Below are 143598 nucleotides of genomic sequence, written 5' to 3'. Positions count from 1 at the left end.
AAAAAAAGCAAGCTTCCATGTTCTTCTGTGTCTCACAATTCCAAAGGTGCCATTTGATACTAGTTTGTGAAAATAGCGCCCCCTGGAGCACGGGCCCTTCTTGACAGGTCTGCACGGAACAGCCTGACCACCTGGAACCCAATGGTGAGGAAGGGGTTAAGCAAGGCCTCGAGTGAGAGGGAGAACCTTCTTGTGCAGGTGGAAAATTGAATCCCTGACCCTACCCAGTAATCGATCCATGCTTTCATTTATAAAAGACGGAATCAACCTTCATCCTACATGAGTGTGAAGCCCAGAAAAGTGAGGTAACGGATGCAAAGTCATACGGTTAGACAGCAAAGCAGGCCTAGAACCCAGGACCAGGGGTCCTGCTGCCCTGTTTTGTGCAGTTTGTACACCATCATCCATCTCCAGGATCCTGAGATCCCTAAAACACAGCATCTGGGGACCAATAACAATGTTCTTCATAATCCCACTACAGAGCTACAAATACTCACATTTTCCAGATTAAGAAACCAAGAGCCCAAAATCACATTAACTGTCAAGGTAGCAGTCTTCTGACCTCGCTGATGGGTCATTGGACCTTACAAGGGTCCACATACCAATTTTAATAGGATGAATGTGATTGATTAGCATTAGTTACTATGGAGAGGGAGCCTTACCCCTCACCCCAAGAACAACATCAGCTCGACATGGATATGATGCCGGGTTGTGAAATAATGACTTGACTTCATCATATCTCCACTCATGACAAGATGATCTTAGAGAGGATTTGATAAGTTTATTTTAAGAGCTTGTGGATAAATTAAAAAGTCCAGATTTGTTAGGCCTTAGAAAGAAGTCTAAGGACACAGGCCATGTTTAAAAGAAAATCCCCCTACTTGGGGCAGACAGCGTCTTGGCCTGACATCCTCATGGAGATGCACTGGGAAAGAATGGCAGTGTCGTCTGGTGCCAAGCCTGCCAGAGTCACTCAAAGACATCTGGTCATTCTTTTGAGAAGGCAGGGACTCTAAACAGCAGGGAAAATTAATTTAAAGGAGCTGCTCCATGCTCAGCAGAATGTGTGTGTTGTTAAAGACAGGCAGAGAGCACCAAGGAAAGGATCCAAGCCTCCTGTCAAAGTCATGATTTTGCATCTGGATCATGTGGAATATTAAGTCCTTGGGGTCTGTGGGGAAGTCAAATGGGATGGAAGCACACAGCAGAGCACCTGGTAGCAATCATCAATAGTACCACTAGGAGCCAGTGCAGCCTCTGCCCCCTTGGCTGCTGGGCTCCATTCATCCTGGAGATTTGCAGAGGAGCAGCTCGGCTTCAGTGACCTCAGTCAATGTGCAGAGCTGATCAATGCACAATACAGATGACTGACCTCACTCATTTATTCACTCACTGGCCAGCCACTGTGCTAAACCCTGGGGACACAAGAATGAAGAGGACTTGGGCCCCTACCCTTAAGGACTCAGTGATCTAGTGAAGGGTACAAAGAGGTAAGCATTAGGGTCTACAATAGAGGCATGAGAAAAGTGCTGTGGGGGCTTAGAGGGGAAAGCAACTAACTCCATTGGGGGTGGGGGTGATCAAGGAAAGCTGCACAGGCAGTGACAACGGAGTTCAGAGGTTGGGAGAAATATCATTCCCAGGAGGAGGAGCAGCAGCATGTGCAAAAGTGCAACAAGTTTGTAAACAGAAGGAATAGAATTTTCCACCTGTTGCTCTGATTTCACATCCTGCCCTCTCAGATGGATAGCTCCGATTGTTGTCTGTGCCAAATGTATGCTTTAAGTCACTGGCATGAGTAGTTTTGTTAGTGCTGACTCATGTAATTTCTTAGTTATGGGCCAGTTGAGTCAATCAGCAAAATGGTAGAAAAATAAGGATACGAGGAAATAAACTTTCAAGAGATGTAGTTAAAATAGCCACTATTAAACAACTCCCTCCCACTCAGCCCCTTAGACACATTAGAACTTGTCAGAAAGAAAGCTGTACCTGAAAGAGAAGTAAGCGCTCACCCGATTGTGGAGAAGAAAAAAATTTATTCACGATCTTGCAAGAATGGGCGTGCAACCAAAATGTAGTAGCTGGTGCACCTAACGGTAGAACATAGCACAATTTATTTCCTAAGCCTAGCACGCAGATTCCTCCCATTTGCCACTGGCTGGGTACTCCAGAGGGTTCAGAGTATCTGAGAGGTCTAATTAGCCCACGTGAGTCCCATTCCCCACATTTCGGCGACCCTGGCCCTTACCTACTTTTACCCAGATAAGGAAGCGGTGCCAATCCTAGGCTCACTTCAGAGGCCCTCTTCTTCTCTCCTCTGACCACGAAACTGGTCTGAGCTGGTTTTGCAGCCTTTTGTTTAGTCATTCCTCCTACTCCACGCCATTTTGTGTGAAAGGTAAACTTAATTCTATTCTTACAAACTTAAGAAGTATTTGTAGCCTCACAACTTGCTCGCCGTCTATCTCAGAATTGTAAGAGAAAAGTTATTGGTAGCTAGAGTTTTCCAGTTTCCCACACAAATTTCCAGTCACCTTGGACAACCACCTTGAATTGTTGTGTCATGCCGTTTTTCAGAAAAGGCTCATTGCTTGCTTATCCCTTCTTGCAATGAAAGGTGTTATGCTCCCTGCGAAATTCTATTTTTATTTTAAATGCTCAGTTGGGAACATTAAACTTTGTTTTGCTAACTCATTTGTAACTGAAGCTGAACAAATAGCATATGATTCCAATTCTATAAATTTTTCTCCTAGCTTCAAAGACTTCCACTCCCAAGAGCTTGAACTCTGGCACTTTACACAGCCACGTGGTTTGTTGGAGGACGAAAGGTAAAAATTTCCATGAGAATAGCATTCAGGGCTAAAATAGTTCCACAGTCACAACTGGGGCATATGCCCCCTGCTCTTCTGTCTGCATTTTTACTGCTCTCACCAGCCATTCTGGTTCTCACAGCTGCCCCGTCAGGAAAGGAGTTCAAAGCAGGAGTGGATAACAGACAGTGAGATTCCCTGAAATATTAAAATATGATGAAAGCTCCCTCCATGGTATCCTTGCATAGAATCTGCCAAATAATATCATTTATTGCGTGCTAAATGCTAAGAATACCAGAGTGGACAAAATGAAGTATTGGGCCTCCTGGAGCATACATTCCTGCAGGGAAGACAAAACATATAGACCATAATGCCAGGCAGTTACGCAGGCACTGAAGGAAGACACAGCTGGCTGTGTGGACAGAGAAGGATGGCGTAGGGGTGGTCTGTTTTTGTTCAGATGATCAGCGAAGCCTCTTTTAGGAGATAATAGTTGAGCATAGATCTGACTGAAGTGAGGAACAAGTCAGATGAATATCTGAGAGATGTTACTGGATCATTTTCTGGGGAAAGAAGTATCTAAGTGTCTAGACCTGAGTGGGAGGGTGAAGGTGGGATCAGGATTCCATCAGAGATGCCTCCCAGCCCTGTGAGACCTCCCGATCTATACTCGAAAAGGCTTGGGAGTGGGGGTGAGGGGCCCTTGCTTTAGCTGATAGTGGTTAAGAGCAGTATGTTCCAAGGACACTGGAGATACCCAAGGGGGACGGATGAGACCAAGATCCTAACAAGATCCTAACACCCACATTCTGCATAGATGAGAGAAGAATCCTTTCAAGGTCAAAACAAAGACATGGAGAATTTCTTTTGATACAAATAGATTTGCATTAATTTATTTTTATCAATAAGACACACATATTACTGATACATCTATTTTACAGAAACACTTTTTGGAAGTAATATTAGTCAAATATTGGACTTACCAGAATGATCCTCTTTGCTTATATTTTAAGTTTCCTATCTCTTTGTTCTTTATTTTCATGTTATGGGAAAAGCCCTCAACTTTATTTTTTGATTCCTTTTTTGAATTTTTAGTTCTGATAAATGAATGTTTAATTTCCAGGAGCTCCTCTTTCTTATTCTTTGGTTCTTCCTTTTTCATGTCACACGGTTCTTATTTTATGGATTCAAAATCTTCTTGAATCTCTCCAAGGATGTTAAGTAAAGGGTTTTAAAACTTCTTCTCCCTGATTTATTTCTTTTCTTCTAGGATTATTGTTCTATTTAGTATTTATTTTTATACTGCTGCTTTCCTTCATTTCCAGTGATAGCTGTTGTACAACTGGGATGATTTTTCAATGTTGCTGGTGATATATTTCCACCTAATCCATCCCCAAGTCTTTTTCAAGAATGGAAATTCTGACTCACTTGATGCATATGGACAGGCTTGCACCTGGAAGACTCCTACTAGGGGAAGGTAATAAGCTGCTGCTTGCACCCCCATCTTGCAGCCTTAATTATCCACCAAACATATTGTGCAATTTTTCTAGAGACTTCTGAAATTTTGCCCAGGGAAGGAGAGGGGAAAAAAACCTAGGCTACTTGCCCTCTGTGCAGAGAGAAAGGGGAGTGTGGGGCCAGTACCATCATTTCTTCCAGTGTTTTTTTTAAATACATTTTTTATTGTGAAATTTAACATATCTACCTAACAGTGATAACTTCTAAGTACAATTTAACAAGTAGATAGAGAGCAAATTTCAAAGAATGTTATGGGTTACAGTTCCACCATTTCAGTTATTTCCTTCTGGCTATTCTAATACCCTAGCATCTAAAAAATATATATTTATATAAAGATTCATTATTTGTAATCCTTTGTTAAATCCCATCTTGTCTGTTGCTACCTCTTCCTCTAGTTTAATCACTTTCTCGATCTTCAGGGGTGTCTAGGCAGTGACTACCCTAACTTGTTCATGTTGAAAAGGGGTGTCAACATTATGAGGAAGGGGGCTGAGTCTGGTTGATGTTCTTAAAGAGGTTGTTGCCTCTGGGTTTTAGGATTTATCTGGCATAGGAGCACTCTGGTGGATTTAAGTTTCTGAAAAATAAACTTAGTGAGTGAATCTTTTACAGAGTCTCAGATACGGACCTAGGTATTTCAGGACTACTGTTGGTAAGGGCTTGGCATGCTGTGAATATGTAGCTGGAGATTGCATAAGAGAAACATCCAGGATAGTCTCTCGAATCTATTTGAAATCTCTTAGCCACTATAACCTTATTCTGTTACCTTTCTTTTCCCTCTTTTGATCAAGAAGGCATTTCAATCCCTTGATGCCAGGGCCAGGCTCATTCCTGGGAGTTGTGTCCCATGTCACCAGGGAGATTTATTCCCCTGGGAGTCATTTCCCTCATAGTGGGGACGGTAATGAATTTATTTGCTGAGTTGGGCTTAGAGAGAAAGGCCACATCTGAGCAACAAAAGAGATTCTCTGGAGGTGTCTCTGAGGCATAATTATAGGAAGGCTTAGTCTCTCATTTCCAGTGCTTCTTAAATGAAGGCAGTACCACTCTTCATTTGGAAACAAATTGGGGCATTTTTTATTTGTTGTTGTTCTCACAATGACCAGGGAGTCATTGGAACTGACGTTTGATGAGAAGGGCCAGGGATGTCAAATGATCCATAGTAGACAGGAATGTCCCACATAACATATCTACCTCAAAATTCCAATTGAGAAACTGCTAGACAGATTACACATTTTCAATTAACTGTGCCCCTCTCCCTAGCACCATTCTCCACCTTTCTTTCTTATTTTTACCAACACTACTCATAAACTTCTGATCCTGGAGTCTCTGATGTTCTCTGTTGTCATGGGCCCTTCTTGGGTATTCTGGGCTACAGCTTCCCTGTTCTATTTTAACCATCAAAAGCCTCTGTCATTTCATTATCCAGAAATTTATTGAAGAACTATTTGCTGCTAATCTCTCTTTTTTTCTTTGCTATATGGGATTATTCCTTTATATTACCATTTATTGAGATCTCAAGAAAGAGGGAGAGATAGTTACTTGGCCTCCCTCCAAAATCTAGACTATTTTTTTGTTCTGTCAACATAAGCCAGTGTCTTAAATCTCTTCTGAATACAAAGCAGATAGTAGCACACTTTCCATTCCTTCTGACTAACATCCTCCCCTTCTACCTTCCACCCTGTAAAGTACTTCCATTTGTCCATTGTTAATTGCATTACCATTTACATTAGTTTCCACAATTGCAAATAAGTTGTCCATTTTTTGTCAATAAGTTGACTCTAAAGGTGGAAAATCATTGTGTTTCATTTAAATGTAAATATTCTTTACAGCTGAGTCACATGGAGTGCTTGAAGTACATTTCCTGTAGACCCAGTGCCCTAACTTCTGGCACTCAAAAGAGAACCTTCACAGAATACAGTTAAATGATCCCTTCTTTTCTCTTTTTCTTTCTTTCTTTCTTTCTTTCTTTCTTTCTTTCTTTCTTTCCTTTCTCTCTTTCCCTCTCTCTCTCTCTCCATCCCTCCCTCCCTCCCTCTCCCTCTCCTTCCCTCCTTCCTTCCCTCCTTTCATCCCTCTATTTCTTTCTTTTTTTCTTTCCTTGTTTCTTTCATTCTTCCCTCAATTGCTCATGTGTAATCATGTCACATTTTAGTTTGCTTTATATTTGGAATATGCATTTTTTTCTGTGGCTTTTAATTTAGCATAGAGTTTCTCATTTTCATTCTTTTTATTCATGTCTGATGAGGTTATCGTCTCCCCAAGTTTTATCTCCTCTCTTTTATACTGTCTTTTGCATAGAGTCCAATTTACCCAAGAGACCTCCTTCTTGGATCCTTCATCTACTGTACAATACTTACCCATCTTTCACTACTTATCTCCCTTCCCTTATTTTTTTGTTTTGCTTGTTTACTCCTTTATGCTTTCCTCAGGTAAATTTCTATGAAAGACCTACGAGAGGCAAATATTCCTAATCCTTACATGTTTAGAAATGTCTTAGTTAAACTTTCCCTTTGGATTGATAGCTTTGTTGGGTATAAAATTCTAGGATCAAAGTCACTTTTTTCTCAGAATTTTGAATGCACACTCCATTTTCTTTTAACATCCAGTGCTACTAATGAGATGTCTGATGCCAGTCCAGTCTTATTCCTTTGAAGGTGACCTGCTTTGTTTTGTTCTTCTCTTTTGAAACTTTTAGGAACTGCACTTATTTCTGGTGTTCTAAACTTTCACTATTTTGTGTCTGTGTCTACATCTTGTTTTCTCACATTTGATTGTGTACTCACATTTGCTTGTGTACTAAGGGAAGCATGAAAACTCATGTTGTTCTTAAAGCTAAGAAATTTAAAATTTTTTTTAAATTATTCCTTTGAAATATTTCACTCCTTCACTTCTCTTATTTCCATACTTTATGTTAGATGGATATTGAACCTCATGAATAAATTCATCAATTAACTTTTATATTTTCCATCTTCTGCCTTTGTTTGATGTTCTAAGAGATGCTTCAATTTTATTTTCAAAACATTCTATTACATGTTTTACTAAAATGGTCATGCTTTTAGCCTCAATAATTCTTTCTAGTTCTGATCCTTATTCATAGAAGTTTATTGTTTTTTTGTTTGTTTGTTTTTGTTTCTTTGTGGGTTTTTTTTAATTTGGTTTTGCATTATTTTTAATTATAATCCTCTTTAAGGATTATAATTCTAATCTTTAAGTTTCTTTTCTTTAAAGTTTCCTAAATGATATGCCTGTTCTCTGCTACTCTTACGTCCTGCCAAACCCCAAAAACAGGACAATAGCACAAGTGCCTAGCGAGCGACGATACTCCTATTTTGGGGTAAGTTTTCTGTTTGTTTCTCTTGGTACTTGTTTTTATGCCACTAGTTTTTTTCTCAACAACTTGGTGATCCTTGATTTTTCACATTCATGAATAAAGGACTGGATTGGTGGCTGGAATGTAGTCCCCTGGGTCTCAGGAAGAGGTATTTTCCTAATAGACTTCTCCGAATGGAACCAAAGGCAAGTCTTCTCCATGTAAGATCATGAGGTAGGCAGGTAGCTGGGCTAGTCCACCCCTGCCTCTACCTACTCCCCACGACAAACAGAGAGCTCTAAAGTGCTTCTAGGAATCCAATTCTCTCAATAGGAGCCACTGTCCTATCTCCACAGATAGTTCAATTTCATTTGAAAGCAGGCTTTTAGTTTTTGCCTGGGGACAAACCCTCTGCAGCCAGGTCCTCTGTAAACACAAGGGCTGGGGGGAGGAAGTGCCCAGCTGCTGCTCCAACTATAGTCCCTTAATTAATTGCTTCCATTAATTTGGCAGCCATATTTGCTCTCTATTTTGGCCCTTTCCACACTTGGAATCTCTGAAGGCTGAACAATACCATAATACTTTGTTTTTTGTTTAAAGTAAAATTGGGTACTTTTATCTTTCAAGACCTAGAATTTTTTTTTAAATTCAGTTTTATTGAAATACATTCACATACCATACAATCATCCATGATATACAATCAACTGTTCACAGTATGATCATATAGTTGTGCATTCACCACCACAATCTATTTCTGAACATTTTCCTTACATCAGAAAGAATCAGAATATGAGTAAAAAATAAAAGTAAAAAAAGAACACCCAAACCACCCCCCCCATCCCACCCTATTTGTCATTTAGTTTTTGTCCCCACTTTTCTACCCATCCATCCACATGTTAGACAAAGGGAGTGTGATCCACAAGGTTTTCACAATCACACTGTCACCCCTTGTAATCTACATTATTATACAATTGTCTTCAGGAGTCCAGACTAGTGAGTTGGAGTTTGGTAGTTTTAGGTATTTACTTCTAGCTATTACAATACATTAAAACCTAAGAGGTGTTATCTATACAGTGCATAAGAATGTCCACCAGAGTGACCTCTCGACTCCACTTGAAATCTCTCAGCCACTGAAAGTATTTTGTCTCATTTTGCATCCTCCTTTTGGTCAAGAAGATATTCTCAATCCCACAATGCCAGGTCCAGATTCATCCCCAGGAGTCATATCCTGCATTGCCAGGGAGATTTACACCCCTGGGAGTCAGGTCCCACGTAGGGGGGAGGGCAGTGAGATCACCTGCCGAGGTGGCTCAGTTAGAGAGAGAGAGAGAGCCACATCTGAGCAACAAAGAGGTACTCAGTGGAAGACTCTTAGGCACAATCATATGCAAGTTTAGCCTCTGCTTTGCAGTAATGAGCCCCACAAGGGCAAGTCCCATTACAGAGGGCTTGGCATATCAAACCACCAGTCCCAATGTTTGTGACAACATCAACACCAGTCCAGGTGAGGAGGTCCAACACTTCTGCACCTTCCCCCAGCATCTTGGGCGGGGGGGAGCTGTAAATATTTTTTTTATTCTTTGCCCGAATTACTTTGGGATGTGTCACTATTTCACTCTAACCTATACCAATGCACCATATCTCACTTTCTATTCAAACCTCCATGCAATCATGGTGTTTGAACAAACTGACTGTAGAGTTATATACTGTTTAGAAAATATAGATCCTGCACCAAATAGACATCTCTTCCCTTGAAGACCTAGAATATTTAATTATAAAAATGTGCATGTATGTGTGTATTTTTAAAATTAATTAATTAATATTATAAGTACAGCTACATTACATATAGAATATAATATGTATATATGTTATATAATGTATATGTTTGAATGTAATGGAAACTAAAATTTACCGCATAATGAATAGGCCATTATTTCAAGAGTCTTAGAGCTTACTTTTCTCTACTCCCTTATCTTTAGTCACTCAAAAGGATTGCTGAAAACTGTTAGAATTCCTGAGCTTCTCCAGTTATGTTAAACATAATTGTGTTATTTACTTCTAAATGAGTGCATTTAGAAGGAGGGTCATTTGCATCAATAAATATCATTGTAATTTACAGGCCTATTATTCTGTTGTCACCTCTATGGATACTGTCTCAGGAATTCAGTTTTGTCAGAGGTGCTTAAATCCCATGCACACAAATTTAGAAGTGAATGATATTAGCTACTGGAATGCCAGTTGATTCATTAACACTGAGAAATTCATTAACACTTTGGACAAGGACTGAGAATTGACATTTGGATTTGGCAACATAATCATTGGTGAGAGCAATCTCGGGGCACTTGATGAAATTTGGTATATGTATACACACATACACACACACACACACACAGTTAAGTCACAGCAATTCCATTTGTAAATATGTAACCCAGAGAAACTCTCTCATGATCACATTGAGACATTTATTAGGATTTTCACTGCAGCAAGGTTTACGGGAACAAGGAGTTAGAAAGCTACCTCAAGGTCCTTCACTAGGAAATGGAAAACCAAAATATGGATTTATGCAGCAATCAAAAATAATGGACTTTTGACCATAGTCAGCCAGAGGACCAGGAGGCTCATACCTGCAGAAAATCATATTAAAATAAAAAACATTTTTTGCAGTGAGTAGAAAGCCAGAGCATAACAATTCAGGTGTTTCTAACCACAAGTCTACATTGTGGTTAAGTTAGCTCCACATATTTCCATCTACTTGTAGAGGTAGCATTGCCAAAGACAATGCTTCTGCAGGTCATCTTCCTTGTGTCTTAATCGTCAGATCATGCTCACACACAGTACCACCCCAGGGATGAAGCTGATGCTTCAGGCTGGGTGAAATCACAGATGACAATTGTTAATGCTCTCCAGCTTTTGTTTGTACACAGTTGCAGAGGCATGAGTACAGAGTCTTCGTGAGACTTCGCTGATGAAGACGAATGCTGCCCCCACAAACAGGACACTCAAGGTTTACACACACCAGATCCCAGGAGAAGTGCTCCATGCTGATCAAGATCAAGAACAAATTCACCCATTGTCCAAGGCAGCAGAGCTTCCAGTGAGGGAAGTGAGAGTAAGTTTTCCTTTTTTATGCTTCTCTCTCTGTCTCTAGTGACTTCTCTCTTGCCGCAAGTACAGTAACGTAGCTTGGACTTCCTCCAGACTGTGAAGAGACTCACCTCAACACCTACTGGAAATTATTCTGTTTGTTTGTTTGTTTTTAATCCTTATTCTGTTTCATTCTCTGTGAGCCAGAGGGTTGACTTGTCTTCTGAGCACTTTTTTCTTGACTCTTGTTTAGGTTCTGTCAGTTTTATCGATGAATGACTTTACTCATTACATGTTGGTATAACTTGTTTAAAGGGGAGGTGGAGGTGAGATGATGTGATTTGCTCAGCCTGTGATTTGCTCAGTGGTCTGACAGTATTAACAATAACTGAAAGCAGATAAGCCACTGTTCTTATAATAGCAGAAATCACTTGTTTTTAAAATTTTCCTTTTATTTTTTAACAGACTTTATTTTTAGACAGTTTTAGATTTACAGAAAAATTGAGAAGGTAATACAGAGTTCCCATATATCCCATACCCAGTTTCCCCTATTATAACATCTCATATTAGTGTGGTATATTTATTACAATCAATGAACTAATATTAATATATTATTATTAACCTAAGTCCATAGTTTATTCAGTTTTCCTTAGTTTGACATAATGTCTTTTTTCTATTGCAGGATCCCAGCCAGGATACCAAATTTAACTTAGTTGTCATGTCTTAGTGTCCTCTTGACTGTGACCATTTCTCAATCTTCCTTTGTTTGGGATGACTTTGACAGTTTTGAGGAGTACTGGCCAGGTATTTTGTTGGACACTGTACTAATTAAATTTGTCTGATACTTGTCTCATGATAAGACAGGAACTGTGGGTTGTTTTTTTGTTTTTGTTTTTGTTTTTTGGGGGAGAGGGGAGACCACAGAGTTAAAGTGCCATTTTCATCATATCATTACATACTGTTGTGATTTATGATTGATGACATTGACTGCTATCACCTGGCCAAGGTAGTTTGTCAGATTTTCCCACAGTAAAGTCACTCTTCCTCTCTCCTCCAATAATGTTCTAATTGGAAGGAAATCATTATGCACAGTCCACACCCAAAGTGGGGAGTTAACTTCCACCTCCTTGAGGGCAGAACTTTACATAAATTATTTGGAATTCTTCTGCATGGGAGAGTCATTTCTTCTCTCTCAGAAATCATTATACAAAAGAAATTAAACACAAAAGAGTATAAAGGTTTTTAAAAAGAAGATAAAATGACATTTGTCCACAGTGTTACTAATCTGTCCCTTTAAGACATGTATTTTGAATCATTCAATTATGCCTACAGATGTCCAAGTGTTATGCAAAAAGCTGAATGATAAACAGTATATGAAGTTCCCAATTAGCAGAGATATGTTAGGAGAATCCTTGGGGAAATACTGAAATGGGATCTGAAGCCGCTAGGGCACCCCTAAAACAGATAAGTAGAGGGTTAAAAGGGGTAAAAAGGTAATCACATACACTGTGATAAAAATTGACATACAAGTATAGTATACAGAGAGTGCTCTGGGGGTCTAAGGAGAGGGAGAGAGTAACTTCCACTTGGAGACATTGAAGGAGGCCCTAAGTGAACAAAAGGTAGAAGGATACATCAGGCATTGGTGGTTGACCAGAAGTCCTTTTAGAAAGATAAAGTTGTTCATGAAGAGGAGGAGGAAGAAAAGGAGATGATGGTGGTGGTGAGGCCTATAGAGGAAAAGAATTTGTGGCAAAGTATCCACCCTCTCACTCTGCCTTTTGTTCCTTAGCTTTTCTATCTCTTGTGAGGATATGGATTAAGAACCTCTGGTAGACAGAAATGAGTTAATCATACTCCTCAGTTCATGGCAATGAACATCATCAGTCCATGTGAGGCTCTTCTTTTGTTTGGTTTTATTTTATTTTTTCCACCAATTCATCATTCTCCCAGTCTCATTCTCCTCACCCCATATGCACCTATTTTAGTGTATTCAAGCCATGGCCTTCCAATTCACCTTCCCAATATACTTGAAAAATGCAAAGCATTGTCTAGAGTTGGTCATTTAAAAGATACGCAATAGTAGTATTATGGCATAAAACACTTTTTCTCACTTAAAATTTTTTTTCTTACTTTATTTTCATTCAATATTATTTTTAAATCTTTCCAAATGTAGTCTATCTGACTGCTGCATTACACTCCATACCTTGCATAAATGATACCTTATTTATCCATTTCCTTTGCCATAAACCTCTAGAAGGCTTTCAACTCCTTGTTCCCATAAAGTTTACTGCAATGAAAATGCTTATAAATGTCTCCATGTGACCATGAGAGAATTTCTCTGGGCCAAATACATATAAGTGGACTTGCTGGGGCTTACTGTATATGCAGAGCAAATTTCATTAAGAACCACCAGATTGCTGTCTTCAGGGTCACCAATGATCATGTTGCCAAATCTCAACAACATTTGTCAGAGTTACGATGACTTCCATTTTGATTTTTTTTGTTCGTTTGTTTTAGTTCCGTGGAACTACCTGGTTTTCCCCCTACCTTACTGGTCACTTCGTCTCTTTTGAAGACTCCTCCTTTTGCTGACCTCCAATGGTGTCAGCTCCAGAAACTTGCCTTCAGAGCCTTCCTCTCCACTATTCATATGCAGCACTGGAGGTGCTTTAAATGCCATATCTGCATTAATGCCACAAAATATTTATGTCCAGTCCTGACTTTTGCCCCCAACTCAGACTGATAGCACTAACTGCCAACAATATCTCCATTTGAAGATCTGACATCTCAAACTTAACATGTCCATAATAAAACTCATGATTTTCCTCCACAGCCTTCTTATCAACTCTTATAAACTGTGTATATATCCTTTACATTATTTTATCTTGTTGGCACCTTGAGATAATCAATATAATCATATTGACTTAGACTCAGCGTTAACAAATCAAGAAATATTGCTGATAACCACTAAGAAACCTCAATTTGCAAGTGCTATACTGGGAAGCCTAAAGTGAGTTACATAAAAGAGATTTCAGCAAGTTAGCATAGAATGGTGATGGATATTTAGGGAAAGGGGCCATCCCTCCAAAGCAGATGTGAAATTAAGCAAAGAAAAAGAAAGCTGAGTCAGACTAGAAGTAACCTTGTTTGCTAATGAAATATATTTGATTTTACTTCTTTTTTTTCAGGGTGATTTCCTGTAAGAGAATGTACTGTTTAAAAAAAAAGGCAAAATGGTATTGGTATTTTCTATGATGTTAATGCAAATTAGGAAATTTAATCATTAAATGCTTAATATAAGACTAGGTAAAAGCAAAACAAAGCAAAACAACAGAAAAAAAACCTTTCACAAAATTTTTTGCAAAAGTTTGTTTTTTGTTTTTTTTGTTTTGTTTTGTTTTGTTTTGTTGCCAAAGAAGAATCTCAACAGAAAACGTGTCGTTATTATGCAAGAAGCGGTTTGTTCTCCAAGGGTTATCTGGCATCAGAAGAATCCAGCATGAATGGCGAGTGAGAGTCTTCTTTGGAAGCACAGAAAGAGATGAATTTTTCTACTTGGAATTCTTACTGCTTTTGATATGTGTGGTTTCCATTTTGTTGCCTGTGTTTCTGCTGGCAGGCTACGCTTGACAGTGTTAGACTAGGGCAATGAAGTTTTGTGGGAAGAAAATGAGCACTGGGAGACTCCACTATTGAATATTGCAAAAGCCTTGGAGAGGCATGCTTAAGAAAAGCCAGTGAGCAATCCTCATTTCCCTAGCCACGTCCGTTTCTATACTCTTCCTGCATCTTCCAACTTCCTTTAGGGAAAAGAAACATCTATTAAATGTCTTTTAACACTGGGTCTGAAATACCCAGTAAAGTGAATCCCAAAAGGTTAAATCTGGATGGCTCCTATAATCAGAATGAATTGGTTTAATAACTTCAAATACTGTTTTCTTTGGCTGTTTTTCTTTTTTTAAAAAAAGAAGATACCTGTTTCTGGATGAAAATTTGTATCTGGACAGGTCCTCAACTTGACACAGTATTTCTTAGACTTTTTTGAGGTTTTGTGTCCTTTTGAGAACCTAATTAAAACCATAGGCTCTCTCCCCAGAGTAACGTGTGTGTATGCACACACACAGACACACATGCCTACACAGATGTAAACAGACCTCACATTAAGCTAACAGTTCCTCCCATTCTCTCAATTTCATAACATTTGGTATGCATTCATACATGCTCATACAAGTTGTAGCAAAAAAAGAAGCATTCCCAAGACTCATTGGAGGTGTCAGTCCTTAGAGCAGATTTGAGTTAAGAAATGAAGCAAGGTCTGGAGAGGCGAGGCAGCAGGGCTTACTTCATAGAATAGGCACTACCCAATGCTGCCAACACTCTGTGCAAGTTAGCAGTTATCACCTGTGTTTTAATTAGCTCAAGGTCTGTGCCCTGTACTCTTTCTTCTCCCAAACCTTATGATTCAGAAACACAGAGATTGGTAAAGGGTAAGAGGGAACTGAGATTCTAGTCCAAGGACCTCCCACACTGGTCTCAGCTGGAATATGTATTATATGACGTCTAAGTTCCAGAATGCTAGAATACCATGGTCCACCACCACGAGTAGCCTTGCTGTCTCTTAAGATAGTCCCTTCCAATTTGGAACAGGTCTATTTCTAAGGACCCTCTTCCTTTTATTAAACTGAAATCTTCCTCTCTCAACCTGCCACTATTATTCCTCATTTGCTCTTTAAAATCATTCAGAACCCATCTTGTTTTCTTTCCCACATGAGAAGTATCCAGAGGGCAGACTCATACTCATCATCATCTCCTGCACATCCTGGCACCATATTCTGGCCCTGCAGTGGTGCTCAGTTTTTTATTGAATTCATTAAGGCTTCAATATTCAAATATTCAAATCTACAGACTTTGAGTGCCTGTCCCTTCTACAAAGCTGATTTCCCTCTGTTTTTCCCAAAATTCCTCATATAACCCGTTTACCCCACCCATTCACCATCTAAGTAGTCCTTAGTTTCAGCACAATATTCCAGGTTGGAGAGGGATCATCATCATCCTTGTTCACTCCATACATTCATTCACTCATTAACTCATTCAACAAACAGTACCTTCTAATCTTGTTCCTAGAAAATTCTGAGAGATTCCAAAATGGGCATTATATCCAATACACAGCTCAACACACTCAGCTGTTGACTAATTATTAAATTTCCCTTTAGGTAAAATCCATGCTGTTTCCTTCTAAATCTGTTCTGACACTAACTTTGGCTCACATGGACCATCAGATCATTTTCTCCTCCTCACTTTGGACACTGAGCTTCTGTTAATTCCCTGACAGCTCTCATTGTTCTCCAAAATTAATTCTAAAAGGAAACTTTCATTTTTTCTCTCTCTCGCTGTTGTAAGTTTCTTACTCCTTGTGGCACGGCTTCTGTTGTCTGTTCATCTTTGTTTTGCCCATCACTCTGTGTGCAGCCTCCGTTACCTCCTCCCTTTTGACATATGTAGTTTCAGAAGAACACGTCAGCCATTCCCAGAGGAACTTAAGCCTTCAGATGCCAATCACCAGGAATCACAGTGACAGGGAAAATGAAAGAAGAAATTTGTTTTGCCAAGAAGAGATTGGGGGAAAAAAGCCACAAAAAAACTGCCTCCATATTTCTGACAGCAAGTCAACTACGAGAACATCTGAAATTATCCTCCCAAGGAATAGTTGACAGGTTTAATTTTAGCACAGTTCTTGAAAGAGCTTAGGGGATAATTGGCTGTCCTATAAATCCATGATCTGATAGGACAGGAGGGGTGTGCGTCCCCTAATAAATATTGATACTGGCTTCCAGACTTTCATATGATGTTTGTTTCAAAAGGAGAGTCTTTTGAAGGATCTGATTGATGAGCATTGATTTGGAAGCTCTTTTATCAACAAAATGGGTGGAGAAACTCTAGCATAATTAATTCTTTCAGCTGCTGATTTTTTTTTTTTTTAACTTGTGACTCCACAACTCTCAACTTGCTAATTCTCTTTCTATGTCCCAGATGGCCAGGCAAGCTCTCCCAACTTCTTCTAAGTCATACTTCAAATCAGTGGGGGCTTGACACTAGGCTTGTCTGAGTCATAGAAGATCACGGGTATGGCAAGTCTGACCTTCCAGGGATGCGGGTGAAGATCTTCTAAAGGAGGGTCAAGAACGCGGTTGTGTGGAGACCTTGCAGAGATCGCTGTGGCTAATCTGGGCGTCTGTTATCTTCCAACAGCATGTGTATATCCATTTGTGAAGGAGAAACTACCAGTACAAATCCAAAGTCAGGAGAAACCGGTGTGTAACCCCAGGGGACTTGAGTAGAAAATTGAAGGGGTTCAATTGATACTTCAATCTCTTCTTTCAGGCAAAGATTTTGACTCTCAAAGAGAAATAGGCTGGGGTAAGTGATCAGCTGGATTGGATTTTTAAGCCGCATTTTACAATGTCAGCATGATGACCACTGGCAAGAGGCAGAGGGCATCCAATGAGAACTGAGAAGAAATTTTTGGCAAGACACTCTTGAATAGAGGAAGAGGGCTTTAAATTGGGCAGGAGACAAAAGCGTCCACATGAAATGGTAAACACAGTATGATGCAAGATAAATAAGCATAATACATAAAAAAGAAGAACATTTGGCTTTTTCAGCACATAAAAAATCCAAAAATTTTTTATTATAATTGTTACTCAAAGTCTAAGTAGTAAAACCTTGTGTAAATAATAGATAGTATGAAACTCCTGACTTGCATTCAGCAGTGGAAGTTGGGCTAAATGTTGTTCATTCCAAACGAACATTGCTATTATTTTTTATGGGACCAAATGAGATAAACAAAGGACCTTCAGTTAAAACTTTATTCATTTATTTATTTCCTAAAGATTTACTGATCAGCCACTGGGCTGATCACACAGAACCTGTGGTAGGCACCACAGCTAGGCAGGAAAAAATAACTACTTCCTGCTCTTAAAATGCTTATTAGCTAGTGAGCTCCCACATAGCTTATGCCATTTCAGAAAGACATATAATTGAAGTCAAAGACGGGGGAAAGTTTTAAGAAAGATTATGGGGAGAAAAAAACCACAATGGACAGAACATTGTGAAAAAGCTTTAGAGTCTGCCAATTAGGCCTTAAATGCAGTACAAGGCAATGATTAAGGGAGTGGGTTTTTCACTGCCCTCCCCCCAACGTAGGACATGACTCCCAGGGGTGTAAATCTCCCTGGCGATGTAAGACATGACTTCCGTGGTGAGCCTGGGCCTGGCATTGTGGGATTTAGAAAGCCGTCTTGGACCAAAAGGGGGAAGAGAAATGAAACAAAATAAAGTTTCAGTGGCTGAGAGATTTCAAATAGAGTCTAGAGGTCATTCTGGAGGTCATTCTTATGCATTATACAGATAACCCTTTTTAGTTTTTAGTGTATTAGAATAGCCAGAAGGAACTACCCAAAACCGTTGAACTGCAACCCAGTAGCCTTGACTCATGAAGACGATTGTATAACTATGTAGCTTATATGGGGTGATGGTGTGATTGTGCAAACCTTGTGGCTCACACTCCCTTATCCAGTGTATGGACAGATGAATAAAAAAATGGGGACAAAAACTAAGTGAATAATAGGGAATATAGGAGTATGGGATGTTTTGGATGTTCTTTTTTACTTTAATTTTTATTCTTATTTTTATTTCTTTAGTTTTTGGAGTAATGAAAATGTTCAAAAATTGATTGTGGCAATGAATGTACAACTATATGATCGTACTGTGAGCAACTGATTGTACATTTTTGATGATTGTGTAGTATGTGAATATATCTCAATAAAATTGAATTTTAAAAAAAAGAGAGTGGGTTTTGATGTCTGGTAGACCTTTCGGATAAATGATTTAATTCCTGTGTGCCTCGTTTTCGTTATCTGCAAAATAGAAATAATGCCCATTCATAAAGTGGTTTCAAGAAACAAATGAGGTTATGTATATAAAATATGTGGGACATAGTAAGTATCCAACAAACAGCAATTTTAAACAAAGGAAGGAAGCTTTTACTTTCTGTATTATATATTTCTGCATTATTTGTATTTTTACAATAAATATGTATTATGACAACCAGAAAAGAGGAGGGAAAAGGGGCCTACCAAAGTACAAAGGCATATGTAAATTAATCCTCAATAAAGATGATTTTTTAAAAATAAAAGGAAGTGTGAGGTGAAATGCTGATGCCAAGAATAAGGACAGAATTATCCAAAACCAATTTCTTTCCTCCAGAGGTCATGGTAGGGATGAAAGTCAGGACTCGTGTGTCCACCCAGCCAGCACCCATGGAGCCCTCTGTGTGCTGCGACCACCATCGCCCCAGCAAGAGGAACTGCCACTCCCAGAGTTGGCCACACCAGAGGCTGAGAAGAGTCAAAGCCAGACCCTCCGGGAAGTCAAGCTGCAGGGACACCTTTCACCCAGGAATCTCTGTGGGCAGAGAAGGTCCTCCTCTCTCATATCCATAGAACTAGGCACTAAGAGGATGCCTGTGCAGCATAAAGGGGGTGGAATATCAGAAACCAGCCTTTCAACCCGAACAGACTGGCCCATGTGACTCATTCCAACCTTCTGCTATTTTGTTCATGTCTATTTTAGTTTTCCAAATACTCTGTGTTCTGCAGTGGAAAGGGTAGGGTTTGGACCCAAATAGATTTGACTTCAAATCCTCTTTCTATCACTTATTAATGTGGTTGGTCCTCTGCAGTTTACTTAACTACCTTGCCTCCAAGTCCTGATTGTAAAAATAGGGATAATACTACTTGCTTGTGAATGTCTTGCAATGAATAAATGACCTATCAGTCTGTGAAATTTCCAATGTCATTCACATAGTGAATGCTCAATAAATGGTGGCTGTTACTACTATTGCCTGGTTTTCTGGATTATGATTATTTGATAAGCCAAATATCAAAAATTTGCCCAAAATTTACCTAAATTTTATTGTATGAATTGAGTTAGAAGATAGTATGGCATGAACAAAATAGTGTGGGTATTTTATGGCTCTTACATAATAACCACTGAGTAGTAAGAACTGCTGGCCTGACTTGTTTAGACTTTTTTATAATGACCTTATTTGTGATTCTTCTTTCACAAATGCAAAAGATCAAATAAGTAGCAGCTTCCAAATATTTTTGTACGTGGACTACTTCAACAAAAAAAGATGAAAATAAATGTCCTAATTGAGTGCAAACTCACTTCCTAACAAACACCATTGCATAGACAGAAGCTGTCTCCCAGGGATGAAGGTGAAAGAGGAGAAAGGAGTATTTTCAGCTTAACAGATACCTTTCTATGTGCCCAGTATTATGCTAGGATCAGAAGAATTACTAGCATAAATAAGATATAATGCATGTTCTCACACAGCTTATTATAATTCAAGGGTGGAGACCTACATGTTCACAAATAGTAATTCATGGCAAAAGTGAGGTCTGAAAAAAGTGTCTGGGTGGAGCGCACCAGTGTTCACTATAGAACTCTTAACTATTCTTAACTATGTTTCATAGCTCTGTCCATCAAAAAGGCCTAGAAACATCTCAGTAACAATGAGCACAACTAGTTACCCAAATCTTGGATTCAAATATCAGGGCTCCTTGAAGAAACAGCTTTTTTGGGTCTGGGGCAAAAAAAAGTAGAAGATGAGAATGTAAGAGCTTATTGTTTAATAAAGTAAGAAAAAGGCTCAAAAAATGGGTGGGGACATGTCAGGAGGCCACGGGGGCTAGCATGAAGGGGCTTCCATGGGTCAAAACTGGAACAGTTTGAACATCAAAAAGGATAGTGGTAATGACATATTAATATTTAATTTTTTAAGTATTTACAATTCCAATAAATCCGTAGTGACACTCAAAAACAGAGAGGAGAAGCTGGAGTGAGAGAAAAGAGAAAGCTCTTCTTTACAAACGAATTCAAACTATTAAAGGTAGAAAGAATGGCAGAATTTTTAAAATACCACGTTGCACCCACTGTTACAATAATCAATTCACATGAGGCACATCAGTGGTACAAGTGTGATGGGGAGCAGGATATTCACAGACTCTAAGCATTATTGCTCTGGTTTTTAACTCATAAAGGGGAGAGAGGTACTCTGACAATGGTAGAACACCCCTTTAACCAAGAATCACAGTTAATGTGTGTGATGCTGGTCAAACTACATCATGGGACTCAGGCGATGCACAGAGGAAGTCACAAAATCATCTGTGCAATAGTCTTGTCAAAAGTGTTTAAATCAACTTATAAGGAACAATTTAATAAATTCAAATTGAGGTTAAAAAAGCAAAAACAACAACAACAACAGAAAAAAAAAAAAACCAAGTGAGCTGGCTTCCAAGAATGTCAGTGTCATGAAAGGAAAACTAAAGTTAGGCAACAGTATGAGGATAGAGTAAATTGCAGCTGGTCTGTTGGAACTCTGTGCTTATCTCCAGGGACACCTGGAGCAGTGGTTCTGTGACAGGGTCTGAGGCAGCCAAGGGATGACCTTCCTCAGCTCATAATCTCTATTTATAGGAAATGTGATGGTCTGCACCTGGCTTTATGATGCTCTCTTGGTTTCTGCTGCCGGGCCTTGTTTCACAGCCTGGTTTTGGCTGTGTGGTCATAGAGCTGTAGACTGTGGCTCACCTGACACCAGGTATCTTGCAAGCATCTCAGTGATGAGATGAGGCTGGTTTTGTGCAACTGAGAAAGGAGACTGGGAGTTGGGCCTGGAAGCCTCCAACCTACCTGTGCTTTCTTTCTCCAGCTCTTCTACTTCCTTTACCTTTATTAAAGCTTTCCAAGAATGTTCCCCATGGACTCTTGTGAGTTCTCTCAATATTTAACCCTGAGCAATTGCTGCAGGAACTGTTCTAGATTAAGGAATGCAATGTGTGATCCTTTATTGGAACCTAGATTGCAAAAAAAAAAAAAAGTGTTAAGGATATTATTGAGGAAATTCCAATATGATTATATTATATAATAGTGTTTTATCAATATTAAATGTAATAATTATATTGTGCTAATGCAGGAGCATGTCCTCATTCTTAGTAGAGACATGCTGAAATAGTTAAGGATGAGGTGTCACCATATCAACAACTAGCACTGAAAGGTTTTGGCATAAATAAATAATACACATCCACTTATAAACAGAGATATAGATCAAATGTGGCAAAATGTAAACTAGTAAATATAGATGAAGCATATATGGATGCTCAGTTCAATATTCTTTCAATTTTTATGTACATTTGAAATTGTTTAAAATGAAAAGTTGCTGAAAACTTTACTGACACAATAAATAAAAAGATGTAAAATTCCATATTGAAAGGCCAAACGAAATGCTGGGAAAATAAATTTATCAAACTTTGAAAAAAAAAGAAAACATCTTTTGGACCTCAGGCAAAAAGACAAAGTCATTGATAAGGAAGAAACATCAGATCGTCATTTGATTTTTGACGGTAATGTGATATGTCAGAAGACAACAAAGTTGCAGCTATAATATATTGAATAAATATACATCAAAGATTTTACATCCAGCGAAACTGACCTCAGGAGTAAAGAACACAGAAATTTTAGCTTTTAATTTTGCATTAATTTTACTATTACAGAATAGTTGCAAAATATACTACGGAGAGTTCCTACATAACTTTTCCCAGGTTTCTCCCTCTAATGTTCCCATCTTCAGTAGCCACAGGGCAATTATTACAGCAGAAAATTAATATTCACACAATACTATGAACTGAAGTACAGCTCTTACTCTAATTTCACCAGTTTTTCCACAAACGTCTTTTCTCTGTTCCAGAATTCAATCCAGGATCCCAAATTGCATTTAGTTGTTATGCCCCTTAGTGTCCTCCAATTTGTGACAATTCCTGTCTTTCCTTGTCTTTCATGACCTTGGTGCCTTTGAGGAATGCTGTTCAGTTATTTCATAGAATGTCTCTCAATTTGGGTTCGTCTGATGTTTTCTTATAATTTTACTGAGATTATGCATTTTCGGCAAGGACACACAGGAGGGATGTTTTTCTTTTCAGTCTTTCATATCAGGGAGCACGTCAGATCAATATGTCTTATTGTCTGTGATGTTAATTCTGAGGGGGTCTTCTCAGCTTACTGTGCTGCTGTAACAAAGGACCGCAAACTTGGTGGTTTAAATCAACAGAAATTTATTGTCTCACAGTTCTAGAGACCAGAGGTCCAAAACTAAGGTATTGGAAGGGTCATGCTTCCTATGAAGTCTGTGGGGAAGAATCTGTTCCATACTGATGGTGGCCAACAATCCTTGGAGTTCCTTGACTTCTGGCATAGCCCAGTGTTTCAGTTTGCTAAAGCTGCTGAAAGGCAATATACCAGAAATGAACAGACTTTTAACAATGGCGATTTCTTAGCTCACAAGGTACAATTCCAAGACTTTGAAAATGTCCCAATTAAGGCATCAACAGAATGATACCTTCTCTGAAGAAAGGCTCTCAGCTCTGGGACTCCTCTTTCATGTGGGAAGGCACATGGCTGGTGTCTGCTGGTCCTTCTCTCCCAGGTTTCATTGCTTTCAGCCTCTGGTTCCAGTGGCTTCCTCTCTCAGCTTCTACGGGTTCTTATTTCCTTCTCTGGGGCTTTTCTCTCTCAAAACTCTCTCAGCTTTTTCTGTCCTTTATCCTCTCATAAAGGACTCCAGTAAAAGGATTAAGAGCCCCCTGAGTGGAGTGGGTCAAATCTCCATGGAAACAACCTAATCAAAAAGTCCCAATTACAATAGGTCTACACCCACAGGAATGGATTAAAAGAACATGGCCATTTCTGGGGTACACAACAGCTTCAAACCGGCACACTTGGGACCTGTCTCTGCCACCACGTGGCCATCCTCTCTTCCTGCCTTTGTGTCTCCTCTCTCCTTCAAATAATGGCAATAGTCCTGTAGGATTAAGGACCCACCCTGCTTCAGCATGGCCTCATTGTAACCTGCCTAATTCCATCTGTAATACCCTATTTCCAAATAAGATCACATTCTAAAGTGCTGGATTAGGACTTCAATATATCTTTTGTGGAAACTCAATTTCAGCCTATAGCAATGTTGGCTAATAAGTTTCTCCACTATAAAGTTACTATTTTTCCTTTTGTAATTGATATATATCTTGGGGAAAATATTTTAACACTAGGCAAATATCCTATTTCCCTCAGTTTCATCCACTGATTTTAGCATCCATTGGAAGATCTTATCTGCCACAAATACTGTTGTGGTGGTGTTTACCTTATGGTGATTTGTATTTCCTGATTTCTTCTACAATTTTTAAGCATTATTCTTCCATAAGGAAGAACTGTTTCTGCTGCCCCCACCAATTTATTTTTTTCAATTATTTTTATATCCATATGGATTCATGGGTATTTATTTTATTCTATGGAGTATAATCAATATTATCTTTATTTATTTAGTTACATAAATTATTCGAGCTTTGGATATCAGGAGCCCCTTCTGATTGGCTCTTGGGTCCCAGGAAATGTCACTGTGATCCATCACTGGGGAGTCTACTCCTGTCACTGTAGTATCTGATTTATTCAGATTCGGTTGGGTTATGCTGTGGTAACAGAGCCCAAAATTTACATCTCACTCACATAAAATCCTCAGAAAGTCCACCACTCTAGATAATCACACTTTTCAAGTTGTGACTCAAAGATCCTTGTGGCTATGTTTCTCAGTTCTGTGGTCACTGTGCAGGAGCAAAGAGAGCATGGAGAACTCACATCTGCTCTTAAATACCTCCAGCCAGAAGTTACCTGTATCTCATCCACATAAAGCCCATTGACAGCATGGCCCCAAACTAACAGCAAAGAAATGAAGACTTCTAGTAAAGGTAACTATTTGAGTAATTATAAAAGCCTGTACTATTGTACTATATTTTTTGATATGTAACTTCTTACTCCCTACAGGTGCTAAAATGCAAATGCATAAAAAGTAATGATAAATATATGGTTTTGGACATACATTGTATGAAGACATGACTTTGTAACAAGTCCAAAAAAAACATGTGGGGGCAGAGGGGTATACAAACAGTGTATGTGTATGCTATTGAAGATAAGTTGGTGTCAAATCAAATATGATTGTTATATATTTAGGATGTTTAATTTTAACCCCATGGTAACCACAAGGAAATACATGAAAAATATATCCAGATAGAAATGAGAAGGGACTCAATATGTACAATACAAAAAAAAAAAAAAAAAAAAAGAAAGAAATATGGAAGTTGGCACTAATAGAAGAATTGAGAGCCAAAAAAAAAAAAAAAAATGTATGACTCACAAAGACTAAAGAGCAAAATGACAGAAGAAAGCCCTGCATTATCAATAGTGACTTTAAATATAAATGGATTAAACTCTCTGGTCAAAAGGCAGAGATTGGCAGAATGTATAAAAAAGCATGACCCAACTATATGTCATTTACAAGAGACTCACCTTAAATTCAAAGACATATGTAGGCTGAAAGTATGAAAAAAAAAATATTCCATGCATGCAGTAACCAAAAGAGAGCTCGGATAGCCATACTAATATCAGATAAAATAGACTTTAAGTCAAAGACTGCTATGAGGAGCAAAGAAGGTCATTATATACTGATAAAAGGGACAATTCAACAAAAATTATATATATATATCTGCACCCAACAGTGGAACCCCAAAATATATGAAGCTAATACAGACAAATTTGAAGGGAGAAATAAATCCACAACTTTTCTGATAAAAATTAGAAAATGAAAATAAATAAACCCCAAAGCTTTGACTAAAATTAAAAAAAAAAAAAGACTTTACAGCTTTCACAGTAAATAAGTAAGTAAATAAATAAATAATTAATTAATTAATTAAATGCACCTACAAAGGCAGCTTGGAAATGTTATATTCCTTTCCTTTGTACAAGGAAGAAGTAAGAAGGTAGTGAGCACACCATGGTGGTCGCTCCTAAAGCTACAGTGGTGATAGAATGTGCATCTGGAGTAGTCAGTGGTCATGTCTCCCATCATGTGGGAAAAGCCCCTATGCAAATGGGAGAACTGAAAATGAAATGAATAATAATGACAGAAAGTCTGACAGCATGTCAGTCTCTGAATCTAGTTATCCTTAAGGCCAGACCTACCTCATCTTTCCAATCAGGGTGTCAGTAAAACCCTCTTTTTTTGCTTTGGCTCATTTGTGTTAGGTTTCTGTTCCTTGCAATCAACAAATTCTGAGCAACATAGTTGGGATGGTTTTATAGGTCTTTTCCTAGTATTTATAGAACACTGAATTCATTGATGTTCATGTTTTTTTGTTTATAGATTTTAAAAATTTAATTTAGTGAGGGAAATTTTGCAGCCCTGTTTTTATCTGCTAATTATAGTTTTGGTAAAAAGTGAATTTCTGATTGCATATGGAGATTTTTAAATCTCTATTAAATCAATCTTATTAATTTTGAATGAATAGATCGCCTACATTCGTATTCTGACTTTGTGGATCTATCAAAGGGTAAGGAAGGCTTGTTAAAATGTCCTAACACTATTGGGTCCTTGTTGATTTGTTCCCATATTTTTAACGTATTTATTATATATGATGCCATGTCACTCTGTTCACAAATGTTTATTATCTATTTTCATTGTGATCGGATCCTTTATCAATGTATTGAGTCTAGTTTTATTTAAATTAGGCTTGCCTGGTGTATTTTGACCCATTTCTTTAAGTTTTGCTTTCCTGAGTCATCACATGAGTTTAGGGGGTTTCTTGCTCATTTTTAAAACCAGTCTTAGTAAGTGTTAAGGGACTAATTTGTTTACATTAATAGCTAAAATGCTAGTTATTAGATTGTTTTGATTTTCTGTTTTGTGATTTCCTTGCTATTTCTTTTGACTGTGATCTTTTGTGACACAGACTTTTTAAAGCTTTTTAAATATTAAGCATTAAAGATTTTAAATCACTCTTTATGTACCACTGTGTCGCATTCCACAAGGTTTAATGTATAATTTCATTGTCATTTAGCTGTAAGTATTTTCAATTTCTTTTAGATTTACTTCTATGATCTGTGAATTATTAGGAAGCGTGTTTTTTCTATTTCTGTATGTGCAATTTAAAATCTTTTTATTATTTTTAATTTAGCTGAGGTCAGAGAATAAGATCTTATTGTTAAAATTACTGTAAATGTTTGTACATGTTTCATTGTGCTTGAGAAGAAAGTATACCCTATTTTCCAGGTGTAGAATTTTTTATAACCTCCATTAGCTCAAGCCATAATACTGTACTGCAGTGTTTAGATTTTTTCTAGCTTTACTAATTTTTTTGTCTGCTTATCTGTAATTGAAAGAACTGTGTTGAAATCTCCCATTTTGATGGTGACTTTGTCAATTTCTCCCTATACTTGTATCACTAAATTTGTAAATTGACATTTATACATTTGTATTTCCCTAGATTTTCTTAGTTGCATAGACATTTTGAATGGGTATGTATTCCTGGTGAATTAAATTTTTTGTATTATTCAGTGCCCCTCCTTGTTCCAAATTATTCTTTTTGTCTTAAATTCCATCTTGTCCAAATTAACGGAACTACCCTAGACTTCTTTTAGTTAGTGTTGCAGGGTATATACTTTTCTATCTTTCACTTTCAACCTTTCCAGGTTCTTCTATTTTTTTTCTTATGAATAGGAAAACAGCTATATTTTCCCTCTTTTAATCCAATCTGACAAATTTTATTTTTAACTGGTGGATTTAGTCTGTTTTTTTTTTGTTGTTGTTGTTGTTTGGTTTGGTTTGGTTTGGTTTGTTGTTTTGTTTTTGTTTTTGGTGATTCTTGATGTATTTTGACTGGTTTCTACAGTCTTATTAATTGATCTATATTTGTCCCAATTTTTTATATGCTCCCACCCCCCAGCCCCCCTTTTCCCTCTTTTTTCTTATTTCATTTTCTCTTCTACTGGCTTGGAATTTTTCACCCCTAGTTATACCTCATTACTTATGAAAATTTACCACACATGCTTAATTTAACATAAGTATAAAGAATTTCTTAGCCACCTCCAGACTAGTATAATCCACCTCCAGACTAGGATTACTCATCCTGACCCACATTATTATTGCCCAGTATTTTAATTCTATCCTTTTCTGAACTACAGTAATTAGACATTATTATTGTTAATTTAAGGCATATTTGTTTCCATTTATAAACTTATCATTTTATTTGCTCACCTTTCTTTCTTACCTCTTAGACCAAAGACCTTCCACATGACCATTTTCTTTCTACCTGAGCCAATGTCCCTTTAATGATTATCTCTTGAAGGTAACTTACTTCTGTTTTTGTTTACCTGAAAATGCCTTGCAAGGCCAGTGTGGCCAGAGTGGGTATACAAAGGCGATGAGTATTAGGAGACATATTGGAAAGGCAGCATTGGGTCAGACAATGTGGGGCCTTGTAGGCTGTGTTAAGAACTTCAGAGAGATTTAAGTGACGGAATGACATTATCTGATTTCCATTTTTCCCACAGCCATCCCTTTCTTCCAGGCATCTCCCTCCAATTCAGGATATTTTATTATAATTCTGCAATAATCTTCATCTCTTGTATCCAAGAACTTTGGATTCCTGAGAAAGGTTCAACCATAGGTTGTTTCTTTGTTGTCTTCCTTAAATCTGGCACTTTCAACATTGCGTAAAATGTCTTTATGCTTCCAGCACTTGGAGGCACCTTCCCTGGTGTCCAGGACTGTTGTATTTTTTTCCCTATTTTATATCTGAATAGCCATTTCACTGAGAATCTGCAAAGAATGCATTACATGCTTGTGTTTACTTCTTCATCTCTTTAGGAAGTCTGATGAACAGCCTTCTCAAATGAATATTGGCTATAGTGAGAGATGTCTTATAGGTTTCCTGATGTAGCAAGGTTATGCATTTAATAGTCTTTCAGGTTATGAAAATCTTCTAACCTACCTGGTAATGAAGCGGCAGACAAACAACATCTGGGCAGATATTTATCTTGTTAAGTTAAACATGCACCTGGCCCCCTAATTATCAACTGTAATTGACAACTTCATCATCTCAGAGCTCTTTTCTGTCCATGCCACAGTGGTGCGGGTAATTAGGTAATAATTAATGATTCTTTAAGTGCACTATTTCCAATGTGTTCAGTTTTCACTGTACATATATTTAAAGAGCAACAGCTCTGTTAGATTTACCTATATAGACAAACGTTAGAATGAATGAAAATCACTGTCATTAGTATGGGTATATCGCAAGAACATCTATAATTATTTCTGACTTTTTTTCAACTCTACATAGTGCTTGCTTTATTTTCATTCAACCTTATCAAATATCCATAAAATATTAGCAAAAACATATATGTGGACACGATTTATGACAATGATGGCTTGCAGTAGGCTGAAAAATGAAATCCTAAAGTTATCAGGTCCCAAAACCTGGAACCTGTGACTGTTACCCTGTATGATGGAATTTTTGCAAAAGTGATTAAGTTTAAGGATTTTGAGATGAGGAAATTATCCTGAGTTATCTGGGTGGGCCCAGAAGGCCATCATAAGAGTCCTTATAAGAGAGCAGCAGAGGGTGAAAAGACACACAGAAGAGAAAGTTACATGAAGACACGGTGGAGACTGGATGATGCAGCTACAAGCCAAGGAAGGCTGGCGGCCACCAGAAGCTGGGAGAGCAGGAGTGGAGTCTCCCCTCAAGCCTCCGGAGGAAGAGCACACTGCTGGCCCCTTGATTTCAGCCCAGGAATACTGATTTGAGACTTCTGGCTTTCAGAGCTGGGAGAGAAAACAACAATTTCTGTTGTTTGAACCACCCGTTTGTAGTAATTTGTTACGGAAGACGTGGGAAACTAAGACAGTGGCACTGTGGAAAATTGGGAGAAGGATGGTCTTTTCAATAAATGGTGCTGGGTCACATGGAGACCCATATGGAAACAAACACCATTGGCCTCTACTTCATATGTTTAAGTATTAATTCGAGATGGAGCAAAAACCTAAATGCAAATGATTTTAAAAATAAACATCAGAAAGATGGGATAACATGTTCATGAACTTGGGGTAGACTAAGATTTCTTAAATGAATCCCAGAAGCACTTACCATGAAAGCAGATTTTGATAAGTTGTACTACATTAACATTAAGAACTTCTGCTCATCAAAAGATAACATTAAGAGAGTGAAAATGGAAGTGCCAAGTTGATTAAGTGGGATTTTAAACTTGAGTCTGCGTGGAGGTCAGGTGTAACACAATAGGAAACCGAGGCCATAATGTGAGAAAAGGTAATTTATTAGTTATGGGTCTGGGGTGAGGGGGAGGCCATAAGTTGATGGGAAGTGTGTTCTGCTCGGTAGCTCATCCAGTGGGGTGAGGAGCACACAGGCAGAGCAGGAGGGACCCTTGGACTTGGGCTTTTATTGTGGTCCAGGGGTGGAGGTTAGTAGATTTCCTGTAGGAGTTAAGGATTGGTTAATTTAAGGCAAATGCACATGAAAAAGGAAAGGTACTAGAAGCCCAAGGCAGTGGAGATGGGTAGCTTATCATTTGGGACCAGCTGTGGGTTCTGGGTGAGGCATGTGTGGCAGCAGATATGGGTTTGGGCTCTGGGGGAGTCTCTGCCCCAGGGCTAGAAAGCTGCTCATTAACCAGGCCAGAGGTCAGTGTGGCAGCAAGTGGCGTAGCCAAGGTGAAGTGGATGCCAGGGAGCACACAGAAAATTCTGATAGTTATAACAGAAGTCATATAGTGGGAGAAGATATCGTCCATGCATTTCCTTTTCTTTTCCTTTCTACGCTCTAAAAGGTGAAACGGCATTGGAGTTACATGTTCATCACGGATATAATAAATTATTTCTATGGAACCATCTGGGCCTGATGTCTTTTGTGGTGAGTGGTGGTAGCTCTCTGGTAAATTTCCCTATCTCTTCTATAGTGTTTGGTATATATATTTTCTAACTCTTCTGGTATCAGTTTTGGTGCTTATTTTCCTAGAACACCAATCAATTTCGTATAGATGCTGAAATATATTTGCGTAGTGTTGAGCAATAATGGTGTTTTTCTGATTCTTTTAATTTCCTCTGGCTTTGCAATTAGTTCCTCATTATTTTTTAAATCTGTGATTTTGTGTTTTTCCCTTTTTCTTTCAATTCATTTACTTGAATTTTTGTCCATTACTCGAATTTTTCAAACAACAAGCATATTTATTTGGAGTTTCTACAAGCTTCCAGTTTTCCAATTTACTCATTTCTGCTTTTAATTCTTTTACTCTGCTATTTGTGGGTTTATTTTATTGTTATTTTTCTAACTTCTGAGTTTGATGCTTAAGTTGTTTGTTTCATTATTTTTTATGACTATAGGTATTGAGGAGATTGTTTTTTAAATTCTTTCAAAATATTAATTGATTATACTATTTAAAAATAAACACACAGGGAGCAAAGTTTTCCAGTAAGGTACATGAAATCCATGATCCATTTTCAAGGTTACTGGCCATTATAAAAGGTGAATGATTATTGACGTCCCATTACTCTTTAGAAATACAGCAGAATAGCATAACGATGGTATAGCTTATATTTTAGAACTTGGGCTCTGCTGCCTGGCTGCTCTGGGTTAAACTTTTGTCCTTCCTATTTACCTGCCTCTTTGGGTGGTTACTTGTTTCCTCTGAACATCTGTTTCCTTATCATAAGCAACAACAACAGGGATTGAAAAGCAAAGTCCCGATTTTATAGGGTAGTTGGGAAGAATAAAGGTGAAAATCTTCATAAAAAATTTAGGACACTGCTTGGCACCAAGTAAGTTCTGTTCACTCCATTTGTTTGTATAATGAAATATGATTACTTCTAGTCTATTTCAGAAGGATCATAGCACACCAATATTTTTCCTATGAGGTCTGAAGAAAAAGGTCTTGTTAAAAATCAGTGACCAAAATGGTGCCTCATTCATTCAACAATTATTTATGCAGCTCCATCACCCCCAGCAATGGCTCTAATGACCCTTAGAGTCTCCAGGGGCTCCAGCAGCTTCACTGGCTCTCCGTCATGCTTAGCAGAGGGCCTGCACTCCTGAGCACAAACCTGCACATGCTGGCCTCTGCTTATGGCTCTAGCCACATCTCCCTCAACTCTTTCCCACCACAATAAAATTATTCCAGTTGCTCAAGAAAGCCATGTTCTCTCACCTCCCTGCTCTGTGCTCTAGCACAGGGTCTCTCGGACTTATCCCTTTTGACATTAGAGGCAAGAAGATTCTTTATTATGGGAAGCTGTCCCGTGCATTGTAGGATGTTTAGCAGCATCCCTGGCCTCTACCCATTAGATGCCCAGAACAAACACCCCCCACCCCAGTAGTGACAATCAAAATGTCCCCAGACACTGTCAAAAGTTCCCTAGGGGGCAAAATCACTGCCAGTTGAGAATCCACTGCTCTATCAAGAATGCTTTACCCTCACTGGCCTGCTTAGATGTCAGGTTACGGCTCAGATATCACTGTTGTACCCCAGTGTCAAGACCTGTGCTTGTGTAATCAAACAAATAGGCAATCAAACAAGTGGCAGCATCATCCAGAGTGAATGGAGAGGAATGATGGATTGAAGAGTCAGAACAAGGTGGAGCAGCATTAATTCGTAGCAGATTGCATAAGGGATGAGAGTTGCAGGAGAAAATAGGATGGTTCCTACATTCCTGAGATGAATGGGCAGATAAGAGGGCTACAAACAAGGACAGGGACTATAACAGGAAGATTAGAATGGGGTGAGAGAGGATGGAGAGAAGGAAGTGATGGAAAAGGTGGTTTGAGTTACCTACAGCACAGCCCATCGGGGATGCTCGAGAGGCTCAAACTGTGAGAACAGAAAGAAGTTGCAATACATTATTTCTTGCCCAGAGTTACAGCTGTGCCCTTAGAGGAGCCATCCAAAATTCTTTTAGTACCCACAAACTCTCTCCCTCCCCATCCCACCCATACCAAACACACACACACACACACACACACACACACACACACACACACACACACACACTGGTTTCCTCTGCGTTTAAAACCATGCTAAAACCGCTGCTGGAAAAATTTAATTTTTCAATGGTGTAGGTAATGAGGGTGGGGAGAAGTGGGAGCGAGAGAATAAATAAGAGCCACAGTTATAGTGTCAGAGAGGAGACGCGGCTGCCCACCTGCTTCACTCACCAAGGGCCTAGTGAGCGCAGTACAGCACTTTAACCTGAACAGCTGGCGCCATCTAGCGGCTGCTTCTCATAAGCAGCGGGACCCTCTGCCGTGAGGACCCAAAGGGTATAAAGACAGCCAGAAGGAGGTAGGGAAGCAGAAAAGGATACAGGAAGTGATGGGAAAAGCAAACAAGAGCTGTTTCTCTGGGACCTGGGACTCACATCTTCTTGGAATAGGACGGATGAACTATATTCAAGCTGCACCTTGGGGTCCTGCATCTGCAGCAGCCTCTCCTGGGACTCCGGCTTCTAGAGCCAGACGATTGCCCGGCAGGCGTCCGCCGTCCCTGGTCCCTGACACCCAAGGACATTTTCTTTGCCGGATCACAAAATCCCTGTGTTATGGTTGATGGCACTTTGCTGATGCTTTTGCCCAATTATTAATGGTCTTCATTACCAGCGCTTGGATATATTATTTCTTATTTGGAAATCCTACCAAGCTTTTAATTAGAGAAGCAACAGGAAACAATATTAAGCTATATTAATGCATCTGAAAACCCAACACAGCTAAAAGAAAGATAGTCTCATATATCATGGCACTGTTGAAAAGTATGGGAACGGATCCAGTAAATAACTAAATGGAAAATCCCAGAGAGGGTCAATTGTGGTTGGTTAATATTTGTAGCTAAGTACAGCACTTAATAATGCAGTTGTTTCTTTTCCATGTGGGAGGCAAGTAACAAGAATAGGATCCTAATTGTGATTCATTTTTAAGGTCCCCAGATCCTACAGTAACAAATATTCTACTAAAATGGGAAAAGGGTCTATCAGTCACAATAAGATAAGATTATGCAACAGAAAGTAACAACTCTGTGCTAATCTCTATGACATAAAACCACAAAGTTTTATTTCTGGCTCAAATGCCTTATCCACATTGTTCTTTACCAGGGCAGAAGGAGAAAGAAATTGGCAAATCTTCCACGGGCTCTTTAATGCTTCAGCGGGAAAGTGCTGCTCACAGTTCAATGGCCAACGTGTGTTGCCTGGTCACACCTAACTTCTAGGACCCTGGGTGAATGTCATCCCACTTTGCTCCCAGACAGGAAAGACCAGAATATTTGTGAACAGCCCTAATAGCAACCCAGTGTGTTATTTTAAAAAAATGAATGCTGTGTGCCATAGGGTTATTCACCGCTGCCCTGGGAATACCCCAACACATGCAAATTAGAGAAAAGTAACTTGGGCTCTGAGATCAGTCTGCACCAGAGTGCTCATGTGAGTCTTTGTGGAGAAGATGAAGTTTTAAATTGGGTGCTGTTTGGATGTGGGAACAGAAGAGGAGATTTCAAAGTTGGAGCTGGTGGAAGATGGGGAGAGAGCAAGGACTAAGTATCTTGACCGTTTACTATGTGCAGGCAGGAGCTGTGTAGTAGCTGCTAGATCTCTCCTGTGCGGAAGCCATCAGCCCAGGGTCACCCACTCTGGCTTTTAAATGCAGGTCAGGCAGCCATGGAGCAGAACAGGCGGAGCGAGGGCACGGAGGCTGGAAGGGACGTGGCGCTTGCCCATGGAGAGAGAACTCCAGCCTGGCTGCTGGGTTCTGGAGGAGCAAGGTGAGTGAGTAGAGATTAGACAGAGCCCCAGAACTTATTGATTTCCACAAACCTCACTGGTCAACCCTGTGTGTAATAGAATTTATTTTTTCCTGTCCCTATGGAGCATAGGAAGATGGATAAAACACAGCTCTCCCTCCAAAAATCAACAGGCCAGAAAGAGAACAACTTCTAAAGCTCCAAACCTTGGGAAAGAATATTGAATTGAAGGACAGTGTGATCCCAGGACTCTGGCATGGAGAATGGAACTGGGATCCCAGAGAGGACCACTTCACATATCCGTCAGGCGGCCACAGGTATTTGCTGTCAGCGATCTTGCAAACTTGCCCCCTGCAAGTTTTCAGCATCCCTGGTCTTCTAGAAGACGTCTCTGCTCTGAACTCAGAGCCTAATGAAATGAAACATGCTTTAAATGTTATTTAGAAAGTCTGGAGAATATTCCAGAATCCTAAATTCAGGCTTTGGAAGTGTTTGTAAAATATTTGGTTTAAAATGATTATCCATAACAAGAATTCAGTGGCAGTTGAAGCTGACTGGAATCTTAACTGTTGGATGTAACGAATTATAACTATTGGAAGAGAGATTGAAATGATTCCCCAATGGTAAGTTTTTGGGAGAATTCTTGGAAAGCTGGTGACATTAATGCATTGCCATGTTTTATTTTCATTCATCTAAATTCATGTTATCATTTATTTGTTTTCTTGTTTATTGCCCCACCTCCCCATAGAATGTAAGTGCCAGACATAATAAGACTTTGTCATATTTGCTGATGTGTCCCCAAGGCCTGGAAGAGTCCCTGGTTCATAGAAGGCATGCAGTCAATATGTGTTTGTGGAATGAATGAACAAGTGTCTCTTACATTCCCAAATCTAGCTTACCCTTCAAGGCACATTTTCCCTGACCTGAAAATGGACATCATCTCTCCTGGGCCTCTTTCATAGCATATGTTTTTTTGTTTGGATTCCCTAGAAGCAAAGCCTGAAATGGAGATTCTGGAGCAAGTAATTTATCCAGGGACTGCCTTCAGCAGAAACCTGTAGTGGGGTGAGGAAAGCAGGCAAGGGCAGGGAAGGAGGCATAGAGTTTGCTTTAGGAGAAGCCAAGCCTCACCCCAATCCCACAGAGAGCACTGGGGTGTTCATTGCACCATGCGGTTGTCTCACCCAGAGGCGGGGAGCTGGGTTCGGTCAGTCACTGGCCACAGGCCAGGCAGGATGGGAAGTCTGTGTGGGAGTGGAGATGGGTGGGAGGGGAGCTGGGGGCTGGGTTGGGGGTGGCTGTTACCCCTCAGGCGTCTCTTAGCTAGCCCCTCCCATCAGCCAGAGGCAAGTGTCCGAAGATGGGCCCAGGTGTAAACCCTTAGCAGAACTGGCTCTCAGATCCTGGGCATATTATATTGGCTGTGACTTGACCTGATCACTGTTTAGGTTAAATGTCTGTGGTTGTGTCGTGACCTGTTTTAAGTTCTTCTCTGCGGTAAAGGAGCCTTGAACTGGAATCAACAGCATCTGCTGCTGCACCTTTCAACGTTTGCCTGTTTTTAAAGTACTTCTTAACTTCTCTATAAACAAGAGGCTCCTTGAGATCAGGTTCTGATGTCTTCCACCTTTGTTTGCCCATAGCCTGGGGTGGGGGGTGGGGGGCTGGGGACATAGTAATAGCTCAGTGAACGAATGGATAGATGAGTAATTTGTGCATAAAATTCAGTGTGAAAATTCTTAGAGGTATGGTCACTTCCTAAATGACACCAAAAACATGTTTCTTACGTCTATATGGGCTTTGGAACCAAATTTTCTGTATGGTCAAGAAAAAAATTTAAATGTGTGTTTCATCATAGGAAATAGAAAGGGTTAAGCCACTGCAAAATCCTCTAATAGGTCATATTCCTTGTATGAGCAATTTAAGATATCAGTTTTTTCTCAGGATGTTAATTGTCGTAAATATTTTAACTTGCCGTTGCCCCTCATTATCTCACTTATGAGTCACCGTGTGGAAACAAAATCGGTGCTCGAAAGCGCTGCGATTTCGAGGTGGTGAAGTGGACATCTCGTGCTAATAACTAAATAACCACCAGAGGGCAGTGCAGACCCGCGCGCTGATTTTCATCCAAGGAACTCAATGGGGAACTCGCCGAGAGACATCTTGGCTGGGGGAGGAATTGACTCTCAGAATCTGGGCATATTATATTGGCTGCGACATGACCTGATCGCCTTTTAGGGTAAATGTCTGTGGTTGTGTCGTGACCTGTTGTGAGTACTTCTCTGCTGGTGATCCGAAGCGGTGACAAAGCAGAGATCGCTTAGTCCGTCCTGGGCAGAGTCCTCCCGACGTGTCTTCTGCCCTGTGGGCCACTGCGGCAGCCTGGGTTCCCGCGCAAGCGCACAAAGCCTGCACACTCTTACATGCGGAGTGTGTGGTCCCAGTGAGGGAAGGGGCTCCAGCCCGCCAAAGCAGAGGAGACCAGCATTCGCAGGGCTAGAGCTGGGTCTGACATTCTGATTGCCCGAGTGGACCACTTAGGGCAGTATTTCCTCAAACTTGCCTAAGGGTAGAAATCATTCCATCCTCAACCTAATCCCTCCCTGCTCAGTCTCTTCCACTCCACTGGGAGGACTGCTTTCCAGCAAAATCCTTTCCTGGAGGCAAATAAGGACCCTTTGCCAGGCAGGGTCTGTTCTACCGCCCACCCTGGTTCTCAGGCCTGGAATCTGTGCCTCCTTCTCCCCAGGAGGTGAGGATGAGGCTTGGGCTCTCCCGGGAGAGCTCGCCTTGGTTTCTACCACAACTGGAGCTTGCCACAGCCGATCCTGGGGGCAAGAGACAATTCCTAAGTGACTCATCCTCCTCCCAGCCCACTGCCAGCTCTTACCCACCTTTTGCACCCTGGTTCTCAGCCCTGAGTCTTGGCCTTCAGGGTGAGAGTTCTCAAATTTTTTAAGGAACTGTGGCCTGCCACTAGAAGCTGGGGTAAAGGAGGACTGTAAAACGGGCAGCCCTTTCCAGACAGCTGCCTGTCCTGGGCCAACAGGTGACTTCTAGGAACCTCTGGGGAGGCTGGGATGAGGCCTGGCCTTTCATGGAGGAACACACTCTGGTTCCTACAAGCACTGAGGCCGGATCTATCGACCCTAGGGGCACGAGAGGACTCCTAACCGGCCCCTCCTCCCAGCCAGCTATGGCTTCTGTCCTAATCTTTGTGAACTTTTAGTAGCATTTGATACCGCTGCCCATTCCTTCCTTCCTTCTTGGAACACTGTTTTGGCTCCCTTCCTACACTATCCTGGTTTTCCTCCCACATCAACAGGCTGGGTTTCTGTTGTCAGCTAGCGTCACTGCTACCCCTTCAGCGGTCTCCTCCACACCACAGAGGAGCCGTGACCTGCACTCCCAGAATCCGTTTCCCCATAAGGCGTTGGGTGAGAGCACACCAGCGAGAGCACAGAGGAGCACTTGTACAAGATCTGGAAGGTGGGAGAAGAGGAGAGGCCATTATTCCATTATTCTCCAGTGGCCTTTGCAGGTATATAGGGGTGGGGGTATTACAGATGAGCAGAAGATGTGACTCACGGCAGCTTCCTAGACACCTCCTGCGAAAAACCTGATTCTATGAACTCAACCACAGCCAGACACCACTTCCTGAGAATCCCCACTTCACTGCAGCAGACTGAGACGGTCTGTGCCACTTCCTAGAGTCTTTTAAAATTTGACTTAGCTTCTGGGTGAGCTCTTGGAAACCACCCATTTTGGTGCTCAGGGCTGAGGGTTCTGGGAATGTTTCCTTTAGCCTCTCCTATGGCCCTATAAGCCTCTAAATCCCTCTGTTAAAACCTTCAGACTTGTAATACCCAGAATGGCTTCTTTTGTCCTGACCCACCACCAACTGACCAAGTCCATGACATTAAAAGTTGACTTTTCTGTAACAGAACTCTCTGTGCCCCTCCCCAAACCTTCCAATCGCCGGTCCTCTTTTCTCTGTTAATGGTGCCACCACCTCCCATTCACTCAAGCCAAGAACTGGATTTTCATCTTCTTACCCCTACCACACCCAATCCCAGAGCCACTCCTGATGGCTCTAACTCCAAATACCTAAATCCAACCATTTCTTATCATCTCCACTACTACAGCTACAGCTACAGATCTTTCTCTCTGGCCTGGAGAGTTGCAACAGCCTGAGTGATTTTTTTTTTTTTAATAATTCAATTTTATTGAGATATGTTCACATAACATGCAGTCATACAAAGCATACAATCAATTATTCACAATATGCCATATACTTGTGTGTCCATCACCAAAATTGATTTTTGAACATTTTCATTACCACAAACACAAAAGTAATAAGAATAAAAATTAAAGTAAAAAAGAACAAAGTAAAAAAAGAAGAGGGGGTGTTTTTGTTTGTTTATTGTTTGCCCCCATTTTCTACTCATCCTTCCATACACTGGACAAAGGAGTGTGTGATCCACATCAGCCTGAGTGATCTTAACATACGAATTGCAGTATGTTACTAGCCTACCTAAAACCAGATGGAGTCAGAGGTGAATCTCCCGAACATTCAAAGAAGAATTACAACCAATTCTTCTCAAAATCTTTCAAAAAAATTGAAGAGGAGGAAACGCTTCCTAACTCATTCTACAAGGCTAGCATTACTCTGATATCAGTGCAAGATAAAGACATCACAAGAAAAGAAAATTACAGACCAATTTCCCTTATGACTATGGATGCAAAAAATCCTCAAAAATATACTGGCCTATTAAAAGGATTATGCACCATGACCAAATGGGATTTATCCCAAGAATACAAGGGTTGTTCAACATAAGAAAAATCAGTGTCATATACCACTGATGAAGGAAAAAAATCACATGATCATCTCAATTGATGCAGAAAGGGAACTTGAGAAAATCCAACACCATTTCACAATAAAAACACTCAGAAAAGTAGGAATTGAAGGGAACTTCTTCAACATGATAAAGGCATTTATGTAAAATTAACAGCTAACATTAAACTTAATGGTGAGAGATTGAAAGCTTTCCCCTGAGGTCAGGAACAGGACCAGGATGCCCACTGTCACCACTGACATTCAACATTGTAGTGGAAGTTCTAGCCAGAGCAATTAGGCAAGAAAAAAAAAAAAGAAAGAAAGAAAAGGCATCCAGATTGGAAAGGAAGAAGTGAAACTATCCCTATTTGTAATGAAATGCTCTTTTATACAGAAAACTCAGCATAGCTTCAGTATAAGATGTTATGAGAAAACACCAGATACAGGCTTTTGGAAAGGTTTTCTGGTAAAGTAAACAAAAGAGAGAAGAGAGCATTCTTTTAAATGTGCATTTCATACAACTGAGATTTTGGAAACCTGCTTGTTTACTTGTGTGTATATGAAGCATCCCTGTTAAACAATGAGGAATTCTCACCATCAAAAAGCATCACCCACCTCAAGAAGAAAAATACCATTCAGTAGACTATTTGGAATGAGGCCAAGTTCCCAATTCATGGATTGTATATGTTATAATGCTACTGAACAGGGAAGAATCCACACTAATTCCACCTAACATGCATTGCTTAAAAAGAGAAAAAAAAAATACTGGAAGTTGTTCATTAAAGTGAGCATTTCAAGTGATGCTTAAAAATGGTGCATGCTTATGTAATAATTCTACCAAACAGTAAAGAATGCATCACATCTACCTCGAGGAGCCTTCTACAGCACAGAGGCACAACATGTAAAGGTCCTGGTGATTTTCAGGACAGCAAAATGGAGTCAAATGTACATGCTCTGCAATGGGGCTGTCTGAACTTGAACCTTTGCTCTGCCACTTGTTAAGCTGTGACCTCTGGAAAATTACTTAGCCTTGCTAATCCTCAGTTTCTTCATCAATACCATTTTACTCAGAGGGCTCTTGTGAGGATTAGCTGAGGTGATACTCACAGGGGGCATAGCATATTGCTTGGCACACACTAAGTGCTAAAGGAGTTTTAAGTGTGATGACTATCTCATGAAACCGAGGATTTCATCGTAGGGTTGAAATCTGGATGCATCTGTGAGTGCACTGACTGTCAAGGAATACAGAGCAACAGAACCCAGTTCCAATCATACAGATCTGTCTGTGATTTTCTGAGGTCACCAGACTTCTCTAGGCTCCCAGGGCTTTGCCACTATTAGTTTCTCTGTCCCAATGTTTTTACTTTCCTCTATTCCTATCATTTTTGCTCATCAGCACTCAGGCTCAAGAGCAAATTCTCCTGCAAATGTTTACTTAATAAACCCCTTCTCCAGCTAGAGCAGACACCTTTGTTTGGCTAGTTATTTTATGTTGCAAGAGACTGAAAACCTAATTCACATCAATTCTTCATAAATACATGGGGACTTCCGGTCAACATGGCTGGTAAGCAAACTTCAACTCCAAGCACTCGGAAATGCTGGAAAAATTATAACAAATATGTGTGTGTGTGTGTGTGTGTGTGTGTGTGTGTGTGTGTGTATGAAACATGGCTGAGTTGAAGCAAAAAAAGGAAATTTTCAGGTGATGGGAGTAAGAAGAGATCTCAAAGATAAAGAAATGAACCTAAATGAAGAAGCAATGATCTACAGGTATAATGGGATCCAGTATAGCTTAACGACTTGAATTTTTAAAGCAGCACAAGGATGCATGTTGAGGAGCTAGATTCCCATCAGTGAGGGTGATCCTGGAGACCTCCAGACACCACCCTGGATAGTGGGTATCAAAGAGTCAACCTCCAGAAACTGGAATCTCAGTCCTGCACCATTACTTGGCATGAGGCTGAATTTGATCTACCTTCATGATACAAGAATCTAAGCCAATACACTTGCCTAAGACTTAGTCTGATGCATATAAGTGACAAGTAGAGGAAAATTTTAAGTTACAAAATAGGAACACCTTCACACTTCAGGGCAATCTTGACAGATTCCCATGAAGTACAATATCTGCTAAAGATGAGCTCAAAGTCCAGATTTACAAAACATGTATGAAAATCCACCCCAATTAGAGAGTCAGCAGATGCAACAATTGGAGACTTCACAAAGAATGGAGATAGTAGAACTAGCTCTAAGGTACTTTGAAGTAGGTATGTTTTATTACTTTTTTTAAATATAAAGGGATAGGATCTATAGTGAAAGAATTGGATGGCTGTTTTTAAATAATTAGATTCAAAAAATGTAGGTAACTTTAAAATGAAATATATTTCAATTTTGAAAGTCTTTGAATTAAAGTACTCACTATTTCGGTTGAATAGGAAACTAGACAAAATTTATGGAAGAATTAGTGTATTGGAAGATAGCATTGGAGAAATCATTTATAGATGCAGCAAAGAAGGAGGGACAAGGATAAAAATTAAAAAGAGCTGTTAAAAGGCATGGGAAAGTAAACCAGAAGGTCTAGTATACATATAATAGACATTTTAGAAGAAGTTAATACGGAGAATGAGGCAGAGGCAATAATCAAAGATACCCTGGTAAAGAACTGTCTGAATTCAAGACCTAAATTGTTGATTGCCCCAGGGTCAGAACAATCAATAATATAATAAAAACAAAATCTTAAAAGCAACCAAAGAAGAAAATAAGTCTCACATCATTTTTCTCATTAGAACAATAAATTTCTGTAGCAATAATAGTGTGATGGTGCTGAAGGGAAATAGCTGCCCCAATAGAATTATATACAGTTTCCAAACATAGTCCTATAGATCACGAGTTCTCATCCCCCCTCCCCCTTACTGAAAGAACTACTTTAAAAGAATAATTTCAACAAGAAGGAAATGCTGAGGATCAAATATTGTAAGCAAAGAAGCATGTTAGAATGGCTCAATAATAGTTGACTGCCACAAAAATGTAGTAACTAAATTTGGGGTTTTAAATAAGGTATAACTAAAATAATAGACAACAATAACATATCCCAGGAAGGGGACTCTTGGGGGAAAGTTAAATATTTTTAGGCACTTGTTCAGGAGGAGGAAAGAGGAATGATTACACTTAATTTTTTTGGAAAAATTAAAAAGTATGCATATTAAAACTTTTCAAGGCAATCCTTAAAGTAAGGATAGACTGTATAGTGTCCATATCAGTAGAGGAAAAGAAAGGCAGGTAAGATCATTCAATCCAAGGGAAATCAGAAAAGGAGGTGTAAAGCAAAGAAAAGTCATGGTATAGAGAAAGTAAAATGGACAAAACAAGCACAATACTTTGATAGTCACAATAAATGTAAATGGGACCAATTATGCCCATTTAAAGGCAGATTTTCCATTTGGATTAAAAGGAAGATTTTTTGGCTATACATTGCTTACAAAAGATACACCTAAAAAATAAAGACATGGAAAAATTGAATGGATGGCTATAGACATATCAAGCATATACCAACCAAAAGAAAGCTACTACAACTATATTACCATTGGGCAAAATACAGTTTAAGGAGAAAGGAAAGATAAGCATTAACAGGAGCATGGGGAGACATCTCTTAATAATAATAAAGAGCTCCCTGCCTCCCCTCTTCCCCTGTGAATGTTGAAAAATGCACACCCTTTCATCCAGCTCTTCCATTTCTAAGTCAAGATAAACTTTTGCACGACAAGACGATTTCATAAGACTATTCATTACAGCACTGTTGTAATAATTTTTTTAGAAAATGGAATCTACCTACAGGTCCACAAATGGGGAAATCAGTATGTCTGGCATGTTCCTGCAATGTAATATGATACAACAGTTAAACAGGAATAATCTAGTCCTATATGTACAACCATGACATGTAAAGTTGGGTAAAGAAACAAATGCAAAATGATCTGCTACCACTTGTGTAACTTTAAAAATATAAAAGCACTTAGCCATACTAAATAATGTTGGTGGATGTTTAGTATAAATGAAGAAACATGAATGGGCAGGATGAGAACTAAGTTCATGTTAGTGGCTGTCTCTAGAAGGAAGGAAGGAAGAGAATGAAACCCAGAAATAATGCAAAGGGGACTTCAAACTCTTATCCGTAATGTTTTGTTTTCTTTAAGAAGAAAAAAATATCTCATTCAAGATAGAATTTTGGTATTTGTTAGTTCCTGGAGTGGCACATGAGAAACTGTTGTTTGGGTCTCTGTTCTTTACTTCATTTATTTAATAATAATAATAATAATAATAATAATAATAATAATAATAAATGTTCCTTCTTTGTCTCTAGGCCATTTAAATAATTCTCCACTAATCACTAGGAAACTCTGTAAGGACATTAGCCCTCAGGTGAGGCCTGATCCAAACGATCACATGAAAGGGTGAAGGACCTGTTTCTCTTTGTTGTCCCATTCTGCCTTCCTTGTTTTTTCTTCAGGATCCCCCACCACCTTCTCCAACAGCTCCTGTTGCTCCCTCATGATTGCAAGTGACTGTGGCACCTGCAAGCCTCATAGTCTCTTGCTACGCAGGAGAGAGGGGATCTTTTCCATTAGCTTCCTCACAAAAGAGCCGTCTCTCTTTCCCAGAAACTCTAGAAATTGACTTTTCACGTGGGCTGGGTGCTCATCCCCAACCCAATCTCCATAGCCAGGGGAGTGGGTCCCGTGGGCCGTGTGGGCTCATTTGTTCATCTGGACCCACCTCTGAGGCTAAGGGTGTGGTCAACTCCTCCCAAACCTGGTGTCTGAGAACCAGGGGGTAGTGATTTTCATAAGGCAAAATTAGCAAACTCTTTGAGGGAGCAGTCAGTAATGGAGGCAGAGGTGGCAATTATAAATATTCACTTTATTGACCCACTCCTGGGATCCCCTAGTACTTTAATTATACCATTATTGCAGAATGGCTGGTTTTCTTTTCCATTTTCTCCACCTGACTGTGAAGGCCTAATGTTTCTCATTCATTGCCAATGCCAGAGTGCCTCCTCCAAGCAACTAACACATAGTTAGTTCTTAATAAGAAGTTTTTGAATGGAGTTGTGGAGCAAGTTGCTATCTGGTGTCATGGTAACCCAAGCTCAGGCACAACAGAAACTTCAGCAAATGACTGCTTTATTACTTACACAGCACAGAGGGTCCGACAGAGCAGGGGAGGAGAGCCCATTGTGGCCGGACTCTTGGGGAGGCCAGCTGTTTGGGTCAGGGTCTATGAATGTCAGCTCTGCATGCCTCACTTTGCAACTTTGCATTGGAGAGGAGAGACCTCCATTTGAGGATTGAGTATTTATACATACAGCTGGGGGAAGGGACCCTGTCACTGAGAATCCCACCCTGATAAGCATGCTTGTTCTCAGTTTCTGGGTTTAAGTTATAGCCAGGCCTTTTCATCAGACCTAACTTCTTCCCCAGCTGTGGAATGGAGACAGACTGAAACATCTGTACATAATAGCAACAGAGGCGGGGGGGAGGGGCCTCAGGGCTAGGAGATGGCTGCCGAGTGTGTGTCTGTGACTTCCCCAGCAGGAGGGGTGATCACCTCCAACCTGATGGGTGACTGAAGGCCTCAGGGTGCACATGACATTATTTGAAGACTAGGACTTCAGAAGTTTCTGGTTCTCTGCATTATGGGCTTTCATCCTTTAAAACTGAGAAAGGACTTCCCGTGCTGACAAACAGGTAACCCTGGTTCACACTCAGGGCTTAGTTTCAGGGTCCCTCACTTGCATGGGACCCAGAATGTGTTCACCAGATTTTATGTTTTTAGAATTTTCAAAAGTAAAACATTTGTCCCTAGTTGGTTAAGAATACTGTCACCCGCCGTCCCAACTTTTTCTCCATCACAATTTCTTCCATGTTGGGTAGTGTTGAACTGGGTGTGAGCATTTTGGAGATCCAACTAAGAAAAAATTAAGTAACAGATATATTCAGTTTGGGTTTAGTGGGCTACATTTAAGTGGTATGCAGTTGCTTCATTTATACATGTAGATTATTATTATCTATCCAGGAACACTCCTAATGTCTACTCAACAAATGGCCAGAGATCACATTCATAGCACCTGGCATTGAGTAGTAGTTGGTAGAGAAGCAAAGTTTAAAGTGTATGGAGCCAGAAGCTAGTTCTGTGGGAAACTCTTCCAGTCATCAGATATGAAAAATTATATAGTATTCTGTTATCATTGGTGCTGAGTTCAAATGATCAATAATAAATACATATTTTATTAACTATGTGACTAAATAATATTTCAATTATCTGAATAGAAAATGATATAAAAATTTTTCAAAGGAAGAGGTGACCAAAGAGTATGTAGTAAAAAAACAAAAAAAAAAAAAAAAAAAAAAAAAAAAAAAATGTAGTCAAAAGTATCAGCATTAATGCAAATATTTTTATTTTTCATTTTTCTGGATTTTGTAATGCTTATGGTAGCCAATTTTCCTTTTCTCATTCTAAAATTAAACCTTTTTTGTGCCTAATTTTGAATTTTTTTTTATTAAAGAATGCCCCCCCAATTATATGAGCTTCAGGTTCCATGAAGCCTAAATCAGCCATTGTTCATCAGATGACTAAGCCACAGGAAGATTAGGCTCTCAGGCAGGCATCGTGTCTTGGAACTGTCTGTGGTGCTGAACCCAAAGTTCACTTGCCTCTCTCCAGTCCTAACCTAGACTAGCCCCTGCCTTTGCCAATAAATTGTGTAGGGAGGTGAACAATCATGGTTATCAACTGAGGTCATAGCTAATGTCATAGGAATTGATGCTTTGATCTTGGAAAGAGCGTGTAAAGATAAAAGGGTTGAGGGGAAGACTACAGGTGATTCCTAAGTGTGGGAGAAAACCAAAGATAGGGGGTCTCAAGAGTGACAGCTCAAGGATACTGTCGACTGTGAAACCATGCCTGAGTCTAGATCAGAGGAAAGAGAAGGATCTGGGCTGAGTGAGAGAGAAGTAATGAGAATAGAGGAGACTGGGGGGGGGGGGCGTCTCTCTGGAGAGGATGAGAGAAAAGAGTAACTGAGAGGGGTGGCCCTGAAAGAAATCCCTCAGGGCTAAAACAAAATCCCCTCCCATTGAGTTGCTGGAAGATAAGATTACTAAGGCTGAGAAGTCTCTCCCAAATCCCCATTCATGTGATTGTCTGTGTGAGCGGAGTAGATGTAAAGTATGGTTTTGTATGAATCTACTGGCATTCATGAAAATGTAGGACTATCAACATTTTTTTTAAAATTTTGCTTTGAAATAGACATTCAATTTCTTTGAAAATTGGTTTGGACAGTGAGAAGAGGTCTGTGTCCAGCCTGCTTGGAAGAGCTGAAGAATTTCCTCCAGCTTCACCAGGTGAGACTGGATCCCTTAAGGATTTGGATGCTGTTATGTGAGCTGTGCTCTGGGAGGCAATGGAATCTCAGGAGCTAGACAATTTCCACCAAACACACGAGAAATGCTCCGAAAGGACCACCCCAGGGTCAGGGTAGGGAGGGTTTGGGATCAGAGTTGACACATATTTTTGGTTGTTTTTGTTTGTTTGTTTTGTTTTCTGGAAATGCATTGGTGGTAGCAAGTGATGAGTGGGAATGAGAGGAAGCTTTAACCCTCTCTATTCATCATCAACTCCTAATCCCTTCCAAATAAACCATCTAAGTGAAAATGCTGTGCCCACTCAACCAGTGCAGCTTCAAATTTTTCTCTCCTTCCTTGAACATGTTAGTTCATGTCACAACTGAGCGCCTCAGTGCATTTACCCTTACTAGTCCCTCCATGTGGAATGCTCTTCCCCTAGATGTTTGCAGGAATCCACCAGAGGTGGTCTAATGAGGCCGGGAGACTCAGAAGCTTAGGTGCTTCAAATAGCCCACCCCAGCCCCAGTTCTCTACACCCATTAACTGCTTCATTGTCTTTGTGGCACTTACCTCTATCTGAAATTAACTTCTTTCTTTCCTTACTTATTGTCCGACTCTCCCCAGTAAAATGTGGACTCATGGAAGCAGGAGCCTTAACTGATGCTCACCAGCACCTGAGAACAGTTCCTGGTACATAGTAGGCAGTCCAGAAATATTTGCTAAATGGGGAGTAGATGCTCAATAAATATTTGTTGAATAAATAAATGAAAGCCACATACCCATGCCACCATCCTCCTTCCAATAAGATTGACACCCCTTTATGGAAAATTAGGGAAGAACTATTTCAGAGGCCAAGAAATATTATCTCTATATAAGCATCTACAAGACCACTGCAAAATTATTTCTGGACTCAAAACCACAAACTACCATGTGCCACAGCCTACATCTGTGACGTAGAATGAGTTATAAGGAAGAGCTCTTGGTGACTGACTTTCACATGTTGAATTCCTAATTTTGCATCTTAGAAAGAGGGGGAGAAAAACCATCTCTGTTTTCAAACCTGAAGAACAAATGCAATGAGCTGTTTACAAGGGAAGTCTAACAAAGCTGGGAAGCTCAGAAGTACTCAAATTGAGTTCACTTGAGGCCAACTTCCAGTCAAGAATTCAAAGACAAAAAAAGTGAACTATATCACAAATAAAAGGCATTCCCAAATTAAAAAGAAATGTATTAAGGTAGAAGCCACCAGGTTGCAGAATCTACCCACGAAATGCAGTTATGCAAGGGCAGGGAGGATTAATGAAGCTGAAAGTGATGCAGATATACCCCTACACCCACCCCTTAAAATCAGACTAGGTTCCAACAGGTGGGAACAAGCAGTTTCCCCAGTTCTGATCAGGGACCCTCCAGAGTCGCTCTGTGGTTCAGGTTGGAGTCTGCACCCCCTTGTTTGCTCCCAATGTAGTAAAGTAAAAGGAATCACCAGTCGTACAGCCACTCACCTTCTGGTTTTTTCAGAGGAGCCTGGTAATCACCAGGACTGCACAAAGATTTGGGGGTTTGAGATGGTAGCACTGGCTGCTGGTTGCCAGCCAATATCTACTGTCTCCTTCAATTTTATTACGGGTGTGTTACATGGCCCAGACAGCCTTGTATCTAGGTGGGGTCATGTGACCAAATGTTGGCCAATGAGATGTTAGTGTATGTAAAGACTTCTTAAAAGAACGTAACTTAACTAGGAGGAGGGCCCATTTGTACTCTCTCACTTCTACCCTGAGTCTGGTGGCATCCAGAGCTCCAGGAGTTATCTTGGACATGAGGTGCCCTTGAGGATGGAAAAGCAAAAAGACAGAAGCCTCATTCCCTATCGACTGTGGAGCCACATACCAGCCCTGATTGTGTACCTCTGGACTTCTCTAATATGAAAGAAATAAACGATCTTCTTTAAGCCACTTTTGATTGGGGTTTGCTGCTGTACTCAGCTGAATTCAATCCTAATTAATTCAGAGATGGTCTTATACTTACTTTAAGTCTAAATAGACATCTATGGGTTTATTTCTTCTTGGGCCTTTCTCTTTCCTATCCCTAAGACATTGGCCTGGGAGAAAAACAACTAAAGCTCATGCTGCTCCTGTCTCCGTGCTTGTCCTCTGTCTCCTGGGAAGTGACTCATTGCCCAGCCCCAAGGCTCACAAAAATAGACTGTGATGCCCAGCCAGTCTCCTTGGGTGGAATATGTAGAACGGTGGTTCTTAAAGTATTGTCACTAGGCCGGAAACATCAGCATGACCTGGGAACTTGTTAGAAATACAAATGCTCAGGTCCCACCCCAGAACTACTGAAACTTTGGAGACAAGCTCAACAATCAACAAGTATTAATAAGCCTTCCAGGTGATTCTGATGCACCATAAAGTTTGAGAGCCACTGGGGACCCAAGAGGAATTATTCACACTACCTGTAGAGCAGAGAAACATTGGGAATAATCAGGGTTGAAGGCATACTTTTAAGGGACTTGGGACGAAGGAGGCTGGGAATAGTCAACGGATATTGGGGAGTGGACAGAGAAAACAGGATTTAATGATTTTAAGTGATCCTACAGACTGAATAGTTTGATGATCTTCACAGCTGCCAAGAAATTCAAGCCTAACACGGAATAAATGTTTTTTAATTTACTTTTGGCTATTTACCTTTGCTTCTTGAATGTAATCCCTCTCTGAGAATGAAGGATAAGGAACATCAAATTATCACGATCATACCAATTAGAATAATATTGTTCTAAACACTAGGAAATGGCTCTGCAGGAGTGGCTAGCAGAGTCTGACACACAAGGAGATTAATTTTCACCCCTCAAAGGTAGATTCCATTTTGGAAGTAGCTCAAGACATTTGCTAAATGCAGCCTATGACTGAAGGAACTGGATCAAAATAGGAAAAAACAGGGGCAGACTCAGGAAACAGAACTAACCAGTCTCCCAACTTGGGAACATCCCGCCAGACACCTCAGTGCGTTTGGTAAGTGGGCTGTCTTATTGTAGGGCTCACATCCTATTGGGTTTAGATTTCTTTTTTCATCAACTTGACTTCTTCAGAGAGGCCCACCTGATGCTGGAGGGAGCTGGCTCTGCAATTGCTGTAGACTCAGGCCTGCCATGGTGGGCATCTGTTATTGCCAGAACTTTTTAATACTATTACTATGTTTAGCAAGTGTCCAGACTTGTGAGTTGCACCTCCCCAAGGTAGAATCCAGGAAAGTCCAATTTCCAGCCTCCCTTGCAGCTAGAGCACAGCCAATCTGATAGACTCATGTGAGGCTTTGATTCAGAAGTGAGCAACTTGAGGAAGGAGGCTGTGTATGGAAACTAATTTGCTCCCCATCCACTCCCTGCCCTCCCTGCCCTCCAGTTCTGTCAAGTTACAGCCACCAGGAAAACTGAGAAGACATTTATTGAGTCATCTACAGCAGATTGAAATCCTTAAAATCCTGGACCAGCTTGCAAGCACAGCATTAACAATGGCAGCAATAGCAGTGAGGTCTGTGGGGCTTATCTTTATTGCGGGAGATGAAACCCAGGCTGTCCAGCTCCCACAAGTGAGCTTAGAACCATGCCTGGGATGGCCAGGTGCTGGACTCCTCACGCCCTCACAGAAGCAAAGCTACAGAAGACAGACATCAGACAAGAAACACATGGCCAAGCACAGGCAAAACCCAGGCCCTCAAGTTCAGGGAATCGAGAAGGAGGGGGCTCACAGCCTATCTGAGGGATGTCCCAAATCCTTGAAGGATTCACATGGGGTGACAGGGAAGTCCCCCCTTTCCCCCTGCCATCCTAACCCTAAGAGCAAACTTAATCAGCTGACAAAGATAAACTGGAATTCTGTGTTCACCGGAGCCCCTGGCCTCCCTCTTAACCCCGATGCTGGTGGTTTTTACAAATGGGGCAAAAGTTAACCCAAGAGGGCTCAAAACAGTAGGCAAACAGCAATGGGTCCCTTTCACGGGGGCTTCACTCTAGTAACTGGCCTGCACCTGTGTACAGTCTTCAATGCACTTTCACTTTCAAGGGTATCTCACTTCAACCTCATTCCTGGCCTGTGGGACAGACCATGCTAATCATGACCTGCCCATTTCTCCAATTAGGAAACAGAGGCCTGGAGGGGTTAAGCCTTGAACCCAGAGCAGGTGGCGAAGCCCATGTTAGAAAACAGGTCTCCCCATGCACATCACAGTCCATTGCTTCTCTGGGACCTGGAGTCCTGAGCGACTTTGTTTAGCCACAGCCTTTCTCCCATGCAAGGCTAAATGTCGATGGTATGGCTGCTATACTGGGTATCTCCTCCTGCTTCAGGTGCAGGGCTGGGTACATACCTGTGGGCCCTCTTGTGTTTTCTCATCAGTCTAATGGGGAAGGTTTGACCTGAAGACCTCCCAAGTTTCTTCCCGGTTCTAGTATCCTGCATGTCTCTCCAGAGTTATGTGGGGAATGAGACAAGGTCAAAACAGCAGGTCAGTGGCAACACTAGGAGGAGCCTGGTTCCATGGCTCCCTGCTCAGGGCTCTTCCAGCTAGCTTTTATGATCATGTCCAAATAGGAATTCGTGATGATAAATTACCCACTGCTTTCACTTTGGAGTAGCCCTGAACAGGGCAATGGTATTCAGAGAATTTCAAAGAAAACCTCTTCTAGCTTTCCTTTGCCAGGAAGGTGAGTCAGTGGCCTTGGTGGGTGATGATGGACTGAAGAGTATTCCAAGACTTGGGCCTGGCTCTAGGTCCCTGGCCCTGCTCCCCAGAGAGCCAGTTCAGGGGGTGTTTAGAGAAGAGAAGGAATCACTTGAGGCCACTGGGTAACTGTCAAGGACTGTGAAGCTGCCCAGGGAGATAGAGAAGGTGGCTGGCCTCAAGCATGATGGGGAATTATGAAGCCCTCAAAGCTGGGGATCACCAGAAGCCACCAAATCGCTCCAACCCCAGGCTCGGACCCTCTCACAGGAGCCCGGGCTTGGAATCCCATTTCCACCTGGGCTGGAGCTGCTCTCTTGACATCACCTGCCCCATGGCCAGACAGTCATGACAAGGGCTGAGAGTTTTTCACCTCCCACCATCTCCCACAGACGGACCTGAGTTCTGTCCCTCAGGATTGCAGAGAACAAGCAACAATCCTCCAGAGACATGGACTCTGGCGATTCCGGGTCTGCTCCTCCCCAGCCCGACCATCCCCAGGTCCCTCAACGCCCCCTTCACAGGCCATGAGTTCTTACCCTTTCCCGTTCCAAGCTAATTTCTCCATCCCGCCTGGAACCTATTCTGAGTAGATGGCTGGTGTTTTGTCAGAGAATTTTGGAGATGCAGTCTTATTGCATTTTACAGATGTGAAAACAGAGGGTCAGAGACAGAAGGATCTTACCTGGACCTCATACTTCACCCCACTGCCTGCAACCCCGAGGGCCTGAACTCCTGGAACATTCAGAGTACATCAGATACATCCACTCTCAAGACTGGCAGTAATTCATACAGACAGGAAAACAAACCAGCAGGAACCCGGAGCCTCTAGGAGGATGCAGGCCCAGGGCTCAGACAGCAGTTCAGTAGATGGGGCTCAGGGTTCATTTTGTTTTTGCTGTTTTGTGATAATGTATCTATAAAGTCAAAGTTCCCTCTTCCACAGTGAAGCAGAGCTGCCGCTGGGGGAGATGACGAAGAAGTGGGGTCCATACTCGAGGGGCTGCTCCTTCAATCTGGAGGTGGCCACTTCCCACCCAGTCATGGCACCCCGCCCCAGCCAGGGAGACGCTGGGTCTATATCATGCCCACGGCACGTGTCCACAGCCTGACCTTTCCCTCTCAAACACAGCTTGCTCCACCAGCTTCCCTTGTGGTGTCCAAATGGAAGAGATAGAAGTTCCATTTCTGAGAAATAGATGATAAAGAGAATCCCCTCCCTGCCCCCTGAAACATATATACACGGACACCTTAGATACGCACAATGATGCATGCCCTTTTACCTGCATTAGTTTTGAACTGGAGAGGCACTGGGCCTGGAGAAGCACTGGAAGTCAGTGTCTTATTTCACAAATGGGGAAACTGAGGCCCCAAGCAGGGAGTGTTGTGTCCATGGTCACATCAGACCATGTAACCTGACTGGGGCAGATCCTAGATCTCTGAATCCCAGGTTGTGGCACCTTCTAAGTGGTTCAGGCACCCTAACAGTGTGCAACGAACATACAAGGTGGATGATAAACACACATGGCTCTCTGAGAGGTGGGGTGAGGTGTGGGGAGGATCGTGGGGTCAGACGCAGGATGGGTGGGCCACTGCACACCCCTTGGCCAGCCTGAGTCACCACGTGTGCCTGAGAAAGGGCAGGCAGCTCCCTTTCTCCCTCTGGTTTCACCAAAGACCCAGGGATCCAACAGTGCTTCACCAGCCAAGGGCACGGGGCTATCACAGAAAGAAGACCCCTTCTCCAGGCACCCTAAGGGCCTCTCCAGGAACATTTCCACAGGTCTCCCAGGCCCCCCTGGCCAAGCAACTTTCCCCTCTACCCAAACTCCCCAAACACTTCCTCCCACCTTCCCCAAACCTGTTGGGCCTTGTTTTAAATTCTTAGGCTGTGGCTGTGCACCTTGCAGCTGGGGAGCCAGGACTCGGGTGGAGAAGTGGCAGCTCCTCTCAGCAGCAGGTGCTCCATGGGTATGATGGGCATGACTTCCTGCCCTGACACCCTGGCGCCCCACTCCTACCTCCACCCACTTTGGCATTTCAATGTCAAGGGCACACAAGAGGGAAATCTTTACAGAAATTTGAGGGATTTCAGTTGTTGAACCCAGGCCCAAGCTGCTGGTATCCAGGGCTCCTTGTAATCCATGGGCTGAGGGTAGAAGTCTTGGGTCCTGGATTTGGGCACATGGAGATGAAGGGTGCTTCAGGATTCACTGACATCACAGAACGGCGGCTGGTTCATCCTGTTCATGGCTTTGACTTAAGGGGAGACGGGAAGGCTCAGGGGCTCCCTGGGGTGGGCATAGTTGGGAGGTTTCCATCTCTCACCTGCTACAGCTGATGCCTGGGGACAAGAGGGGCAGAAGGGAGACTGCCCATCTTGAGAAGGGGTGGTTGCATGTCAAATGACTGAAATGATGGAGATTGGTGAATGTCTTCTTTCATGGGTTCTCCCAAACTCTTTCCACCTCCTTTCCAATCAAATCCACATTTCTGGCTCTCGATGATTCTTCTTGGGCCAAAAGAAAAGCACCAGAACTTTCCCTGACCCTAAGAACCCCCACCCAAGCTGAAGTCTCTCTGAATGGAGAAGCCCTGGAGCTGTCCCACTGCCCTGATGTCCAGGACCCAGGCCCTGCGGATGCCAAGACGCTGGCTGAGCAGGAGGGAGAGCCTCTGGGCTGGCCTGCACTGGAGGATGTTCTTGTCACCCAAGCTGTACCTCTGGCAGGAGAAAGGCAGCCCAGGGTGGTGAGCAGACTCACAGGGAATCCACGTCCAGAGACAGCACTGATGGAGGCTGTAGGGACAGGTACCACCCCAGCCCCCCAAAAGCAAAGACTCTTCAGTCTTAGCTCACGAGGCCTCACCATAGGTCAGGTCATCACTGAGGCTGATGGAGACGTGGTGGAGTGGAGCTGGGGACCTGGCTTCAGGTGTTCAGGGAAACTGGGGCAAAGGGGGAGGCAACCTGGAAACTTTTCCAAATTTGAGGGGTATTTACATATCTGGCTCAGGGCCCAAGGGACCATGGTGGGTGGGGGGCAGTGACAAGAATGGGGAGGGGAAACACTAGTCTGCACCCCGCGTCCTCCTCCCCACTTGGGGGGCCCAGCTTCCGGCCCAGGGCCTGCCCAAGGGGAGAGAAGAGGCGCAAACATGCGTGGGCCGCCACCTGCCGGCAGCCCCAGCCTGTGCTATGGAGGAAAGGAGAGAAGGAGAGGCAGGACTCAGGTGGCCAGGTTATCAGCCGGGAGGCCCGACATGCGGATCTGGGAGCTGCTCTTGCTCAGAATGGAGAGCTGGGTGCCCCCGTTGACCCCGCTGCTGGCCAGGGATGGGTGTCGATGCTTGAAGTCCACGGCAAAATAGCGGTTCACCTTCCAGCTCCGCCACTTCCGCTTGATCTCCGCCTGCACCTGCAGGAGAAACCCTGGGCGGTCACTTCTGGGTGAAAAGCTCTCCACCCAGCAGGCCCTGGCCTGGGACCTTCCCAGGAAAGCACTACTGCCACCTCCCAGCACCCCTCCCACTCCCCTTGAGTCCCAAAATGCAGCCTGCGGCCCTGAGGTCACCAGCTGGGGCCTCTACCTGATGTAGAAAGGAAAACCACTGCAGAGCGGGCTTTAAGATCCCGTTTCCTCAAGTCCTTGTCTGAGCAAGGCTTCTAATGGCTTCCTGTTGTCTGTGGACCTCTGCTTCTGGCATTTAACATTCTAGGGTCAGAGATAAGCCCATAGGATCTTTCAGGGAGTCTTTAAAAAGCAGGCCCTTGGGGCAGATGTATCTAGGAAAGGATCACCACTCTCAGCTGACCATGAGCAGGGGGCCACACATTAGTGTTAAAAAAATCCAGGTGACCAGACCACACCCCAGAAAATTACATCAAAATCTCTGGGGTAAGACCCAAGCATTCACACTTTTGAATATGCAGTCAGAGTGAAGAACCACTAAGTAATGCATCCCCATGTAATGCTTAGCGTGTGAGCTGGGTGCATGCCGAATGTCAGCCCCACATGCCCACTTGGTCAAGCACCTTTGTGCAGTGCACAAACCACACAACTGTAGGTGACACCCCACGTGCCCTCTCCAGTTTTACCTCCCACTTCCACTGCAGGCCCTTGACACTTATTCCCACTTCTATCTTGGCTCTCACCAGCCACTCTCCGGATGTCCCTTCCTGCTTCTCCCTGTAGGGTGTCTTGAAGACCTTCTTATTGCTCAAATGCAAACAAGGGGAGGTCACAGGTCACACAACTAAAATCCAAGCACCAGTGGGATGATTCCTGCAGCTTTCCAAATCCATCCCACCCATCAAGCCACCATCCCTGTCCAGCACCTCTGTACTGAGCTCCCCTCAGACAACAAGGAGCCCACAAACCACAGCTCTGGAAATGGAACCTTATTAGAGGGTTCCAGATCTCTCCCCAGGGCCTCTTCCAATTTGCCACAGTGCCCATTCTATCAGGGGGCTGGTTTGGGGGTCTGAGCAGCATGGAACTTTAGGCAGTTCCCCACTCAGCATCTTTGCCCATCACAGCCTCATGAACTGCAGGTACCATTTCCGGAGCCTTGCTCTCCTTGCTGCCAGCCCCTCCCTAAGGCGTGTCTCATGTCTGATAAGCACTTACTTGCAAGCCTGCCCAGGGAGATCTACACTCAGCAGAGGGGCTGTCTTCACTGGGTGGAGCTCTGCTCTGGAGGCTGGGCCTCAGCTGCACAGCAGGCAACGTGCTTCTGGCACAGAGTGGAGGGTGTCCAGAGACCCCGGCACCACACGAAGCCAGCAGCTGCCCCATCTGTCCACTGCCCATCCCTCCTCTCGGTGCTGGGAGCCTGGCAGAGCCCTGGCCTGGGGGGTAACCCAGTCTGCTGCCTGCTCCCCAGCCCGTTCCCCTCCACTGCTAAGGAGCCAAAGGCCCAGGTCTTACCTCCCCATTCAGGAAACAGTAGAGAACAGCCACCACAAAGCCCTAGGGAGAGAGCAAAAGTAAACCTGAGAATGTGGGCAAAAGGCTTTCTAAATGCTGTGTGAGGGGGGAGTGAGAAGTTGCTAGGGTGAGCTCAGAAGCAGAAAAGTAACAGTCATCAGGACAGCCTGGATGGGGCAACTGCCCAGGGATCCCCGGTAAGATGAGACAGGTTCTGCTCCACCCAGGTGGGCACCCGTGAAGCCAGGTGGCTGGTGAGAGCCCCCTCCCACTCACACCCCCAGCCCTGGAGCTCACATTCCCTTGGTCAAATCCTTCCCATTCCACAAGGCCGGCACTATCCCACGTTCTTTGAGGAGCCTTCCCCAAATGCCCAGGCCTGAGAGGCTGAGCTCACACTCCAGACCACTCTCCGGGCCTGCAGGAGTGGGCAACACCCTGTCTCCTCCTCCTTTGTCCCTCAGGAACAGAACTGAACTTTTTTCAACTTAATCCACCACCACCTACCCATCATTCTTGTACATAGCACACACAGAACCGGACCTGGCACACAGTGGGTTCTTAGCCATCCTACTTATATTTTTTACGTGTAGAATTCTTTCCCCATTAACAAAGTGATAGAATTTTCCTTAAAGCTGCAAACTAGTCCCCATCCCTTGGGCTGTCACCTGGAGGTGCAGGAGGAGTGACGGCCCAAGGTTCCAGAAGTCAGTGAGAGCAGAGCCGGGAGCCTGGGCTCTGACGCTCAGACCAGGCTCTGTCTGCAAAGCAACCAGGGCTAAGAGCCCTGGACAGGCAAAACGGCCTATTTAAAATGGCAGGGACTAAAGTAAGACACATCATCAGCCATCAGGGAAAGGCAAATAAAATGCACAACAAGACACCACTTCACACCTACAAGGATGACTATAACGTAAACAAACAAACAAATAAAAAACAGAAAATAAACAAGTGTTGGAAAGGATGCGGAGAAATTGGAACTCGAGCACATTGTTGGTGAGAATGGAAAATGGTGCCGCCACTGTGGAAAGCAATAGGGCAGTTCCTCAAAAAGCAAAATATATAACTACCATATGATCCAGCAATTCAACTTGTAGGTATAAACCCCCAAAAAGGGAAAACAAGATCTCAAACAGATATTTGTACCCCTATGTTCAGAGCAGCTTTATTCACGACAGCCAAAAGGTGGAAACAACCCGTGTCCATCAACAAAGAAATGGATAATCAAAATGTGGTGCACACACACAATTGAGTGTTATTCAGCCGTAAGAAAGAATGAAATTCTGAGACATGCTGCCACATGGAAAACCCTTGAAAACATGATGTTCAGTGAAGTAAACAAGGCACATAAGGACACATATTGTATGATTATCACTTCAAGAGGTGGCTAAAAATAGCAAATTCACAGAGATAGAAAGTAATTAGAGGTGACCAGAAGATAGGGGCAAGGGGGAGTGTTTGGACAAATACACACAGAGTAAGGGGATGAGGAGACTGGGGAAGGATGGCCGGAAAAACACAGCAGGGTGGGGTGGGGTTTGAAAAAAAATTTGATAAGTAAATCAAAATAAGCAAATACATACAGACATACACAATCAGGTGGTAATTTACACAGCTGGGCTCAGGAGAGATGCTCTATTCCAGGCACGTCGAGAGCTACCCCTGCCTGCAGGGACCCACTCATTCTCCCATCCATTCATTTACTCACTGAGGCATCTTCGCCTTAATCCACTCACTCCCCTGCTCACTGAGTCTTTATTTCATTTCCTCGCCCATCTGCTCATCTACCTGTTCCGTCCATTCAGGTCTTGGTGACCAGGTCCTGTACTGGGAACTCTGACTGGGACAGGATCGAGCTGCAGGCCTCCTGGGGTGCACATCTAGTGAGCCGGTTCACGTGTCCTGGGGTCACTCACTCCACACCCCAGACTGAGGGGAGGGCTGGGAGCTGTCATCCTAGACTTCCCACGGGCAGCCTGGCTCAGAGCGTCTGATGCCCACGACAGCCAGACATTCACGTGTCTTCTCACAGGAGCCCAAATACTAGAGGGCAGAAAGGGCTACCGCAGCTAACTTCCATTCCTGTCCTCTTATGTCAGAGGTGGCAACACCGAGATTCAGAATCTAGTTAAAGAAGATTCTAGAACCACTAGCCCTGGCTCCCTGTGAGTTCTGCCCTCCACACATGCCACGCCTACCTGGAAGGAGCCCAGCCCCAGCTCAAACACGAGTCGCTCCCTCTTGCTGACATTCTCCGGGGAGAAGGCAAACACCGTGTAGTGGATGCCGAAGAGCGGGATGAGCAGCAGGGTGGACCGGGCCAGCCGTCTGTCGGGAGAGAGTGAGACACCTGGTCGGGGGGCTGCCAGGGTTTGGGACCAGAGCCACCATAGAGGGCAGAGAACCCAGCCCCAGCCCACCAGCCTCCCCCGGGGCTGGGGCCCCTGTCCCCCAACCCTGCTAAGGGAGGCTCCAGGCTATTCTGGCCCAGCCAGGGCCCTGGGAGAGACAGTGGCTGACAATAGCCAGGTTTCCCGGACACCCTGAGATGTTCCAGGGGCATCATCTGTGCGCAGGGTGCCCTGTCCTCTAGGCCATGTCAGTGTCGTACAGAGCCACTATGAGTGCACACATGAGTTTGCGACTTACAGACGTTCCTGCGTGCTGTGCAAAGCCCTGGGCAAAGTGAAGTCAGGGCAAAACACAGGGATGGAATTTGTAAGGCTTGAGGGGCCTCAAGCAAAGCAAACATCCTCCTGTTCTGGAAAGAAGCTTCATGGGCCTCAAGAGAGCAGCCCCCGGGGGCCACAGGGGCCATCAGCTTTTCTGAGTCTGGAGCTAGACAGGGCCACATGCCAGCAGTGATGAAGACGGTACTGGAGACAGGGTGAGAGGGGAGCGCAGGAGTGGACCAGAGGAGACTTGGGACAGATCCTGGGAAGGACTTACACTTCTGGGCAAAAAGAATAGCCACCTGAGTGGGAGGAATCTGCCACCCAGGGAACTGAGCTAGAGGAAGAGAAGGATGTCTGTCTGAGGTGGTGAGGCGGGTGGGGGCAGGAGGGGCCCAGAGAGACCTCAGTGCCTCCCCAGGCCAGCTCCTCTGGGGCCCCCGATTTGCGACAGGCTCCTAGGCGGAGGGTGGGCAGGGCTCTTTTCTCAGGGTGCCGGCAGAGAATTCTGTGGCTAAGACTTCAGGATGTGTGGGTGACCATGTGCTTTGGGTGTCCTGTTCTGTGATGGGGGCAGGGGGTGCCCAGAGGCTCTCCGAGGCTGGGAGCCATCTCCACCCACCCAGCATCATACCAGACCCTTCTGGGTCTCCCCAGAGAGCCCAGCCCTGCCCTGACGGTGTTGTCCTCCCTGCCCCCATCTTCCCCCCCAAAACCCACTCCAACCCAGGTCCTCCTGAGGGGCGAGGTGGGAGCGGAGGCTCAGCTTCATCCTCTCCCTGCAGAGCTGGTTCCATGGATGGACAGCTGGGCATGGGGACGGCTGTTTGATTTGGGGCAGTTATACCATGTCTCCCTCCTTGTCCCCATCCCAGCCTTTCCAGGGTTGGGGGAAGAAGGTCCCCACTACATGGCTCTGTGAAATGTGGAGATGACTCTGGATTTCCAGAGAAGTTGAATCCATGGAGTTCGGGTGAGGCCCTTGGCTTCCTAGATTCCACCGAGAAAGAAGAAAGGAGGGAGGGGAAGGGAGAAAAAGAAGAGGAGGGAAGAAAGAAAGGAGGGACAGGGAGCAGTGGCCTGGAAAGGAAGAGGCCCCCCATTCTTGATGCCCCATCCACTCTCTCCTGCTCCCAGCTGGCACATTCTGCAGGGCCTGGGGTCCCTGGACCAGAGCAGGGGCCAACACCATCTGACCAGGCCCTGCTCTGAGCCCGGAGGCAATCCTGAAGTGGTCTGCCCTTCTATCCCTCCTCTTTCTGTCTGTCTGTCCCTCAGACAGTGGCTCCTCAAAGGCAGGGCAGAGCCTCATGTATCCCTGTGGTCTTTGCTGACAAGCATGCACCTGGCACGGAGATGACTCGCAGAAAATGTCTGCTCCATGAAGGAAGGAATCCACGGACCACAGGGGCCTGGAATGAAAGCCTTGGAGTCCGTGAACCTGAATGAGGCCTGGGTGCTCCTGAAGGCGGCTCGGATCTGGCCCATTCCTGGCACCAGGAAGGCAGCACGGAGCGTTGGATGGAGGAATGAAGCCCCAGAGAGAAGACATCTTAGGGGCTCCTCTGGGATGCGGCCAAAGGAGTAGCTTCCACAGAAAAGCTCAATCTAAGGAGCCCTGGAAGTATAGCCGGCCCTTGGGCAACCCTGCAGCAGGGCCCCTGCCTTCCTCCCTCCTGCCTCCACTCCCACAGGTGGGGCTGTTTCCAGGTACTTGTCCCTGCAGTTTGAACAGGGCTGGAAACCAAAAGTTGAAACCTCTCTGACTTTCATGGTGGCACTCGACAAGACGGTTAAATGTGTGAGAGGCAGTGACCTCCCAGGCCTGGGCTCGGGCCCTTCTCAGCCACGGGACAGCTGTGGCAGAGCGCAGTGAGGCTGCCCCACAGTCTAGCTCAAGAGCAATGCCTTCGTTCCCCCAGGGCCCTGCAGCAGCCGGCCTGACCCTGCCAGGTCTCCCCACAGCCACTTTAGCAGGTGAGCAGGGGGGCAGGAGGTCTCTAGGGCCTGGGGTCTGAGACCCTGTACTTCAGAGCCGATCAAAGGCCCTGCAGTGGGAGAGCCTGAGGTGAGCCTCATGCGGTGTGTGTGCTCTGTGAGGACAGCCATAAAACTGCCCACAATCTGATTAGCCTGGAAAGACAGTGACACGGAGGCATGGCTTTCAATGCCAGAAAAGCCCCCAAAATATCAAGAAGAGCTCCCAAATCACAGGAGGGAGGCATCATGCCACCCACTGAAAGGGATGTCCACATGGAGGTGGCTGCTCCCTGTCAGAGATGTAGTGTGGCCTAATGGTTAGGGCTCCTTGGTTTCCAGCCTTGCCCTGCCAAGTATGTGGCCTTGAGGGAGCCACTTAGCCTCTCTGTGCTTCAGTTTCTGTAGCTGTAAAATGGGGGTAACGTAAGTACCTACTCCACAGTGTTGTCGTGGGGATTAAAGAGTTAATACCAACATGGCACATGAAAACAATATCATCACAGGAGTGGGGCCCCCTGCCCTGTGCAGGACAAGCTAGATGCATTCAAGCTCTAAGACTCTTGGAATAATTTTGCATTGGAAGGCTGAAGCCCAGAGAAGTGCCAGACTTAGTGGAAGGCCACACACGGCATCAGAAGCGGCAGGGGCCAGGGAACAGCTCCCTCCTCAGCACAGGCCAAGCCACGAAACTCCCACGATGGCCACAGCTTCATCCCCGCACCCTGACCCCCCACCTGGGGCTGCAGAGAACTCATGAGACACAAAGAACGTCAACATGCAACAGCCAGGGACCGGGCCAGGGCTGGGAGGCTCGGGCTTACTCTCCACGCACCTGCAGCCCGGCAGGACGCAAGCTCACAGTGGCGGTGGCAGCATGCGCCCCCCACCCCTCCAGGAGGCCCCGGCCACAGCCACGGCCACGCACACTTACAGAGTAATGGTGGACAGTTCTGACATCTTGCAAGAGTGCTGCTGAGCCCGCTGTGGCTTGCAGTAGCATTTCTGCACGCAGCTGCTGGGTGTGACAAGATTAGCACTTCTGTCAGCTGGGGGCATCCCAGCGGTGAAGAAACTGAGGTCAACACAGTTCCCAGGCAGGGCAGAGGGGTGTTGGGGAGAGGATGGGAATGGGCCAGGGCAGTCACGTGGAGGAGGAGGAGGAAGCTGCGGGCCAAGATATGGCCGGCTCTGACCACAGTGCACATCCATCCATATGCATGTGTGCACAGACGCCTGCACACACCCGAGCACTCACACAGCAACCACTGGCAGGGGGTGGGTCCGGAGTGCAGGCATGTGCTCCGAAGGTGGGACCTGGGCTGGCCTCCTGTAGAGAGCCAGAGGCAGAAAGTCCAAGCTCAGCCTGTCTCCCTGGAGCTTGCTCCACGAGATGGGCGACTAGACCTCAGGGGCTGCCTCGCATGGGCACACTGAGCTGTGGGTCGGGCTGGTCTGGGGCTTGGTTGTGAGGGATGACTTGGGTGTCCATTGGTCTTGCCCTCGGCACCGCGGTCTCACTCTTCTGTCCACACCATCCTCTCTCTGAGCCCCCCAGCCCTTCGGCATTAGAGCACAGTGGGTAGCGAGTTAGGCCCAGGCCTAGAAACGATTGCTAATTAGTCTGGTCCTGCGATCTCCAATATGGCAGCCACTAACTATCTGTGGCTCTTTGAGTTTAAATTCATTAAAATTAAATAAAATTAAAAACCCAGTTCCTGTTTTCTGAGCCACAAGTCAAGAACTCAACAGCCACATGGAGCTAGTGGTCACCATACTGGAAGGCACAGAGAGTGGACATTCCCACCAGCGCTGGGCTGGGTTTCCTGATGAAAGTTGAATGGGCAGGGAATGGAGGCCGAGAGGAGCACCTTTTGGGCCCTGCCCCACTGCCCAGGGAGCCAGTCTCAGCTTCCATATCCCCAGAGAACTCTCACTCTGAAGTCCAACCTTTCCAGCCCTTCATGGCCCAGCTTACGTCAGGTTGACACAAGCCGTGGGCCCCTCTTTCCCTTTTCTGACAAGTGTGTAAGTGATGGCTTAAGAGCTGTGCCACTCATCAAATGGCAACGCAGAGTTGCCTACTTCACACGTCCTCCTCCAGGATCATGTGGGGCTGCAGCTCCTGGAACTTGCTGGTGGATGGATTGAGCTGGTGTGGATCTGACACAAATGAGAATAGATTTGCACAAAAAAAAACATAGAGCCTTGGCATTCATGGATTTGGTATTTGTGACTGCAACTCACGGAGACTAAGCCTCAAGGTTGACATGTGGTAAGAATGTGAATCACACACTTCAAAGACGGGGTGTGGCTGCCAGTCCCTGAACAAGGAGCAAGCCAAGGGTCCACCTGGCACCTGAGCCTCTGTGGGGTTATTAATAAATGGCATCTTCCATTTCACACCACACCGTGAGGTGGGCACCACACCCCCGTTTTATAGAAGAGGAACGTGAGATGTGTTATAAAGCTTTGCTACCCGGGCTGTGGACAGGGCCTGGCAGCATCTGAAAGACTGAGAGCTTTTAGAAAGGCAGAATCTCCGAGACCTGCTGACTTGGAATCTGCATGTTAGCAAGATTCCAGGGGTTTCCTATGCACATGAAAGCTTGAGAAGCACTGGGTAAGGCACGCGTGTATTTGAGAAGTTCCTTCACATGCCCTCAATGAATGCCAAAGGTCCGTTTATGTACCTACAAAGAGACACACACACACAGATGAGTAGGACGTTCTCAGTAACTAAAGGGGCTTAATTGGGTATTCTGGAATGGACGTTATTCTATACTTCAGATGTATTATCTTTCTTGCCCAGAAATTGAAAGGTCTGCTAGCCACAACCCTGTCCTGGGCAAACCACAGAAATCAGGACTGGGAGCCTGAGAATCCAAACCTCAGATGTTGACTTCCACATGCCAGGCTTAATCCCGAGATCAAATATGAAAGTTGTTCTCTGAGACTTCTCTTCCTCGATCCAAAATTGTCCCTGTCCCTCCTGGACACCGGATACTTCTACAATAAACATAGCCTCCTCTGATTTCTTGAGAGTATTCTCAAGACCACTTGGTGATGAATCTTCTGGGAAATCCTGCCTCTCGGTAAAGAATGCGTGTCTGATGGGGAGGAGAAGGCAGAAGAAGCAGGAAAAAAAAGAAGAGCTACAAGTATCCCTTAAACCTGGGATGCTCTCAGGGAGCCAGATCTAGGGAAAAAGGAAAAAGAAGCCCCTTCTCACCAAACACTCCCCAGCCCCAAACCTTCCATGCTTCTGTGCAAAAGCCACATGACTCACTGAAATGAAACAAAACAAGACAGTGGCAGAAAAGTCAGAGACAGAGCGTGAGAAAGAAGGAGTTGCCAGAAGCTCCGAAGTCAGGACAACAAGCGGAAAGGGGAAAGGAATTTAATCAAGAGGCTCTGAGACAAACCTAGGCTGGCAGCTGAGACAAATTCTGAGTTGGGATCCAAGGCAGGAGGATAAGAAACTCACATGAACATGTTGGGGCTGGGGCCGCCTGAATTGGAGGCTGGAGACCCCACAGCAGGTCCAGGGCCCACACCCACATCTGGAAGTCGGGGAGCCCTGGCTTCTGGGCCTGGCTCTGCCATGGCCTTTCTGTATGTCTGCAGGAAGGTCAAGGCCATTTCCTCAGCACACTCATCTATAATCCTGAGATCTGGCAGGAGGTTTCTGTGGGCCCTGCTTGTCTATGTCTAAGGCCAAACCCCACACGTGCTTCAGTGCCCTTTGTGTGAAGATCTGCCAAGGCTGCAGTTGCAGGAGACACCCAGCCCCAGACAGAGGTACTTGCAGGGGAGCCCCTTGAAGGCTCCACCTCTGTGGTCAGCACAGGGCTGGGCATCCAGCACAGCTCCAGAGGATGGGGTGGTCTGAGCTGAACATGGTCCATAGGGCCCCTCCTGTAGCTAAGATGCTGTGCATCCCCAGCACCCCAGCCCAGGCCCCAGGAAAGCACTTCCCACCACACAGGTACTGCAGCCAGAAACACAGCTCAGCACATGCTGGGAGCTTCCTGCCCGCCACCTCCTCCTCCTCCCATGGTCCTGGGGACCGCTGAGTCCTAAGGGGCTCCCTGCTCAGGCTGGAACAGTCCTGGCCAGGGAGCTGGAATACCTGAGCTCAAGGCCTTTTTTGCCCACTGACTTGCTGGGTGATCTTAGATGGTGCTACTTTCTTTCTCTGGGCCTTGGTTTCTCTGTCTGCAAAACGGGGGTAACAATTCCTTGCTGCTAATCTTTAACAAGGGTTGTGAGAATGGGATGCTCCCAGCCTGGGGAAGAAGGGGTACTTTGGAAGAGGGAGATGGGGCTTCTTATGAACTAGACACCTTTGGCTGTGAGCTGAGTTCTGGGGCTGAAAGCTCCCTGGCAGCGCTTCTCCTGCCTAGCTAAGGAAAAGCCTGTCCTTCGGAGGCAATGCCATCCTTCCTGACACTGGGTACCATCCCAACATTGCTCAACAGTCTACAGACACCACAGCGTGCTCTCTTCTCCTTTCTCTCCCCCAGGGGCTGTGGAGACCCTGCTCAGTGGGGCGCCCTAAGGGGAAGGGGGATGCAGATGGGCTCTACCCAACCCCACCCCAGACACCAGACACATCTTCCAAATGCTCATCTTTCTGTGGGGAAAACCCAGTGGGAATGAACCCAGTTCACTTCAGGGCCAGGGGCTGAGGTGTGCCCTGCACAATTATGTCTGTCCCTCTCCTTTCTGAGCCAGTTGGCATCTCACAAAGAAGAACTCTGGTCCCCAAGAAAAGGCAGGCTAACCCTGTTCTTGACCCCAAGCTAAACACTGACCCCAGCCTTGAGCTGAGTACTGAACGCTGCGCCCCAGACCAAGTCTGATCCCCAAGTACATGCTGAGCCCTGACCCAGCCCCTGACTCAGTCCCAAGGCCACTGCCCAAGTCCTGACCCCAGCCTTAGACCGAGCCCTGACCCCGGCTCAGGCAGGACTAGGAGCATCAGGTTCAGGTGAGAGAGTGTGGACAGCTCCATGCCACCATACCCCTGAAGGGACCCAGCACCAAGAGGTCCTTCGGAGGCTGGGTCAGGAGCACCGACTCATATACCGAGAACAAGCCCTTTATCATCTGAGCAGCTGGAACCAACCTACAGGAAAGGGAGTGAATGCTGGTCTGAGGGCAGAGGCAGGGGATCCTCTCGGGCTTTCTTGGGAATTCCCGGGCTTAAATTTGTTCTGGAAATAGAGGAAAAAACCAGAGAGCTGTTGTGGGCAAAGCTGAAGGGGCTTCTCGGCCCAATACGTAGGTCTGATGCCCCAAAGGCACTCGGGCACAGCCCTGGAATCTCCCTCTCCCACCGTGGCCTGCCCCCTCCAAGCCCCACACGTCCACCAGTGCAGACACCTCCTAGCGCAAAGCCAACCCCTCTTCTAAGCACTCGGGGGGAATGGGGCTGTTTGACACAAGCTGGAACCCAACAGGGCCCTCTTCTCCCTTGGATCCTTATTTGTACACTTATTTTATACCATCTTCTCATCTGTGAGTTCCTTGAAGGCAGGAATAACAGATAGTCAGGCTTGGAGTCAAGGGTTTGCCTAAATTTTAGCTCTGGCTTCACCCCTTCCTACTGGAGTCATTTCAGGTACCTAATAATCAGTCCCTCAGCTGTAAAATGGGGATTATAGTAACACTTGGTTACCTATGCCACCAGATTCACCGGGTGATTGAGAGCATTAAATGTGCATGCACCGAGGTGCATATGTTTTTAAGTGCTGCACAGTCCTTGGCAGACTGTCACTTTCATGATCACCTGCATTTGCGAGGAAGGTCTCCTTGACCCTGGAAACACTTTCACATTTTGCTAAATGTAATGGAATCACGTTGATCCCTTGGCCTACATCAGCTCCCCCCCCAACACCTGACTTGCAGACCAGATCCACTCAAGTTTTTAATCTTTGGGCCTTGACACTAGCAGAGGCTGGGCTTTCTGGAAGGAAAATATTTGCTGAGATTGCAAGATTTCTGAAGACTGTAAAAACAAACCAACCAGCTGGTTTTTGAAATATCTTAGGATTTATGCAGTCCTCCCCTGTATAAACACGTGCTAGTTATAAATGGTTCTTATCTATGCACTAGGAAGGCCTGGCATGACTCCATAAGCTCCCAGTCCATGTATAAATTGAAAGTCATGGCACATAGTTTCCTCCCACCAGCCCCCTGGGAGATCTTGCTGAGCTGGTGGAGTCAGTTTGGGGTTCAGCAGTCTGAGCCCTTGTATGTGTCTCTAAACCGGTAGAGTGAGGGGAAGCTTGGAGGACCCCGGAGAAGAGGGCCCAGGGGACCTCAGAAGTCGAAACAGAGTCTACTATGGAAAGAGGGGGGGTGGGCATTGCAGAAGCTGCTAGAGATGAGGCCAACTTAGCTGCCCACCATCTTCAAGTGCTGGAGGCAACTGACAGTGAGGGATGAAATCCAAATCCAAAGGTCAGGTTCACAATCAAGCAGAGAAACTGACTCTGGAGTCTTACAGGGACACAAGGACTCTTACAGGGATCAAACACTGGACAGGAAGGTAAGGGGCACAACAGTAGCAGGGCTCTGTTTTGTAAATCCTCAAGAAGATGTCAGGAATGACCTCCTGGAAGGTTAGCTGCTGGCAGAGGGCTGGCCCTACTGGTGTCTCAGAGCAGGGCCTCCGGGACCTTCTGACTCTACTGATGAACAATATTCCACTAGACGACATACATATATAAGCACAGAGATTGGTAAAACTTTCAAAAACATGAAAAAAAAAAAAAAAAAGACAGTAAATGTATAGCAAAAAAAACTTTGTCAATGCAATGGAATCATGGTACATGTAGGGAAAAATCATGGAACAATCCAGGCCCTGGGCTGATCACCTGCCCACAGGGGAGGGGTTTCCACAAGGTGAGTACCTGGGTAAACAGACCAAGAGCAAGCTCTCCTTCCCTAGGGGAGCCCCTAGGAGCCTTAGGGAAGGATCTGGGATTTGGTCTCTGGGCAGCTGCTGCCTCTCCCTCCCTCTAGGAGAACGGCTGGGTAGTGACAGGCCTCTGCTGGGATCCTACTCATTATCCCGCTGGACAGCCATCAGGAGTCTGAGCCTCGGGCTGGGGTCTCTGATGCAGACAGGACCAAGTGTCCACTCTTTGCCATGAGATTATCTTGACTCTCTCTAACCTGCTGTCTTTCGAAGGAACTAAAGAAGCAACACATACGGCTTCACCCACGGACAGATCCCCAGGAACTGCCCTCAGAGTCAGACTTGGCCCATCTGGCTCCCTTGGCCAACCATAGGGAACGAACTTTCCCCCAAGCCCCAGAAATATCCCCCAGGCCCCAATCACCCAGCTGGTCACAATCCTGCCCCCAAGGCAAGAGGGCTCAGGTGGAAGGTGCCCTGTCTGATTTCACAATGGAACCAGGTCTGGGAGAAGAGGGGGCAGAGCAAGAAATTCTTCAGGATAAACTGTTAAGGATATGATTGGAAAAATCCCCCTAGGAAATCAAATGGCTGTGAAGTGGAGAAAGCCCCACACTCAATCTTAAAAGGCTGCCTGTAAGCATCACCGATCCCAAACAAACCGATTTCCTCTGCTCAGGGAGGAGGGAGCTGTGGAAGTAGGACCAGACCCAGGAGTACAGCCATCCTGAGGGAAGGTGTTGAAGAGAAGGGATCACCCCTTTCCTACACCGGGACCAGTGAGAATGTCCACCTGATTCTCTAGTGGGATTGGGAAACTTGCAGGGGATGGGCTGGGGAGTTCAGACAAGAGTGTATTCAGTGGTGTTCACTAGCTTCCCACAGAAACAAGATCCCCAAAGGAAAAGCCAGCTTCCAAACAATCAAGATCTTAACTACCCTAGGGAATCTGGTGTTTTCCATCTTGATTTCCTATTGTCACGCAGGATTTGTTGGTCTCTTTCTCTCTCTCTTGTCCCTTCCCTAGAATGACTACACAGATTGGGAGCTCCCGGGTTAGCTGAAGGCTAGAAGGACATTTATATTTTGAAGGCACTTTAATCAGAAGGAATTCTTGCAAATGGCCCATGCTCAGTCACCTTGTTGGCAAAGCCCAGGCCTTCCCTTGCCTGACACCCCAGTGCAGGGCTCACGAGGCCGCTGGGAGTGGCTGCGGCACTGCACAGTGGTTACTTACAAGTAGATGCTGGACTCGTTGCCTCCCATGTCTGGAGACTGAAGTTTCTGCACAAGGATGACGATGATGCCGATGAAAAGCACAAAGTTAATCTGAGGAGCAAAGAAAGAACTATGGAAATGGTTCTGGGAAAGACTTTCCACACCCCTGCCTCTGCACAGGCTGCTGTCCCCCCAAAAGCACATCCCCCCCCAAGCCTGCCAAGAACCTATTTGGATCCAAGATGGCAGCCTGAGCATGTTTATTTATCTCCCCAATTTCCCAAAATATCACTAAAATGACAGAAAACAGAAAAGAAAAAATTATTCCTTAGTAGTGCTGGGAAATGTTAGCATTTCATGAATGAGCTAGAAAACTGAGCTGTTTTTTGGAACAGAAAGAGCAAATAGGAACAGGGTGATGGAAAAAGTACAACCCCAAACAGACAGAGGATACTGCAGAGGTGAGAGCTGTTCATTGGAGAAACTCCGAGTTTAGAGGCATTGAATATGGAGAACCAGAATGGACAGCAATTAGCATGACTAATTCAAGGACCGCCTGGAGAACAGAGATCACAGTATTTGCCTTCAGACAAAGATCAGGGACAAAAGTGTTCTAAACAAAGTGGGAAGTTGTGAGTGTGTGGTGAGAAAGGAAGATGAAGGGGAATAAATTAATAGAAATGAGAGGATTATACATCAACATCTTTGGGATGTGGCCAAAGAATTACTCAGGGAGGAAAAACAAATGGAGTGCCTACTGCTAACATTAAAAAATAGCGGACGTAAAATAAATAATGAAGCATTCAAATCAAAGAACTAGGAAAAGTTCACTACAAAGTTAACTTATAGAAGAAGGAAAGAATTAATAAAGACAAAAATTCATAATAAAGAAAGAGGAAAAATAATAGACTTGATCAATAAAGTTTGGTTTTGTTTTGTTTGTTTGCTTTATAGATCAATTAGAAAGATAAAGCACTCTCCAGAAGGAAAGGATTCTTTCAGGTGTGCTCTTCATTATATGCCAAGTGTCTAATCAGTATCTGCAAGAGAGCTCAGTAAGATGCTGCCAAGTGCATGTGTCAATCACAAAGGAGGAAATGCAATTAAACAATTTTAGGGATAAGAAAGAGGGACAGAGCAAATGTATAGAATATTTTTACATCATAAAAGAAAATCAAACAAAATGAGACAACACAAATTAACAAAATCAACTCCGGATGTGTACAATCTGAGTAGACAAATAACCTCACAAGAAACTGAAAAGTAGCCAAAGTTGTATGCATTAAAAGGCACCAGGCAAAGGCTTTTTTACAGATCAGTTTTATGCCCATCTAGAATGATGTAATGTACATGTTATTAAACTATTTCAAAATAAACAAAAAGAAATTCTCAAATTACCTACAAGGCTAACAAAACCCTGTTACATAAACTTGACCAGGGCCAAACACACACATGGGTACATAAACACAATTACAGAACTTATGAAAAGAAATGCAAAAACTCTAAACAAAATATTTAAAAAGTTTTATCCCAGAAATGCAAAAAAAAAAAAAAAAACCTATTAGCATTTGTTACATTAACAGGTTAAAATAATAAGTTACCATTATCCCCCATAAGAGTGGCAAAAATAAAATGGTCAATTAATACAGATGCAGGAAAAGACATGGAAAATGAGCACTCTCGTACGTGCTCATGGAGGGTAATTTGAGATCCATGAAAATGTTAAATGTACACACCCTTTGTCCCAGAAATTCATTACTGGAGATTTATTCTAAAGAAATATTCACACCTGCTCACAGGTACGCACAAGCATATGCATTACAGCATTGTTCAGAAGGAGGAAAAACTGGAGTACTATAAATGTCCACCACTAGGGGTATGACCATTCAATAAATGTCTCCAAAACACATTTGATAAAATTCAACACCCAATCCTGATTAAAAACACACACACACTGAAACAAGCTGGGAATGGAAAGTCTCCTAGCTCAATGAAGAACAACTTTCCCCCAACTATAGCAAACATTGTTATCAATAAGAACAAGCAATAAAATTAAATAAAAATAAATATTGGAAAAGAAGAGCATAAACTATTTTCATCTACAGATTATTTCATTTTCTACCTGGAAAATCCACAAGAACCAAGAGAAAAAGGATTAGAACTAATAAGAGAGTTCAGAAAGGTAACCAAGAAAAGATAAGCCACGCAGAAACCAATAGCTTCCTACACATCAGCGGTACCCCTTAGAAAATACAATGAAAGAATGATCCCTAGACCCAACAAAAGCACAGACCACAAAATACCTTAGAGATAAACTTAACAAGATCAAAATAGAAAACTGAAAATCTTTACCATTCTTTACCAAAAGGACCCTGTGAAGGAAAATTTAATAAATGGAGAATCATGCCATATTCTTGGACAAGAATACTCAATATTTTAAGAAAATCAATTCTCCTACAAATTACTCTATCAATTAAATGCAATTCCTACAAAAAAAAAAGAAATCTCAGCCAGATTTGTTTGAAACTAAACAAGGCTATTAGAAAATTCATCTGAAAGAGAAAAGGTGCAAGAAAATTCTGAAAAAGGAAAAAGAATAATGAAGAGGAAATTAGCATTCCAGATATCAAAACATGCTACAAGGTTATAGTAACTCTCACAATGGGGAATTTGTCATGGGAACCGGAAATAGATTAGTAACATAGACTAGAAAGTCTGGAACCAAACACAAGTACATTTTATGATAAAATGACATTTCAACATAATGGGGAAAGGAAGGGCTACTCAATAAAAAGAACTGAGAGGGTGGACTCTCTCTATTAATAAAAGTAAAATAAAATTAGATATCACTTTATACAAGACAAAAACTAAAATAAAATTTCAACTGGATTAAAGATGTCCCTGCAACAATCCAATCCACAAAAGTGTTACAAGACAATTAAGGAGAATATTTATCTATTTTAGGTTGGAAAAGGTCTCCATAAATAAAACAGTAAAGCTCAGAATTCATAAAGAGAAAGACTGACAGGTTTGACCGTCTAAAAGCTTGGTAGTCTTGGAAAACCACTTATAACACGTCTAACAAATGAAGGGTTACTATCTTTCAAACAGTAAGAAAGACAACAATTCTCTAGAAAAACGAGCAAAAAAGATAAAACAGGTAATATCCAGAATACAAACAAGTGTTTGAAAAAAAATGCTCAGCATTATTAGCAGTATGGAGAAAAGCACATTAAAAAAATGAGCTACCATTATCTCCCATCCGACTGTGCAAAAAATTAAATGATTGCTATTAAATGTGCAGATAATGGTATAGGGAAATAAACACTCCACTTTTTTGCAGGGGTTAAACCGTTAAAGGTTTTTGGGAAGACGATTTGGTATATGAAATTTTAAACATGTTTTTGAACCTAGAGACTTATTCTAAAGAAATATTCACACATGCTTGAAATCATGCGTAAAAGGGTTCAGAGTAGCCTCTTTTGTAATGAGGGAACATGGAAGACTATAAATGCCCAAAACTGAGGGAATAGTTAAATAACTGATGCAGCCATATTACAGAATACACAGCAGCCGTGGTAAAGCAGGATGTCGGTTTGGGGGATGAGCCTTTCATTTCGCCTTCTCCGTGCCTTTCTGCCCAGGCCCCTGCCTCTCGCTGCTCCCCATCCCGAGGACACTCACCATTATGGAGCCAATCACCGGTCCTTTGATCACCCACCACAGAGCCGTGTTGTCGTTCATATCCCAGCAGCTGAAAGGCAGACAGACAGCGGAGAAGCAGGAGCAGAGAGAGGGAGCCTGGGGCAGGGATGCCCGCTGGACAAAGCCCCTGCAGCCCCTGCAGCCCCTGCAGCCCCTGGGGAGTGGCGACTGGAAGGAGAGCGCTCAGTTGCGCTGGGGACCTGAGCCCCAGTTCTTCAGGTGCCCTTGCTCTGAGCCTTGGCATTCCCCTCTGCTCCCCTGCCAAGGCATCCCACCCCCTCCCACCCTCGCAGCCACTGGCTGGGATCCACAGGAAGGCTCTATGCTCCAACGCGGAGGCAAAGAGCAGGGATGGAAGCAAGAGCCGAGGGTCACCAAGCGGCTCCTGGGAAAGGGCCTTGCTTCCTTTTCAGACCTAGGGCTCTTGGGGGTGCAACTTCACCTGCAACAGTCTTCCTCCCTTCCCTAAAAGGAAAACAGACACTGCAAGCTGGGCTCCAGGAGCAGACGAGGTCTCTGGAACCTTCCACACTCTGTCACTGGGCTCCCCACTGAGACCCAGCTGGAGGCATCCCCCTCCAGTGGGGTTAGGGCTCAGTCGGTGCCCAGGGTGAGAATTCAGTCTGAGCCCAGATTTGGGTGGTTGTTTGGGACAGTGGATCCGAAGTCAGGTCAGCCACTGAGAATTCCTGGCAAGAACCTAACCTGTATTCTGGACCCTGACGCACGAGGTAAACTCACCCTGTGTCATCGAAGTAGAGCCTCAGCACGGCCCACACTGTCACACACACAGTCGGGGTACCTGGGAGAGCAAGAAAAGTGGCCTCGTGATAGCAGGAAAACCACCATGCCCAGATGTCCCCTCAGACTTGGACTCTGACAGGTGGGGGCATGTGTCCTTCTGAGACCTGGTGCTCCAGGGGCCCTAACTGCCCCTCAGACCCAGGGCTCCTGGAGGACTTTCTCCCACTGAGACCCAGGGTTCCTAGGAGCAGGGCCAATCCCACCCCACAGAGGGACTCAGGGGCATGTCTTCTCCCACAGACTGTGGGCTTCCTCAGGGCAGCAAGAGCCAGAGAGGGTCCTGCCATCAGCCTAGGGAAGGGCAGTGCCTCCCACCTCGGCCTGCCCTCTCCAAAGGCGGAACCAAAGCCGTGAGGTGCCTCCTGCCCAGGCCATGAGACAGCCAGTCACCTACCCCAGCCGATAATGGTGTACCAGTAGAAGTATCTCCTCTCAGGGAAGAAGGTCTCTACCAGCAGGGTGAAGAGGTACAGGCCCTCGATGAACAGCCAGAAGTAGTTGGACACCACACAGTAGTGGAAGAAAACCACAATGGCCTTGCATTCCACCTGCAGGGAGAGCCGGGGTCCAGGGAAGCAAGAGCTCCCCCACCCCCAAGCCTCCAGGAGAATCCTGAAAATGCAGCCCAGTGGGGCCAGGGGAGAACCCTGAGTGCCCTTCTTTGGTACAGTGAGGATTTTAGACACCACACAGGATGGGGGAAATTCCTTCTCCCAGACCTCCTCCAAGTGCACCCTCCCAGGACAAAGGCTGTACTCGCAACTGTTCTTCCCGTGCTACCTCATGACAGCCTATCTTCTCCTCGTGCCATCTCCTCCAAAGAAGTGGTCTGGAAAGACCTCAGGACCTCAGCTCCGTGGTGGGCTAGTTATGAGACCACAGACTGGTCCAGCCATCTCTCTGAGCCTCAGCTGCCCACGCTATCAAATGGGACTTGGACTTCCCACCTGAACTTCTGCAATTTCTCGGCCATGTACCACGACAGGAAGAAATGGCTACAACTCACATTTTGGCTACAGGTGACATCCTATAGAGGTACTGTTGGCTAACTCAAAACTTCCTGGGTTCTTCCAGGACTTCTGTGTTAACCGGGGAGGACAAGGTCTTAATCCTGCAGGCAGACCCTCAGATGGTGGCGTGGCAGACAGGGAAGAAGAGCTCGGGGATGGGTGGTGGGAGGTAGCAGGGCCTTCCCGGCAGGGGGCTCAGCCCACTCACGGTGGAGATGAAGCAGTGGTTGTTGTCCTGCTCTGCATACAGGATCCAGTCTTTGATGAAGACGGAGATGGCCCTCAGCATGAACGACACAAACAGGTTCATGTGAATGAAGTTGCGAGTGCAGTGTAGCTTCCTACGAGAGTGAGCCAGGGGAGGGAGAGGTGTTGAAGCAATAAACCCCAAAGCAAATCAGAATCGACTGGGGTATGCTCTGGGCCAATTCCACAGCTTTGTCTCTGAGGTCCCCACCTGAAGGACCCCGCTTTTCCCACCTCTCTGAATCCTTACTTCCAGGCCTCTGTAATCAGGCCCCACTACTTCATGGGGCCAGACTTTCTCCACCTGCAGCCTCTCTAGATCTAGTCTAGCGAGATGAAAGAGGGGTGCAGGTCTCCACGCCCAACTTCTGCCTTGCTGTGTGGCCCTGGACAAGTCAGTCGCCCTCTCTGGGGTATGTTTCCCATCTGCTATCCCAGGGACGGGAGAGATGCCCTCCAGGGCTGACCCCCAGAGGGAGCAATGGGGGTGGGGCCAGGGCAGGGGTGGGCGGTGCTCGCCCCATGCTGCTGGGGGGCTCACCGGAAGCGACACAGGATGACCATGGCAGTGGTGAGGGTGACGAGCGACGTGCTGTAGCCAACGGTGTACAGGGCCTTCACCGACAGGTAGTAGTAGTCCTGGAGCAGGCACAGGACATGTGGGGCTCCACTCTCTCAGTGCAGGTGTAAGGCCCATCCACCCCTGGGCCCTCCACCCCCTTCATCTCCTCCCTCTCTTCTCCTGCTGCCCTCACCTCCTCCATCCCATCAGAGCCTCTACCACCACCCAACCCCTGGCTGAGCTTCTTGCTCCCTTCTGTGCAACATTGGGCATTCTGCCGGTGTTTAATAAATGCATGTTGAATGCATATTTGACAAAAGTACTGACCAATCAGAACAGGCATCAGCCTTAGTGCTGGAGAAGGGTCCACCAGGCCCCCACTGGGCCCAGCATTAACCCTTCAGTTGCCTGATGTCCTGGTAGAGTAGCCAGGGGGTGGGGGGCATCTGGAGGGCTCACGCAGCACACCAGCTGATTCTCAACCCAGGCTGAGTGAATGGCTGACTTGCCCTCAGTGCATCTGGGTTGGGTACACAGTAGGTGCTCAAGAATGCTGGCAGAATTGCATACATTGCCTAGAGAACTGAGTGTCCTGTAGTCCCCTCAGGGGAACACCTTTGCACCCCACATCCTGCCGCCTCGGAGCAGGTAAGAGGCTCACCTGGTCACCGTTCTCGGATCCATAGTCATCAAACCCACAAGCATCAAAGTAATGAGGGAAGGGCTCTGACCAGCCATCTTCCGTGCAATTGCGGCTCACAACCCCCATGTCTGCAGTGAGAAGAGAAATCAGCGAGGCATGGAAATGACTCCAGAGGATCCTGAAATTCTTATTTCTTAAGTGGGAATTCCTAGAAACCCATATGCCCAAATGAGAAGCACAAGAACAGACGGTTTAAGAAATCTTCACTGTCTGGGGAAAAGAGAGATTTCTGACAACCTGGAGCTCAGCCCTTTCTCAGAACACCACAGAGGAACTGTGACCCATGACATTCTTTGAAATTTGCTTTCTATTTACTTGTTAAATCATATTTTGAAAGTTATCACTGTTATGTATATATGTTAAAGTTCACAATTAAAAATGCATTAAAAAAAAAGAACACACAGAGGTTATAGGGTGAGGGTGAGGGTGGATGAGAGGACTAAAGGTGGCTGAATCCAGCATTCCTGCATCCCTCGCTTCTGGGACTACAAACGCTTGCCAGAGAGAGCCCTGAATCCCTCCCCGGGGCCCTTGGTTAGCACTTTCCAACTCCCGTGTGCAGGTGCCGGAAAACCACCTGGGAGGTCAATCACACATGCAGATTCCAGGCCCAACACCCCTAGGCATTCTGATCAGGAGCTCTGGGGTGAGTCCAGGAAGCCCCTCGGGGGTCCTCACTGCACCTGGAGCAGCACAGCTCTAGGTGATGCTTTTCCCAGGAGCCCTGGGCCTCCCAGCAGCTGCACCCACAGGACAAGGAGTGCTTCATGCCAAGGACCAGGCCACCATCAACCTAGCACCAGATCTGATTAAGATGCACGCCTAGGCTTTTTTTTTTTTTTTTTAAGTTTTGCCTTTCAGAGTTTGTGGGTCTGTTTCCTGTCATGAGGATACTTTAATGTTCTTTTGATGAAGCTGAAAGGTCATTTTGTGAGACACCCAAGGGGGCAGTGTTGGTCACAGCCATTTAGAGTTGTTTGCTGCCTGCAGAGTGGACTCCGGGCTGCTGTTCGCCCTGCCTGGGATGGTCTTAGCCTTTAATGATACGCCTTCCATTTCTGTTTCACCCAATGACCTGTAAAGGTGGGTCACTGATGTCTGGGGGAGGGCAGAAGGCAAGCACCCCTTTTCCTCTCGTCCAGCATCTGAGTGTGGCCGCAGACTGGGACCTGTTCCCACCTGGCTTCCTGGGAGTTTGCCAGGTATAGAAGGATGCAGGGAGAGCTCACTTTATAAGCAGTTATATGGGAAGTTATATGGAAATCTTTCACAGGATTCAAGAACCAGGAAACTGTAAAACAACAGACACCTGCAGAGAAGGAGCTCCAGCACCCACACTGCTGGGCAGAATTCTCCCCTCCGTGGCCGAGGGCGTGGAGGTTGACAGGATGAGCTCCAGTGCTGAGTTCTCTGACTCGGGATAAGGAGAAGGTTTGGCAGGCCCAGGGAGAGAAAAGGAGCTCACTGCTGGCCCAGTTTAATGCCAAACCGTTCCTTCTTTCAGCAAATCTGTCTCGGGCTGCTACTGGCAAACCTCTTTCCAAGCCACACTGAACGCTTCTTTGAGAAAGTCTGGATTCCCAGGGGAAATCACTGCCGAGGCCAAGCCCCTGCCCTGGGTCTCCTCTCTTTTCTGCTTTGCCCCCAGCAGGGTGGTGGGAAGAGGGCAGGGAAGTCGTTTTGAAAAACAATAATAAAAATGTCCTAGAGGTAAAAGTTATTTCCTTGGTTTTCATTCCCTTCTTTCTTCTTTTCTTCTTTTTGTAACACGTACAGTGTGGGCTCAGAAAAGTATAAACCTTTTTGTTCAGGACTGTTCCACGAATTCATGACTCGACTGTTTTGACAGAAATCTCTGGGAGAGGGAGTGCCCACCAGACTGAAAACGCGCAGTGACTGAGCCTGCTCCCAGAGAACCACCTAGGCTAATTGCCCCTGTAATTTCAGAGGAACACAGAATCTTAGAGTGGTGGTCTCAAAGTGTGGACCCCAGACCAGCTGCATCAGCAGCACCTGGGAAACGGGTTAGAGATGCAGATTCTCAGGCCCCACCCCAGGCATACTGAATCAGGAACTCTGGGAATGGAGCCCAGGAATCGGTTTTAACAAGCCCACAGGTGACTGTGATGCACAATTAAAGTTTGAGAATCACTGCTCTAGCTGCCAGAGTCCAGAAACTATGAGAGACAACCTAATTTAGGAGTTTTCTACTCAGCGTCCATGAAGGGGCTTCAAGAGATCTGCTGCTTCTGTTAAGCTGTATGCCAAATGTTCTGCTTAAGCATGATTTTCAGTTTGGGGGAGAGAAAATCAATAGCTTTATTACAGAAGGAAACGACTTGCCAAAGCTCACACAGCCTCAGAGGGCAGAACCCGGCCTGGGACGTTGGATCTCTGAGCTTGCGGGTCAGTAGATGGCCCTCCCTCCAGCCAGCCCGGCCGCCCCCAGCTTATCCCGTTACCTGAGAGATCCAGGGTGCTGCTGTCAGCAAAACCAAGCTCTCCTGCAAAACATGGATGTGAGCATGATTTATCAGCTTGCCAGGGCTCCCCATGGCCAACTCTCCACCCTGGAAGGCCAAGACTGCCCCTGCTCTAGAAGACCCAGGGTGGCGGGTGCAGAGGAGAGTCCTAGCCAGGAGGCAGCCTCACACCCTGTAGCTGCACTGCACTTTCTGACACAGCCATCCCCATTTGGTTTGCGTTTCTCTGATGTTAAGGATGGCCCATGACTAAGTTCTGCCCCAGGGACTACAAGGTTATAGGGCATTATCAGGGGAATGGGATGCTGGAGGGCCTTCAAAATGGGGAGCAGAATGGGAAGAATTGAATAAAGATGATTAGGCCTTTTCCAAAAAGGGGTAAGGGACAGAAATATGGGCCCAGGGCTTGCAGTTTCTTGTTTCGTGCTCAAACCTCCATCTCAGTTTCCAAACCTCTCTCATTAAAGGGAACCCAGAACTCCAAGGACTTTATCTTCAGACTTTTTTTTCTCTGTTTCCCCTTAGTCTTTATTCTCACCTCCACCCTTTTCTTATGCCAAATCCCGTTTGCAAAGAACCCCCATTTCCCTCCACTTATCAAAATCCTGATTCCAAGGTCCAGCTGAAATGCCACCCCTTCCAGGAAGCCTTCCCTGACCTCTTCATTATTATGATTAAGTCTATTCTGTTCTCTCACTTGCTGCACATTCCAATTTCTCAGCCACTGGGGATGTCAGTATCTGTGTGGACTCATGCACATGTTCAAGCTTGTACATACATATGTGCATGGGCCGATGCGAATGCGTGGGATTGTTTTCGAGCCCCTCCATTTGTGAGTCTTGTCCTCCTAAACGAGCCTAAGAGTGGCCTGAAGTCAAGGGCTATGCCCTCCATTTTTCTCTGCCTGTCCCTACCTTCAGTATGGCCAAGGGAGTGAACCTGCAAGAGGGGGCAGGTGGGTAGAACCAGATCCCTGGTGAGTCTCCCATTCTCCCCACTGGATCCCAGCAACCAGAGGCTGGGATCTCCTAATGCTGGGTTCCCACTGGGTGGACATAGGGACAGCAGTGTGTCCCCACTAAAGTTCTTCTTACCAATGGTTTTCGTCTCCCAGACTGAAAAACAGAGAGAGAGAGAAGGCAAAGATTAGCAACGGGGCTGGAGTAGATCTGCTCTCACGGGCCCCCCACTGACCACGTCCCCCTTTCCCCACTCCCAGACTCTCGGGATAGGTTCTACTGGGGCCCAGTAGAAAGAGGACTAGAAGGTGGAAACTGGCCAGGCTCTACCTCTCCCTCCACAGCAGGAAAAACAGTTAAAGAGAAACTAGTAAGAGGCCTTTAGGAGGGGAGAGGTCAGGACTCCAGCATCCTGCAAAGAGACAACCGCTACAATGGATCCAAAATCCTGCCCTGAGCTACATGAGAACCAAGAAAGAAAAGGAGAAATTCCACTCTCTCCCTATAAGGGGAAGTCTCACAAATGCAGCTTTGTGAATGGAGGTGTTAAAAGGCCTGCCTTAATGAACCTTTCAGAATCAGGTGCAAGTTAACAGGTTCATTGTGCATTTACCAGAGGGCAGGGACGCAGGCTGCAACTGGAGGGAGGTTTATCTTAAGCAAATCTTGTTCTACTGTTGATTCATTTTGCATTTTTTGTTGTTGTTGAAAAGAAACAGTCTTGGCACAGAATCTGACACACAGTAGATGTTCAATAAACTTTAAATAAACAACTGAATGAAAGGAATACACAGAGAAGGAAGTGATTAAGTTGCTGTCTGTAGGAGTGAATTAGGAATTGGGCTGAGTCACCGGCCGCCCAGGGCCTGATGTTCCACCATTCAGACTGCACCACACTGCTCAGCAAGTCCCCTGTCTCCTTCATCACAATCCACTCCTGTCCCTGCACCGGGTCACACCCAGTCTTCAGGCCCTCGCGATGGGAGAGTTTCAAAGCCACCCTCCCTCTGGGCTGGCAGGAGGTCTTCAGGTGGGAAGTGGGGCTGAGAGGCTCCAGGAGGAGGGGTGGGAAGGAGAGGTGGGGTGCACGCAGGTAAACCTTGCCTTCTCTGGTCTTGGGTGGGGGGTGGAGACGGGGGCCTGGGAGGGACCCAGTGCACGGCCACTCTCTCTCTCCTGCTGCAACCTCCCACGAGCACCTTCCCCACTGGGGCAGAGGCAAGGTTGGCCAATTTCATGGTTTGAAAGAAAATTTGCCTTTTGCCTCTCAGAGACAGGACAGAAGGAGCCTGCCGGGTGAGCCAGCCAGGGCTCCCTGGTGGAGCAGGCCTTGGAGGCTCTCCTCTTCAAGGCCATCAGTCCAAGCCTTAGGCAGGTGAAGGGGTAAGCTGAAGCCCAGGTGGGAAGTGGCTCAGAACCCCTGGGAGTCTCTCAGAAGTTCCTGCTCTCCATGTTCTTCAAGCCAATGCCCCAACCCAGGGCTCGGCGGGGCAGAGGCAGGCCCACCATCTTCCCGTGCCCAGCCCCAACTCGGTGTCCCCAGCCTAGTGCCCAGCCTCCTTTGACACCGTGAGAGGTGATGTGGCTCTTGGCCCGAGTGCCTGGGCATTAGCCTTCTTTGGGTGTCCCTGAGGCTGCAGCCAAACGGCTGGAAGTGGACTCACCCCCAGGGAAGGGATTCACAGCCAGCCCTTGTCCCCAGATCCCTCCTGCAGGATCCGGCCACCAGAGTTTTGTACCTTTGGCCACAGCATTCCTCTTTCTCCCCTGCTCCACACCCCTATGTCCAGAGATGGCAAAGCTCAGCTGCTCTGCCACCCCCAGGGTCTCCACCTCAAGTCTACAGAGCCTCTGGCTATCCCCGCTCCACTTGAACTGCTCCCAGAGGCCTCAAACACACACCAGTCCAGAGTGGAAGTCCTCCTGACACTCACACCCACCCCAGCCCCCAACACGGGTCACCAACGCAGGGCACCCCCAAGTCACTGACCACACTGTTCCCCGTGTGGCAAGTGACTCTCCCTGGAAGCCCAGGAGCCCCCAGATGGCAGGACCCCCAGCTCTCCTCCTCCTGAGCCCTCCCAGCAGGGCCCAGCACCAAGGCTAAGGGCTGCGAGGACAGAGGAAACGCTTTACTTAGTAAGCTTGGGTGAGCCTGGGGCCCTGTGCTGAGGTCTGGGAGCTCAGCTTTGCTCTTATCCACGACGAAGGCATCTGTCTCCACGTGGAGCCGCGCACCACATATGGGGACTGCTTCTGTGACCTTACGTGTGCGTGAGAGTCTGTGGTTCCCTCTTCCCCACCAGCCTGTGAGCTCAGGAACAGGGATGATCACCTCTAGGGCAACCTGGGTGTCCTTGTGCCTCCCCGGAAGGCCAGGAGCTGGAGTTCGGGGAGCCGGCTAGTGAGTTTGTCCTGATGATCCCCCAGGGCTGAACGTACCTTGGTCTGGGTTGAAGATTCGGAAGAGTTCGGGGCAGCTGACAAGGACCATCTCACCCACATGAGCGGGTTTCCAGCACGTGATGTTGTCCCACATGCCGGGGCAGCCTGTGGGGCAGGGAACCATGGTGAGTGTAGGCCCAGCCACACACACACACACACACACACACACACACACACACACACACCAGAGGACCAAGCCCTTGCAAGGGGAGAGGTGCAGCTTAAGAAGAGGGAGGGCTCACCCTGCCCTGGGACGATGCCTCAAAGAGGAGCTGCAACACACACCCATTTCAGGAGCTCTTGGGTGAGGAGAGACCAACCCTGCCCCCCACAGAGCTCCCATCTGATTTTATGCATCCCCACAGTCCTACATCCCTGAAGGATTGTGGGGCAAGGGAAGCAAGCCCAGCACCAGGCCAGGATTGGATCCCTAAGAATGAGTGTTGGGGTCTTTGCGGCCCCTCTTCCCACATCCCCCTGCACCTGCTCCTACTCCTTATCCCGTCACTGGGCCTTGGACCACACTGTATGGTCCAGCTTCAGCGCAGCCTCCTCCGAGGGTCCCGGGGGAGGAGCAGGATCTGGCTAGCCTGCAGGGGCAGCAGGCCGGATGCTGCTCCCAGACCCATCTGCCTTCCAGGGCAGCCTGGGAGCAGGGAGGCTTTTCCCAGGGGAGCTGGCAAGGAGCTAAGGCTTGAAGGATGAGCACACACTTGTCAGATGGAGAAGAGGGAAAGTCACCAGGCAGAGGCCTGTGTGTGCCAAGGCCGGCCTGGAATGACCACAGGACCTGGAGCGGGAAGAGGCAGGAGGCAGGGGCCACTGCAGAGGCCACGGCAAAGTCACAGGAAGAGATAAGATGGTTCCAGATCAGGCTAATGGCAGAGGGATGGGGAGGAAAGACAGATTTGAGAGGTACTTGGGAATCAACAAAATGTGACTCATTGGACAAGAGCTATGGGGGTGAGGAAGATGTCAAGCTTGACAATCATATTTGGTGGCTTGGGGGACTCAGTGGATCCTCCAAACTCTCTGACCACCGCACTCTCCCTCCTGCTGGCCTCTGCAAGCCTGACGACGGGGCTCTCTTCACTTCCTGCTCTCCTCACCACCCTTCATGCTACATTTCTCCTCTCCACTAAAATAGCTCTTGCCAAGGTCACCAGTGACCTCAATCCAGCCCACACTTGCCGCCTCCCCTGCCACACCATGCCCACCTGTCTCGTGTGACCGCCGTGCCTCTGGGCCCTCCTCCTCCGCCAGCACATAAAGGCAGGTGTTTGCCCCGCCCTGTCCTGAGAGCACACACCCCACTCACTTTGAATGAGACCGTGGAGTTCATGGATTTAACAATCACATGTGGCCGACTGCCAATCCTCCATGGACATCCACTCCCTGAGGCTGATGCACCAGCCTCATGCCTGATGAATCACCCGCAGTGAAGGGCCCAAGACTCAGCACAGCATCCTCCTCCTAAAACCTGGTTTCCTGCTTCAATTCCAGCTAAGATCCTGGGAGTCATCCTCATGTGTGTCTCTTTCTCCTTCAAGGGGCATCTCCAATCAGTCAAGTCCTGCTGGTTTCATCTCCAAATATGTATGGAATCCATTCCCTACTCTCCACCATCCCCACTCCCACCCACAAGGTGCTCATCACCTTCCACGTGGACCACTGTTACAGACCCTGAGCGGCCTCGCCCAACACCCCACCCCCAACTATGATGAGATCTTTTCAAAATGAATACCTGGTCATCACTGACAACCCTTCAGGAGCTTCCCAGCATCTTCACAGACCATAACATGGTACCCAAGGCCCTGGCCCCCGGCCCCCTGCTTCACAGATCAGCCCTCCCACCGCTCCCTCTTCACACGGGCACATAGGTGGCGGCTGAGGCCACGGGATGGGAGATTCACCCAGGGAAAGGACGTAAAAGAGCGCCAAGGAGGGAGCCCAGGGGACACCCAAATTCATGCAGTGGACAAAGCAAGCCCACATAGTGACAAAATCAAGAGCCAGTGGCCAAAGGTGCAGGAGGGGAAACAGAAGCGTGGCATGTCAGACAGCAGAGAATGCAGAGTCCCAAGGAATGGGTGCACCTCGTGCTTTGGGTGGAGGACGATGGGCGATGGGGAGTGTTTCTGTGCTAGGTAAGGGGTGGTGGATGACGGTTTCCCACATCACTGGGCTGCTGTATCAGTGAGTTCACATAAGTCAAGCTCTTAGAACAGCACCGGGCTGTCAGCACTCAATGCATGTTCCCTATTGTTATTATTATTAATTCCATTGTTTCAATTAGGTGTCCCTGGGAATCATTCCCGAGGGAGGCCCCAGCTGGGATATGAAACAGAGCCCTGCGAGCTGCAATGGCAGCCCCAGTGTAAGGCCACTTAACGGGTCATGGAGGAAGCCTGGGCAGGGGCCAGGCAGGGAAGGGGGCCCAGGCACCCACGGCCTCCGGGTGCAAGAATCCCTGTTCTTTAGGATTCAGACCATGCTATGTGGAGTTTGCACCCACTCAGGTTGGCTTATGGCACCCCACTCATAGAATGGCAGGTGCACCACAGAAAGCTCCAAGACAACAAACCAAGAACATAAAGAAGCTGAGAGCCAGACATAGGAAGCCGGCCGTAGGTCTCAGCAATGGCCGGTCATCAATCATTCCCGACCACCCATGACAGCAGGCCGTCTAGCCAGCACATGGGTGAGTGACAGCATGTCCTCAGCTGCATGTCAAGTGATGACTATGGACTGCTGCGGAGTGTGATCGTCTGGCCTGGCCAACAGATGCTCCCATAATATAAGGCATTAGGCCCTGGTGCGGCCAGCTGCTCCTATCAGCTGATGCTCTTTGAGCTCACGGGGCACTTTAGATGGAGCAGGCAGAGACCCGAGGGCTGAGGGACAAGGAGGAGGGATGCAGGGGAAAGGTGGGGATGGACTGAGGCGAGCAGGGTGCTCCCAGGATGGAGATTGTGGCTGCCGAAGCAGAAATAGTCTTCCTCCAACTATTTACCGAGCAGGTATGGTCCACCGGGCACTGCTGAGGCACCAGGGCTACACTGGGGGAGAAAACAGGCAACACTGGAAAGTTCATGTCTGAAAACAGAGAGAGGGCAAAGGACAGAGTCTCCCAGCCAAGGGCTCACTGCATGACCGTGGGCAAGTCTCCACCTTCCCAAACCATGACCCAGTTTCCCTGCCTGCACAGTGAGGGCTGGGGTCTCCAAAGATCCTCCCAACACTGAGTGGCCAGATCTGAATTCAGGAGCAGAGATTCCCTCTGGTTCAAAGGATGGCTTAGGGGAGGCTGGGGTTGCTTCCCTCACCTTGCTGCCAAGATAAAACGTCTGCCAAAGTTACAGCCTGGGGATTGTCGGGCTCCACCTACCACACCTCTCCAAGTCCTTGGTGCTCCTTTGGGTTTCCAGCCTGGGCCCCTCCAGACACTAAGAGTCCTAGGGGCATCTCCTGCAGCACCAGCATGGATGGGAAAGTTCTCCCCAATTTATTCATTCAGTTATTCAAGAAATATTAAGTGCCTTAATGAGTCAGACACTGCAAGGCGATACAGGAAGGATGCACAGTCCCTGCCTGCACAGAAATCATAGTCAGGTGGGGGAACAAACACTCAAACACACACAGAAGTTTAAATGCTGATACATACTACGAAAAAAAGCATAGGGCATGAGAGAGAATTACAGGTACATTTCATTAAATTGGGGGATGGGGGTGGGTGTGGGTCAGGGGAAGCCTCAGTGAGAGAGGGATGTTTAAGCCAAAACCTGGGAGTAAGCACTGGCCAAGGAAAGGGAGTTCCAGGCAGAAGAAATGGCATATACAAAGGCCCCAAGGCAGAATCATACTTGTTGCATCAGAAACACTTTAAGAAGAAAAAAGCGACCAAAACTGAGTGAGCCACAGGGATGGTGGCACGGATGGAGCTGGTGCAGTAGGAGACCTAGATGACTGCAGAGATGGGTAGTGTTAAAAGATTTTGGATTGCATGCTAAATGCTAAGAGAAGCCACTGGATGCTGTATGAGCTTCCTGTTGCTACTGTAACAAAGTAAACTGAGTGGCTTAAAACAACACAAATTTTATTCCCACAGTTCTGGAGGCCACAAGTCTGACAAAGGTCTCTCTGGGCTAAAATCAAGGTGTCAACAGGGCTGCATTCCTTCTGGAGGCTCCAGGGGAGAATCTGTTTCCTGGTCTTTTCCAACTCTAGAAGCCACCTGCATTCCCTGGCTCATGGCCTCTTCCTCCAACTTTAAAGCCAACAGCACAGCATCCTGAAATCTCCTCCTCTGATCCTCCTGCCTCTCACTTACAAGGACCTTTGTGATTTTATTGGGCCTATTGGATAACCCAGGATAATCTCCCCATTTCAAGATCCTTAACTGAATCACATCTCCGAAGTTACATTTGCCATGTATCATAACATGCACAGATTTGGGGGATTATGAGGTTGACGTCTTCAGGGTGCCATTATTCTGCTGACTACAGATGGGTTTTAAGAAAAGGTGCCAACATGATCTGATTTGGTTGTGAGTGGAAGACGATATATTTAAAGGACAGAAAAGCAGACATGGGGAGACCTGTGAGAATATGGCAGTGGTCCAGGAGAGATTTGATGAGGCTCAATTTGGCATGTCGGCTGCAGAGATGGAGAGGTGTCTTGGGTAGGATAAAGTCTGGAGCAGAACTGGCAGGGTTTGGTGACAGCAAGTGTGCCAGAGACTGTCAGTACTCACCCATGTCATCATGACGCCTTCTGACCAATGGCAAGTGGATGAAGTGGATGAACTGGCCTCTAAAACACCCCTCGCAGGCTTCCACACCCTGCCTCTCTCATCCCCTGCTGCAGCGTCCTTGGAGCTACATGTGGAGAGGGACAGTATTCCATGGTGGAAGGAGCCTGGATCCCTGAAGGACTGTGTGAAGTGAAGCTCCACCTCCCACCTCTGCTGACCCTACTGGCCTGTGGCACGTGCAGGCAATACATGCCATTGTGCCAAATCTCTGAGATTCTGGAGTTTGTTATTGCGGCACCATCTAGACTACCCTGACTAACACAGAGAACTGGAGAGAGGTACCAAGGTCTCTGGCCTGAGTGTCTGAATGGACGGATATGCCCTCTATCACAGTGGGGAAGACTGGCCGAAGAGCAGATGGTGGGAAGGGGTGGGAAGAGCATTAGGCGAGTTGGGAATCAAGAGCTCAATTTGGGATATGCTTAGTTTGAGATGATGCTAAGAGCCAAGTGGAGCCAGATGTCAAACAGAAAGTTAGATAAGAAGTCTAGAGGCCAGAGGAGAGGTCAGAGATGGAGAAAGCCAGCTGGGAGTGGTGAGCAGGGGATGCTATTCAAAGCCATGGAACCGGAGAGGTGGTCTAGTGAGAGTCTAGATCAAAAGTAGGAGGAAGAGAACTGGCCTGGCCCCAAATTCTGAGAATGCCAACATTTAGAAGAGGAGCTGGCAAAGCAGACAGAGAAGGGGTGGGCAGGGCTGAAGGACAACAGGAGAGGCTGGTGACAGCCGTCAGGAAAGCATGTTTCAAGGACAATGTAGTTGTGTGCATCAAATGCTGTTGAGAAGTTGAGAAAGTTCTCTCCTACTCCTCCTCCTTCAGAGGAGGTCAAATAGATCAGGTCCTGTTCCCTGGAAGACCCCTCCATGCTTGGCACTTACCTACCCCCCCCCCCACAAAAAAAAACCCTATTCATCTCTACCCTTTTTCCACATCCACACTAGCCCTAAGCCTGAGTCCTCAACCCTCCCGTCCCCTCAGTCCACTATGAAACTTGGTCATAGGAATCCAGGCATTGGGGGGGGGGGCTTCCTGCCTTGGCTGGGACATGGCCATGGACAATCTCTGGGTTTGGCTCCCACCTAAGACGTTATCCATAAAATAGCCAAGGAGTGGCGGTGATTTGTGCCTGCAGGGAGAGAGAAAGTCCATTTAAGAAGATTGCACTCAGAGAGAATGCAAAAGCTATTAGCCCTGAGACTGGAACAAAATAGGAGCTAATCTTGGGTTGTCATGGAGATGAAATTGTCAGGTTCCCCCACAGCATTCAAAACTCGTGAGACCAGTGGCACCAAAGGGACTCAGACAAAGCCGTGGTCCTTCCTCTGAGAAGCCACCCGAGGATGCTCAGGTATTGTTAGAACAAGTCACCCATTTTTTAACATACAACCCAAGGGCAGAAAATCATTCAATTCACTGAAATTTGTAGCCAATGCTTCTGTGCCATAAAATGAGGACCACCTGTGAGCACAGGGCTGGCAAAGGAGAGGGAAACACTGCACACGCAATACAGTCCTCCCCTCTGGAAATCTGAAAAGGCTAGAGCTGTGGCTCCCAAAGTGAGGTCCCCCCACCAGCAATGCCACCTGGGAGCTTGTCAGAAACGCAGATGCTTGGGCCCTACCTGAGTACTACTGAATCAGACACTCTGGGGGTAAGGGCCTCACCATCTGTGTTTTAACAAGCCCTCCAGGGAATTCTGACGCACACTAACATTTGAAATCTGCCGAACTAAAGGAAAACACGGTATGGGCAGAAATGGAACTCTGTCAGATGTGACACCAAGCCCTGTGGGATGCACGCTTGTCAGAGTGAGGGTCCCTGCAGACTCTGTGCCCTCCTGAGCTTGATGCCCAGGGCCCAGAGCAGCTGTGAGGCCCATACAAGAAGCTCATCTTGCCCCCTGGACAGGGAAGCCTGGGCCTAGCACTTATGTGGATGCCCCTCCTGCAGGCCTCTCCCCTCCTCCCCAGAAGAGCCCAGGGTGGAGATGGGGCTGGGGGGAGGCCCTGTGCACAATGTATGGGCCACGGGTAGGAGGTCAGAACAGTGATGAGCAGGTTGATGAGCAGACTGCCTCTTTCCAATTTTCTTCCCTCCAGCCCCTGCCAAGGCTACCTCCCTCCTCCACCTTCTCCAGAACGTGGGGGAACACCATGGAGGACTTTCAGCCTCCAGGTTCCAGGCTGATGCCAAGGATGGACGGCAAGCAGAGTCTGGGGCTGCTGAAAGGCAGAGGAGCCATTTCCCACGCGCAGGGCTCCTTTTTCCTCCTCCTCTGGGCACAGGAGCACTGCAGCATGAAGGGGACCTGGGCCCTGGCCCAGGGCTGGCTCTGGCCCTTGGTGTGACTCGGGCCAGTTACAGCTCCCCTGGCCCTCAGCCTCTCCATGCTCCACGTGACAACACTGGACTCAGTGTTGTCTTGAGCCCCATTTGGCTCTCAGGGGTTTGGAATGAGGGACAAAACCACAGGTCCCAACAAACATCTTTAAAGCATGCCAAGCATGTTGCAGGCAAAACAACACGGGCAGAACACTTGCTTTCACTCCCCATGGCCACTTGCCTGCCCTCCTTTTCACCCCCTTCTGGCTACTCCTGAGCTCCAGTGCCTTCCCCTCAGCTTGCATCTGTCCCCGGCTCCTGCTCTGAAGGCCCCTCTATGTCATACCATCCCACCTTCTCTTTGGGGAGGAGGTTGCAGGGCCAGCAAGACGAAAGGACTTCAGGTGCATCCAGGGACTCCCCTATGCCACCACCCCCCACAAATGGTGCCAAGATCACACCTCACCTCCCACAAATCAGCATCCCCCTTTCAACTGACTCACTTAATTGGATTTTTAAATTTATGGGGAGATACAAAATGAATTAAAATACGAAAAAGCAGAAAAACATATAAAAGCTTTTTGTTGTGAGTTCACAAGCAAATCACTTGAATAAGCTATATTGGTTCTTGTTTTCATTTTCGAGTGTATTTCAGGGACTTCCACTGACCTGTGGCCTGGGTTCTGTGCTGAGGTCTTGGTGGGGGCAGAAGGTGCAGGGAAGGATGCTGCGGGAGGACTGGCCTCTCTCAGCCCAGCCCAAGCACAGATAAATAACCTAATGCACGACTGTCGATTCTTTGTCACACTCAAATCTGACCCTTAGCTCGGAGTGAATTCCCAGGCTCCATCTCCGAGTTCGCTCACCTGAGATCACATGAGCATGGTGGAGGCTGTTCTCTCCAAACCAGCGGTCCTCGACCCTGGACACACTTTAGAATCATCTGGAAGCTTTTAAACCATACCCATGTCTGGATCCCCACCCAAATGCTGACCACACTGGTCCAGGGCGGGGCCTGGACACCAGTTAAATGCTCCCCAAGGGGTTCCAATGTGCTGAACGGTGCAATGAGATGAAGTGTCACCCACATTTCAGGAACATGTTTAATTTGAGGCCTAGAAGCCCAGCTCAGCTGGAACGACAGTCGCAGATGCCCCAAGGAGTAGGCCTGGGGCTCTCAGCAGGCAGCACAGGGAAAATCCAGACCCTGGAGGCCAACAGCAAGGTCAATGCTCTCCCAGAGCTGGAAAGGCACCCAGAGCCCCCCTGCTCCTAGGCCCCCTTCCAGGAGGGAGTCCTCCAACCTCAGCTTGCAGGAAAAAGCCCCTGAGGACCACAGGCCTGAAGTGAGCCGGGCAGGCTGGACGGCAATCTGGGGTCAGCCTTCCCCTTCCACCAGAGCTGTGACTGGCCAAGCAGATTGGTAGTGGCTGAGGCCTTATGCTATCCTGGCCCTCAGAAAAACAAACACGCTTTGGCCTTTTCATAGCTAAGGGAAGTGCAGGCCCCTGGGGATGCACTCAAGGCCATACTCTCCCAGCATCTGTCCAGCCGCAACTCAGCTTTCTCTGCTGGATGGCCTCTCTCCCCATTGAGGGGGTTGAGAGTGAGGGTCTGTCCCCTCCCTCCTCTTCTGATCAGAATTACAGGGTAGTGGTCAAGAGCACAAACCCTGGGGACCATTCAAAGGCAAGTAACCTCTCTGGGGGTAAGAACCTACTCAGCCCATAGCTGGTATAAGGTTTCAATGGACTCTATTGGCTGGAGAACCCGGTACCTGGTGTGCAAGTGCTAGCTGTTACAATTCCCACCCTCCAGGCACCAGACTCATGGCCCCTTTCTGCCTTTGCTCACGTCGCCCCCTCCCCACCCCACCCCACCTGGAGCTTTCTCTCCTTCCTTCCCATGCTTCTCCTGCTCTCGAAAACCCAGACCTGGCCTCCCACCCCTCCCCTACTTTTCCAGAAGCCTTCCCAGATTGTTCCAAACTGCAACGACCTGTTTCCTACAGATGCCTCCATCCTTTCCCAGAAGAACTGGGATCTAGCCCAGGATGGAAGACCCTGAGGGCATTAGACACCACGGATGACTATGCTTATTAAACATAGCTGTCGAGGACTCGGCAAACACTATGTGCCATCCCTAGAACTTTCCACGGGTTTTGTCATTTAATGCAATAATTCCATGAGATAGGTATCATTTTTTTCTCCATTTTACAGACAAGAGAAGTAAGGTGTTATGTGCCTTTCATAAGGCCCTGTGGCTAGTGGTCAGGGAGACTGGGACTCAGCACCTGTCATTCTTCAGAGGCCTAGTGGTCAAGGGCACAGACAGTTTGGGTTTAAGTTCCACCTCTGCCTCTTGGTGGACTGTGTCATTAAGTCAAGCAGCATGCATCATCTCCTTGTGCCTCGGTTGCCTCATCTATAAAACAGGCATAATAATAGATGCTTCCCCTTAGGTTGCTGTGGTGGTAGAATAAAACACTAGAGCCGCACCTGGCACGTAGAAAGCCTCTATAGGTACTGGCCATTTACATGATCCATCCTACCCCCCTCAATATGATAGAGGGGTCCTGAAGCCCAGTGCAGGGAAGGACCATGGAGTTGATGGCCCAGTTGGGCCCACTGTCTCTTCCTCTTTTCTACTTGATGAGTGAGCTTTGAGTCTGTTTAATAGGTCTCAGCCTTGCTGTAAAACTCCACCCTCTCCTCTGGGGACCTGTTACCTCACCTCCAGGACAATCCTTCACACCACAACCTCCTCTAGGCCCAGCCTGAATGCTGCTTCTTCCTGGAAGCCCTCCTGGTCCCACCACCTACATTCATCCTGCCCCAGCAGGAAGTGCTTTCTCCCTACACTGAATTCCCATTCAGCACTAGATACTGTTCTCTCCACTGGCTCAGACCTCTCTTGGCTGCAAAGCAGAGGCATTGGAGTACAAATCTCTCTCTGCACTCCCCCACCCCTAGCTTTGCCCCACTCCCCAGCCCAGACACCTTACATGAGTTGAATGAGTGAATCAGAAGGTGAGGGGATGAGTGAGAGAATGAGTGAGTCTATAAATGAATGTATGAATGGGTAGATGAGTTTCTTCCTCAGGCTTGGGGGGTTGCCCACCCAAGTTTAGGTTCTGGGGTAGCCTACAGGTGGCCCTGACCCCTGGGGGTCTCTGAGGCAGGGCTAGAAGAGAACCAGGTGGAATCCTGTGGAACAGGTGCAGAGACGCCGAGGGACGAGCCCATGGGCAGGCAGGCCACTGCTGACCCTCTACGTCCAACTCCAGTGAAGATGGAGAGGAATATAAAGATACTGTGCTCTGAGCCATGTCCCTCTGTAGCCTCACCCCCACCCCCAAGTCCAGGTGCAGGGGGTTACTCACTGCCCCCTAAAATGTCAGTCTCAAGCCTCCCAGCCTCTTGCTCCTGTGATTCTCTCTACCTAGAATGTTCTCCCTGTGGATCCATCCTCAATTCTTACCTGCTGGTCAAATGCCTACCCATCCCTCAGGCCCAGCTCAGGAGTTCTCAGACCCAGCTTCTCATTATGTTCACTCAGGGGCTTTTAAAACTCACCCATGACCAGACCCACCCAAGGGATTTTGATGTAATTGATTTGGCCAGTGGCTTGGTACCTGGTTAAAGTTCCCCTGCTGATTCTAATGTGTGGCCAGGTTTGAGAACCAAGGATCTAGGTCAAATGCCACCTTCTCCACGAATCCTTTCCATCCTCCCAGTGAAGGCCTCATTGTTCTCTCTCCTAAACGCATCAGAATGTGTGAGGCACTGGCCTCCCCCCAGCACCGGCCTCCCCTGTCACGGGACGGCTGTCTATCCGTGCATCTCTCTCATGCTTCTGCCAGTGTGCCCTGTATCTTGTCCTCTCCCCAGCCCAGGACAGCTCTCCCTATCCTCACCCCATCTCCTACCTCTACCCTTCCCTCTTGGATGCTTTTATTTCTCAACCCCAAATGGGTCTAAGTAGAAAGAAAATAAAATGCAGGAAAAAGGGCTCTGGGCCTGGAGGTAGGATGCCTGGGTTCCCTTACCGCCAGGTCCCATTTTCCCATCAAGAGGCCCGGACCAGACGTTCTTTCCCTCTGGGCCCCTGCCTTGGTTCCACCGTGTTTTGGGGCTGGTGGAGCTAGAACATGGCTGGTGGGAAAAGCCAGCATGGCCAAGAGTGGCTCCGTCACCAGGTGATGTTCCCTGAAAAGCAACTGGCCAGGATGGCACCCAGCGGGACCATTACATTTAACTGGCCTGCAGATTAATCAATTATTCAAACAGATGGTGCTGAGAAGAGCTCCTCAGTAAACAGAAAAGTGAATCCCTCTGGCCTGAGTGGAGAGCCCCGCCTCAGCATGGAGCCAGCCCTCCAGTGGTGAAGACATAAGTCCAGCTAGGGAGCCTTGCAGGGATACCGCATCCCCAAATCCTCAACTGCCCACTCAGATGCCTTCCCTGGCCCCAGATGGGAGTCAGAAAGCTCAGGGTGCCCTTGTCCCAGCAGGCCTTAGTTGCCATCTGCCCAATGGGGAAAGTAGGAAAAGAAGGGTTACACAAAACTAGTGGTTCTCAGCCAGGGGCATCTGCAACTGTTAGTTGTCACAGGGACCAGGGGTGTTACTGGCATTTAATGGAGGAAGGGCTAAGGATGCTAAATGTCCTGCGATGCATGTCCCCAACCAGCCCAAGGAAGCCTGATCCTTCCCCAAACACCAACAGGGGTTCCTGCTAGTGCTCTGTTCCCCAGCTTCTGATGGAGTGAGCAAAGGAGGTAGGAAATGACCCCCATCGCCTGCCCGGGGTGGGCCAGGTGCTCTCCAGCTCGGCCACTGGCAACAGCTGTGCTCCTGCTGCCACCAGGCCCAGGCTGCTGCTAACAAGCTCTCTGGCAGCTGCTATGGAGCCCAGGCACCGGCTCTATCCCAGCCCCCGGGGGAGCAGGTATCCCCTTTCAGTCACTCAGATCAGCTGCTGCCAGAGTGAGGCATCCAGGGCAGGTCAGCTCCAAGGGGGACAACCCCAGTGTCACCGCCCAGTGTGGATCCAGGACCCCGTTGTCCCAAAAGGCTTTCGGAAGGACCCAGGGGCCTGTAACCTCCATCTCTTTCAAACACGCCAGGCCAGAGGCTGGGAACCAGTTCTACAGAAGGGTCTGGGAAGCATGGAGCCTGCGACGCCCTCCCCACCCCCCTCTCACCAGGGGAGGAGTCGTTCAAGCCCGTCAGGTCATTCACCCTCTGGATCTTCTCCAGGCACATGGCTTGCTCCTTCTTGAGGATGCAGTCAGAGTGCATGGTGGTGGCCTGCAGAGGACACAAAAGACAGGCAGGTGGGAGGGGCGGGGGCAGAGAGGCCCATCTATGAGCCCTGCTACCTATGCCCAGGGGAGGAGGCAGGCAGGAAGAGGAGAGTGACAGAGAGACTTCAAGGCCACTAAGGGCCCTGACATCCATTATGTCACACATACGACAAGAGATCTTCTCAGTCAGCAACTCAATATGTGGCCTCGGGGGGGCTCAGTTTCCATGTCTAGTAATAGTATTAGCAATCATATATACAACACTTTAATAGGTATGAGCATTATTCTAAGTGTTTCATGTCTATATGTTAAGAGTTCTATGAGGTAGGTACCATTTTTTTTTTAATTATTTCCATAATGGACGTTTAAGATGTGGAAACTTAAGCACAGAGAGGTTAAGTAACTTTCTCAAAGTCACACAGCTAGTAGACAGTAGAGCCAGGATTCAAACCCAGGTGGTCTGGCTCCAGAGACTACTAGACTACTATTGCACTTTAGAGGAGTAAGAAAAGAGTGGGGGAGAGGAAAGCCTGAGAGAACCCCTCCTCTCTCTCCTCTGCAGGCTCAGAAAGGAGGTGCACCCCCCAGGAGTCAGGGAAGTCCAGTGGCAGCACTCAGTGAAGGGCTTCCTTGCCTCTCATTTATTCTTGCCCCCATTTTACTACAGAGGATATTGAGGCTCAGAACAGTTAAGAAACTCCCGCCCAAAGTCACACAGCTGGTTAGTGCAGATAAGGGATCAAACACAGGGCCAAAAGACTTCAAAGCCCATGCATTGCTATCGTGACAGCTGCCTCCCAATGCTGCCATGTTAACTCAAAACTCCAGGGCAGGGAAGGGTCTGCAGGGGAGGTCAGTGAGAGTGGCAATCACAAGCATCTGAGCCACCAAGGGCCGTGTTCAGGATCTAGTCCAGCTCGGAAAATTCACAGATGTGGAAGCGGATTCCAGATGGGGGAGGGAGGGGCTTGTCCATGGTCACCAGAGAGTCAGGGCAGAAGCAGGCTCTGAGAACAGCCTTACCCATTGCTGGTCTGAACTCCCAGTTTGCGTGGTGGGGCCAACGCCTGGGAGCCCAACCCCTGATCCTGCTCAGGGAGAGACATGAGCAGAAAGCAGGCTTCTGACCTCTAACCTGGCAGAGCCTCATGACCTGAGGACTGGGAAATCAAAAGGGCAGAATCGCTGCATGCAGTTGAGCAGGTTGTACACTGCACAACTCCAAAAGTTCCATTTGTCACCATCATAATAGATTTGTAAATCTTCTGACAAAGTTCAGTCAAATCAGGACAGAGTCTCAAGGATGGAACGCTTTTTCTAATTCACACAAAGGTGCTGTATGGTCCAACAGTGATGCCGCCCCCAATCACCCTGGGTCCTAGAGAAAGCAGCCAGGTGAGCAGAGCTTGGCTGAAGGCACTCAGAGACACAGGGGTGCTGGGAGGGGGGTGGGGGTGGGGTTCAGGTGAGCCTGGGGCTCCAGGTGGTCATCAAAGGGAGGGTCCTGGGCCCTTACCAGGGGCAGCAGAAGAAGAGCAGCCAGGCAGACTTGCGCCATGCTGGCCATGATGCTTCTCAGCCAGAGGCAGGCCCAAGCCCGTACTGCCCGCCTCACAGTCACAGCAGCTGCTGGTCAGCCCCCAGGCGTCTGTGGGCTGGAGAGAAAGGAAAGGCATGAACCCATGGGTCCAGAGGGACAGGGAAAGACAGACACAGCCTGGCCAGCCACCTCCTTTCCTTACTACCTCCTCTCCTACCTGCAGCCGGGCTCTCCCCCACCTCCACGCTTCAAGCCATGCTGTTCTTCTGTGCAACAAACATTTGCTGAGCACCTATTCTGTGCTCGGGAGATACAAGACTGGCTCAGGGCTCTGTCAGTCTAGTGGGACACCCCAGAGTGGCTTTCTCCTCTGAGGGAGACAAACTGTCTCCCGTTCTTCCACAGTGGCAGTTTTAGGTGTGACCATGCACGTCCACCTAGAGATGACACTTCCCAGTCTCCCTCACTCTCAGTTATGGGCATGGGATGAAGTTCTTGCCTATGGAATAGCACGTGCCACTTCTGCACCATTTGTTTCCAAGGGCTGCATGTTCTCCACTTCTGTTCTACCCCTTCCTAAGTGCTAGAGCCTGCTTTGACCATGCTGACGAGGACTGCACCTGAGGGGGTGGGGAGACACACTTTGAAAGGAACCAGGATCACTGAGTGATCCCAGGGAGCCGAGCCACCCTTCCTGCCCGGATGGACGACCTACCTCTAGATGTTTACGGAGAGAGAACTGACTTCTATCTAATTTAGCTCACTGCTAGAGAGCCTCTTTGTTACACCTGCCTAGACTGGGACCCTAACAAACACCCTCCATTAAGCCTACTTAGACTCACTTACTCTTCAGGATAAAGCCTTTAATGCTATGAGAGACAAACCAAAGTGACTGCTGAAGAGCAGGCTCAGGCATCAGAGCTGCAGGAGCTCCAAGGGGGACCCCTGAGGAGGGGAACCTCTGGCGAGGACCTGAATGGTTACAGAGAATCAAGTGAGCAGGCTGTGGGAGGACAAACATTCTCCCGGGAGGAGAGTCTGGTCCACTCCTAAAGCGAATCATTAATGCAAATATCCTCCAATCCAGCAACTACGCATCTGGGTATCTATCCTAGAGAAGTACTTGCACTTGGACAAAAAAAAGACGCATATGCAAGGATACTCACTGTAGCACTATTTAAAATAGCAACAATGACAACAAAAAATGAGGATGCAAGACATCCACTGAGCAGTCACTGATGAACACGCCGCAGCATAGCCATCCAGTGGAACACTATGCGGCTGTTACAAAGATGGAGTAGGCCAGTGCTGGGACACTGTCGGCCCACAAGGGCCTGGTTCAGGAGGCACATGAGGGCAGGAGGACAGAGAAACCCCTTCACTTGCATCCCAACCATTAGCCCTTGCACACACCCCACCAGTGGGCAGAGCTGCCGTCAGCCCTGAGTCCTTTGTGCCCCGGCTCTTTGCATCCCCCACAACCCCGCTATGCTCAGCCTGGTGACAGGCAAGCATCCAAAAAGGAAAAAGAAAACCAGCTGCAGGAAGGCTCTTCCTCTGCCTAGTCAGGGCTCCCTCTGAGACGCTGAAGGAGGCCTCGGATATCCCAGGAGATGCTCTGAGAGGCCAGGGGCACATGAAGATGGTGGCCCAGCCTCCTTCGTGCAGTCACGGAGGACTGGGAACGCTGGGGAAGCACTGGCCCCAGGACTTCTGGGCACCCCAAAGCACAAGCTACACCAGACACTCAGGCTTTGGCCCCTGTACCTCACGCAGGTCCCTCCACAGCCCTGGCATGACCTGCAGTTTCTGGCCTCAATGAGCCTCCAAAGGCTTGGCCACCTCCACCACCTCCTGATCTGCCTGGCAGGAGCAGGGGAAGGCATGGCCCCACGGACCCCCAGCAGATGCTGGAGGCCATCCCATCAGAGAGGACAGCATGAGGAGAAAGCCTCCGGGATCTGGGAATGACTCGCCTACACCGTGTATGACCTCAGGCCAAAGGCTGCTGAGGCCTTAGGTCAAGGAAGCTTCTAGCCAGAGCAATGCCCCAACCCCTGGTGCTTCCCATAACCCACCCCTCTTCAGCTTTTCTGGAGGGGGTACAAATACCTCAGCTGGGAGGCTGGGCCTGGGTCCTGGCCCCAGCTTTTGGGGGCCATCTCACAGGAAGATGCTCTCTCCTCATCTCAGTTCCCTTTCTGGCTTGCTTCACAGCCAGCAGAGCTGTGCATGAGCAAAAGGTGGGAAATGACAGCAGTGGACACAGTGCTCCCTCCCTCAGACACCGTCAAGATGCCACCCGACTTGTGTGCCAGCCAACTGTGTCCGTCTCTTGGGAGAGATGGCTGCTCTGGGGCAGAAAGCAACTTCCTGGAGGAGGAGGCCAGAAATCAGAGCTCCTTACTGCCGGAGCCACCCTGAGATGTCAGCAGCACGACCCCCTCAGGACTGGACTCCCTCTAACTGAAAATCCACTGCCTCCTCCCCAGACCTGACCCTGGTCACAGAATGAGCTCTGACCCCTTAGCCTAGCATGCTCAACCGGGCTGTGCATTAGAGTCACATGAGGGAATTCACAAAAATCCAACCCCAACTGAATCAGGGGTTCTCAGGTGGGAACATGGGCATCAGCGCTGTTGAGAGCTCTCCAGGTGACTCGCAAGTAGAGATAGATTAATCAACTCTGTTTTAACCTTTCTTTGGACTGAAGGAGCTGGCACAGCAGCACTAGAGGCTTGAATGGATCTGGCTGTTCTACAGGGAAGCAGGGGGCAGGCAGAGAATGAGTTGGTGTTTTGAGGGCTGGCTGATTTCTGATTTTCTCCTCTCCTACCCACCTCTCTCTCTCTCTCTCTCTCTCTCTCTCTCTCTCTCACACACACACACACACACACACACACACACACACACACACACTCATAAACACACACACATATATATACACTCCTTCCCAGAAATACAGACACATGCACTTTCACAGAACATAGGTTGATGCAGACAAAATCACACAGCGATTTAGATACTCAGATATATTTGTCATACAACAGTACACACATTTTCTGACATTTATCCTGCAAAGGCATTCAGATACAGAGAGGCGATCAGATGTGTTCAGATTCCGATACAGGCACACACACGGAGAAGCCCAGATTTACAGGATGCTCATCTCCACAATAGGCTTGGCAGCAACTCATCCCAGCTGCGGTGGATTCAAAGTAAGCTGGAGCAGACAGGCCCCAGCCCTTCCCACCCCCAACTCTCGGGTTTGCCACCAGGCTGCCCAGGCAAGGATATGGGGCAGGTGGGAGCTCTGCACAGTGCTGCCTCTGGAACTGGGCCCAGGGTTCTTGGTTCCCATGGGTGCCCTCTCTGTGCTCACGCTCCCCCTACATGGTACAAACCACCCCCTGCCCAGCGGGACACAGACACTCCCCAGCTCCGCAGCTAGTTTGAGAGCTAGAACTCGGGAACTCTTGGGCCTTTGTCTTCCTGCTCCCCCGCCTCAGCTGGGGACAGCAGGGTCCATCCTGTCCAGGCCACCGCCACCCCGAGGCCACCCTGCACCGCCCCCTGCTCCACAGTGCCCAGCGTTGACAGCCTTAGGCCACCTGCCCCAAATCCAGAGTTCCTCTGGGCCACACACATAGGACTCTGCTGCCCCAGGGCTGCCCTCTGAGACGTGTCTCCTGGGCCTGCCACCTCAGTCCTGTCAACTGCTCCTCCTTCCCCCTATCCTGGCTGCCTCCCTCCTCTGGGCTTCCCCAAGCTGGGCGTGAGGCCCTCACAGGACTGGGACAGGCCCATCCACTGCAGCCAGGGAGGGACGCTCCTCTCCCTGAGGATGGACACTGGGCTCTTCTGACTCAGTCACACGGTGGCTTGGGGTGACCTGGTCACTGGTATCCCCAGGCTCTCCCTCAGGGCTGTTGCTACAGATCCATGGACTAGCCAACTCTACTTCCAGGCATTCGGTGCAGTGGACTTGGGACCATTTTGCCCGAGTTTTTAGCTTTATGACCCTAAACAAGCCACTAACTTTTCTGTGCCTCAATTCTGTCATCTGTGAAATGGGAATAACAATAATATCTATCTCATGGATATTATTGTGAGGCATCTCAAGTTTATGTAAGTTAACTTTAGAGTGTATAGCATAGCCTTACACCCCCTAAGGCCATCCATGTGCTAACTCATTATCTGACTACTTTAGATTCAGCCTTTTTGTACCCTCTTGTGGTCACCTCCACCCCCAGAGCCCTGTGTTGCATTTGAAATGGGAATGGCAAGCCTGCTGGGCCTCTGCTTGCTAACATTTAACATCTATTAAACACTCAGTATGTGTCAGCCATGCTTCTAAGCAATAAATATGTGTTAGCTAATTTAACCTGCCCCAAACCTTTGAAGCAGGTAATAGCATTATGCTCATCCTATTGATTGGGATAACTGAGGCACAGAGAGGCTAAGCAACTTGCCCAAGGTCACACAGCAAGGACATGGGACTGCTGGGAAGTGAACCCAAGCAGTCTGGTTCCAAAGCTTACGCATGCCATCGCTATGCTTCTGCTGCACTCTGTAACCTGCAAGGAGTGTCAGCACAGAGCCCACTGGTACCCCATTTAGCAAAGCCCCTCACACTCTCAGGGACTTGTTAGGCCCTCTGCCATCCTCTGCCCACATTCTTACACTGAAGCAACCTCTTTAAGAAGACTTGTTATTGACATGGCACTTTAGACTTGAAATAAACTTTAGGGGCCACCTTCTCTTGGTATAGATGGGGAAACTCAAGCTAGAGAGGGGCGCACCCTTCCTAAAGTTACACATTGCAAAGCCCTGGAGTCCCACCTGAAAGAAATGGGATGTGTGACAGATACCTGAACTAGAGGCAACAGGGGAGTTGGGGGTACCCCACAGGCACACCATTTCCCCTTCCAGACTCAGGAAGGCCTGTCCTCCTCAGGTACTATAACCCCAGCACCCGACCCCAGGGAAGGAACTGACAATATCAGTCCATGTCCTCCTGTCACCCAGTATGCCAGGCAGTCGTTCTCCTGCACACAGGAAGACGGCGTCGTTAGCCAGCACACCGGAGCAGTGACTCGCTGGGCTCACCAACTTGCCATATCTCAGTGTGGGAGAGGACATGGAGGTTCTCTAGCCACCCTCCACCCCCTCCCCAAACCAGGTAGGACCCCTTCTGCAGCTCCCCGGCTGCAGACGGCCTGGCTCCTGGCATGGGAAGCTCACCCCTATCTGGCAGCTTGTTCCAAGGCCCTCCATGGGAAGCTCTGATGTCCTTCCACAACCTTCTAGGCTAGACCTGAGCAGAATGTTCCTTTTCCTCTTGAAGCCTCGTTCTCCTTTGGGCTACACAGCCCCAGGTCCCTCGTGGGGCTGGGGTCACCCGAGCCACCACCCATTGGAATCCAGGGGCTGCTCAGCATCCTCCCCTGGACACCAGGCAGAGGACCCAGGGGACATGAATCACCTCCTTTGTTCCCAGTGTGCTCTCTTCATTAATGAAACCTCAGCATGCCCCCCTCCCACTTCCTCCTCTCCCTCCCAGGACAGGGAACTGGGCAGGGAAGCCTGAAAGATGAAACACTGCCAGCCTCCCAAACCCACTAACTCACCCAGGAAAGGGACAGAACAGAAATTGCTTCTGGGAAGGAAGGGGGATTCTGTAGAACCTTTTTCCACCTCAAGGAGGTCAGAGCTGATAACGGGGAGAGCCAGATGCCTGGGTGAGGGGCACCCTGGCTCGCAGGATTAACCATGAATACTAAAAAATGTTTCACTAATGCTGCTACTTCTCTTAGGTGTTCAGACTTTCCTCTTTCGAGTCCCGACAGCAGGTAATAGAAGCCAGGGCACCATCCCGCCTAAGTTCTTCATTTGACACATCAGGGCCAGGCTCAGGGCAGGGGCTGGGGCACACGGTGCACACGTGCCACTGCTGGGGGCTGGAGGCCAGGAGACTGGGAGACTTTCCGAAGGTCACGCTAGGAGGTCCTCCCTGGGAATGTGATCTATGAGGAACCCCCTCCATGTCCTGGAGGATTTGGGTGAGTTCTCCCGCCTGGGCCAGGCAAGCGGAGGGGGGCTGGGGAGGGAGAGAGAAGGAGGAAGCAGAGGATAAAAGATGGGGTGGGGAAGGAAGGTGGGCAGGGAAGTGATGGAAGAGGGCAGGGAGGAGTGGAGGGGAGAGGGAGGGAGAGGGAGGGAGAGGGAGGGCGGTAGGAAGCCAGAGCCAGGAGGAAGCACGTTTTGCTGACAACTTGCAAAATGATGTTTTCTGAGCAGCTACCAGGCAGGGGCTGGGACTCCAGGAGGGGAGAGAGGCTGGACGGGCAGCATCTCTCCTTTCACACTGTGGCCCCGTGTTAACCAGCAGTCTCTGCTGAGTGACGTGAGCCCCTGGAAGGGGGCAGGGCTGTCTAGGCCTCTGGCACCTGGTACGATGTCAGGCCCATGGTGGGTACAGGAAAACTCTGATCAGTGCCTGGTGGTTGGGCTGGGAGGGTGATTTGGGGGATGTGAGGGAATATTGTAAAATATCAGAGGGTGGGAGGTGAGCGAAGGACTTGGCAAGAAGTGGAAGGCTGGCACCAATGCATGGGTCCATGAAAAGTAGAGGATTGTTCTGTGGGAAGAGGGGTGGGAACACTAAACAGTGGATTGTTAAACTCCCTATTTAGGGATTATCCCTCAGAAGGCAGGTGAGCGAATGGAAGGGGAAACAGCAGGCAGAAAGCCCATGCTGTGGGCCATTTTCTGGACCCAGAGTACAGGTGATGGGGGCCTGGGCAGGCAAGGGCTGCTGGAATAGAACAAAGGAGACAAAATCCAGAGACTTGGGAAAATGGGAGAGAGGAAAATCTCCTTGGACCACATCCAGGAAGGTGGTAGGAAGGAAATGTCAGGAAGATGGAAGATGAGAAGGCAGGGCCTGGTTCACCACACAAGCCTTAAATCAGAAACTGGATAATTCAGAGGTGTCTGCAAAGAAGCCACGTATTCTCAACCAACCCTCTGTGGTTTCCATTTGTCAGGGGGAAAAGTGAAGACAGTGAAGACAATCCATGAAATCTGGGGAGAGCTGGGCTGAGAGCATCCAGCCATCCTTCAAGGCCAACCAGACCCTAACCCCTCCTCTAGGAAGCCCTCCCTGGCCACCCTCCTCTTCCAAGCACCCCCAGCTCTGATACCATGAGCCCCTTACTCCCACCTGGGCTGTTTCAGGTTCTGTCATGCCCACTGAGAGTTTCAAGTGTTGTCTGGGGCCCACCCAGGTTTTCTCTGTGGCCTGCCTCCAGGTGGGTGCAGATGTGGGCACAGAGGCTGAATGGGAGAGGGACTCAGGGACTGTCTGGGGAGCTCAAGTGAGGGCTTTTTTTTTCACTCTGAATGTTTTTCCAGGTGTCCTTATGTTGGAGATTTATCATATGGATGCAGTGGAGGCCTGTCTGGAGTTCTGGAGAGCTGAGTGCTGAGGCCAGGCTGGGAAGCTGTCCTTGGGCTGACCCATTAAACAGAGGGGCACTCGGGGTCCTGGGAGAATGGGGTGAAGCAGCCAAGGTACCACAGATATCTCAGACGGTCTGCTCTGAGCCTCTCCATTCTTCAACCTCCTTAACCAGTTCTCTTTGCTAACTCAATACCCCAGGGGTTGGCAAACCCTTCCTGAGGGCCAGCCCATTATCTGCTTTTGTACAGCCAGATAACCAAGAAGGGTTTTTACAGTTTTAAACGGTCAGGAAAAAAAATCAAAAGAATAATCTTATTTCATGGCACGTAAAAACTGTGTGAAATGGAAATTTCAGTGTCCATAAATAAAATTCTATTGGAACATGGCCATGCTCGTTTGTTTACTCATCATCTATGGCTGCCTTCCCGCTACAACAGCAGAGGTGACTAGTGGCAGCAAAGTATATGTCCAGCAAAGTCAAAATTTTTTACTATCTGACTCTTTACAGAAAGAGTTTGCCGGCCCCTGTTCTAGCCTCAGGCAACACACACACACACACACACACACACACACACACACACACACTTCCTCTCTTCAACATGCATCTGGACTTGCATTAAGGACGACTCCTGCAGCCTTCCTGGAGCAAATGTCTGAATCCCCAGGTGTGTCCAGGTGTGTGTGAGAGGGGGTGTGTATCTCGTGTCTGTCTGTCTTTCTGGTGTTGTAGGTCTCCATTCTGGCTCTCTGGTCGTAGGAAGCTATCTGCCTCCCTGCCTGTGTGTCATTCCCTCTTTGTGTCACTGTGGAGGTGGCTGTCACTGCGTAACTCTGATGGCACCCACAGCTCATACAAACACGTCGCAGCTGAGGAGTCTCCAGCCTCCATGTTGCCAGGCAGCCGAGCCACCAGGTGCAACCCGAATGGACCCTGGAATCTGTGACTCCTCTATTCAGAGGTGGCCAAGGGTTCCCCAGGCCTCTAGCCCTACCACAGTGTAACAGCTCCCAGGAAGCCCGTCTAGGACATAGGCCTCTGCTCACATACCTCCCCAGGGCAGGAGGCTCCCTGTCACCCCAGGTGTCAGCTGCATGATGGTGGCGCTCAGGTAAACAAAGCCTTCCTGGCACTGAGCTGAGTGCATGCTTCTGCTCTGGGTGCGCTGGTTCTCCCCTCCAGCAGACAGACAGACAGACGCACAGCACAAACTGTTGTCCTCTTTCTCAGCACCAGTCCTCAGCCCATGAAATCTTTATCCTTGGGAGGGCAGCAACTGGGGATGCTCAAGCCAGAGGCCATGTCCCCAGCAGCAAAGGCACCTTGTGGCCTTAACTCATGTCTTTCCTAATCTCTCAGTTACATATATTGGTCTATAAACACCCATTCTGTGTGTTTATTTATCCAACACAAATTGCGGAAGTGTCCCAAAGTAGAAGAGGGGTGGAAAGAGGTGTTAGCAAGAAAATAGATGGTTCCCCAGTGTTTCTCCAATCAACCCCCTGTCAACATGAACCTAAGACAAAACAGGACTTACTGCATCCCTTTAGCCTGGATCAGTCCTTAGAGTGCAGGAGGGGGTCCTTCCAGAGGCTCCGCACAGACACTGCCCCTCACTGAACACACAGGCCATCAGATTTACAGGGGCTGCTGTCCCAGATGCCGAACCATCAATGGGGAAGGCAGAAAGTCACCAAGCCTCCTTCTACCTCACTGTCCCCTCCACCCCACCCCCACCCACTTGTTGATAGATTGGTTGGGTGATCTGGCTTAGGGCCAACCCCAGTGTGTTCTGTCTCTGATTTGTATGTTCAAATTTCGGCTTGTGTCCAGACTAGCACCTCTGCCTGCCCTCCCCAAGGTCAACGGGGAGCAGGAGCCCCAGAATCAGTTTGTGACTGGGATTGACCAGCCCCACCTGCACCCAACACCAAACTCAGATTGGGGCCTCCTGAGAAATCCTGGGTGCGGCCTGCTGCCCTCCACATGGCAAAAACATAGCGTCAGTTCTTTCCAGAAGCCCACAGCCACCCAAAGGCCGCTAGTCTGACCTTCAGGATGTTTTCCTGCCTCTGTCCAAACCACAGTCCCAGGGCAAGCTGCCCTCCACAGACAGTATATAGCACCCTCTCATCCCCAAGCCAGCCGCCCCCTCCCCTAAACACACACTCACAGGACTGCTCCAAGCAGGCATGCACTAAAAGCACAGGAACAGTTCAGAGATTTATCAGGGGTCCACCAGCCCACCCCAAGATCTTCCAAAGGGGGCCTGAGTCCCTTCCAGGGGTAGGGTACCACTCCCCAGCTCCACATGAAATGCAATCAGCTTTCCGCTGTGCTCTCTCTTGAGCATGTAGCTCCATCCTCCATCAAGTGGCGCCCTGGTCCCTTCTGACACCCCCAACCCGCCAAGGTCCACCGAAGATATGCCCCCCACCCGCTCCCGCAGCTGTCGCAGGAACCTGGGCCTTTAAGGTGGCCGGCAGGAGTCTCAGGCGGGCCCACTTCAGCCCGTTCCTCCCGCAGGCCCCTGTAGGGCGTTTCCTCTCAGGACCGCCAAAGCCCAGGCTCCCCGACCCTAGCACCTCCGCGCAGCGGGAAACCGAGAGATGCCACTCTTTTGAACAGTCCGAATGTAGCACCACTGGGGGTCATTCTACGCGTGCCGCTACCCCGCCCAGTATCCATCGCATCTCCAAACGCTGTGAGGTACCCAGCCTCCGGGACCCTCCAGCGTCGCCTTCCCGATCTGCGTCAGCGCGACCCTTCGCCTTGGGGTAGGACACAGGTCACTCCGGGTCCCTCCGACCACAGTGGCTTCCCTGTCCCTAGTTCTCTCATCTTGGCTCCAGGAGAGGCATGAGGTGGCTAGGCCGACCCCACCCCCGAGGGCTGCAAGGATCGGTCGCCCAGGAAAACACGCCCCCCACCCCAGATATTTGGGGAAGGGGGGGTGCGGCGCGGGAATCTGACTGAAGCGCAGGAAGGGGGCAGCGGCGGGAGAGGGCTTCATTTCGGATCGGAGAGGTGTGCCCCATGCTGGCCCTCGCCGGTTCTCTGTCGGTCGAGGATGAGACTTGCCGAGACAGCCGAGCTGGAGGGGGGTCAGAGGTCCCCGAGGGGCGAAGGTTCTGGCGCCGGGAGAGGGGGCCCGTGGAGGGGAAGGGACGGCGGGGGCGGCATTTACCTGGTCACAGCGGGGCCTCGGCACGGGGCTGCTTTGCCGGGGTCGGCTCGCAGCCCGGGATTGCCGCTACTCGCCGGTCTAGCGCCCGGGGCAGATTCCGCGGGGCGTGCGCGCAGCGGGTGAATCCGCGCCCCGAGCCGCGGGCGGATGGGGAGCCTGTGCGCCGCGGAGCGCGCTCGGAGACCGGTTCTCGGCGTCAGTGTGTCCGGTGGCGGCCGGTATCCGTGTGTCGGTGCGCGGCGGCGTGTGCGTGTGCGCACGCGGGCACCGCAATCTCCCGGAGCCCCCGCCGCCGTCAGCCACCGCCCGGGACGAGCACGGCGCCCCAGCCTGCCGTCGCCCGCCCCGCGCCGCGCGGCCGCCCAGCCCGAGTGGGTCCTACGGGAGAGGGGCCGCCTCCGCCGCGAAGCCAGGCCGGGGGCAGAAGGGAGGCGACGGACCACGGTCTCCCCCCGCGGAGTTCTCAGACTGCGGGCGGGGGTGCGGGCCAATGGGCGCCCGGGGGCGGGGTTAGGCGGAGGGGGCCGGGATGGAGAGCCGCGAGCTGCACGCCCGCACCCCACCCGCCGCGCTCGTCTGGGCCTCGCGGCAGACGCAAGCCAGAGCTGCGGTGCAGAGACCCCGGGGGCGAGGATGCAGAGGCTACAACCCCACCTTTTGTCCCCGGACTTCCGGGGCTCTGGGTCTAGCTTTCCCCAGGGCTCAACGCCCTCCTTTCCACACTCCCCAAAATACCCAGAGCAAGAAAACTGCCTTCGTTCTCCCTCCCGTGTCCTCATGATTCCATGTCTGTCAGAATCCGTTTTTCCTCCTCCTCCAGGAAGCCTTCCTTACTGGGCAAGGCCTGAGAGGGTCAGCTAGCTTTGGGATGCCTGCCAGGATGTTCCCAAATGTGATCTCTGGAGAACATCCTTATGGCCAGAAAAGGAGGTGAGGGGTGCTTACGGGACAGAGGCAATTTAAAATAATACAGCTCTCGAGTCAGATTGCCTGGGCTCCAGTCCCCACGGTGCCAAGCCCTGTGAGATTGGGCAAGTGACCTGAACTCTGAGGCTCACTTCCTCACCTGCACATGGAATCATAGTACCCTCCTCCAGGTCTTCTTGACAGAGGCACTAAACAAGAATGGTACATGCATCCCACAGTAGGGGCTGGCCAGCGCTGATGCTGAATAAATTACTATTGCTGATTACTATTATTGTTGTTATTAGGGTCCTACTCCATTCTTTTTAGTACAAATGGGTACAATGAGGCTTAAGAGGGTATCTAAACAGGAGAAGGTAATGTAGGCTGTTGCTGGTGGAGCAGTTCCCACTCCCCGATTATCCAGTGGAATCCTCCACTTCCCACAGCTGCCCCCACCTGCCTTTGATCCACCTGCCACCAAGTTTTGGTCACTGCCCCAGGCTTCAGCATCCCAAGGGCCCACTCCATGGCCCTGCCCCTCAGTTCTGCAAACAGGCCGTGTCCTTTCCCATTCAAGTAAGTTCTTGGCCAGCCTCCCTGAGGGCCCAAGTCCTTGTTGAGGAAACCTCAAGGAGGAGGTAAAGGAGGGAGGAGAAGGAGACTTGGGACCTCCCTTGGAGGGGGAGAGAAGACCTCAGATGGAGCAGAAGTCCATATGGAAACTCTCAAAGGAAGCATCTGAGGAGTACCCTAGGTCACCCGAAGAGCTGATGGTTTCTCTTCTGTGTACAGTGGACACTGGTCTCCATTAGCACTGTCATGTGCATGGCTCACCTTCCTTTCTGTCCAGGAAAGCTTCCTGGAGGAGGAGAATTTCCATCCTTCTCTGAATCAATAAAGAGTGAGAACCCATGAGAGGCACATTGAGGGCTGGTGGAGAGGAGAGGCTGGGTGCTGTTCTGGAGCCTCCCTCTAAACCTGGCTACACCCCTCCCACCCCCCCCGGCTTCGTCCCCTAACTCTTGGAAGTTCACATCCTTCATCAGCTCCAACCTGGGTGTTGTGAAGCCCAAATGAGATGCTGTGTGTGAAAGTGCTCTGTAAACTGTGAGATGTGGTGAGAGGGAAGGAAAGGCTGTGCCGACTCCGAGTCTGGAGGGAAGCCTGGCCTTCAGGATGGGAGCGCCCAAGTGTGGGGAAGGTTGGAGGCTGGGGTCACCTACTGCAGGCTAGCCCACCCTGGAAATGTCGACGGCCAGGCCTCCAAAAGAGTCCCCTTGGCTCTGTGGCTCTGCATTCGGGTTCTTTCTCTTTCCCACCCTGTAGGTATCCCAGGCTCCACTCTGGCTTCCGGCTCCCTGTTCTCTGTTCTGTTGCCCATATGTGTATCTTGGTGTGGGCCTGAGTGGGCTGGCATGGTGGCAGCAGGATGAGGCTCATTCTCTTGGGCACCTTTCCTCTCCGGCTGGTCAGCCAGTCCGGCAGGGAAGACCCAGCCATCCGCTGCTCTGGCTCATTCCCTTCACCTCTTCCTCCTTTGGCTCTGAGTCCATGGCCAGAGGGTGAGCTCCTAGCTGACCACACCTAGGGGTCATTCAGGACTGCAGGTGCATCAGGAGAATGGCCTCTTTCTAATTTTCTTGAAAATTGTAGGCTTGGATTCTAACCCCAGCCCCTACCTGGTAGCTTGGACTTGGGAAATGCACAGAAACAAACAGCAGAATTGGGGTTGAGGAGGGTTGTCCAGCCCCCTTGTCTCCTGGATGGGGTGCCTGAGCCCAAAGGAGCAATGAAAATTGCCCAAGTACACACAGGTAACTTCTTATCAGTCTGGGGACTAGACCCGTTCATCCCGGTGTCCCGCTTCATGTTGTTCTACCCTGTGGGCTGTCCGCATAATTCCAGAGACCCAGGCTGGGCTTTTGTGCCTTAGGCTGTTCTCTATGCCTGTCTCAAGTGTGTGACTCTGGTCTCTCCAATTTCTTGGCTCTTCTGGAGTAGCAGCTACACCAACTCTGTTCCCTCAGTCTGAGCCTCCCTGGGGTCAGGGCTAGGGTCTCTCTCTTCTCTGTCCTCCCCACCTAATGAAATAACAATGCCTAAGGAACCCACTTCACCTCCAAGCTCAGATCAGCACCAGGACCTTCCCAGCCAGCCAGTCCACCCATCCCCACCATAACTTCCTGGTTCTCGAAAGACTGGAGGCCTAGGGACTGCTGCTGGGGGTGGTTTTTCTCCAGAGAAAACTGGCTTCTCTTCCTTAGGGAGGGAGGCTGGGGGTCAGCTCACCAGCTTTCTGTACCGTGCTCATCTCCTCAGCTCCCTCCAGAAGCCAGCCAGCCAACCAAGCTGGCAGGCAGTAGCTGAAAAATATGGGTTTTAATTCAATTTTCTGAGACGTGGCTGAGGGAGATGGATGCCAGGCTGCCCTACCCAGCATTCATCTCTCCTGAGCAGCAGTTCCCTCCACAGATGCCCGGCCCCCCACCCTACCCCTTACGGGCTGCTCCAGCAAGAAGAACAGTGTATGTGAGGACACAGAGGCGCTTTGACAGTTGAGAGCTGACACTTACTGAACATTCATCATGTTTCAGGCCAGTGGTTCTCAACCTCCTGGGGCTACAGAATCCCCTGGAGAGCTTTCTTAAAATGCCCAACCTAGGCCTTGCCTCCAGAGATGGACAGGTGTTCTGTGGTGAGGCCTGCACAAAAGTGTTTGGTAAAGCTCCCCTAGAATTCTAGTGTTGCATATCCACAGCCAGAGTTGAGAATACTGTTGTAGAACCTCTAAGTGCTTTACTGTGAGCTTCCCAGTGTGACACACTCGTATGTCCGGACAGGTTAGAGGTCCCTCAGCCCTTTGGGCAGTCATAAGCAGACTTTTCCATTTTTCCTAGGAGCTGTAGAAATGTTTTCATTTTCTACATTCTCTAGGACATGAAAAGGGTGGGAAGTAATTGCTTTACATGTCTTATTTCATTTAATTCATATTTGGAGAGTGTCATGGGCCTTGAACACCAGGCTGAAAGTCTGTTTCTTTCTATGGAGGAGCAAAATGCCGATGAGTGAATCTTCCCTGGCCCTGGGTTGCATCCCGCTAGTGCCAATGGGAGCCAGACAGCTAGGTAGGGTTGTGCAGCTCTGGGGAAAGATTCATTCAGAAAGCTCTCTGGTCACCTCCTACATCTGTGCTGGGGTTGGATGGCCAGGGAGGCTCTAGCAACCCCTGCTGCCTCAGGGAGTATCCCTGAAAGGCCTAGAAGCAACACAAACAGAGTAAAAGCAAGAAGCAGGGAGGCTTTGGAATGCCTAGCTCCCCAAAGCTGTTTTATCTAGGCCCATTTCCCCAGAAAGGCTCCCCACTGCCCCTAGACACACAGGCCACAGGGACATTCCGGGTGGCATGGCCTGGAATTCCTGGGAGACCACCTACCCAGAACTAGGCCCCTGCAGGTCAGATACACCCTTATCCCCTTCCCTCACAGCCAGGAACCAGGAGGCAGAATCATCATCAGTTGAGCCAACACCATCTAGAGGACTTTCAGTTTCCCCATGGACCCTCATCCTCAGAAGTCCTTAGAGAAACCAAGGGAATGAAAATTAGGCTGCCTAGATCACGGTTTGTATCCAAGAACCCTAGAAATCTTTGAGGCTGCCTCACAGGAGGCCTGGAGGGGAGGAAGAAGACACATCTTCAGAGGGGCCTGAGCACTCCTCAAAGGCCAGGCCTGGGTCCTCTCTGCCCCACACAAAGTGTGGCCACAGATGAGGATGAGCAAGGGGAGAGGACTGTCAGGAGCATGGAGAGGTGGGACCCGGGGAGGAAAGACTTGGAACCCTGAACTGTAGGTGCAGACTTTGACCAATTAGCATCCCATTTCACAGGTGAAGAAATTGAGGCTCGGAGAATGGAAATGATTTGCTCAAAGTTACAAGACTAATTAGTCAAGACTAATTAGTGGCAGAGCAGAGGCCACACCCCAGGTCTCCAGAGAGTCTTCATCCCTAAACCATAACTCCCAGAATGGAAGATGTACCTCTTGGGAGTTGGAAAGTGTAGGCCTGTTGAGAGTGGGGTCAGGGAGAGAAGGCATCTCTCCCTGACCCCAAAGAGAGAAAGAAAAAAAGAAAAAGGGAGAGACGTGCGATCTCCCCTCTCCATGCACATAAACATTCCAAACTCCAGTCCAAATGCACCCTCATGCCCAGATGAACACACACCCACATACACATACACATACTTATCGGTGCTTCATGAGTATTTTCTGCACACATGCACTTGAGCACTCCCACCCAACACATGTGGCTATAGGCACATTTCGTAGGGTTCACGTATGCACACCCACACACCCACACACTCACACACATGCATGTGCACACCTGAGTGCCATCCACAGATTGCAGTGTGAAGGTTTTCTCTCCTGCAGAATCTCATGCAGGTGGTGGGCTTGTCTGCAGAGGCAGTTCCTGTAGGCAGCGACATGTCCCATTCATCTTCCATAGTCCCCTCCCTGGGGACTCAACCATAGACCCATTTACCCATTCTCATCCCCAACTCTTCTCTATCCACAGGACTTTCTTTTCTTATCCCTATCTCCATACCCACCTGTGTCTTCTGCACAGTCTGGAGTTTGTGTGGGGTCCTTTTCTGCAGCAGAAAGGATCCTTCCTAGGTGTCCTGCAAATGGGGCATATTGTGTGTGTTCAAGAGCCATGTTACATGTGCCCTCCCATTGCTAGAGGCCGGTTCACTGCCCTTAGTCTTGTTCCAGCTCCTGTTGGGGTAGACGCTGGACATCTGCACCCCTCAAAGCCAGGTCCCACTTGGTGTTCCTCCAGCTTTCTCACAGCCTGGCTTGGCTGCTTTGAAAATAACAGTAAACGCCAACCCAGCATAAGCCCTGGTTTTAACACACGGTCTCGGCAAGCATGGGAGTGTAGAAGTTACAGATAATCCGTGTGGGAGGAGGCAGCCTGCATGAAGCTGGATGTAGTCATTCCCAGAAAACCAGCTCAGGATAACATGGGGCACATGGCAGGCTCAGCCTTGACTCAGTGTAGTGCAAACGGTGCTGAAAATTATATGAAAAGTAGGGCAAATAGAATGTTTTTTGATGAGCAACTTTGGGATCAAGTTGGCAGCTGATGAAACAGTTGCTTGCCATGGCTGATGGGAGAACTGTCTGTGAGGAATTCACTGGGGCACACAGGCCCTAGGCCCTGAGCTGGGGCTGGGAAGATGGTTTGAGCCTGGCAGGGTGGGGTTATCATGAGGCCTTGCACATGCTTGGGAGACAGATCCTGATGTTAGCTCTCTATTGCTGTGTAACAAATTGATGCACATTTTACAGCTTAAAACAATGTTATCTCATTGTTCCTGTGGATCAGGAGACCATGCATGGTCCTCTGAGCGTGGCCTCACGTGGTTGCAATCAGTGTCAGGCAGGATTGCAAACTCACCTGAGGCTTGGAGACTGCTTCCCAGGTTGCTGGCAGAATTCAGTTCCTTGTGGTTGTAGGACGGAAGTCATCGGCTCCTGGAGACCACCCACCCTTCCCTGCCCTGTGTCCCTCTCCCACGGCACTTTGCTTATTCAAGGCCAATAGGAGAGAGTCTCTGACCTCTAGACCCTCTGATTGGCTCAGGCCTCTCTGTGTAATCTCACTTTTGAAAAACACAATGTCAGTTCATTTGAGAACTCAATTACATCCACAGAATCCTTTCTTGTTTGCCACACAACTAACCTGATCTTGAGAGTGAAGTCCCATCTTGAGTGTGACATCCCATCATATTCACAGGTTCTGACCACACTCAAGGGAAGGGGCTGGTTTAGCAGGGACAGGAATCTTTTCAAGGTTGGGGTCATCTTAGAATTCTGCCTAACACGGTCTGTGTCTTCTGGGTTCTGGGATGTGAGAAGCAGGGAGCGGTGGGAGGAGACCCCGTTGACTGAAGCTCCCTGAGGTCAGATCTTGCGTCAAGCTTGTTCTATCTCCATGGCTTGGCATAAAGTCAGTCCCCAGGATGCAGTTAGTTATCAGATAAGTGACTCACCAACCCCTATTTCTGTTGTACAGGTGAGAAAACTAAGGCCTGGAGAAGGGAAGGGAAAGGACTGTTTCGAGTCACCCAAGGCAACAGACGACAAAATCGAAACAACAGTAAGAGCTAACACTGAGCAGTTACTGTACACCAGGCACTGGATTCCATTCTTTTCTCTCTCCTTGATTTGTTGTATGACTTGGGATTATGATCATCCCAGGTTTACAGATGAGTTCTCAGATAGGTTAAGGAACTTGTCCAAAGATGCTGCTAGCAAAATCACAAAACCAGGACTCAAGCTGAGTCTGCTTGATCCCAAAGTCCGTGATACTCCATTCCACGCTTCATGGCCTGTGTCAGCAGGGAGGGCAGGCTGGTGGCAGACTCGGGAGGACAGGTGTGCGGAGACAGTCGAGGAAGCTTGGCCACCATCCTCTCAAGCCTCTGCTCACCACTCCACCTTCCTTCCCCCGGGGAATTAAGTCATCACTCCTGCTTCACACTGGTCTACCCAGGGACTGACAAGGAGGAAGAGCTGTTTCTAATTGCTCATAATTAGCCAGCCTGATTAGTCCTGTCACAGGGGATTGTCTCTTTCAGCACGTTCCTTTGTGCTCTGAGGACACCTCTCCCAGATGCAAGGGAGCCACCCACAGAGGCCAGGGAGGAGTGGAGACGGAAGTCTGTGAGCAAGGCTGGCAGGGGTACCCCTTTATGACTGCAGAGCCATGCAATTATCTCTGGGAGCTCACTCCCCTCCCACTGGATCCCCACAGAAAACCTTCCTCCGGCCCCAGAACACAGAGAATGCATGTCCTCATTATTAGAAGAAGGGTGCCTGGCTTGCCACCCAACAGTCCTGCCCAAGATGTCCACAAGCACCATCCCATCACCTGCTTTAAGTCCCGGTTCAAATGTCCCCGCGGTCCCTCTGTGAGATAGTGCCCCCACCTCATCATTCTCCACCGTTACCCTGCATTATAACGTGGTGCTGAAGCAAAGAATTGGATCCAGGCTGCTTGGATTCTTCAAATCCTGGTTCTGCCACTTGGGCAAGTTCTTTAACCTTCTGTGCCTCAGTTTCCTCATCTGTAAAGTGGGGCTAATCAAAAGCATCTACTTTTTAGTGTTATCAAATTTACATAATTTAATATGCACACAGAACTTAGAACAGTACCAGGCACATAGGAAGTACAATGTAAGTATTAATTTTCTCTTCGATTGCTCTTTTTCTTTATAGCACTATCACCATCTGGCGTATTGCCCATTGTTGTTGGTTTGTTTAATTTCTGTCTCCTCTAAGAGACTGCAGGGAGCAGGGGCTTTCTCTTGCTCATTGCCCAATTTCCAGCACCTAGAAGAGCTGAATAATGTTTGTTGAATCAGTGAATGAATTGTACCTTCCCTCTCCCCAAGACAACAGCTTCATTCCTTTCTGTGCTCTTCAAAAGTTACAATTTTAAAGAGAATAAAAATGTAGTTCCGCTGGCCCCCATCATCTCTTAACTCCTTCACCCTGCTTCAAGACCACAGACTCCATTCCTGGAATCCCAACAGCTGAGTTCCAGCATACAATTAAAGGGTCTGGGATCCAGGGCATAAACTCCTGGAATTCTAGAATTCATGGCTTCTTAGACTAGACTCCAAGACTTGGAGAATTTCACGGTGAAACTCTAGAATCTTAGAGCGTAATCTGAGAATGACTGATAGGACCCGGGAATCTTGAAATGGAAATCCAGGATTTCAGAAGAAAATATCAGAATAGGATCATTGGCAGAATCTGGTGAAACCAGCTGGCTCTGTGTCGCTGTTTTTTGTTTTTTGTTTTTTGTTTTGTTTTGTCTTGCAGGATAAAAACATAAGTGGTGCTGGTGTGTGTGCATAGCCACGGAGCAGGATGAGGGGCCAGGACGGTGGTGGGAAAAGGCTCCCTGGTGAGGGTTGCTAGGCACTGGTGCTGGCAAGACAGGGGAGCAGAGGACAATGAGGCTGGCCCGGGGTAGGGAGGTCCGAGGGTTGCATCCTAATCAGGATGCCAAGTAGGAGGAAGGAGAGAGGGGTTCGGGGTGGCAGGCAGGGAGGCGGGCATGGCCAGCCCTAATCCCATTACAGCTGATCGCCCAGCTGCCAGGGCTGGCTGGGCCCCAGGCCCTGGCCGTGCCCTCGCCTCCTCCAATTGCAAGCTCAGGCTGCAGAGGGCTTTGGATACAGGAGGTTCTCCGACTTGTTTTGAAGTCCCTATCACATGGCAGAGTGTGGCTGTGTCTTTAGTTCCAGGGGACTAAAGGGTAAAAGGGGGATAGTGGAATACCTCAAGGGCATTGTGGAGCATTGACAAAGGGTAAAATCGTGGGACTTTGTGAGAGATTTTGGATATGACAGAGATAAAACTAATGGGGCCCTGACTCCAGTTCCACACGGAGAACAGACTCAACCACAGCCAGAGTTTTGACATGGAATGAACCCTGAGCTATCTCAACCTGACCTCTAATCCTGGCCTCTGAGCAAGCCTCTGACCTGACCTTACACTGACCTCTAACCCCAACCCAGGACTGAGCCCTGATCCCAGCTACAGATTCCTTCAAATGATGCTTAAATGAATGCATAGATCTCTACAAACAGAATGCAACTCAAGGAATCCAGAAGACTGGGGGGAGTGTGTAAATGGTAAAATAGAGCCCCCTGAGACATGTTGGCCTCCCCCACAGCTACACAGAACCGGGCCAAACTCCCTCTGAACGTCCAGGGCAAGGTGACTCTCACTCTCAGTGGTGTGCGTCTGTCCCAGAAGTAGCTCTGCTCCAGAGGTCCATGCTGAGCTCTTTCCAACATGGAAAAAATCTGGAGTGGTCAGGGGACCAGAGGTTGATCTGGCCCAGGGTCCCTACCATAACTCCCTACCATGACTCCCACCCTAGCTCCAAACATTACCCCCAGCTGATGGTGATGGTGGTCTTGGTGACAACAGAGGTAGAGATAAAGACACTGGAGACAGGGGTGGAGTTGACAATGTTGGAGGAGGAGATGCTGACTTTGGTGATGGTGCTGGGAGCGGTTCTGGAGATGGCCCTGTTGGTAGAGGAGCTAGAGTTGGAGGTGGAGATATTGATCTTGGTGATTTGGGCAAATGGAGATGGTGGTAAAGATGCATATCCCTAAACCAAACAGGAGCTACATACCCCATGTGGGTCTCCCAACTTTTCTTCCCTTCCTGCAACTGAACTCCTTTCCTCCTTTCTACATCTGCTGTTTGGGTTTTGGCTTGGCTGGTTTTAGCATCTAGTTTTTCCTTCATGAGCCTGGAGCTTTCAGAAATAGAAAATAAATCTGCATCTTTGTTGATTCCCTGCTTCTTCTCCTTTTAACATCTCTGGGGTGGAGGGACAGCTGCCTTCTCCCCACTAATATAACTACACAGCTGAACTGGAGACTTCTCATACTTCGGTGTTTCTATGACAACTGACACACATGCTGCTCACTCCCAGGAAGTTCAAGGGACACCAGTCTGGATCGGATCATCCAAAAAGTTCTCAGGTGGATGGAGAAGTGAGAAACTGCAGCCCACATTCCAGTAGAATGTGAGGGACACAGGCCTCTACCCCACCCCCATCCCAACCCCAGCAACCTTCTTTTCAAGTGCCTCCCCCAAATCTCTCTACCATAACTAACTTCCTTTTGGTGAGAAGTGGGAATGTGCATAAAGAGAGCTCTTGTCTGGTGGTGAGGAGACCTGCATTCTAATCTAGGCTGTGACGCTTCTGCCTGATACTCCTGCCACACAATCCCACATTCATTTCTCAAGGAAAGAAGCCCAGTAGGCGTTACGGTCTAGGACAATTCTTCTTTATTGCCAGGTTTCCTTTGCCAAGCAAACTCTTTAGCATCCTTAGTCCAGTCCCCAGTTCTAGATGCTAGTGGCATCACCCAGTCATTGTGACAGCAAAAGCACTCCCCTGCAGTTTCAACATTCCCATGCATTTTCGACCTTGCCCACCCTCTTCCCCATTGAGAAATATTTTGTGAGACTGTCTTTTCAGGGTTTGCAAAGGGGGTGGCCTCAAATCTGCTTTGAAAACATTATTCTTCCAGCCACCTCCAGGCTCTATGCGAGAAGGTGAGGACTTTAGAAAGTGAATACTTACGTGGATACATGTGCTGGGAGCAACCAAGGTGTGGGGGTGATAGATAGGAAGGGCTGCTCCTCTCACACTCGGAGAGCTTGGCAAGTTTACCCTGAACTTGGGTGACCCCAAGACTTATAGCTGACTGCAGAGAGACAGGACACAGCATGAAGAGTAGGCAGAGCTACACACAGTCTGATGGGTCAAGTACAAGAAGAAGAATGTGGAAAGCAGAGCTGGACAGATAAGCAACACTGGGTTGCAGACAGCCATGGATGCTTTATCCATCAGGGTTCTTCGGAGAAACAGAACCAACAGGATGTATGTGTGTGTCTTAAGGAATTGCTCCCTTGACTGGGGGAGCTGGAAAGTCTGAAACCTGTAGGGGAGGTTGAAAACTCAGAGACGAGTAGAGGGTGTGGTCTGGAGGCAGAACTTCTTCTGGAAACCACAGTTCTTGCTCTTAAGGCCTCCAACTGATTCAATGAGGCCCACCAACATTATGGAGGGCGATCGCCTTTACTGAAAGTCAACTAATTGTGGATGCTAGCTGCAGCTACAAAATAACCTCCACAGCAACATCTCAGCCAGTATTTGACCAAACAATTGGACACCATACCTAGCCAAACTGACATACAAAATTAACCATCACAGATGTCAGGCCAAGGAGATTGGATGTATTTGTGAAGGGTGCAGAGACAGAGAAGTGTTTAAAAAGCAGGAGATGTTAAACAGGATCTCTTGGGCTGTAGGATGGAGCATCTATTGGAGACAGACAAGTTAGGAATCTATTGCAGTCATCTAGAGGACAAATGATGAAGGGCTGAACAGAGGACAAATGATGAAGGGCTGAACGGAACTAAGGCAGTGATGATAGACACAGAAGGATGGGGCTGGATCTTAGAAGAAAATAAAATAATGAATGGAAACTGTTTCTGAAAGCTCTGAGAAGCAGGACTCATTAGAGAAATTTTGTTATTATTATTCAGTTCTTAAAAATGTAAAACCCTCTGAAGGGAAAACATTGAACCATCATTAGTCATCCACACTTGAGCATGAATTATCTGAATCAACCATGGAGCAATTGAAACTTGGCAGAAGTAGGGTTTGAAATAATTGGGCCTGGGTGGGGAGAGGAAAAAGGGAAAAGGGCCACCAGGAAAATGAAAGGCCTAGGTGGGAACTCATCTGGATACCTCCAGGGAGGAAGTGATACAGACAGCAGAGATGAGAAGGGATGTCAAACAGGTGTCTTTGGATTGGGGGTCTGAAGATTTGCATTTGAATCTCTGTTCCACAACCTACCAGCCCTAGGATCCTAAGAAAGTCACTTAATTTCTCAGAGTCTCTGTTTCCACATTTGTAACCCAGTGATGGTACTGTCTATCTGACAAGGTCAAGTTCTGTAAAGGACCTTTTAAACTGGTTACCGAAAGTCAACCCTGGAAATGAGTTACCCCTCACCTTTTGCTAAAATGCAGCCAGCCCAGCAGCTGCCTGTAGACTTAAACTTAGTTCAGTTTCTTTCAAGGAAAACTTGTTAAGACATAATGGGTACAAGAAGGGAAGGGCAAGATAAAGGCAGGGAGAATTAGTGCAGCTAAAAATGTTATATTCACCAGAATCCCCTTTAGGGACCTCATTTTCTCCCGATGTGCAATGGAAGTGACAATTGCCATCCTCACTATTTCCAGAAGAGCCAGTGGGATAATTCACATCACTAGGCTTTCTTAAACAACGGGGCTGTATTCTTTCTTCTTCTTGCCACTCATTAACTGTAATCTTGTTTTCCATGTTCTGTTGCCTCAGTTTCCCTAGTTGTAAAATGTGAATAATAATGGTGCATAGGATTGTCTGAAGATGAAATGTGGTTAAATATAGATTGCTTAGTGTCTGGTATGGGTGAGTACTCGATAAACACTAGCTATTGCTGTTACTACCACTACTCTGCTGCTATCACCACCGTCATCATTGATCCCCGCAAGGCCTGGCATTCAGTGGTCCTTCCATAAGTTTGCTGAACTAAACTGGTCCATGGTGCAGAAGCTTGGTGAGGAGTTGCCATGTCGTGCAGATGGGAGAGCCCAGGTTTCCAACACCCTGGGCCGGCTAACTGCTACTCAAAACCTCAGCTTTCCCAACAGTATAAAGGGCTCTCTGCTAGCCCGTTCAAGAATAGAACTCAGTAAGGAGAATTGGAATAGAGATTTCTTCCAGATCTTCCTTCACAATTTCCTCCCCTACAGAGGTGGACACGATGCGATGACCCCCTAAGTGGTTGCCTTTCTGGCATCTTTGACCCACAATAGCCTCGGCACAGATTGATTATTCAATGTCAGTTGGTTCAACTGAGATGTCTTCCCTGAGGTCCTGATTCATATGCCACTAGCCTGCTTGACCCCTTCCCAATGGCTCTTCACAGACACCCCGAACCCAGCATTTCCAATGCTGAACACACAGTCCTCCCCCAGTTTGGGCCTCCTCTGGTGCCCCATCTCTGCAAATGGTATCAAATCCATCTCCTGGGCAAGCCAGAAACCTGGACATCATTCTTCACACTCCTCTATCCCTCAGTGTGCAGCAAGCATTTAGAAGGGATCTCTGATGGGCTGGGCCCAGTGCCAGGCCCTGGGGTGGCGATGTCCCTGCTCTTGGGGTACCCAGAACTTTAGCAATGACCACATGAATCTCCAATACAATCTGTGATATTGAAATAAGAGATGAGGGTGCTGTAAACCTATGTAAAAGGGTAGCCTGGTCTTATCCAGGGGAGACAATGGAGGCTTCCGAGAGAAGTGGTCAGTTTATCTTAGATCTGAAGGACAAGTAAAAGGGGCTGGAGGTTACTGCAGAGGAAGCAGAAAGAGTAAAGGCCGTGAGTAGAGAGGGAGCCCCCCTGGGCTTAGCCCCCTGGACTCAGACCATTGTGAGTGGAGGGCAAACAGCAAAGGAAAGAGGTGTGATTTGAGATCAGAGGAAAGGTCAGATCCTGAGGGCCTTGGGGGCTGATCAAGGTTCTGGAACTTTATCCTAAGAGCAGTAAAAGTGTTGAACAGATGATCAGGTCACATTTGCATTAAAAAATATCACTCAGAATGCAAAGCTAAAACCAGGTTGGAGGATGTGGAGAAACCAGTTTGGAGGCTGTTGCAGTAGATGATAGTTTGGTGATGATTTGGATTCGGGGAGTGGTGAGAGAGGTTGAGAGAAGTAGAGAGGGGAAGATGTAGAGAGAAATGGAGCAACTAGGGAGCATCTTAAGAGATAAAATCAACAGGGGGCCATTTCCTAGCTTTCCTTGCTGCCAGTGGATATGAGCAGAAGTGATGTGAGCAACATCAAGTTTGTGTCCCTAAAGGAAGGGGACCGTTTCAGTTTCCTGGCTGCTAAAACAAATATCATACATTGGGTTGGCTTAACGATAGGGATTTATTGGCTCACAGTTTCAGAGGCTAGAAGTCTTGCTTCCTTTCCTGGTCAGTATCTTTTGGCTATCTGGCAATCTTTGGGGTTCCTTGGCTTTTCCATCATGTGGCAATGCACATGGCGGCATTTTCTTCATTCTCCATGTTCCATTGACTTCCGGCTTCTGGCTGCTCCCCATGGCTTCTCTCCCTGTCTGACATTCACTCTGCTTAAAAAAGGCTCCAGAAATCCAGATTACAGCCCAACATCTTTCAATGGGGCCACACCTTAACTGAAGTAACATCTTGAAGAGATCTTATTGCTAACGGGTCTGCACCCACCAGAACGCAGACCATGACCAAGAACACATCCCAATTGGGGTACACAATTCAATCCGTATCCTGCTCTCTTCCACTTTCTCCCTTCCCACTGGCTGGAATAAAGACATGATGGTGGGAACTAGAGCAAGCATCTTGGACAATGAAAAGAAAACTGCTTGGTTAGGAGAGAAAAACAGCCAGAGTTAGAAGAAACCTGGGCCCCTGAAGATTATGGAGCTCCAATAGCAGCCCTGACTTGCTTCCCAAACTTTTACACGAGAAAGAAACCTCCATTGTGTTTAGGCTCTGTTATTTTGGATACCTTTGTTAACAGCTGCTGAATCAGATCTTCAAAGAGCGACAGATGAGACATGAAGAATATGGAGAGGAGAGGCCAGGCTAGCCAGCCCTTTAGGTTCCTGGGTGCCACTGGGTGTGCAGTGGTCACATTTACAAAGGCAAGGAACTCAGGAGGGAGAAACAGGCTTTGAGGCTGAGTGAGGTAGGGGATGTACAGATGATGACCCTGATGTGGCAAGTTAAGTGAGTAGCTAAGAAGGGAGATTGGAGTCAGAGAGATGGTGTGCTCAGAGGATGAGTCAGCAGTTCTCAACCCTGACTAGCCAAGAATATTCTAAAATTTCTGATTCCTGAGCTCAACCCGAGAGATTAGAATTTGCTGGGTCTGGGATGGGACCTGGCATTGGCATTTTTAAAAGCTGCTCAGGTGGTTCTAACTGACCTGGATGGTAATTGAAACCACAGGAGTGGGTGAGATGGTCTAGGGTGGGGGCATGGAGTGAGAAAAGAATCCATCTTTAGGTCCTGTCTTTCTGTCCCTCTCACACCTCCTGGGCCCTGCTGAGAGGTAAGAAAGAGCAGAAGACACATGGCAACTGCCCAGCCATCCCCAACAGCTTCCCCAGGTAGGATGCGGCAAGCAAAGCCAGATAGGAGGACAACGGTCTACTCATATATGACAGGGCTTTGCAGTGACCAGCTGGTTCTCCTCCCTCTCCTGGGCCACCTGCTGGACACTCATGAAGCTGCCCTGACCTCCACAACCAACCCTACCAGAGGCTGCTACAGAGTGTGTTCCACTGGTCCTCCAGGGCAAGAGCCTCTGCCCAGGGCAACTCCGCCAGACTCTGCCACTGCAGCCGAGGGCCCTGTCCGCAAAGGCCGGGCAAGCCTGCGCTGCAAGCACACAAATGAACAGCTGGGGACAGGGATGCATGCAGCCACTTACTTTCTTTGTCACCAGTCACTTTGTTTTTCTGGGCCTCCCATTGCTCAGCTGTAAAGCGGAATAACTATATTCAACTATACCAAGATGGCAGATCTTTTGTGGGCATCAAAATGGTCATTAATGAGGAAGCAAGAAGTTATTAAGCACTTATTATCTCCCCTATCTCTGCTCTTCTCCAGATTAGGGTGGAAGGAAGAGAGAGAGGGGAAGGCAGGGAGGTGAAGAGGACTTTGAAGCCCCTCCTCTTCTTCGGGTGCTTACAGAACAGGTCTGACACAAGTGAAAGCCTAGAAGAGAAAAAGTCCATAGCACTTGGATCAGTGGGAGCCCACAGTTTATCAGGGCAAGAAGTCAGAGGGAATGGGAGGATGCAGGAAGTCCTACCAGAAGTCTACCCCAATCCCAGCATCACCTTGAGAACAAATATTTTCCTCCCTTGCCTGGGTCCCCACAGCACTTAGCTAGTGTCTGTTCTGGAAGTCCAAGGTGGGTGGTAGCAAGTGTCAGGCAGACCTGAACTTGACTGTCAGTTCGGCTACTCTGGGTTTATGTGCTGCTGGGCAAGTTACTACAAGCTTATCTTTTCTGAGCATTTTTTCTTCACCCGCAAATTACATAGCAGAATGCTTAGGACATAGTAATAATCAACAACGTTAGCTATTGTTGCTGTGAGAAGGATTATACCAAAGGCAGAGGGTTGTGAGCTGACCTGTAGAAGGCCTGAGCAAGAGGAAGTATATTTGCATGTAGATGAGTGAGCTTTCTTCCTTTAACTTCAATCAAGTCAGCCTTCAGTGCATATAGGGGTCAAGCATAAAGACTGTCAACTCCTGTGACTGAGGTTTCTGGCAATGTTAAAGTCTAGTGGGAGAAAGGACTTTGGGAACCAGAACCTGTGGCTTCTGTCCTCCATGGGCAGAGTCAGAAGTTACGCCTGAGGGAGCCAGTATCAGACATGAAAGGTCAGACTCAGGCCCAGAAAGAACTGCCTGACTCAAGGGAACGTCTAGAGGGAATAACACCTCCAGCACGTGGATGGGAATAGAGCCCACTGGGCGAGAAGGAGTGGGAAGACCAAGGAAAGTCTACTAGAATATGTGTTTCTTGGGTGGATGGGTAGATGAGTGGATGGACAGATGGAATCCTGGAGGCTGTGTGTCCCTGGCTGGGACTAGAGGGCCTGACAGACTTGGATAATTGGACACCGAGCTCCAACTCTGATGCTAACCAGTTCTGCAGCACTCCTACCTGTTGCTGCACCCTTGGGCCTGGATGGCCTGGCCTGCCCTGTGGGGGGTGTTCTCCCTACACCCCCAGGGACACCACCCTGCACTCTGAACTAGAGGGTTCTCCCCAGGGCCAGCGGCAGCTGCAGCTCACAACCCCCACTGGAACATGTATAAAGGGCCCAAGCAACTTGAAGGACTCCCCTTTGTGCCCTACATCAGAGCCGCTGCTCTTGCCCATCTTCTCCTTATATTCCTCCCCTTTCTGCTCCCCCAGATGTTAAGCTGGGGGAACGGAGGTCAGAGGTCATGTCTCTCTGAGCTCTGCTTCCTTCTTCATGGTGGCCCAGTCTCCACCTCAGAGATGGAGCCAGCCATGATGTTGAAAGTGCCCTCATCAGGGTCTTGGGGTTCTCAGAGAAGATGCCCACCTGAGCCAAGCATCCCTGGAGGGTCCTTGGTGATGCAGGGGCTTCCAAGTATCTGGACCAGTGAGCTTGTTGCAGGGTTGCAGCCTGAGCCTCTTCTCTGAGCAGGGCTGGCCTTGGGAGGTTGGAGGGAGACAGCTGACACCTGTTTGGTTTGGGGCCCAGGGCACTATTAGTTGAGGCTCCTGAAAGTTCTATCATGCAGATGGAGCTCTACTAATGCTTGTTGGATAAGTTATACCTGGTAGGGACCTTAAATACCATCAGTTCACCCCCCACTCATTTCATAGATGGGGCAATAGAGTCACAGAGAACAATATTGAACTGCTGGGACTTGAACCCACAATGGCTGGTTCCTCTTGTCCCTGCAGAGGCTGTGCCCTTAACACATTACATGCAGAATCACAAAGGCTGGAGGGAATTCCTCGCTCCCTAGCTGCAGGACGTGCTCACTCTCATGTGGCCATCCACGCACCCACTCTAGGTGTTAGCCTCTGACAATGGCCTGAAGGCTTGCCCCTGCCAAGGACCCCTGGGAGCCCGGGGGCCAGCCCCCCAGCCACAGGGGTATGAAGCACGGACAGCTGCCTCTCAGATGGAGACCTGCTTATTAATATTGCCCCCGTTGGCCACCAGGCGCAGGTGAGGGATGGCCAGAAGATCCCAGGCCCTCAGCAGAAGCCGAAGCAATCGGATTGCAGAAATCCATGAAAAGTAATGGATTTCCTTACTGCACTCAGTCTTTAATTTCCTGTGTTTGCCCCCAAAGGGCTTTTTCATTGACAAAGCACTTGGTTCTGTGGGCAGTGCGGTTGAAGAGAAGCTACTGATAGAGAGATTAGCAGGCGGGACACGCAGGGCTGGGGAGCTGGGATGTCGGCTCTGAGCAGGGGGTGGGAGAGCTGAAATCAGGCCTGCGGGGGCAGGGGCAGGAGCAGGGGTGTCCAAAGGGACGTGGAGTGGGCAGACTGAGGACAGAAGCCACTCTGGGTTGTGGTCAGGAGCCAGGCAGCAGGGAGCAGTTTGCCAAACCAGGGACAGTGCTCTTGAAAGCAAAGCCTGCCGCCTGAGGCCTTTTGAATCAGCTGAGAGAGTGCAGGAGGTAGGATGGGAAGGCCAACTGGAAGCTTCCAGAGCCAGAGGCAGGACTAGAAGCTCAGCTCAGAGTCTTACCCGACTGTCTATCCCATGAAGCCCAACCTCTACCCTTATCAGAGCCCACAGCTGACAGGTGGAGGAGAAATGTCTACTCCAGGCTGAAGAAGTAGGAGGAGCCTACTGATGGGCTCATAGCTTGAAAAGAGGGGGCCAAAAAATAAAATAAAATAAAATAAAATAAAAAGCAGCAATTTCTGTCTTCAACTGTAAGACGGATGTATATGAAGAGGTCTGCTTGACTTATCTATGAAGGAGAACTGTAGACTCACTTGAAAGCAGTCAGGATTACAGTCAGACATATGGAAAGACTTCCTGGCCAAGAGAAATGAGCTGCCTGGGTCACCCCTCCCATACCCCGGGGGCATTCCTCTCACCACTGCTGGGGCCACTTGACACAGCCGCTTCCCCTGCTGAGGCTTCAGCTCTATTCTGAGCCCTGGATCAAATCTTACTTTTGGTGGGAGCCCAGGATGCTCAGCTCTGGGCACTCAGCATCAGGCTGGCCAGGAAGCAGGACTCAGGCCCAGGTTTGGACCCAGATCCCCAGGCACCCCGCCTTGGGCTGGGGGTGAGCATCCTACTTTCTTCTTCCATCCCACCAGAGGCTCACAGTCATCCTGAGAAGAGAACTGACCATTTCCTCCTTCTTAAGATGCTTCTTCTCCTGGATAATTTTCCTCTTGCCTCCCTGGCTTCCCTTCTCTGCCTCCTGCAACAGTTCCTTCTCCGTGACTCACCCTCTGAACGGTGTGCTCCAGGACCCCATCCAAGCAGCCTTCTCTTCAACATCTGCACCTCTCTAGATGGTGGCGTGGCATCTCACAGCTTTAAAATCCATAGGCATGCTGCTGACTCCCAAATTTCTCTCTCCACCCCCTGGCATCTCCCTGGGAAATTCAGCTGTCTTCTTGATAGCTCCACATGGAGCTATCTACAGTCGTCTCAAACTTAGCAGGACCAACACAACACTCTTGAACTCCTTTTCTGAGCCCGGTGCTGCCCCAGCTTCCCCATCGCAATCAGCGGCACCACCCTCCACCCACTCATTCAAATCAAAACCCTGCTAGCATTCTTGATTCCTTTCCTTTCCTCACTGTGGCCCCAGATCTAGTGACATTTTGGCCCAGAGCATTCTTTGTTGTGGGGGGCTGCCCTGGGTATTGTAGGATTTTAGCAGCATCCCTGGTCTCTCCCTATGAATGTCAGTAGCCCCGCATGATTCCCAATGGTGATAACTCACAATGTCTTTGAACATTACCAAGTGTCCCCTGAGAGTAAAGTCACCCTGGTTGAGAACCACTGCTCTGCAGCCTCTTCTGTCTCAATTCCTCCAGTGACTTTTCGGTGTGCCGAGGATCGACTCCAAACTGCTCGCTGTGCTTGGCCAAGTCCGTTCATCTGGCTCCCACCTGCTGGCTCGCATCTCCTCCTCGCTCCCCTGCCAGCCACGCTCCTGCCCTCCAGTCTCCTTGCAGTTCCTGAACATGCCAAGCTCATTTCCTCCGCAGGGACTTCACCCAGCTGATCTCTCTACATGCCATGCTTTTCCCCTTGATCTTCACTCGGCTGATTCCTTCTTAGCACTCAGGGCACAGCGGGTCTTGCCAGACACCCCCACCCCAAACCAACATCGCCCTTCACTCACCTTTTGTTAGCAGGGCTGGAGCGTCTGCAAATCACCTGATATTCTTCTAGGTTATTTTTGCCTGTCTCCTCCCTCTAAAATCTAAGCTCATAGGCCACAGGGACCTTGTGTCTCCAGTTTATCGCTGCCTTCCCAGCATCTGAAAGAGAGCCAGACACTGAGCGGGTGCTTGCAATTAGTATTTGGTGAAGGAATCGATGCCCTTTCTGCTCTGGCCTCCAGAGAACTTGGTTCTCCAGTGTTTAGCCACATTTCTGCTTGGCAGGGCTGCCGTGTGCAGCAATTCAGGTTCTGCTCTGCACAATGACACCCCACAGAGGTGATGAGTGACTGAAATCTGCATTGCATTGCAGGGCTATGTCTGCCAAGAGAGGGCTTCTTTTTCTAATTCACACAAAGGGGCCCGTCAGGACTGATAGTAACCTTGTCCGTCAGCTGCCCAATGGTGTCAGCTGCCCACCCCGTCACGGTGCCTGTGTCTTGGCTCTGGATCTAGGAATCTGCTGGAGGTGGGAGGACAGGACCTTGTTCTGTGGGTGCTGGGAACTATTCACCTGCAGAAGCAGCAGTCCTCAGGATCTCTTGTTTCCTCTGCTTACCCCACCTTCCAGAGCCAGCTTCAGCTTCTGCATCCCTCAGGATAGGGATGGAGTGAGTAGTTTTTGTATAGGAGTGATCTGAGTACTGCCTGACTGCCAGAGCCTGTGACTCCTGGGAGCAAAGCTAGCCATGTAAAAGAATCCTCACCAGAAGCATGGAAGTTGGAGCAGAGGCTAGTTTCCAGGTCTTGGAGCTAGCGGTCCTGGAGAGCTTTGCCAGATAAATGCCCTTGAGAGATGTACTCACCGAAGTCCTATAGAAGCAGTTTGGGCAGCTGTCCAAAGAGGCCCATTCTCCAGGTCTCTGACATCCTGGCTAGGCTCTTGTGTCAGGCCATTAGTCTCAGAACTGAGATCTACCCCACCACCACCACTATCATCCCTCCCTTTGATAGATGGGGAAACTGAGGCCCAGAGCTGTGAGACTCTAAGGCAGTGTTCTGGAATGCAGGGGTCACTGAGAGGGCAGTGCTGGGAGAAGGAGGTGGGAGGGACAGCCGGGGCCTCTGTGTTACTTTCCCAGGCCCCCTGGCTCCGGCGGCCTTGACACCCCCCACTCAGCCTTTGTCTGACTTGCTCCCTGTGACAGCTGGTGAGGCCGGGCCCAGCCCTGGCTCCTGCCATCAGCCATCTCTGTGTGGCACTAAAGATCTGTGCAGGAGCCAGGTCTCAGCAGCGAGCTTGGCAGGCTGCTCGGCGTTGCCTGGGAGACCACGGAGGAGGGAAACAGCTCCCAAAGGCTACCGAGGGCCAGATGGCTGGCAGTCCAGAGCACCTCTCCCAGGGGCCTTGTACACACCCTGCACGGGTCCCACAGACACCCACTAAGCACAGGGGGACACTGAGGTGTGGAGGTGCAGAGGGCGTGGCTCCCACCTCCCAGCCCTGGGCGCTGGTCACTGCCCACAGCTACATCCCAGGAACTCCCTGCTGGGTAGTGTATAGGTCTCTGCAGCCAGGTCTCTTAGTTCCCCACTGGGCCCCTATGGGGACCTGAAATTCCCTCTGGAGAAACCTTGGATTCTATTAAACCTGTACTTTCAGGCGCAGCTGGGATGTGTAGAGCCACAGAGTCTGCAGAAAACTCCCAGCTCTGGCTGCATGGGAAGTGATGAGCAAACACCAGGAGACAGAAGCTGGTCTCCACGCTGGCCTCATCACCTCCCTCCAGATGAAGTTCTGGGGAGCCAGCAAAGGAGTGATGAACTTTGAGCTGGCTGGGCCCTTGGTGATGGGGAAATCTACCCTTCTGGTCCGCACAGGAGGAAATCACAGTGTGTGTTGTTGGTGGGGGTCGAGGGGGGCAAATGCTCCAGAAAGGCCATCTTTGGCCTAGTTCCCCTCCTTAAAGCTGAAGGCGGAGAGAAGAGAGCAGAAAAGAACCTGCTGCAGCATGCCTGCAGGAATCAGGCCTCCCCCAGACCTTTAGAGACCCACAGAAGGGACACACACACACACACACACACACACACACACACACCCTGCCATGATCCTCAAGGTGGATAGGGTTGTTTTGCTGAAGGTGATTCTAAAACAGCCCTTCTTCAGCCCCGCGGTGTTGAGTCGGCAAGCCTTCCAGCCAGGTGCTCAGAAATGCTTCGCAGGACAGGCCCTGGGTCCCCACCCTGGAGCAGAGGAGCAGGACACCGACAGCCTGTCCACAGAGAGCCCCAAGACTGATGGGTGGCCCCCGCCTCCCCCCTAACTCATGGGTCAGCAAACAGCCTGCTCCCAGCCGGGTTCAGAGCTCGAGTACAAGGCTCAGGCTCTGAGGGCTGCAGGGGCTGTTACAAGGGATGGGGACACTCTGGAAGCCTTCCCAGAAGAGGAGCAGGACAAGGGACAGCCCGCACATGCGCACACGCACACAGTGGGAGGCTGGGAAATGCCCAGCACAGCTTCAAGCACACATCTCGATGGATCTCTTCCAGCGGAGCCAGGGGACGGCTTGATGCTCGTCAGCACTGACATTCAGGAATAAATTAAATGGGGAGAGGAGGCAGAGAGGCTTTCAGGGTTTGCATAACTGGCTAAATTGCTCCACACCCTGCTCCTCTGTGGCACAAACGGAAATCCCCACCTGCTGGGGTTGTCACCCAGGCAGCGTAGGCTCCTCCGAGAGCTTGGAGCTGCCTGCAGTCCCAGGGCCTCCCGCCCCCAGCCTCCGCCTGCTGCCTGAACTGTCAGCCTGACTCCCAAGCAGGCTGATTATCCCCATTTGAGGAAAACAAAACATGTCAGCAGCCTGCCTGAGAAGAGGGCCCTCTTCTTAGTGAGAAGTAATCTGAGTAAACACCCAGCTCTTATCCATACAATAGGAAGTGAATGAGCCTAACGCATCTCAGCCTGGCTGTCACCCGCACAGGGGCCAGCCTCCTCCAACACCTCCTCCTGGAAGCCACCGGGGACCAAGCTGACCCTGCCCAGGTTCACTGCAGGCTGCACACTGAACTCTCCCAGGGCTTGGAATGAATTTTCAGTCAGTATTCCCCTGTGTGGCCTGAAAGCTCTAGTCTGTATTTTAAAATTGGACTATTGGTTGCACTATTTGTTGCTTTGCAGGAATTTTGGAAAGGACTCTAAGCTAGAAGTTATAACTCCTCCAGGAGATCTTTGGTTTGGGAAGAAAAAAATCACACCCCTTCATTCAGTCCACCATGCATGTCCTTGTACTTTTGCCCCACCCCCACCCCCTCTGGGGTTCCCTCCACCAGGAATGCCCTTCAACCTACTCAGCATGCCTAAATTGATTCTTTCTTAGCAGTCCTTCAAGCTCCAGGCAAAAATCAAACCCCGGCTCTTATGCCCCCAGGTGGACTCTTGTACCTCCCCTTGGCATGGGGTTTATTTGAGTTTATGTCTTCACCAGCTGTCCCCAGCCTGGGAACTCCTGGGAGCAGGGACTATTCCAGTCTCTCTGTCTGCCCCCAGGACCCAGCCAGGGACCAGACACAGTTGATGCCCAGGCAAAATGCTGAACAAATGAAACTGAAAGTCTCCTCTGTGCCAGTCTGGCCCCTCCAACTGCCTCCATCTCCATCAGCTGCTGGTGCTGCTGCTTCTGTGGTCTTGCCAAACTTTGAGGAAGATGGATCCTTGTCACGATACAAGGATCTTAGGGAGGAGGGCTAATATTCTCTGGTGCCTCCACTGTGCCAAGTAAAGCAATAAGCATTTTGCACATTATTTAATGCTCACAGCAACACCGTGTGTTTGCTGCTACACTCTCATCTTACAGATGCAGAAACTGAGGCTCAGCGGAGGCAGAGACCTGTCCAAGGTTCTCAGGGGTGGAGCCAGGATCTGCATTCTGAGCATCTTGCTTCCTGGACCAGGCTCTCTCTGCAATAAGCCACCTCATTCAACCAGGAACAGGGTTCCCATGACCAAGCCTCAGGCAAAGAAGGGCAGCACCTGGGAGAGTCCTCACACCACAGCTCCCCTCCCCAGAGTGGACACTGCGCCTGAGCCTTGTTGCAGCCCATTCATGACCATCGGCAAAAGTTGTGCAGCATTGACCATAGGACAGGTGCAGTTCCAAGGGTTCTGCATGAATTCCACAGAAATTCTTTGAAGTTGGTGATTTATAATCTGCATCTTGCAGACGAGGAAACTGAGGCACAGAGAGGTTAGGAAACACCTGTCACAGCTCCTCCGTGGCAGAGTCCATGTTTTTAATGGCATTCAGGCCTGGAGACAAGGGAAGTGAAGGTCATCTGCCTCTAGCCCACAGCTAACCAGAACGATGTCCTGGGGGTGTCTACAATGCTTTTCCCCCACCCTTCAGTGAGTGCCACAATCTGCCATTAGCTCCCTGAGGGTGGGCCCAGAGGTCTGCTTCCTTCTGTCCCCACCTCCCCCCACTTCAAGGACAGTCACCAGCTTCATCCTAATTTATTCCCCACACAGAGGAGCAGAAACCAGAGTTGTCCAAAATGCAGCATAATAATTTTATATATGCATTGATGATATTTATCCTGCCTGCCTCCAAAGCAGATCTAAGGTGGTTTAGATGGTTGCAATGTGGAATTAGGACAACAACATTATTCTTTAAGGCGGAGACATTGGAATTCAATCAGCAGGCGGCATAGTGGAGTTCTATTCAGGCTGCTGGGAGGCACCGGGCTGAGATGCATCAACCTCGGTTTATGTCGCTGGCTTTGCCACAAATGACCTTGTCCTTAACTCTCATTTGACACATTTGTAACACAGGTAGGTCAAATGAGTATATAATGCAGAGAGGTTGAAGTTGATCGATGGTTTTCCACCTGTGCTACTCGGAGCCCTAGGGGTTAATGCTCAGACAGTGGCTGGGGGTCAATAGTGGCCCCAGGCCTGCCCCTTCCCACTGCAGTGAAGACTCCTGGGTTTCATTCATCGAGTTTCTGGGCAAGATTTTAGCCTTGCTGCTGAAAATCTTTGGAAAACCACAGCATCCAAGGTGTTCTCTAAAGGCGTTTCCATGTTCAAAGCCCTCTGCCTCTCCCCATGTGGCTGGTCTGTCAGTCCACACCAGGACCCTACCCTGGGCACAGACTGGCGTTCCTGATCCAGAGGAAGTTTGACCCCAGCGGTAACCCCTGGGGGAGGGGGCTACACACCTAGGTCTCATACGTGGCAGGGGTTGCTAAAAGGGAAGTCAGGGTCCCTTTCCTCCGCAGACAGGAGCTATCCTTCTGCCTCAAGGACCCAAGTCTTCTGCACTGCTCCAGGAAGCCATGAATTTCAGGAGTCCTCCCTCACCCCTACTGGGGACAGATCAGCAGGGCCTTAGTGCTGCAGGAGAGTGTGGAGGACACAGTCCCCTCCAGGAGATCACATCAGGCACTGACAGGCGGGTGCATGGCCCGGATAAGTTCATGTTCCCCAGCAGGGACTAGATGTTCCAGCCCCGGTGGCCATCAGGATGACTCAGTCACTGCCGGCCAGGTGCCTCCTTCAGGGACCTCAGGGGGCTGCACCATCAGCTCCCTGCTGCAGAGGGTGCTGACGGCCCCCCTCAATCACCAGATGGCCATGGGCTCTGATCTTTGACTGATGCAGTGTGGTGGGCTGCACAGAGCCATCCACATGCCCTGGTCCAGTACCCCGATAACGAACTTGCATGGGAGATAGCCGGTAGACCTTAAAACTTCAAAGTCTGGTCCCAGCCTGAGCCTCCTCCCAAAATTTACTCTCTGGAGTCAGCTCCCCCATCCCCTGAGCGCAAGGCTCAGGGGCCCCAGAGGAGCTAAACCCTACAATCCATCCAGGGCAGCTTGGAGACCCTAGCCCACCTATTAGCTGTCAGCGATGGCTTCTAAGACAGGGTTTCCATCACTAATCCACTGCTGCTACTCAGAGGCTCCTCACCAGCCCCTCCTCAGACCTCAACTCACTCCCCCCCCCCCCGCATTACTGGATACCTGGGACCACTCCCCCTGACCACTCCTGCTGCACCTGCCTTGACAACTCTTCTTCCCCCTTCCCTTAAATGATGGTGGAGACACCCAGAGCTTTGGCCTTGACCGCCTTATCATTTTTAACCATCATTAAACTGGAGCCATACCAGAATCCCTGTGGGAGAGGGTCCTATGTGGTTAGAGATGTCCTCTAGGGGACCCGGATTCTCCCACTATCCCCCAACAGCCACCTAATTAATTGAGCACCATTCTATATCCTCTCTCCAAATCTTTCTACTTTCCGATGGGCCCAAATCCCTCATTTGAGCTCCACACCCATTTATCCAACCATCTACAGACGTCTCCACATTGATGCCTCACAGACACGTTGTAGTCAGCCAGTCCAAAATCAAACTCGTGGCAGAGTTCTCTGTCTTTGTAAATGTCACTACCACCCCCCCCCCCCCCACACTTGCCAAAACCAAAATATTCAGTAAAGTCAGCCTCTTCGGTATAGATCATCTCTCATCCCAATCTAATCCACCCTGGCCAGTCCCTCAGCTACATTTAGAAAGCTATTTGTGCTCACCTTTCCAAACACATTGAAACTGCCCTAGGCCAGGCACCATTACCTTTTACTAGTTGCGATAGCCTCCCAACTGGTTACCAGTCCTTTACTCTTACCCATTGCTGTACACTCTCCACCCTGGGGTAAAGTAAGTTTTGCAAACTGCTAGTCTGACCAAGCCATTCCTTGGTCTAAAATCCTCAATGGCTCCCTATTTCCCAGTGTGTCACATCCAAAACCCTCAGCCTAACTGTCTTTGCAATCAACTTCCAGATCTGTTTTCTCTCTATCCTGACTTAATTCCAACTTTCCCCAATCCAACCAGGGAGGGTTTCCTTCCCCATCCCATCCTGTCTTGGTTTGTCTCCAATGCTGCCCAAGCCAGGGCAAGACCATACCTCCACTAGAGGGTTCTTCTTCCTCAATCCCAAAGTCCAGGTCCCATCCACAGAAGCCTCCCTCCTTCCCCACCAATCTCCCTTTTCTGAGTTCTCCTGCCCCAGCAGGCTGGGCCTACCCTCCAGCCCTGCCTGTCACCTCAGCCTGGGCTCTTCTCTGACTGGCTCAGGGGTGAGGTTGGTCCCCCTACCACACAAGGGCTTCCTGAGAGCAGGGCCCAGGTCTCCTCCTTGGCACCCCAGGACTGGCCAAGGGTACTGGATCCAAGTCTCCTATCCCAGTCTTTCCAGCAGGTGAAGCAAGACCAAGATGCATGGGAGGGAGTTCAGAACAGGCCCTGCTCCAACCCCTGAGATGACTGCTTCATACACTCAGGGTCCTACCTGGCCTGGCAAACACTTTTATTCTTCCCAGGGAAAAACTCTGGGACCCCAGTGGTCCTGCGTATTCCTGGACTAGTTTTGTACCATGTCCTGTTGGGGGGAGGGGGTTAGGAGCCTGGATCTTGGGGGCTGGAGGCTGGGATCTAAGTCACCTGACCCCTGGCGATTTGCCCCTCCCTGGCACCTATTGGTGGCTGGGAAGGCTGCTCTCTGAGGCCCTCGCAGTGCTGACATGCTTTGATTCAGAAACTGTTCTCTTCCTCCCTGCCTCTGCACTGCTCACCACCATCCCCTTTTCCTGAACTGTAGGCTGAAAGCTCCAGGCCATTTTAATCCAATTTTCTTCTCAAATAGACAGGTGATTGTGGCATTAAGACCTGGTACGTGCTGTTCAGAATCAGGAAGGGGCAATAAGTGGTACAGATAAGGAGGGTTGCTGGGCAGCACCTCCTCCCTGTCCCCGCGCCTCCAACCCTCCATCAGCTCCCTCCCCAGAACCACACCTCATCCAAGGTCCTGCCTCTGTGTGACCCTGGGCTAACCGCTTAGCTTCCCCGAGCCTCAGTTGCCTGTACAGTGGGCATTAATACCTGCCTCAGAGGATTCAAGGAAGACTGGAAATTTTGTAAAAAGCCAGGGAGGAAGCCAGGCATGGGAAACTGTTACTAGTATCCATTGTCAGCTTGGATTCTCTGCAGGCTGTCTGAGCCGGTGTCATTCTCCTCTGATCAAGTGTGCATCAGTTAGATATTTGCCGATAGCAGCAGCATCCATTCAGAGAGACCCAGGTAATCATGACACATATTTGTGGAGATTTTAGGACATCCCAGGTTTGGGCTTTACTTGGATTTTCTCATTCAAACCTCCCTGATGACCCCATGAGAAGGCAGAGCGCATCTAAGCTGCTTGCCCCTAGGGACACTGGGTGAGCAGCGGGCACCGTGCCACGCCCCCTCCCAGACCACCAAGCCCACCCTGGACCATAGACTCTAAGGACTGGAAACATAGGGACAGAGCGAGTGAGAGGATGGCTGCCATCAGCCTGCTCCCAGAATTTGGGGCTGGAGACCACCTGGGAGCCTGTGCCAGTTTGGATGTATTATGTCCCCCAAAAAGCCATGTTCTTTAATGCAATCTTGTGAGGGCAAACATATTAGTGGAATCTTTGGATTAGGTTGTTTCCATGGAGATTTGACCCACCCAACTGTGGGTAATACCTTTGATTAGATTATTTCCATGGAGGTGTGGCCCTGCCCATTCAGCATGTCTTGATTAGTTTACTGGAGTACGTTAAAAAGAGCCACACAAGCCCAGGCACTTGCTGCAGCCAAGAGAGACATTTTGAAGATGGCCATTGAAAGTACTTTTGCTACTCCAGAGTGCCTGGGAGCAACTAAGAGAACACCCCCAGATGCCTAGAGAGAAATGTCCTGGGACAAAGCCATTTTGAAACACAACCTGGAAGCCAAGGAAGAAGACACCAGCCACGTGCCTTCCCAGCTAACAGAGGTTTTCCGGACACCGTTGGCCATCCTTCAGCAAACATACACTATTGTTGATGCCTTAGCTTGGACACTATTATGGCCTTAAGACTGTAACTGTGCAACCAAATAAACCCCCTTTATAAAAGCCAATCCATTCCTGGTGTTTTGCAAAAGGGCATCATTTGCAAACTGGAAAAGAGCACACAGACAACAGCTGGAAGTTCACAGAGGTCCTCCTCATCCCATTTCTAGATGCGGTGGGTCAAATCAGGCTACCCAGAGATAGTTCCCAAAGGAGGTGAGTTTGAGCATTCAGTACAAATGAGGTTGATTTTGTTTGTTGGGCCAAAGGATGAGGCATAGGGAGAGGAAGGCCTTCCTGGGTTCCCATCTCTGCTTCTGTCTCCCTCCCTCTTGGTCCCTTTCTTGTCTGCAGCTCTCCGCCCTCCACTCCTCTCTCCCTCCCATCCTCTTCCACCTTGCCTGCCTCGGTCCTTGCATGTTTTCCTCCAAGCCTCTACCTGTCTACCTGTCCTACCCTTCCCCAAAGCAGCTCCTCCTCCTGGACGAGGACAGGGCGTGAGGAGTGGACATGTCTCAGGGTTTGCAGTCCAGTGGCATGCCCATCACCCCCACCTCATGCTAGTGGGCAGAAGAGCTTTATCCATTGCGCTGCCCCCTCTCACCCCACGTGTACACTTCCTGCTGGGAGTCAGTGGCACAACTGAGATGAACCCAGGCTTGTGACTCCGGCAGCCAGAACTGACACCCACATGCCTTTCCTCCAGCACCCCGGTCCCTTCTCACTCTCCTCCCTCCTTCCCATCTCCCCTTCCTCCTAGTGCATTCATTCATTCTTTCATTCATCAGCCATTGGGTCAGTGCCTACACTGGGCCAGGTATGATGTGGGGCGCTGGGGATCCAGAGGTGAAAAGGGCATGCACAGCCAGTGCCCTGGGCAGCAGAGGGGCATGGACACATGGACACTTTCCCACAGTGTGCAAACGGCTGTGCCCAAGTTCTGAGCAGAGATGCCTGTGGGAGCTTGAGGAGGGGGCCTGTTCTCTAGGGCTCAGGAGTGGGGACTGGTGGGTATCAGGGGAGGCTTCCTGGAGCTTTCCATGGTTTGTCTGATCTGCCCCTCCTCCCATTTAAGGATGATGGCTGTGACTTCCAAACCTTAGTGCCAGTGGCACGCTCAGACTTAGGGGAGAGCAGGGGTTCCTAGTCACAAGCTCATCCTCCTACCCAATCTCCATCCCACCCCCACTCCTCTGCCCCCACCCAGCATGGCTGACCCCCAGGGAGCTCAGGGTCACAGGCAGAGGCTGCCTCCTCAGAAGGAAGGCACAGGGTCCCCAGGATCTGGTCTTCTCTTCCCAGCTGGGAGACCGTCACCCACTCCCCTCTCTCCCATACAAAGTTCTCCTCCACCCAAGATTAGGTTGCAGCTGAGCTCCTCACCCTGCACCCCACATCTGAGTGCTGTCTTGGCCCCATGGGGTCCTCAGCTTCCTGCTGGGAGGCTGAGTAGAGTCGGGAAATGGAGGACAAGAACAAGGGAGTCCAGAGACCCACCTGGCATACTGCCACCCCTTCCTCACCTCTCCCCAGGCCTTCCCCAGCCCTCTGGACACTTAGCTGCAAATCATTCCCCACCTAGTGATGGGTGAGGGCAGGAGCTGGGTGCTGACCTCCTGGTGCAGGGGAGGAGCACAGGAGTTGGGAGGGGGCCTCTGGCACGCAGGACGGGCTCGAAAGCCTCCCGTGAACAGTGGCTCGGAGCAGGGACAGGAGCAGCTGAGAAGTGGCCTTGCCCTCCTGCTTGCAGCCCAGGGAGAGCTGGGTGGAGAGGCTTCCTCCCTTCCCTCCCACCCCTCAGACGACCAAGCTGCTCCTGAGCAGTAGGAAGGCAGTCAGCCTCTTCATTTCACAGATGAGGATCTAAGACCAGGAGAGGCTAACAAGGTCACACAATGGGTAAGGGTTCAGGGCAAGTGCATCTGATGCAGGTCAAGTTCCGGAGGATGCCCAGATGAGGTGGGTGGTGTGGGCTGGGCATTGCTACCCAGGATGATGGGATCACTCCCACCCAGGGAGTGCAGCAGGAGAAGCCCTGATGGAACCCCAGAGAGGAGGAGTCAGCTCGTAGTGCTGCCAGTTCCTCAGGCCCCTTCCTCCCCCTGCCAGCCCTTCTCCCCACCCCGCCTGGAAGGGTCAGAACCTGGCTAGCAAGCTGCAGGATGCTGAAGGAGGGGAAACGCACAAGAGGAAATACAAAGGAGCCAGCCATGTCCCCCTTGCCTACTGGAGATTCCAGGCCTGAGCTGGGCAAGTCGAAACGATGGACCAGTAAATCACTTTCAGAGTTTTAATTAAAATCTTGGACTAAGGAGTGAGCAGAAATGACATGAGACCTGACCAAGTTTGCATCTAATAAGGCAGGAGAAAGATTCCTCAATAATACTTTGTAAAGGGGCTGATGAATACAAAAATAAAGTCATGTTTTAAATAAACCCAAGCCCTACTTGTTTAACATGTGCATGTAACATGTCAAGGCTAGTACCTGTCTCAATAAACATGAGCTAAAGCTTGTATCATCCACAGGTCCTATTGGTCCCATTTGACCTCCTTGAATGGGAGCACATATATTCTTGGGTAGTTCTTCTGTTTGTCTACCCTGGGTGCCTCCAGCTGCAGCCCTGCCATTAACCCATTCAGTGCCTTTGGCCAGGCAGTTCTCTGGACCCCATCTGAGACTCCTTTGCCCCATCTGTAGCAGAACGAGCTAAATGAGACAGTTTGTGAAGACTGGGCCCATGCTAAGAGTTCAGAGCGAGAATGGAGGCCCTGTTGTCTATGATCTGAAGAAGACCTGGATCAAGGTAGGCACAGGAAATGGAACTGAGCCTGTAGAGAGGCAAAGTGTAAAAATAAGGAAGTCTCACACCATCTGGATTTCTGGCTTCTCTTGAGCAGTTGGACATCATTGCCACCTGGGCAACAGTCAGCTGGAGCGGGTAAGGACAGCTGCCTCCAGCCAGAAGAAAGCTCTTCACTTGGCCTCAGTCCCCACCACTCCCCATTGTTCCCCAGCCCTAATGCCAGCTGCCATTTATCACTGGGCATGTGCTGTTGTTTCAGTAGAAAACGATTTCTCTGTCACTATGTCGCTATTGAAAGTGGAAAAACGAACTGCAGGATGAGAAAGGTATGTGTTTTAAGAAAAATAACAAAGCAAAACTATTTCTTTGGAAAGGAAAGGGTTGCAGCCTGTTAACCATCAAGCACCTGGCCTGTGTGCTTACCTGAGTTCCCAGCCTGAGACTCGTAGGGGATGAGTCTGTCCTCAGGCCCCTGCCCCACTTGCTGCTCCCTGCTGCCCCAACAGGACACCGGGGACAGCACAACTCGCCAGCCCTCTGATGTTCCTCTGGAGGTTTCTTCCCAGTTCCCACACTAGGCCATCCTTCTCCAGACCCAGGACCTCACATGCCAGGAAGGGAGGCCCATGCATGGTGGAACATTTACATGGTGCAGAATCCAGCTTGGAGCCAGGCTGGGCAGGGGAGACTTGGGTTCTCAGGGACCTTTCTCTGAACCCTGAGACTCCATCCTCTATAGCTCCCCACTTGGATGGAGAATCAGCTGACAGTGGAATAAATGCAACCCTCCTCAGGCCCTCTCCCTCCTTCCCTCTGCTGGAGTTGTCATGACAACCAGAGTTCACCCTTGATGCCAAAAACACTGCGAAACAACAAAAACTCTATCCTCAGCTGGGAGGAGAGGCGGGCAAGAGCCGGGAGTCACGCAATAGCAAGGAAGGCACATGAGCGTCAGGATCTATCCCTTCCTCCCACATCCACCCAAAAGAAGCACAGGGCTGGGGATTTGGGAATCTGCAACTGGCCAGAGGCAGGGTGGGGTAGAGGGGCAGCGTTTGAAAGGACCTTGCATTTTCTTCCCTGGGGGCTCGCTCCCATTTTCCCATGGACAGGCCCACAACTTACATCCGTCCCAGCAGTTTCCCCACAGCATCCATTAAGTCGGTCTCCATCCGGGGCAGAGAGGTGGGTGCAGGGGCTCCGGGGACCAGCTATAGCCCTGAGATGCAGGCTGTCTTCATTTGCCAGGGCTGCTGTGACAAATGCCACACAATGGGTGAGCTCAAGCAATGGGACAATATCGAGGTACAGGCAGAGCTGGCCTGCTCCCAGAGTCTGTAACCTGCCAGTCACCCTCTGTCACATCTCTCTTTGTGCCTGCACCTCTGATTTCCTCTGACTTCTGGCTCCTGGCTTCTGCTGACTTACTGTGTCCAAATCTCCTTGTTTATAAGGACTCCAGCCGTGTGGATTCAAGCCCGGCCTGGTTCAACTGGGACCCATCTAAATAGGACCCCGGGGAGCCTACCCACAAATGAGTCCACACCTTAGCTAGTAATAACAACTCCAAAGGTCTTGTTTACAAATGGGCTCATGCCCACAGGAGTGCAAATCAAGACCTGAGCATGTCTTTGTGGGGGACAAGAGTTAATCCCCAACTGAGGTCCGGAATGAGCCCAGGCCACCTCTCTTCAGTCCCCAGTGGTATGGCCTCCGATAGGCCTTTCCCTCTCACGCCGGGAATCCTCATGCTCCAGCCCCTGCACCATGGATTGCTCAGAGCTGTGGTGATGAGAGGACACTGGATCTTATCCCCACTGAGGTGTGAGTGATGAGGGGGCTTCCTCCGGGAGCTCGCCCTTAAGCATGGCCTTGCCCCAAGGAGCAGGCCTTTGATGGCTGCATTTCAGGTCCCGGAGCTAGGCTGGGCCTTAGGGGGCATTCTCTGCTCCTCTGAGATCCCACGAGATGAGGGAGGGAGGGAGGCTGATCCCTCCCTGACCACCCTGGGCTCTGCCCACACCACGGCCATTAGAGGAAGACCCCAAGGTCGCCAACTAACCCCAAAGCTCCCACCACCTTCTCGGCTGCCTGAATGGGCCCTTTTTGGGGTGAAGTCCAGCCATCCAACAAGGCCCTGCCCTCCGTCTCCAAACTCTCGAGTGAACCAAATCATGGGAAGTGGAGGGTGGGTAGCGGAAGGGCCCTGAGTGACTGTGCAAGGAGGAGATGCTGGAGGAGAAGGGGCGATGGGAGAAGGGCAGAAGGCAAGCCTTAGAGACCTCACGTCAGTCCATGTGAGCCCGAGGGAAGCAGGCCTCTATCTGTCCCCAGCCTGCTGTGTGGCCTTTAGCAAATTATTCCCCTCGGCCTCCTCATTCTGTATGATGGGGGAATTGTTACTGGACGATTGTGGAGAGCATAGTTTGTGGGATGTTTCACTGGACTGAGAGCTCTAGGAGGGCAGGACATCTGCTCCTCACCTCTGACCCCCAGGCCTCAACGCTGGGGTGTGCAGAGACAGAAGAAGGGCAAGGAGGAGGTAGGAGAGGAGGGTGGGGATGGAGGTGATGAGCAGAGGCAAGCAGGTACGTTCCTGAGCCCCAGCAGATGGCTGGGCGGCAGCCACCTGGGGCAGGTAAAAGAGCAGAAGGAAGGAAATAACTGTGCCCCAAGGGTTTCACACCATCCCCAAAGCCTTGTGGGGCTCTGATTTCTCACTAACTAACGGGGGAAACTCACAGGTAAACAGACAATTGTGGTTCCAGGAGGCATGCACTGTGATGGAGGTCTCCTTGGGAAACCTCTATAGGGAGTAACGAGGTGGGTGAGTGTGGATGGGGTGCACCCATCCCAGAATTTGGGGTAGATGAACATGGAAGGCTTCCCAGAGAAGGTGATGATGACAGGGCCAAGGCCAGCATGAGGATGCCATGGAGGAAAAAGCAGGGGCAGCATCTTGCAGGCAGAGAGCCCATGAGCAAAAGTCTAGAGGGTGGAAACAGCCTGGTGTATAGGGGATCCCTACGAGGCAGAAAATGGTGTGTGTGCACACATGTGCGTTGTATGTGCACACACCTGTGTGTGCACACATGTGCATATATGTGTGCATGCAGGTGTGTGAGTGCATGTCTGCCACTGGTGCACATGTCTGTTGTGCATGTATGTGTGCAGTGGGAGATACGGAGAGGACAGCAGGGAGGACCGAGGGGGCAGGGTCAGCACAGAGGCAGGGAGGCCAGCAAGGAGGCTGTGGTTGTCCAGAAAAGAGAGGTGGGCTCACCCTCCTGAACCCCAACCCAATTCCACTCAGCAAGTCTCCCTGGGGCACTGCTTGTCCCTAATACCTAATGCTTCCATGAGGGTTATATGTGCCCAGCCACACTGTGCATACTTTCCATATTGTACTCACTGATTTAATCCTTACAAAAATCCTATGAGGCATATCATTTTCACCCACATTTTATAGATGAGAATGCTGAGGCATGGAGAGGGGAAGGGACTGTGGTTTCTATACCCAGGCAGCCAGCTCTACTGTCTTTGCTCTCAGCCATCCCGTTCCTCCCCATGTTTGCCCATCACAGTACAAGGGACCCTTAAAACAAGGTCCCACAGATGAGATGAGCCTGACCAGTGGCAGACAGGGCCGTGGGCACAGGGTGGTGAAAGCAGTGAGGATGGGGAAGGGGCTGGAACATTGCCAGGGCTCTGGGCCCCCAGTGAAGCGGCTCTCCTTCTCCCAGCTTCCCCTCTCCGAGTGTCTCCTGAAGCTGGAGGCGGCGCAGTCTACACACACACAGTGACAGTTTCCCTCCAACCCCCCACACCTGGATCTGCTACCCAGCCTCTCCTGGGTATCAATTAGAGCTGTGGTGGGAGGACTTGCTAAGGCAGAGAGGAGCAGTGGGGAGGGCGGCTCAGTCAAATTAAACCTGAGAAGAGGAAACACCAGCCCTGCTCACTTGGGGAAAGGGTGAGCAATTCTTCTGTCTCCTGGCAAAAACCCTTTTTCTTGGGATCCAGGGTGATTGGCAGACTTGGTCCCACTGAGGCAAGAGCAGAGTGACTTACAGGACTTCTCCATGGGAGTCTCACAAATCGCAGGCTCCTGAAAGCCCTCCTCAGACAGGCTATGTGTCCATTCATTCATGTGATGGTTCATTACTTTATTGATTTATCAAGTATGCATTCAGCACGGGGCTGGACTCTGGAGACAGGGCCGATAGGCGCACCTCTGGATGGTCAGCCATGGGTCCTGCCTTCACAGAGCTCACAGCCTGATGCGAAGACAGGGCAGGTGGAGAGGTCTGGACTTTGCAGTGAGATGAGGAGAGAGTAGGGGCTCCTAACGAATCCCAGTGAGGAGGAGTGGATGCAAAGTCACGAAAAGTTTCCTGGAGGGAGTGACGTGTAAGTCGAAATCTGACAAATAAGAGTGCTCAGGCAAAGGGGAAGAGGGCAAAGGACTAGGGGGAAGGGACAACTAATTCCGAGGCCTAGAGGAAAGAGAGAGCATGGTGTGCAGTGTCTGGAATTTAGGGTACCAGGGGTGAGAAGCGAGGAATGAGGCTGAAGGGGTCGGCAGGGGCCAGACGATAGGACTTTAAGGGTCCAGCTGCAGAGTTCAGGCTTTATCTCCAGGAAGAGAAGCCACCAGAGAGGCTGAGAGTGTGTTGGGGTGAGCAAGATGGTCAGAGTGGG

At 48.2% G+C, this 143598-nt stretch overlaps 1 protein-coding gene across 9 annotated transcripts; it reads right to left on the bottom strand.

Annotated features, from left to right (window-relative positions):
• Positions 1-50125: 50125 nt before the first annotated feature.
• ADCYAP1R1 (ADCYAP receptor type I) lies at positions 50126-107132 on the bottom strand. 9 transcript variants are annotated; one of them, XM_037837008.1, is made up of 19 exons: positions 94405-94497; positions 87957-88003; positions 86817-86940; positions 85077-85122; positions 82061-82168; positions 79754-79774; positions 78639-78680; positions 76135-76244; positions 75453-75550; positions 74874-75006; positions 74050-74203; positions 73593-73653; positions 72831-72900; positions 69166-69257; positions 66136-66219; positions 61935-62015; positions 58550-58679; positions 56352-56393; positions 50126-54839 (listed from the first exon to the last, which is right to left on the bottom strand). In XM_037837008.1, exons 3-19 carry the CDS (start codon positions 86826-86828, stop codon positions 54651-54653), a joined length of 1473 nt encoding a protein of 490 aa, XP_037692936.1. In that variant the 5' UTR covers positions 86829-86940; positions 87957-88003; positions 94405-94497; the 3' UTR covers positions 50126-54650. The 9 variants fall into 9 exon arrangements, with proteins under 9 accessions (XP_037692936.1, XP_037692932.1, XP_037692939.1 ...); XM_037837010.1 differs by lacking the exons at positions 85077-85122; positions 86817-86940; positions 87957-88003 and adding exons at positions 55012-55136; positions 96023-96161; positions 106697-107132 and having other exon boundaries at positions 54720-54839; positions 94405-94510; XM_037837004.1 differs by lacking the exons at positions 85077-85122; positions 86817-86940; positions 87957-88003 and adding exons at positions 96023-96161; positions 106697-107126 and having other exon boundaries at positions 94405-94510.
• Between the last annotated feature and the right edge of the window lie 36466 nt (positions 107133-143598).

The sequence above is a fragment of the Choloepus didactylus genome, chromosome 5, assembly GCF_015220235.1.
Source record: "Choloepus didactylus isolate mChoDid1 chromosome 5, mChoDid1.pri, whole genome shotgun sequence".
In the NCBI taxonomy this organism is placed as follows: domain Eukaryota; kingdom Metazoa; phylum Chordata; class Mammalia; order Pilosa; family Megalonychidae; genus Choloepus; species Choloepus didactylus.
This window is presented reverse-complemented; position numbering and strand designations above follow the sequence as displayed.

Excerpts from the sequence above, each read along its gene's own strand:
- ADCYAP1R1 (XM_037837004.1), bottom strand. The coding sequence starts at position 96,073 with ATGGCCAGCATGGCGCAAGTCTGCCTGGCTGCTCTTCTTCTGCTGCCC. Across the intron at positions 69,258-72,830 it reads CGGTGATTGGCTCCATAATG|ATTAACTTTGTGCTTTTCAT; the intron begins GTGAGTGTCCTC and ends TTTGCTCCTCAG. Across the intron at positions 58,680-61,934 it reads GAACTGTCCACCATTACTCT|ACGGCTGGCCCGGTCCACCC; the intron begins GTAAGTGTGCGT and ends CTCTCCCGACAG.